We start from the raw sequence: 104,354 nt of genomic DNA on the forward strand, positions 1-104,354 counted from the left end.
TGCATCTCATAACTTCAGAGGGCTTTCAGGATTATTTGTTTACCAATGTTCACCAAACTGGGGGTGAACCCCAATGTACATTGCCTACTTGCTTAACTACTGGGATATACATATGTATGTATTTCCCAAATTATACTATTTTACTTTAAAAAGACATAATTTTTGATTTAAATACTATAGATGTATTTAAAAAAATTTAAATAGGGAAATAGACGAATATATCGTAAACTATATGAGATAATATATAGCTATTATGTTTTTGTAGAAATTTTTACTAAAATCAGACTATCCGTTTAGAAGTTACAGATTTATTTTCACTTATTTTTTTTTTTTAATTTTTTACCACTTTTGTATATCTTCGCTTACTGGGGATATATTGCATTAACGTCATTCACAGAGGGTGTCTGACAGGCTTTTGGCTTTGGAGAGAATCATTGTTGTCGTAATATTAAATAGCTGTCAGTGCTCTAACCGGTTGTGGTACGAAATAGCTGAAGCAAACATCCAACAGGTAAATGGCGAAACCGAAGCATATATTTGTAGACCAGGTTTTCAAAGGAGTAAAAATTGTCTGCATTTTCGTGTGCTCGAGGAGATTGTTGGTTAATGGGTAATGTATTCTTGATATGTCCTTATCATAGCATGATATAAGGTACTAGGAAGGCACACCACATTAATATTTTCCAGGAGACAGGGCCAGGGTAATGAACGTGGTGATTATTTGGCCAATATTGGAACTCAAAGTTCTTTTGTGGGTCCTCAACCTTGGGTATCCATAATGGATATGTCCGATAAACTACGGAATCCTGGGATGACTTCGCGTGTTTTCGGCTTTTGTCATATACTTAAGAAAAGCGATTTATTTTCCTGTGCAAGAGTAAATGCCAAAGATACTATCGGTTGATAAAGTCTACCTTAGGGTACTTTATTTTATTTACTGCATATTATGGACTTAGATTCAGTAATCTTGGAGGGGCCTTATTTTCTCTAAAAGATGTATTTAATAAAGTATTTTAAGGCTGAACCTATGATCCAAAAAAAGCAAATTTGGTCCAAAATTGAAAAGACTCTATTCATAACAAATTGGGACATCTTAAATTCTATTGTGATGGAGATTCTCATTTTTAGAATTTTAGAACAAATATCATTAATTTGAAGTTCTAACTTAAAATGGGATAAATTTGGAATGATTCTCTTCAGGCTGTCAGTTTGTTATGTAATAACAATCCTTTTAATGATACCTTATGGATAATAATAAAAATCTGGTATTTTCGACTAAAATATCTGTAATATTCAATTTTAAAGTCAGATATGAATTTTTAGTCTTGAAAGAAATATTGGTTTGTATTGGTATATAGGTTGGTTAGTCCCCTTTTTTCAATGCAGAAATTGAAAGGCAGCCATTTTTCTCATTCTCTTTTGAACTAACCTAAACCTGTGTAATACACACTCTACTTCTTCAACCCCTCGCCCACAAACTTCGTCTGTCTATCTGTCTTTCAATTTCTGCATTGTAAAAGGGGACTTATAAACAGTTATGAAAAAATCTCAAACAGAATATATTGAAATATTGTCGAAGATGAGTTGTTGGTGAATTTGTCTTTTAGATTGATTAAATCGAGGAAATTGATCTCAACCTTCAACTATGGAGGAGAACATTTTTGACCGCTAGGAACGAGCGGAACAACTCTATTGTAGAATATTTGTAGATCGTATAGAGAATTTAGAAAACCACCAAACTACTAAATTCGATGCATCTTTTTTATGATCAATAGTATAGTAGACCTTTAATTACAATCACGACTGTATCATTGACATAAAACACTCGAGAATTTATGTACAATATCCAATATATTGTATGTAGTTATTCGGAAATATTGACAGCAACATAGTAATTATCTCAGCTAAAGAATACATTAAACTTTCAACATAAATTCAACTGTTCAATGATGAGCAGCCAGAGCCAGCCATTCAGTTAAAAAGAATCGAACCAAAGGTTTCATTGAAAATAAACCGCAGTTGTTGGATCAAGGATCAGCGTTTGTAAGATCATTTGAATTCACAGCGGTTGGTGGTTGATGGTACACACGGTTAGTAGAATAAATATTTAATCATAGTTTAATACAAGTTTCCATAATATAAATACTAAATTACAATTGGAATGAATAAATAAATAAATGAATAAATGTATGAATGAACAGAACAGAAATGAATGAATGAATGCCTGAATAAATAAATACCTAAATTATGAATTGATGATAAAACAATGAATGTTATATTAAATTACTAAGTATGTTATTAGGTATGTATACATATGTAGGAATGTACGAGATAATGTATAAATACTAGTTCATTTTGTTGCAGTCTGACAGTCAGCCAACGAGCCAGTTCTGGTGTATCAGGTGAATATTCAGTAGGCTGGTTATTTGGTATAAATTATTAATTATTTGAGAGGTCTAATGGTAACGCCATCTCACCGAGCTGCAGACTAGAATCCTAATTTTTATTGGACATAAGTAGACATAAAGTAGTTAAGCCTATTAAAATAAGCAACTAATTTCAAATTTGAAATCTTAAAGAAAACATAAATGCACGAATGTTTTTAACTTTAAACTGGTTGTTATTTGAGACAAGTTTAAGTATTTGTTAAACATTTGCTTTAATGCTCGTATTATTACGATTTTTATTATTGTAAGAGTATTTTTTTTGTTTGTTTATTTAGTTTTTACCATTATTAATTTGGTACTGTTTAAAAAATGCTTGTATATAGTAAACTATTTTATTAATATGAATTTTATGTTTATTTTTTTTATTATTTGAAATCTATAAAATTGATCATGAATAATGACCATTAAGAAGATTTTTAAGACTACTAATAAAATATTTTTTAAATTTATTTGGTATACAATGTTTTCATTTCATGGAAATTTGAATTTTATAAAAAAAATCTACAGTGACTAACAATACAACAAACATTTGTATTGTTAATTTGTTCCTCTGTAGTTTCAATTTTATTTTGGAAACTTTCATGTTTCTTGACCTGCGGTATCAAAGGAGTGACTTACGTGCACTCAGATATAAAACATGGTTGTTATATGATTACAGATATTATTTTCAATATGATTACAAGTTATTTAACAATAGTATGGCCACTTTTATGATTTAAAATCTATTTTATTTTGCAATTAGTCTTTGGGCCTAAAATCATATATCTGATTATATATGTCTATAACTATCAATCGTCAATGATAAAGCACAACCTCTCTTTAAATTTAAATAAAGCAAAGTGGTTGAGAGATATCCAAAAAATTTTATTCGTTTGAAGGGCCTATCGATACCATTGTGCATGGAATATAATAACGTGGAAATGTCTGCAGTGTCTTCGCTGGGTAATGCGCATCCGAAATGTAAAATTTTCCATGATTCTGGCGCATAAATCAGGCTGAGTTTGAATGATGACATGGATTATGTTGGATTTGTGGCTTATTCTCATAGCCTTCCGACTTAAGAAAACCAGTCTAACGTGGTCAAATCGCACGATCTCGGTGACCACTTTAAATGACCATACCCTCAAATCGGTAGTGTAGAATCTCCAATGTGGCATGGGCTGTGTGGCAGGTAGCTCCATCCTGTTCATGGATTATCCAATTCAGGACAAAATATGTTAGTAATCATCGACGTATAGCGCTTGCCATTTACGGCGATGGCTTGGCCAATGTCGTTCTCAAAGAAATATGGATCGATGACCCCATACCAAACAGTGACTTTTTCGAGATGCATAGGACACTGTTGAATCTCATGTGGATTGGTAACGTCCCAAATTTGACAGTTTTGTTTGTTGTTAGGGTCAGTTTCCAACTGTTCCCCGGGCCCTTTCAGTAATCACACGTCGTTGTCAATGGTCGCTTACCTTCAGCTCCTGGTTCGTTCACCCAACTCAAATTTATCCAACACACCGCGAATAGTCCTCACGGTAGGACGATTTTTGTGACATTAAAACCCATTTTGTTACATGCTATATCCATGCATGATTATTTTGAAAACCAATTCGACGGATGTAGCTTCAACTATATGTCCGCTATCATCTATGAAAGTTCGGAAGTACCTATTGGAAGACCCTTTATGGTGCTCTTAGATTATGATAATAATGCATTAACAATAACACCGTACGACACTAAATATTAGACACGAACCGGATGATATACGTCTGAAACAATAAATTAAATGGAGGAAAACTTCGTTTTCAGTTTTTCATTTCGTGATCCTGTTTCCTTTTAAAAGGACTTCAAATTTTCAGAGGAGTACATTTTTAAAAAAATGTTTTAAAATACTTCTGATCATTCTACTATGTCAAATTTGGTGTCAAATGATCAAGAAGAGTTGTGAAATATTTCGGATTATTTTTATTTTATCCTGTAAGGATCAAAAGATGTCAAAAATGTCCTTTCAAATTTTTATCCAAATATAACGATTTTAACGGCTGATTTAAAAGTAGCAGAATGCTTTCAAATAGCAGTGCTGTAATAGCAAACTGTAACATATCTTTGGGCATTATTAACATTGAATAAAAGCTTTCAGTTGACCATTGATCGTAAGTTGGCAACGCTGTTTGCTGTGACCGTATATTCGAATATTAAGTTAAAGAACATTGTAGAAAGTACACCACAGATGGCGTATGTATTAGAAAGCTCTAGAAAATACGAACTTTGACAGTTAAAGAGCAATCTAGATTGCAGATGGCAGTGTTATAAATAGTGGCAGAGGTTGCAGTCGTTAGTGAGTTTATCAGAGACGCTTTTCGAATAAACATCAACTGAGTGTTTATTCGAAAAGGAATTTATTGGCAATCTTAAAGGATATTAAATGATAAACATTTTAAAGGACATTTTGACATCATTTGATCCTTACAGGATAAAATAAAGATAATACTAAATAATTTACAACTCTTCTAGTTCTTTTGACATACAATTTGTCATTGTTGGAATAGAAGGAGTAAATTTTAAATGTTTTTTGAAAAATTTACTTCTTTGAAACTTTGAAGTCCTTAAAAAGGATCACGAAATGAAAAACTGAAAACACAGTTTTTCCCCATTAAATTTATAGTTTCAGACGTATATCATCCGGTTCGTGTCTAACGAAGAATTTTTCTCTATTTGTCGGAAGGTGTAATTTAAGAACAACATATTATAATGTCATGGAAATGATTGCCACAATCATACATTTTATTACTACAAACATACATATGTCTGCAGCAGCCAAGTGAATTGTAACTATGGTGGATACCCAACAATATTTCATGCGGAAATTTACGACATCCTAATATACTCTGCTGAGTGTTTGCGATTAATATTAAGGAGCTTTGGGATTTTTGTTATATCAGACATCAAGGCGGCCTGGAGCCGATTGCATGATGCCCGCCGCACTTTTATTGACTTGAACCATTCTTTGGCATTTCATAGAAAGGGTTCGTTCTTAGATTGAATCGGAATTTGTCGAAGATGTTTTTCAAACCGGAGGTAAAAAACTGTGAGCCACTCTCAGTACTTAAAATGTATAACTCCAAAATTTCAAATTCAAATTCGATATTTTGATCATTCCATTAAAGCATTAATTACGAATTAATTCTAACATACTGAATTCATTTCTTTAAGAAATCATTCCATTCATTCCAGCGAAAATGTGACATAACCCTTTTTCTATTAAATAAAAACTTTCTTTAAGAACATATAACAAATTTATGTTTTTCTGCAAGGTATCTTTACGGAGAAAATTTTGGTATAAAAAACATGTCCCAATTTTCGAATCTGTCGCCCCTACGCTCTTCGGAATATGACCAATTTTATATAAAAATTTAATTTTTGGGCCACATGTTTTAAAATCCAAAAGTCGGGATCAGAAAACGGAAAGCAGATTTGGAAACCTTGATGTGTTCCCTATTTATTACCAAAGTATTTTCTCAGTCCCGAAGGAAATTTGGACCCTATGGGAAAAAATGTAAAATGTAAATCCCATTTTTGGTATTTTCGCTCCAATTTTTAGGAATTGCGGGATTCCCTTTTGACGTTTTCACAAGTTTTTTTTACACTTTGTTATTTATTTTAGATTTTATTACATATTTATTGTGTTTCTAAAACAGGGAAAGCCAACCTATACTATTGCATTTTACGATAGTATTAGTTATATACTCTCTCCGCTCTCACCCCGAATCGGTGTTGCCAGTAAACTTTTGTCTCTTTTCCACAATTAAAAATGTAAAAAATTAGAATCTAAAACTAAAATTTGTATCAAAATTTTAATAGGATTGCAAATATTAGAAACAATTCAATCCACATTTATTCCGAACTTTTTTTTTTGTTTAGATAAGTTAATTTTTAGTCTTATAAAAAAATTCAAGTTAATATCTCAATTAGATTCACAAATTTGTTCTTAAATCATAAAGCAGGCAATTCTCAATGGAATACAGTTTTAAAAGTCTTTTATCAGACTCGAGTCAAACTCCAATGGAGGGTTTTTGACTAAAAATATCGAATTTAATGAATAAAAATGGTAGATTTCCAAACTATTTTGATTTTCTTTATTTTATTAAATCTTAAAAATTATATATTCTAGAACGCCTTGACTAATACATATGAAGTCAAATAAAATTGGAAATTTATCTACTATACATTAAGACAGGTCATTGGTTTTAACATAGAGTATGTGTCTACCAAATATAATGCAATTCTTGAGTTACAGCGACAACATATACAAATTATTAAACAAATTTATTTAATTGTAGTAACTGGCTTAAATGAATAATAAAACGGTTAACTGTTATTGAAACCTCGTAACCATCAAACTAATTTAATGAGTAGTTACACACTGTTACCTTTAGTCGTCTCGCTAGCCAACTTTGGCATGATGACAACATGATCATTGGTCATTTAGTGAATGAAAGCTTGTCATATAGACGTGCACTCATTCGTATTAGTTCCATTATCAACTTGAGTGTAAATATTCCATCGGAAGAAGACGATTTATCTGACATGGTCTGTCGATTTTGTCGAGAATCAAAAAAAAAAAAAATTAATTTTTTTTTTACTTTGCTTTTGTGAAATAAATATTTATATGTGTATAGGGAAATAATTAAAAGAAACGGAAATTGCTTTGCTACTGTGACATATACTCAGATCCACATTTTTTGTATATTCATTCTATTTGTTTGAACATACTACATATTCATACAAATATTAACAAATTTAAAATGTTTGCTTGTAGGTAAGTGAGTGACTGAAAGGGTTAAGTGTTGCCATTTTTTTGACAACAGGGATGGAAATTTCCTTAGAAATTCCCAGTAGACGATTGGGTACTGGAGTAACAATCGGAGGGTTGTGGGTTTGATTCCCGCCAAAGACTTTAGGCGTATCTGCAGACAAGCCAAAAAGCTTCCCAGTATGTGCTCGTTTAAAAAATAAATAGCTCCTGTGTGTATTTGAGAGTTTTTAAAGACGATTTGTTAGTATATAAGCCCAATTATGTATAAAAATTCCGCGGGAGTTTTTTCCCTTTTCCCATATTCCCTATTCAAATTCAGTGTTAAAAATAGGAAAAGGGTAAAAACTCCTACGCATTTTTATTCGTGATTGAGCTGTACATATCTGCAAAAAAACAAGTAATTATTAGACTACTTCCAAGTAATGCAGATGGTATGTAGTAGTCATTGAAAAGTATGTTATTCAATAACACAAAGTTTGTACACAGTTATTTATCCCTAAAATTCCGGAAACGTTTTTCGCCAAAAAAAATCCCCTATTTGGAGAAAAATTTCTCCAACTGGCAATACTGCACACAGTGTAGTTTAAGTAGCTTCAACAAACAAACAAACAAACCAACCAACAAATAAGTAAACAAATAAAATGAATAGAATGGAAATTTAAAACCAAAACGTTGACGCGTCAAAAAAGAAAAACAAATGGAACACAACTATTGTTTTGCACAGATTTCAATTGTATTTATTTGTTTTTCGATGTTGTGTTTGTTGTTGTTTGTGTTTTGTAAACAAATACCTTGGGTATTGTTACTTAATAGAGTAGTAGTGCTATTCTCTATTATAATAAACAATTAACTGAACAAATAAAGTGGTCAGTGTCGAATTAACTGGGCGCTATTTAAAACAGCCACCTGTGATTCTTATTCTAATATCGGACAGGTTATGAAATACATGTCGAAGACAGAGGAAGTCACACAGGAAACTCATCCAAGATAGTTGTCATGTGCAACTCTAAAAAACCTTTAAAAACAATTTCCCCTATATATATGTATCACTCCTGTTCGCAAGTTATTTAGGGGCTATGGAAAGTTGATTTCAACAGGCAGACTGATATCGTTTAATTAACTCCGCTATCTATAAAAATCCAAAATATTTTTATATATTTTTATGGGGTCGCAAATGATAAATGTGGAAATTACAAACTGAATAAAACACTATCCAATCTTGTTTTGGTGACAAACTTTTTAAAAATATTTTTAATTACAGATTGTTTCTATGGGTTGCTAATTTAAATTTTGTGTCAAAACTCAAAATTTCACATAAAATGTTCCACTTCTAAACCTACGGTTCTCAATGAAGAACTCAGGAAACCATTAAGCTAAACACTGTATTCGACTTTATTTTCAAATTTTAATTTGTCAAAAAAACAGGGACATAACTGTTATAACCAATATTGGAAAAAATCCTGAAATAATTGTTTATCAAGAATTTTTAAGAAATGGTCTCTGAATATGCATTGATATGTTCTCAAGAGTTGTTCAACTTTACCGTAGCTACAACTTTGCTAAATATTGTTAGTGAAAAATTAGGAGACCCTGGAAGTTATTCTAAAAAAAGTAAAAAAAAAAATTTTTCTTCCTATATTTTTTCAACAAAAGTGCACGAAAAAGCTGTTTTTTGGGAAAAAAATTTAACAAAATTTATTTGGCGGACTCTTAGCTATATTATTGCCATATAAAGTTAAGCCGTATCACAAAGTCTGAATTAGCTGTTAAGCTAAAACTGATGACACCTTTTTTAGAGGCCCCATTGATTTTCAGAAACTTTGGGGGCCCATAAAAAAAAATCGGTCACCAAAATGGACAAACTGAGTATAGGGTTTTACTACCCTTTAAAAGTAGAGTCGAACCTATATAGTCATGATCTTGTGTTTTTTTCACTGTTGCACTGTGTTATGGACCAATCCTCACAAAATTTAGTAGTGCGAGTTCGACTTATATAAAACTTATTTGTTCTGAATTTGGTTTGGATAACTAAGATATTTATGAGGTATTATCTATTTTCAGATAGGACAATCGTATGGGGGCTAGGAGAAATAATAGACCGATTCTAATCAAATTCAATAGACTTCGTCCTTGGGTCACTATACGCTATATCACTATGGTGTTGTAGGGTATAAATATCTGTAATGGCTGTAGTCTATCAAAGACCAAAAAAATTAATTTTTTTTCAAAGACCAAAAAAATAAAAATCATTCATAATGGTTATTGAAGACAGCGTTGCCGCTTTGGTCCAATTGGACCAAAATTGGTAGTTTGAAGTTAACAAATTGACTTTTGGTAGTTTGGTTGGTTTGTTCCGATATTTGTCGTATTTTGGTAGGCTACGATATTTCTGAATACAGAAGTATTTTTAAGAACAAAATAATTAAAATAATAACGAAAAAACTACTTATGTTAAGCCAAAATAATAAAACTACATATTTGCAAAATATGAAGATAGCATTTTCTAAAATATTTAGTTTAGTCAGTGTATTTATTTAGTAGTGTTGAGTTCAAAAAATGCCAAAGGGCTCTCAAAACTTTTATTTTCTAATAATATGTGTTAAACTCTTCCTCTGGATAATTTTATAGCAGCAATAATATAATGTTAAGTTAACTATTAATTTTAAAACGAATTTATATAACATATCTCAAATATTTAAAATTTGGTAGGTTTTGATAGGCTTTGGTAGTTTTTAATTAGAAATTTGGTAGGAAAAATATTTTATGAGTGGCAACGCTGATTGAAGACCAAAAAAAATAAAAATCTTTCATAATAGTTATCAGAGACCGAAATAAATAAAAATCTTTCATAATGATTATTGAAGACCAAAAAAAATTAAAATTTTTCATAATGGTTATCATAGACTAAAATTTTTTGGAGTTATTTATTATTGTTATTACGGGACCTATTTTTTTTTTTGCAGTTATTTTTTCTATAACCTATTGCTTATTTAAAAAAAATAACAGTTATTTCGGGTCCCTGCAAAAAAATGTTCTTCCTAACATTAATACTTTTTGAATGCACCTGATTCTCTTCTAGATATCTGGCCAAATAATTTACTTCAAAATACTACCCCAAGAATAAATAATTGAAATGAAATGTAACTCGTGTGCTAAATTTGATTTTGAATCAATGGAGATCGAAAACTTTGGTTGATATATTAAACAGGTTTCCTCCTTGCTGGCTCTGAAGCGTTGAAAGTAATTAGGGTGACAGCCGATTTTTTTTAGATTTCAAAGTGTGCCGGGTGGAATATTGTGACTAGGTTTTTTATCCCGGGAATTCCCGGTACAAATTACACGGGAATTTTGCAAATTTTTCACTACCCGATTCCCGGGATTTTTAGTCGGGAATCCCGGGAATTAAAAACTGACGAAAATACATAGAAAACAAGTTAGAACTCTATTTTTTTCACCAAAAAACTGTGAAAAGTTTTTTTTACAGATTTTTCTTATATCTTGACAATAATAGACCGCTTATTATTATTATTTATTTGGAGTTTTTCGTATAAAAATTTAAAAAGAAAATTCATTCTAATTTCTTTAAATTTCTTCTTCAAATCCACAACAAAATAGCTTAAAAAATTCATTAAATGATTAAATTGTTCTTCAATTAAAATCTAGTACAAAAAGGTTTAAAAATTCAATATAGAGTGGAATAGATTTTGCAAAAATAAGAGTATCTGAAAAATAATTTGGTCTTTATGTTCCATTCAGAGGGTACTATATTTAAAAATAATAAAAAGTTCTTTGGAAATATTGTTGTCCAAAATATTGAGCGAAATAAGGGTATATCGTACGTGACATAAAACGGAACTCATTCTGAGGTACATGTAGAAATATGCGAAAATATTCGAATCGTTAGAGGCGTTATGTTTTCTTTTAATTTCTTACACTAAACGAAATATTTTTTCTTTACAATCCGTCATATTTAAATAAAAACAATCTAGATTATTTTATAATAAATAAAGTTTAATATCGTACGAGACATACCGTGCGTGATGGATTATTCCCTTATAATAAAACAATATATATTCTGTGAATATATGTATACAAAAACTAAAAAAATTAATAGAAAATACACATTCGGATTCAATAAACAATTTGACAATAGCAAAAAAACAATCAAATTCAAATTCATTTCATACTACAACATAATTGGGAGTCTAGTTTTAACATTAAAAAATTAAATATAATCAGTTTAAACTATTATTTTTGTCTTAAAATGTTGTAATATGATCTAAATACTTTCACATAGTAATATTTTAGTGTTTTCTCCTATTCAAATCATCTTGAAGAAAAGTTTCAAGGGTTTTTGGGTTTTCAGTCGTTGTAGTCATTCTTTTGGAATTGCCCATCTGCAAAATATTACTATTTATATGAAATAAATTTGTGAAACTCCTTAACATGCTGCATTATTTTACAGAAATATGTAGATTTGTTTATATTAATGAAAATTACAGTAAAAAAATATTTTGGAGATTAACCCTATATCTCCTTTAGGTCAAATTGACCCACAAACTGTATTATAGCTAAAATTCGGAAAAATGCACATTAAAAATTTACATTTCCAATTGAATGCAAAAGAATCGAAATGTATACGTAATTGTCGTTGTAATGAGATATAAATGACAAAAATTGGGTAAAAAATGTTAAAGTTATTAAAAATTCCCCAGACCATTAGCGTATCTCAGGCCACTTGAACAAGAAATTTAGGGAAAAAATTAACATATTTGAGAAATATTAAAATAAAAGTTAATTTTTACTTAAAATATTTCCGAATTTACTTGTTTATGAGTTTTTGTCTTCGTAGGATATCGCTATATATCGCGAGTATTCAAATCTCCAATTTTCAAATATTTAAAAATTTAGTTAAACAAATTTCTGAATTTGTTGATCATCACATTGTTATTTATTAAGATTGTAATAGGGAATAAAAATATAAACGAATTATATCAATACCTCCTTCAGTTTTTCCGTACCTTCGATTCATATTTGGTGATTTTCGGAAAAAAATATTTTTTTTGGCCATATTTTGGCGAATGACACCAATTTCCTTACTGTTATGAATTTTAAGTAAAACCTATAGAAAATCTTATGTGGTTTCAATTTGACCACTTGGGTATGAGGAAGCTTTCCGCATTTGTTCCGCAATAGGATACACAAAAGGAAAAGGGTACACACTTGCAGTTTCATGGCAAAAATCCATTAGTTAGGTTACGAAATGCTTCATCTTCCGCCCTATTCTCTGGATTTAGCACCGAGTGATTATATTTTGTTTCCAAACCTGAAGAAATGTCTTGGCGGAAAGATGAAATATCTCACAAAAAATTGCTCGATAAATCTTATTTTTTGGAAGGGACAACCAAAGTGTATAGTACTTAAAGCAGACTATGTTAAAAATTAATATAATTTTTTATCCAATTTTTTATTCATTCAAACTTGAGTCAGCTTAAATTTGCTCTCAAATTAATTTATATTCAGGGTCAGGGGGTCGAAAAGCAAAAACTTATGAGAACCACTTCCCTAAACTTTGTCCATTTTAACTAAAATTTTCAGTATTTGGTTTTCAGATCTTGGTAGTATCGAATATCCAAAATGTCCAAAATAAGGGCCAACCTAGTCACCATACATCATGTTGGAGGACAAAGGTCGGACTACATGTACTAAGTTTCTTCAAACTACTTTCAAGATTACAACCTGCAATGCCATTCCAAAATGTACATCAGTAAAAATCACGTTAACCCATTAAAGCCCGCCCTCCGATTCCTGTATTTGAGGTATTTGTATTAATATATTTTAATTTATTTTTATTCGGTTTATCCGGTTGGGGCATTGATCGTAAGTTGGCAACGCTGTTTGCTGCGACCGTATATTCGAATTCGAATATTCAGTTAAAGAACATTGTAGAAAGTACACCACAGATGGCGTATGTATTAGAAACCTGTAGACAGTTAAAGAGAAATCTAGAGTGCAGATGGCAGTGTTATAAATAGTGGCAGAGGTTGCAGTCGTTACTGAGTTTATCAGAGACGTTTTTCGAATAAACATCAACTGAGTGCTGTGTTTTTCAAGTAAATTCGTGTACATTATAAAGTGTGTCTGTATTTCTGCGAATTTATAAACGTGTATAAAAACAAGTAAGAGTGCTATATTCGGCTATGCCGAATCTTATATACCCTTCACCTTTGTTGTGGATGCATTATTATTTTTTATAATTAATATATATGTATGTACATTGCCCACTTTCAGCGTACAGCATCCTAAATTTATCAAGAACACAAAAAACAACAACAACGCCAAACGAAACAAAACACCAAAAGAAAAAACAAAATACGCAAGGCAATGAAACCAACACACATCCAAACATACGTTTAATTGTATAAAAAAACAACAACAACGCCAAAAGAAACAAAATACGCAAAGCATGCACATTCAAACATACGATTTGTTGATTTTTTGTCAAAAAAACCAACACAGAACCAAACAAAAGTTTAGTTGTATAAAAAACAACAACAACGCCAAAAGAAACAAAACACAAAAAAAACAAAATACGCCAAGCATGCACATTCAAAACATACGATTTGTTGTTTTTTTGTCAAAAAAACCAACACACAACCAAACTAAACTTTAGTTGTATAAAAAACAACAACAACGCCAAAAGAAACAAAACACAAAAAAAACAAAATACACAAAGCTTGCACATCCAAGCATACGTTTTGTTGTTTTTTTGTCAAAGCATGCAATACATTGTGTTTTTTGATGAAATTTTCAGAGGTTGTCTCGGATTTTTGCTCATATCTCCGTTATTTATGGACGGATTTCGCTGATTTTAAATAGCAAAATTCTCGAAAGTATGCCTGACAGAATTGTTGAAGATTTGGATCCCGGAGATATCTGGGGCCTTCAGAAAATTGATTTCAACAGACAGACAGACGGACAGACAGACGGACATGGCTTAATCGACTCCGCTATCTATAAGGATCCAGAATATATATACTTTATAGGGTCGGAAATGAAAAATGTAGAAATTACAAACGGAATGACAAACTTATATATACCCTTCTCACGAAGCTGAAGGGTATAAAAACATTGAATGAATATTTAATTCTGTTGTTGTACATTTTAAATAAATAAAGAGTTGTTAAATTTTTAAACTACTAAACGGCTTTTATTTGCAATCAAAAGTATCCGGTTTATTTAAAGGAAATAAACCAACTTTTTGAAAAGGTTAAAACGTTACAGTATGTTATTCCCCACCAATATTGATGAAACATATACATATGGTTTAAAGGGTTATTTTCTCTAGTTATGCACAATATAATTTTTTCCATAAAAGCGGTAAAAACCGTTTCAAAAGTGGTCGAATTTCGGCCACCGGGCGATCCTTGTACATATTTATTTTTTAATGTAACAACCTGAAAAAATGGCAATAAACTCATTTATTGTGTCATTCCCATCCACAGAAAAAAAACTAATTCATTCGGATCTGCAGAATTTTAACTTACAAGATCTTCGTAAAGTATCATCTTTGGAAATATACATAAAAGTACTTACAGTTGGATTTTCGTTTGCGTATTTTTGTAGCAATGGAAAAAATTGTCGTGGTTCTGGTGAATTTGTCACGAATGCACAAAAATTAATTATAAAATTTCGCATTTTACTGAAACAAATAACATTCATATTCATATGGTTTAGAACTCTTTAATGTCGAAGTGCATATGTAAATATACTCACCATGAAATTATATATGTAGCCATGGAAAGTGGACCTAGATGAACATACATTTTTCACATAGAGGATATCTAAAGCAATCAGGAGCTAAGAGAGTTTTCTGTATTTCCATTACTCCAATTTTTCAGAACCATTTATTCAAATTTTTTTGATTTGTAAAATAGCTGACCACGTCATGACCCTATATGACAACTAATTTTTTCTTGAGTAGTCCTATTCTTTCTTTATCTACTAGGGTATTCAATTAATCGGGTTTCTAGTTTAATCGGTTAACCGAGCAAATAATTAATCGGGGTTTAGATTTATTCGGTTAATAATCGGTTAATTTAAAATTATTCGATTAACCGAATAATGTCTATTTTAATTTTACATTGAAAATACAACCACGAATTTTGGGTACAAAAATTTTAGATCCTTTTTGTATACAAAAAACTAAATTTTTTTTTAGGATTTTAGTGAGATCTTCTGAAATAATGTTTTAAAAAAAAGAATATAATTTAATTTTTTTCCTCTTAAACGATTTTTTTCTTTAGATTTAATAAAACTTGACTTGGAAAAAACTCTCTCGATGATTGTAGATGTTGGAGAAATCGAAAGCATGATAAAGAATATCCAATATCTCAGCTTTTTTAGTTTTTTCTAAGCATATCAAATATTTCGTTATATCATCGGATTGTTTTAAATATTGAATACTTTTGATAGTTTCGTTAAGTTCTGCCCATTTGAAAGTATTGTAACATGAAATTTATTGAATATTTAAACCTTTTTATACTTAGGTTTATTGTATTACTATGTAATATAATTTTGGCCAAATTGGCTTTTTATTACTGAATAAAATAAAATAAAAAAAATAAAAAATAAACATGTAAATGCAAACAAAGTTTCAAATACATGTAAATTAAATATGTCAGTTGTTATTCTCACTAAACATTTTTCTTGGATGTTTGAAAAAATATATAATTTTAATTTGAAATTTGTATTTGAATTGAAATGGAAAAATAAATACAAAAAGATATGTTAAAGTGCAAAAAAAGGAATTTCGGTTAATCGACACAAATTAATCGGTTAATTTGTTATTTGAAAATCGGCAATTTTAAATTATTCGAACAGTTAACCGTCCAAAATTAATCGGTTAACCGATTAACGGTTAATCGATTGAATACCCTATTATCTACCCATGAAAACTGATTTTCAATACCTCTCAACTGGCCTTAGTTAGAATTTTTTCTAAAACAACTCCATTTTTGGGTATTTTTCTACCCATCCGGCGTTAATGGGTTAAGAACCAGAAAGTTATTCGAAGGCGAAAGGATTAAAGAAAAAAAGCACGTGTAACATACTAATGGCTGAAAAAATGTTTGAAAAACACATTGTAATGAACAATTAATGGACTATAACTCAAAAACCGTAGGGCTAATATATTATCATTTACTTTCACTAGTAGATATATTTACGTATATTACTAGCTGTTCATTTGTTTTACTTTTATATAAGAATATAACAATAAATATAAGAAGAACAACAAAAAAACAAAACGACAATATTTATCAGATAATTGAGATTTTATTAACAGGAATTTTGGTATATAATTACCAAACATCATTACGATTTATTCTGCGAAAAAATTAAATTAAAAACTAAATACAAAACAACAGCAAAAAAAAAAAGAATCATTCCCATATCGAAATACTCGCAGTAACAGCAACAACAAAGTTTTTACTAAAACGGATGTGATGGTGTAAAGAAGTGTGTGTGTGCATCCGTGTTTCGGTGTAAATAAGATATTTTTTATTATAAATAATTTGTAGAATCATTATTTTTTTGTTTAGAAAAATTACTTAATATTTATCTACAATATATAATATTTGTTTGTATTATTGATGATTTATGTCTTAATTATTAAACTATAACGAGTAATAAAATGTTGTATAATGAATCAACGCAAACGGACGGACAGACAGACACTCGATCATAAAAATATCTAACAGAATGTTAAATTATCCAAACACAGCAGGCGGTTGTTTTTAGTAAAACATTTATTTTGTTGGCTAAATTACATCACTGACACTTTTGTTAACGCCAATGTTCGTCATAATGTAACAGAATTCGGAATTTCCAAAAACGATGGAAAAAAATTTAAATAAAGAATTTCTTATAATATTTTCAAACTCAAAACGTTTAATAGTGAGCAAAGGTATTTAATATACATATAGGGCATTTCATGTCAAGTGAACCAACTTTTGAAATCGATGTCTTCCGATCGGTATGAAATTTGCACCAAGGTACGTACGGTGGTAAATTCCGGCCAACATTTTTTTTTGTTTTTGAATTTTTATATAATTTTGATGGTAAATTTTTCTTAACACTTCAGAATATATAGTATCATTATTATTTTTTCTATAAAGTAACTATAACGCTATTTATAGTGCTATAAAGTCAAAGATTTTATCTTGTTATTTTAATATTAGAAAAATCTAAGTAGCCTGTGTTTTTTTTAGCACATGTTTTTATAAAACAGATAGCAGTTAACCATTCCACGTGGTTATTACGGAGTTTTTGCGTGTTCTTTTTATATAAAAGTGAAGTGATTAGGAACTAGTTTTAAATCTATAGAAACTAAATTAAAAAAAAAGTTTGAAAGGCCAGAACAAATTAACAGGGGCTACTGGAGGTTAAGTGTAAATTACATCTAATGCTGTAAAGTATCAGGAGTTAGTACTATAAATTTCAGCTGCAATTATCATCCATTGCAATAAATAGAACGATTTCAGTGCTTTCATATTTTAAACATATTTTTGGTATTTTTTTGGTCAATTTCAAAAATTATGTAAGTTTGAGAGTTATTTACGTCTATGCTGATATGGCCAAACCATGTACATATTTGTATGTCGAAATATTTTCAATGAATCATTTATGTTATTTTTAATTATAAACCTAAATGAAGCCATTTACAAAACTTACATACTTTTTTCGATACTTTTATAACGTCAATGTTTATTTGGCCTACCCCTGTATGCATTTTCTAATATTTTTTGCGATGAATCAAGACTGTTGTTCTTAAATGTACACCAAATGTACATGAATACATAATTTTTCCGATAATTTCAAAACGTCCATGATTGTTTGGCCAAACCCTGTATATGTATTCCGAAATTTGTACGACCATTTTTTCAATCACTTATGCTATTCATCATTTTTTGACTAAATTTCAGGCATTTACATGAATAACCTAATTTTTTGATACTTTTCAAAAGTCCATGATTGTCCGTGTAACTTATTACCTATTGTTTTTAGCAAAATGTGTCCCAAATAGTTTAGATAGCTCTTTCTTCAATTTTTCGAAAAAAATATTTAAAAAAATAAAAAATTTTTAATATTTGAAAATCAAAACTTTTTTGACTTTTTTTTCAAAATGGGCCTTTTTATTTTTTTTGAGCAATAAAAAGTTTTAAAAAAACGGGTCCATATTGGAAAAAAAATTTCGGTTTTGCAAAAAAAATTCAAAAATTGTATTTCTTGCGTTAAAAAATATTTATTTTGATAGATGTCCCACTCGCATCCCACTAAGGGACCAAAATTATCTTAAAGGAATGGACCTAAACTTTCTTTTGAGCAAAAAAAAAATTTAATAAGCGCCCATTTTGGAAAAAAGTTAGATTTTGCAAAAAAAAAAGTCAAAAATTGGGGGGGGTTAAAGTTTCCCAACTCTGGCACATTCTTATTGTTAATCGGCATAACAAACCATGTGATCCTTACATTTTTGGTATAAAATGTGTGCAGCAAATTTATGTAAAATATTACGGAGAACATTTTTGTAGAAGATGTTAACCCTCTATATCCTCAAGGCATGGGTCTTTTTGGTCCTTCTTTTAAAAAAGAGCAAAACACACCATTAAAACAGGGATTTAAGGGGTTAAAATCTTCCGCAAAAATATTATCCGTGAAATTTTACCATAAGTCCCTGAATACACCAAAATGGAAAATTCAACCAGAAAGTCAGAAATAAGACACAGCAAAAGATTATTATTTTACCTTTGATAGCAAATTTGGATAGGAAGTATTCATTAATTATATTTTTTTTAGCTCTAGGCAATTCCACTTCATTATGATAAAATGTCCAGCATATTTCAGCTTCGCCTTCGATATGTGGTGGTTGTCATATGAATTGTCGCGAATTTGTTATCTTAGTTTTTGGGATATTTATTCTTATACCATAGATTTGCTGCTTAGGTTTCTATACATTCGATCTGCAATTGCATGTGGTCACATCTGTGTGAAAGCAAGCAAATGTCGCCTGCATAATCCAAGTATTCCAGTCGACCGTTTTAGAGCCAGGTGATGCCTTTGGGGGTAAGACTATAGGCTCCAATAACTTTAACACGTTCTTCGATTGTTAAACTTCCCATAGTTGAAATTACCACCTACTTAATCTAAAAACGGATGTGACAAACAATTTGTATTTAAAGCTAGGTTTCCATTAAGATATCGAAACACCCCTAGTGCAACATTAGGGTGGCCCTTAATAAACAAAAGTTGGATTTTGGCCCTTCTAACCCCCTAGTTTGGTGAACATTAGTAAAAAAATTATCCTGAACAAATTTTAGGTAAATCGGTTGGGTATAAGACGTGCCGCAAGCCCTCTGAAGTTTTGAAATGCATTTACAAGGAGAAAAAATTCATTTTTTTCAGTTTTTGTAAACATTTTGCCATTAAAAAATTACTTTTGCAATTAAGTTTAAAATAATTGTCATTAAAGTTATTAAAAATTCGCCAGGCCATTAACGTGTCTCAGGCAACTGGAACCAGAAAAGTAGGAACAAAATTAACATATTTTGATAAATATCAAAATAAAAGCTCATTTTTACTTAAAATATGTACATATTTACTTGTATATGAGTTTTTATCTTCGTAGGATACCGTTAACCTATTTGCAGATATGGCCAAAAAAATAAAAAAAATTTTAACGGCAGTTTCAAAACTCCATTTTCAAATTTTTAAAAATTTTCTTAAACAATTTTCAGAATTTTTTGATCATCTCATTGGAATTTATTGAGAACATAATAGGGAATAAAAATATGAAAATATCTCCTATTGTTTTTCCGTACCTGCGATTTAAATTTTGAAATTTTCGAGAAAAACCAATTATATGGCCATTTTTTGGCGAATGTGCTCTATTTCCTTTCTGTTATGAATTTTAAGTAAAACCTATTCAGAATATTATAGCCCAAATAATTATAAATAGACTTTGAAAATTTTATTAAAATTGGAAAACTTTAAACCTTAAATCGTGAAAGTCAAAGGTCAAATTTTTCAATATTTGGAATTTCTAATTTAAAGATAGCGGAATGTTATTTATTTTTGGGTCGATTTTGATGAAACTTAAGAGAAATATAACATGAAGTCCAGTATTTGTAATAATAGAACAAAAATGGCCATTAACCCATAAATGACACTTGGGGTAAAAATGAGCACAAACTTTTAAAATCATAAAAAACCTTGGCAATTTCAATAGTGGGGTTATTTTAACCACAAGTGTCATTTATGGGTTAATTTCCACTTTTGTTCTATTATTATAAATACTAGACTTCATGTTATATTTCTCTTAAGTTTCATCAAAATCGACCCAAAAATAAATAACATTCCGCTAACTTTAAATTAGAAATTCCAAATATTGAAAATTTTGACTTTTGAACTTGACGATTTAAGGGTTAACGTTTTCCAATTTTAGTAAAACTTTCAGAGTTTATTTAGAATTATCTGGACTATAATAGTCTGAATTGGTTTTACTTAAAATTCATTACAGTAAGGAAATAGATTTCATTCGCCATAAAATTGACAAATAATTGGTTTTTCTCGAAAATGTCAAAATTTAAATCGCAGGTAAGGAAAAACTATAAGAGATATATTCATAATTTTTTCACATTTTTATTCCCTATTATATTCTCAATAAATCTCCATGAGATGATCAAAAAATTCTGAAATTTGTTTAACAAAATTTTTAAAAATTTGAAAATGGAGTTTTGGAACTGCCGTTAAAAAAATTTTATTTTTTTGGCCATATCTGAGAATAGGTTGACGGTATCCTACAAAGATAAAAACTCATATATAAGTAAATATGTACATATTTTAAGTAAAAATTAGCTTTTATTTTAATATTTATCAAAATATGTTAATTTTGTTCCTACATTTATGGTTCTAGTTGTCTGAGACATGTTAATGGCCTAGCGAATTTTTAATAACTTTAACATTTTTTGAACAATTTCGGTTTTTTATATCTCATTGGAACGACAATTACGTACACATTTCTATTCTTTTAAATTAAATTGCAAAAGTAATTTTTTAATTTCAAAATTTTTACAAAAACTGAAAAAATGCATTTTTTCCCCTTGTAGATGCATATCAAAACTTCAGAGAGCTTGCGGCACGTCTTAACTCAAACCGATTTAACTAAAATTTTTAGGATGATTTTTTTTTACAAATGTTCACCAAACTAGGGGGTGAGGATGGCCAAAATCCAACTTTCATTTATTAAGGGCCACCCTAGTGCAACATACATTATTTACTAACCTAGTTCCCTAAATAAAACTTATCAGGCTACTAAATCAAGGAGTGGTTTACTTATAATTGATAGACTTTAAAAGTCATAAGAATTCATTAGAAAATTTGCTAAAAAAACAATAACTGAGTAGGAAAAAACAATAAAATATAATGAAATATGCAATTGACCATAAAATTAATAACAAATGATGGTCGATTAGGTAGTGATATTTTTATGATATGAGGTATATTTAAAAAAAAACAACAACTATTAAATTAGAATTTATTAACTAATTAAAATTAACTTGTAACTGGCAACAATACAACGACGACGACTACGATGATTGAATGTTTGATTAATGTTTGATGAACGCAATTAGTTATAATGTCACTAAGAATAAAAAATAATAAATAATTTTTAATAAGTATTATTTACAAAACTACAATGACAACGACATCTAGGCAGGGATGAAAGGTAAGGAGATTGCTTGAAATTTATAACTCTATAACAATTCAAAATCAATATGAATTTATTTATTAGTGTTCAAGAAGTAGAAGTGGCAAATTTGAATTTGAATGAGAGATAAATTAATTGCTCGAATGTCAAGATGCCAGCCATCGAACTTGTTGCGAGGGTAAAATGTTAAATTGCTAAAAATGCGTAATTTCCTACCTGTTGTTGTTAATACCGACAATAAACCGTTACTATTGGTCGAAATGTGAATGAATGTTGATGGCTCATGCATGCTGCAAGTTGTATGTTGGATTGCAGGCCGGTTTGAGTTGCCGGTTGTTAACGAACATAGTATGCAGTGTTTTTTGTGGTGTCTAAAAACCCAATGGCTCTAAACACTTTTTCACAGATCGAGTTTAGTTCTTATTTGTTATTCGTTGGCTTAAGTCGTGGCCAATTTAACGAGCCGTGTGTTTGGTTTTTTTGTTGTTTAGTTTCCCTTATAAACGTTTAATAGTTTGGACCGAAAACGAAAGCTGTTAGTCAGTCTCGTCCGGCTGATTTGGTTAGTTTAGTGTGATCGTTAACCGGTTGAGAAGAAAAATCTTCTTTGATCACAAAAACTTAAATACAAAATCATAAACGCACGTAATACGGTGGAATGTTTTGGTAAATCGTTTTCTAATTTTTTTGATAGTCTTTCGTTATTATTATATTTTGTATCTGGCTGACTTGGGTTTTTCGTTGGTGTGTTTTTTTCGATTGTTATTATTTAACACCGTTTTGTCGTGGCTTAAGAGTGTGCATGACTGATGCTGTGCTGTGTTTCCATTCAAATGTAAATTAACTTGACTAAGAAGTGTCTATTATTAGCCACGGTCGCGGTCAGCCTAAAGAGATTAATCTTTTGAACAAAAATTAAAATTAAGAAAAAAACATTTTGTTTTGTTGGAAATTATCATAATTTAAATATTATTGGGGATTAAGAGGAAAGAAATTAAAAAAAATAGATATATAAAAATGTTGCTTAGTGTGGTTTTCACCTGCTGGGCTATTTAAAATATAATAAACCAGCATCCAGCTAAAACATCTCTGGGACAGCAGAAAACTTAAAGAGACAATTTACCGCCAATCAAAGAAGCCACGGTTTTCAACTTTGATTTTGCATTAAGAGGCCCATTTAAATATTACAAAAACCTTAACACAATTGATAACAGAAACAAAAAAACTCTTGACTTGCAACTGCAACAACAAACAAAGTTTGCAACACACCAAGAATTAAAAAAAGAAGTGTTAAATATTGCATTTGCGCATGCGCAACAAACGTTATTATACGATCGTTTATGTATTTTTGAATAATGATGGCACAATCGCATTCAAGCAGTCATTCATTCTTCTTCGGTCATGGTGAATTGAATATTTGAATACATAGCAGTGGTTTAGCCAAATGGCCAGCCAGCTACACTTTGAGTGTAAATGAAAAATGAAGGTGTTGTTGATTGTTGCTGCAGTCAAAGGATGCTAAAAGATGCTTTTCAACGCCAGCAAGCTCGTTTAGCTGATGAATAATGATCATGATCGCAATGTGGCCGCATATGAAGAATGATCTTAATCATGACTAAGTTTCTTGCTGCTGTTCTCGATCATGATGATGATGATGGTGATATATGCAAATTCCCAATAGGCATTGTGTTCTTAAGAGACTCTTAAAATCAAAGTGTTGTCAAGTGTCCAAAGTTTGACTCTGAGTGCTAGTGTGTGTTCTCAGTGTGTTATAATTTCCATAACAACTTAATTCATTACCAGCATCCAAAGCCCCGAATACAAAAACCAAACCAAAAAAAAATTAAATAAAAATAAATAAAGAAAAATACAAAATCGTTTGGAACACCATGCAGAGCAGGCCTTAATGAAACGTTAAATAAATGTGTGAAAAAATAATAACACAAAAAGAAATATATAAAAAAAACGTAACAAAAATCTTTTGAATAAGCGAAAAGTGCGTGTTAAGCCAAAAAATAAATAAAAAAACCTCCGAATCAAAACAAAATTTATCAAGTGAATTAAAAAGTAAAAAAAAAAAATATTGTAAACCATAAATCAATAAATCCCGCCACTTATATAACGAACCGTTTATTTAATTCAAAATAAATAAATTGAAATTTCAATGAAATTTTATCAAGTGTCAAAATCGAAATTATTGTCGTCGTCGATCAGCATAATATGAGAAAACGACGCACGAGTACTGTCAAGACATGTGGTATAAACGTAATAAGCTCTTGATATTTTTGCTTTGGATAATGAAAATAAGGTGAATATTAATATAATAATTATACAGACTTTATTATCTTACTTACAATTGATCTATTTATAAGTAAATGTAAATTTCTTCTTATCTTTCTTTTTTCTAAACTTACATATTTATGAATTCCATTATAAATCAAGATACATAAATATTGGATTGTTACAAGAAAAATCTTTTTAGTTAAACAAAATAATAAAATACAAATACATACTATAAAATCCATTAGAAACTGACAGGTACGAGTATTTTGTATTTGATAAGATTAATATCTGACAACTATGATGAAAAGCTTAAGTGCTGAAATCTAGCTGTTCATTTTTTTATGGTTCTTTGTTATGCTAAGAAGTTAAACAATTATTAATTCATTGAAAGCTATTTTTTTTTCTAAAAAAAACATTCAATCTCCATTAAAATGTAGCACAATTATTTAAATTAATGACAAATCAATATTCAACACTTTTTATTAAGCAGGACATTTAATCATTTGTTTATAATGCAATTTGATTGGGTTTCTTTCTAATTCTTATATGACATTGATTCGATTGTATTTATGTAGTTTGTTTTAAATTACCATAATTTCAATTAGTGAAAATCGTGGAAAAATTTATGCTATTCTAATGTGTTATTTTAGACAGAAGTTTAAAGGTTTATGCAAACATTTATATTCAAATCTACTTAACACCATCTGAATTCTTATTTTAGTAAAATATTGCAAAATATTTGACATAAAATAAATTAGAGTATGCGGAAACATCAGATTCTCTATTTTGGATTCTAATATTTTTAATTTTAGCAATTTTGCTTTATCACTAATTCCTTAAGACATCTCAAACTAGTCTTCCGATTTTGATCATATTCTCTAAACACATACTCCTTGGAGTCATTTGAACATTTCCATTTTTATATATTTTGTTTAACACTTTCATGACCATAAGAATATTTGGATTAAAGTAATCATTTTGAATATTTAACGTGAATCTGTTAGCGTTAAAAAATATATTTTGAAATTAAAACAAAAAAAAATTTAACGTATTTAGCTAGGTACTCTGTTCAAAATTTCGTGCAAAATGCTGTCAAACTACATATACAATATTTGGAATGAAATATATGCGAAATAATTTCGCAAAAGCAGTACTATATTTTTATTGTGGAAAACATGTGAAATAAATCTGGTAACCTTATTTTTCCACACGAAATAACATACACAGCACTTCTTTCGCACGAAATTAATACCAACAGCTAGCTGTCAAACAGCATGTAAAATTTTTCGCATGAAAAAACCATAATTTTTCGCAAATATGAACAGAGTACTAGGCTTTTACTGAAATTTTTATTGTAAAGTGCAAAATTTTCGAACCACATACTCATGTTTATTGACTACATATCAATGCAGGCAACATTAATAAAGACTGTGTTATTTGGACCCCAAGTGCTCTTAAAGGTTAATTTCCATTTTTGTGCTGTTATTGTTAGTCTAGTATGACTTCATGTTATATTTTTCATAAGTTTCATCAAAATCGGCCCAAAAATATATAATAATTCGCTATCTTTCCATGAAAAATTACAAATATTGAAAAATTTGTCTTTTGACCCTTAAGATTTAAGGCTTAGCGTTTTCCGATTTTTATAAAACATTCAGACTATATTTAAATTGACCTGGACTATAATATTCGGAATTGGTTTTACTTAAAAATCACAACAGTAAGGAAATTATGCTCATTCGCCAAAATATGGCCAAGAAATTAGTTTTTTTCTCGAAAATTGTAAAATTTAAATCGCAGGTACGGAAAAACTATTTGAGGTATTGACATACTTTCTTCACTTTTTTATTCCCTATTATGTTGTAAATAAATCCCCATGTGATGATCAAAAAATTCTGAAATTTGATAAACAAAATTTTAAAAAAATTGAAATTGGAGTTTTGAATCTGCCGTTAAAAAAAATATTTTATTTTTTTGGTCATACCTGCGAATAGGTTAACTGTATCATATGAAGATAAAAACTCATATACAAGTAAATATGGATATATGTTAAGTAAGAATAAACTTTTGTTTTAATACTTCTCAAAATATGTCAACTTTAAAAAATAAATGCTGTAACCGAACTTGTATTGAACTAAACACATTAATAAGAGATACTTTTACGAACTAATTAAAATGGCACCCATTCTTTTTTTCGTTACTTAGTTATGCAATATTTTTGTGTTGGGACACCGGTGTCCCCGTGGTCGTCAAAGGGTTAATTTCGAAAAATTCGCGATTTTATTCACGATTTTAATTTTTGGAAAAATTGAAAAAATATCTTTAAATATTTGTATCTTATGAAGCTGTTGTCGGATTTTATTGATTTAATATGTATTTTATAGATAATTCTGTCCAGACGACATAATAAAAAAATATATTTGTTTTAAACACGTTTGGAAAGGTTCTCCATCTTAATTTTTATTTGTTTGCAAATAATCTTAAAAATTGTTCAATTACTACACCCAGAGAAAAAACAACTTAAAATCAATAAAAACAAATTGAATCAATAAGAAACATTAACGAAAGTCTAGTAATGTTGAAAATGTTTATTTCAATATGAAAAAATGTTAATTTAAAATTGAAAATTATTGATTTATCGTATTTCAATAAATTTTTTTTTATTATAATCTATTATAATGAACATTACTGAATTAAAATGACGCGTACTTATTTGTAAGTTACAGTTTTTCCCTGAGTGTACTATTTATAGCCTACACCACCATACCCAGTCAGCTGAGTATTTTTCGACTAGATTTGATGACCTAAAACTGATTACCAAGTTGCATGCTTAAAAACTGATTCCCATTAATGATTAAAAGGTGGTTCGACTCAAAAATTATTCAAAAAGGAGTGGAAATTGATCAGAAGAGGATCTCATAAAAGTCTCATTTAGACGAGTCCCGACAAAAGTATCATTTATGATTAGAAAATGAGCGCATATTTCAGCTTTATAATAGCGCTGAAGTTTCAAAAAATATTTGATTAAACTTTTCAAAAAACGCAATCTGAGCAGTGGGTAGGTTATTATGCGTTTATGCTGATGTTTGTAACGCACAAAAATAAAACACCCACTTTAAAGTATACTGATCTTATGTCTGTAATTTCAACAAATAAGTAGTTACTTATCGAGTAAAAATATTTGATATTTTTACACATTGATATTATTTTGAAATTAATATCAAGCTACCTTTTAGGTAAATATATCTATTTTTTTGAAATTACGGACATTAGAACTTTCTGAGTCGATTATACGGCGTCCGTCCTTCCGTCTGGGTGGTTGTCCGTTTAAACCTTGTGCTCATAATACAGCTCGCAATTTTGAAGTTATTATTATAAAATTTGGTATATACATACGTTTTTTCGCCACAAGCAAGAAGCCTATTGAAATTGGTTGAAACCGGTACATTATTTCATTTAGCTCCCATACAAATGTCCTCCCGAAATTGGACATTGTCAGTCATAAATGTTTAATTTATATAGGTATCTACACAAATTCAGCTACAAATACTTAAGTTTAATATACGGAAGTCATGTCATCTTATTTAATGGCGATCGGTCTATAATTACTCACAGCTCCCTCCCATATAAGGAGTGGATATAATTTACCATCGTAAGGTTTTTTAAATCAATAAAAGCTGATTTGATGTTGTACTCTATTTGTCCAAAAACATATAAAATATTTTTTTTACTAAATGAGATTTTTATGAAGAAAATAGTTGGTGCTACATTAACAAATTATTAAAAATATTAGGACTTTCCGTCACGAAAAGTGCATCTGAAAATTTCATTTGCGTCCCTCCCGCATTGTTTGAGAACTACAATTATTTTGATTATATGATTATGGCTTGAGGAGAAACTGGAAAAAAATGAATTTCGTCTGCTCATTAATCATTATTTTTAGTGGAAAAAACCATCACTCTTGATAAATGCTATGGGAACTCTGCACCATCAATTTCAATGGTATAAAAGTGATTTACTGAATTTCGTTGGGGCCGTACAAGCACGGTAGATGCCGAACGTTCTGAACGTTGAGTTCTATACATCCGAAACAATTGACAAATTCACTATATGTTGTTCGATCCGAGATATAAAATGCGAGAGATTGTGGAAGCCATAGGCTTCTAACATGGCTCAGTGCTTTCAATTTTGAAAGATCACTTGGGTAAGAGAAATCATTCCGCAAGATGGCTTCCGCGTTTGCTCACAATCACGTAAACATGTGCAGTTTCCATGGCAAAAATCGATGAATTATGCTCTTCCGTCCTATTCTCCGGATTTAGCATCGAATGACTAATTCTTGTTTTAAAACCTGAAGAAATTACTCGGAGGAAAGAGATTTGACTCCAACGATGAGATAGGCAGACATAAACAGTGTCTCGAAATTAACTCTAGATTTGAATTAAATAAAAACACAGATTTGTCTTTAACTTTTTATTATTTTATTTAATTATAAAGTTCAAAGAAAGGGGTTATGTGTGAAATGTGTTACATCTCACATTCAAGGGAGTCAATCCTTAACTTCGAAACGAGAGAGTTTACGACCAGGAAATGTCTCATGCTTTAATTGAATTGTTTCGCGGTCTGTTGAAACCACATGTCGTTCACATCAACATCATTTATTTTATGCGTCAAATGTATGTTATCAGGGTAAAAATGTGCTTCATCGATTGGAATGATTTATCTCGATCTTATTTCAATATTTTGTCTGTTGGAAACACGATAGGGCACAAACGAAAAGAACTCGATGGCTGAAATTTTCAACAAAGTCTCTCTGTTGATAAGGTTTGTTTGGTATTGAAAATGTGGAATATCGCTGCATGATTTCACATAGCCCCCATACAAATGTTCCCCGGGATTCTGATTGGGCAGTCATAAATATGTTGAGTATGCGGCAATACTGATAAAATGTAGCACAAATTAGTTCTAAGCTTTCTAAAATTGCACAGTAAAGTATGGCGAGTAAATAAGTTCTCCTCTGAAAATGGCTTTAACATTCATAATTTTCTTATAATAATTGGACATTGACATGTTTTATATGAACCTAAATCTTTCTACCAACTTTTCCGAGGATCGGTCCATAATAGGCCCTGCCCCCTATATAACTCCTCTATCTGAAAAATATTTTATTGTCAATAAATACAAAAATACCCACATATTGATGGTGGGATTCGGCACAGTCGAATATAACACTCTTACTTGTTTTTGGGTTGGTTTGGCATCTCTTTACTGTAGAAATGGTGACAAATTCAAATCTAGCGTGAATTTTGGGCCGCCTTATTTTCTTAGTTTTAATTGATATTCCAGTAGTATTCATCCAAAGTGGTACTCCACTAGTTTAAAATTTAAAAATTCTGTTTTATTTGGTAATCCACTGATCACTCTACTGATAAACTAGGGCAAAACCCGGACAATATTGATTACTGCAATGCCAAACCTTTCTTTTATAGAGATTTTTCAGTGTTGATATCGACTGGACAAAATGTAATAATACATTGCCCTCATATAAGTCCATTTGATGTCATCACTTATAGGTCAAGGTAGAGGGCGGAGACTTATATATTGCACAGGAAGGAATCTGATGCTTCGGCCAATAAGAGGGCCGGGAACTAGTTAAGGTATTATCTGATATATGGGGTTGATTTTCTGATCTATAACGATAGCCAAGCTGCCTTGAAATATAACAGAGTGTGTCTATACGGCATTGATCCTGGAATGCGGGGAATCTCTTAACGAGATGGCGAAACATTCCACAATTGGACTATACTGGGTCACCAAGGTATCTAAACCCGGTTATTCTGGTAAGGAAAATTACTTAACTCTTAATACGGAAAATTGATCGATTATGCACAAACGAGAAGATCTACATAGTCTAAGGGCATGATTCAATAACACGAAAGGAAAACAATTTAAAAATTTTTGTATGAAAAGCACTCAGTTTTTAAATAATTTTAGAATGTGTTTTATAAAGAAATTTAAAACAGTTTTCCTTTCATGTTTCTGATCAGGCCCTTAGGGCGATATGGACTGAATATAACTACGGATGATCGATTGCTCTAATGAACACTTCACGGGCACAACTGTGGGGACTTATTACGGTTGAAAAGGGCACTGATTCGGTACTACTAACCTCGACCCCTTTCTTAAAGGTGTCCAATCAATACACCATCCGACAAATAGAGAAAAAATTCGTTAGACACGTACCGGGTGATATACGTCTGAAACTATAAATTTAATGGAGAAAAACTGTGTTTTCAGTTTTTCATTTCGTGATCCTGTGTCCTTTTTTAAGGACTTCAAAGTTTCAAAGAAGTACATTTTTCAAAAAATATTTAAAAATACTCGTGCTATTCCAACAATGAGAAATTGTATGGTAAAAGAACAAGAAGAGTTGTAAAATATTTTGTATTATCTTTATTTTATCCTGTAAGGATCAGAAGATGTCAAAAATGTCCTTTAAAATGTTTATCCTTTAATTTTTTTTTTTTTTTAAAAGAGAAGTAACACTCAGGCAATTAATATGCCTATATATAATTGTGTTACTTTCTTTGGAAAGGGGATAGAGAGTAGAAGAAAAGGTGGTGAAAGGAGAAGAAAAGCTTTTTAATTGACAACTCTGCAATTTGCGCGTTATGTTTGTTATTAGTGCAGGTTGCAGTGCCTGTGGTGGTGAGATGCCTCATTAGTCAAGCCAACAACCTTTGTTTAATTATGTGATAAATATTAGTAATTAGTAAACTAATAATTATTATAAACTGATGTTGTTGATTGGCAGCGGCTGGGAATCGAACCCAGGCCACAAATACCATATCATGCTTAATGATCAAACGCGCTAACCAATTAAGCCACAGCACCCTCTTATCCTTTAAGATCGCCAATAAATTTCTTTTAAAAAAATAGTGCGTTAAAGACCCAAATATTCTATACTAAATGTCAAAATTTCATCCTTTATATATATAAAGGTCAAATTAAAATATAAAAAAGTATACCAATCTGCTCAGGATCACTTTCTGAGTCGACTAAGCGATGTCCGTCCATCTGTCCGTCCATCCATGTAAACCTTGTAATCAAACTACAGGTCGCAGGTTTATATTACCCCAAGGACAAAGGCTATTGAATTTGGTTAGAACCAGCCGATTATTTATCCTAGCCCCCATGCAATTGGCCTATTTGAAAATAGTTAAACTCTCATAAATATCTTAATTATAAACATATTGAAACCAAATTCAGCACAATTAAGTTTTATGTAAGCCAAACTCTCACGACCAAATTTCGTGACGATCGGTCAACAATATTCCATAGCTCCCATATAAGCAACATTCTCGAAAATGTCATTAATATACATAAATCTCTGAAATATGTCAGTATCCAAACAAAATTCAACACAAATATGTTTCATTTATTCGCAATTCATCCCACCAAATTTTGTGACGATTGGTCCATAATTAGTCATAGCTCCCATATAAGGCCCACTATCGAAAATGTGTGTATTCAAATAAGATTTAACACAAATAAGTTTCATATCAAAAGAAAACTCTTTATAATCATATACCCGGTGTAGGGTATCATAAGGCCGGGCTTGCCGGACTATACCATTTTACTTGTTTATTAAAAAGTCTTCTTCGTTGCTTTTCACAACGGATTTTGTTATATTTTTTTCGAATGAAATATTAAAATAAAATATAAAAAATCAAATAATTCAAATTTAAAATATTTTTTAACACTTAAGTAGTTAAGATAGAAGGATGAAATTTTGGTATTTAATATTTGGATCTTTAACTTAATATTTTTTTAAAAAAAAATATTAGAAATCTAAAAGGATATTCAAGGATAAAAATTTGAAAGGACATTTTTGACATCTTTTGATCCTTACAGGATAAAATAAAAATAATACGAAATAGTTCACAACTCTTCTTGATCATTTGACTCCAAATTTGACATAGTAGGATGATATGAAGTATTTTAAAACATTTTTTTAAAAATGTACTCCTCTGAAAATTTGAAGTCCTTTTAAAAGGAAACAGGATCACGAAATGAAAAACTGAAAACGCAGTTTTTCTCCATTTAATTTATTGCCTCAGACGTATATCATCCGGTTCGTGTCTAATATTGAGTGTCGTACGGTGATATGACTTGACTCACTAAAATAATATTCAGATTCACTATTAATCTTCATCGGGAGCAGAGGAGGTATTTGAAAAAATTAACTTAAATTCAAGTAAAACGTGACCCACAATTGCAGACTAATTTCATGGATCAAAATAACATTTATTAGCTTTATATTTTCATTCAATCCCTTTCGTATGTGACAAAAATATTGAAAAACATTTTCAAAAATTAAAAAAAAGCTTTTTTAAAACGGTCTAGCCCAATAACGGTTAACACAACACTATTTTCAATTGTATTTCTAATTAAATTTCAAAATTTTCTGGAATTTCCATTTGAGTTCCAGAAATTTCCAATTATATTTCAGAATTTTCTTATTGTTTTTCAGAATATTCCAATTATATATCAGAAGTTTCCATTTCCATTTCAGAAATTCCTAATTGTATTCAAAATGTTCCATTTTTTTTAGAAATTTCTAATTGTTTTACAGAAAATTCTATTTGTTTTTCAGAATTGTTAATTTCTTTATCAGATCCCTGCACTAAATACATATTCTGAAACTTCTATTTTAACTAAGTTGAGCCATATTAATTGTAATTCAATTATTTTAAATTTAATCAAACTCATGGCAACTGTTGTGTTTTTTTTTATTATCGCAGTCTTACATTTAAATAAATTATTTATTATTAAAATTGTTATTTAGTTGTAGTTATTATTAAATGTGTAATGTAATGTTTAAATGTACAGCATTTAAAATAAAATTCAATAAATTATTTTACGTCTTAACTAAGACACCTCGTAGTTGTAATTATAGCCACCATTAAAATTAAATGAAATATAAAGTGTTAAACAATTTGTATATTTAATTTTCAATTGAACTAGATTTCGATTTGTAAAGTAAATGTAAGAAATCTGTATAATATTAGTAAGTATACAAGTATTTAAGTTTATATTTTAAACTAAAATGTTATTTATAGTTTTTTAGATTTTGAGTGACAACCATTAAAACAGTTGTTTAAATGCAAATATAAAATTTTGTTTTAAATTTAATCAAAATAAACAAGATTTTTGTGCCACCAACTGTAAAATCAATGGTATGTTAAGTTTTTAATTGCTTATGCCACATGTTTAAAATATTTATTACAAAAAAAAAAAACAAGAAAATAAACTAATCAAATTCATTTATTATTCATAATAAACAAATGGAAGGATGTGAATTTTAAATAGGATGACAATGATAAGGCTTTGAATAAATCTTAAATGCTTTAAAAATTATTTCAATTTTATTACAATTCATTGGAATGGTTTATATGTTAAACTATACTTCGTATGGTTTATTTAATTCGTGTTAACTTATTGAAGCATATTAACTTGTTTACTTTCATAAAACATACCTGGTGTTTAAGCTTAAGATAAGTCAATATCTTTTATCACTCTATTAATTAAATAGATTAATTTTATGTTTTAGTTTTAGCAACATTTGATAAATAAACCGTAAACATCAGTTTTGACGCCTGGTCGTCGTGACATCATATCGAGGCAGTTTTTATGAATTAACTCTAACTCATAAGGTGGGTGTGTCCTTCCGTTGGAAATAAGAATGTGATTCATTAATTTATTAAGTCAGGTTGGCTACAATTGGAAAAGCGCCGTGGATAGATGGAGTAAATCTTTAGTATCACAGCGGTGCTTGAAAATTAACGTTTGGGTAGCTTTCCTTTTAATGTGTTATGCGATTAACTGGAACAAAAATATGATATTCAGGGAAGATATGCGGGTGTCGGGACTAACTTTTTCTAATTTCAACAGCATACACATCACTGTAGTATTGAGTTTTGTTGTGTTGCTAGATGAAATTTAGTAAAGACTTATCCCTTTCATTGATTGCACTGATACTCCAGATTGAATGCCTGGCATTGGCTTCACAGCCCAGGATAATGTCATCAAATGCCCCAACAGAGGACAGTAGAGCACTTATTTCGGCTGGAAGAGCTGTCTTCTCATGTGCCATATAGCTTGAAGTAATCGTAAATATCACGTTATACTGTTAGGTCCGCTGAGCTAAGCTGCGTACAAAGAAAAATGTTTATAGATTTCTTAGCAATAAGACATGATCTTGGCCTACCATTACTAGAGAATTTTATATCCTGAGGGCGGGGACCTCTGCATGTCTGAATCCGAAGCCCAAAGTTCTTGCCAATGTCCAGGTTCTCTTCGGCACATTTCGAGTGCTTGAGATTTATCTGCACTACCTTAAGTGCCATTGTCTTTATGGGGAGTTCGGAGAGCTTCATCTCCGTGATCATAGAGTTTGCTGCTTTACCGCTCCTCGTACCTGTGGGCCGGAACACCTTTATGTTAGCGTCCCTCACCCCGAAGAAAACTTAAAACCCGCCTTCTCAAGCTCCATTGAACCAGATTCGGTGATGGCGAGAATTAGGCAATTGTGACCATCGCCTTGTTCTGTGTGGATGATGGATCAGTCATCCATATGAATGTTGGGCTTTTGAAAATTTAAAAACTCCAAGATCTTATGCATCTCGGTGGTCATTTTTGGTAACCAGATTCGTGCACGTGGCCTCATAGGAATTTCTTGAGCAGGGATCAGTTTAAGACTTAAACCTTCCCATGCTACACTGATCTTTGTGATGCATTTGCTAAGAAAGTCCTTTGAGAACTCGTCCAAGCATTTGAATTTCACCAGAGCCAAAACGAGGTGCCGTACTAGTCCTAATAGCGAGAAAGTGTTCCATAATAAGCTAAATTAATTTGGATTCGATAGCACCCCATTCTATTATCACAGTATAGCAGATGAGGCCATGGTTTTGCAAAAATTTCCACGAGTCCAAAAATGTGTGACTTAAAAGTTGAATATTTCAGGAATTTTGAATTTTATGTCAAAATTTCGGATTTATCATATTTGTTCTAAAATCCCAAAGTCTACATACGTAGAAAATTTCTCTGTGATATGTTAAATAACAAACATCCTATTCTGTTTAGCTTTTTCTTGGGGTGTTCTTAAGCCGCATTCCTATGAGAATAATTCACAAACCACAGCGGTCGTTAAAGCAGAGTCATGGGAAATTGAACATTTTGGATGCTCATTTTCATGATATATTTGTGTTTGGTATTGTTAGAAAGGTAATTTAGTTCAGCGGACATCAAATTGTATTCTAATGCCCAGAACATCAAGAGATTTTGATGTCACAATATCTACACCACCTATAAAGGCAGATGAAGCAAGAAGATCTGCCGTTTGTACGTCAAAATACATGAAGTCATGAAATCGACTCCATTCCCTCGACTCCAATCACGAATCTCCAATCGGGATGTAGCGAATCATTCATGTTTTGCCTTATTACCCCAATCTTCGACAAGCTCAGTAAATAAGTGAATGGTAAATGTTGATTTCACTGCAAAATAATTGATATGGTTTGAAGGTTGGGATATCGTTAAGAAAAATAAGTAAAAGAATAGGAGAAAGAACGGAGACTTACGGTACCTAAGATGAGCTTTTATCTACAACTACATATAGAGCGAGAAAGTTCGATATAACTTGAGAGCAATTCAATAACAGTGCTGGAATACAATCCGTCCCATGAGTCTCATTTATGTTGAGATCCGCTAAAATACTTTCAAGAGCACGAGCTCGAAAGAATATGTTTGGAGTAGTTATTAAAACCCTTTCGATCTCGTATAGTTGTTGATCACTTTCCGACTAGTGATTGTGTGATAACACTTTAAAAGAGTCGGAATTGAGAAACATTATCCTTTATTCTTTTAACGTATGTCCAAAAGCTTTTACTACCCCCGGATATGTTATGCGTCTTAATACTAAGAGACACGAAGATATCTCCTTTTTGAGTAGCGAATCAGTTTAAGAGTTTTTATTATCACGCCAAATTCTGAATGGTTCTTCTCTTAATCAGATTCTCGTGCAGTTATTGATCACTTTCCGACTACTTAGAATTACTTGCGAATAATTCAGCCAAAAGTATGGTTTTATCAACTGGGTCAGTGAATGTTTGATTATAGTTTAATATAGTAGTCGGTATTGAAGATCTTCATTCTTTACTCTTTTAACAAAAGGCCAAAAGCTTTTAATACATTGAGACATAAAGATATCTCATTTTTGAGTAGCAAGTCAGTTTCAGAGTTTTTATTTTCACTCCAAACTCCGAATTCCTCTCTGAAACTGATTCCAAGCTTGCATCTGACTAAACAGAGATCTTTGTCTGGGTCTAATCGAAGATTTCTTTAATTTCTTTATCTTTTCAACCATTTTCAATATGTTATTGGCAATAGTGTCTAGGAAACATATTCTCAAATAGAAATGCCGAAAGAAATCGTTGAGGTCAGCCTTTCGTAGATAGAACTTGAACCAGGCGCGGATCCAGAGTGGGTGAAATAGGAAATTCCAAAACCGAAAAGTTTTCATATAAAAAAGGAATAAAAAGAAAAATGTAGAACAAATTTTAATTTATTCAAAATCCTTTGTGATCTAGGAGACCATACTTTGAAATTTAACACGGAGACCCTGTTTATTCAAGATATTAAATTTAGTTTTGACGTTTATGATAACATCTCTTCTCACATTTAGTACTGGGAATGTTGTGTCGCCTCAGTTTAAAAAAACTCAAAACTTTAGTTACGATACTCTTGATGCGATTTATATACAAATAAATGTTTAATTAACTTTTGCCATTTTTAACATCATCTTCTTAACATTTAGTTTATTGTAGTTTTGGAAATCCTAAAATTACTGCTTACTTTCTAATGAACCAAATAGAAATCTATAAATCAAAAACTCAACCAAATGCCCTCTTACACCTTTTATTTTCAAATTATTCATTTCCCATTTAACAATTTTATTCATACTTACTAAAGTAAAACGCAAATAAGTATTAAGCCAATGTCCAGTTAAACCAACAGACATTGAGGCTGTCTGCCAGTCTGATCATTAACTACAAACATAAGCGGTTAAAATGTAAAGATTTAAATCAGTCCAAGTACTTTAACTCATTGACAACGTTAATAACAATAATTATTATAATTTACAACACAAAAGTACGATTATTTTATAAAAGTCTATTGATGGATGTGGCTGGAATGCATTTTTGTAACAATGTTTGTTGCCTGGTCGGTTGGTTGGCTGGCTGCATGCCCCATTAAAATTTGAAAAAAAAAACGAGGGAAAAAAAGATCTGAAAAGAAAACAACTTTAAAGCTGAACTCAATCTGTTATGGCCATTACAACAAATCTATGGCTCTACAAAAAAAAATACCTTCCCATCATAAACAATTTTTTTTATTGTTTTCTGCTCCATGCACGTTTTCATTGTTGTTCAAGAAAATGTTGAATCTGTCGTTTCTTTCTTCCTATTGAGCTGCAATGTGAAGATTGATGTGCGTCTACAGTTGAGTGGAGGGCAATAATCATGGATATTTGTATGTTGTTGTTGTTGCTGCATTTGAGCCAAAGAAAAAAACTCTTTATCCTGCCATACTCGACCTCTTTAGTTTTAGGTAGGTTAGCAAAAGCCACTGACAGACAGACAGACGGACAATCTGTGAATTATCCGATCTTCAAGTTGTTTAAACGGAAGAGAAATATAGAGATACGTAGTGATTGGTCAAAGTGAGCTATGTTGTACGCTAAAAAAGTTGTCATTTTTTTACAATATTTTATAATAATAGATCATTGTTAACATTCTTAAGAACTTAAATTACAAACCTACTGAACAAATTTTTGACAACAATATCGATTTTCCAATATCTGTAGGAAGGAATTGATATTTTTATTTTTATTCTGTCAGATATTTCGTTAATAAATCACAAAGGAAAAAAATAAAATTATTAGATTCTGTTCAAAAAAACTTCAACAAATTTAACTTTTAATATTTTGAAGTCAGGTTCAGTAGTGAGCCGATTTAATCAAGGTTAAATATTTGTTTACATCAAACTTATTCATGGTGAATTGTATCTCGATAACTACATCTTAAGTTAAAGTCATTTTCTGTAGAAGGCCTTATTTATTAGCTATTTCTAATTATGGACAGTACCGTAAAATAACTCCCAAATGAAATTACTCACGTGGAAAAAGTTTAATAACTCCCATCTTTTTATTATTGTAAAACTTCCAATTATTGGAAGTAATTTAACTTTGCCTTTGGAAGTTATTTCACATTTTAAGATTGGAAATTAGTTATTTTTTGTTGGAATTTATTTCATTTGGGAGTTATTACACGGTACCATTACGGTTCGATACACATTTACATGGAACTTATTTTTAGTGAATTTTATCCCAATATCAACTTCTGCAAGGAATTTTCACGTTGTAATATTGAGGAAGGTGTTCTCAATTTTCATCTTTATATGGGAGCTATTTATAGACCAATTCTCAAAAAAATTCAGTAACAAGATTTGTGTTAATCGTAAAGAACATTCATTAGTTAGAAAACGCTTTAGATCACTTCGCTGACCTCAAGCAATCAATTACTTATAATGGACATGACTCCAATTTGATAAGGTTCCGTTATGGACCTTAATGAAATCGTGAAGTGAAACACACAATTATGTTTCCCGATACCTCATATAGGCCGATCAGCATGTTTGTGTCTTAGCTAGTGAAGAGCCAGTGATTCACGTAGAAGATGAAAAACTCTTTCGTCCTTTCCACGGCATAGGCAAGTCCTAGTCTGCATTTATACTTATGGTCCGACATGGGCATCCGGTTTTCATTCGAATGTTGTATACTGCGTTCACATCGTATACAGGCCATATTTTTCTGACAATCTTGTATTTTCCCTGTTTTTGGTTAAATAGTCCTAAGCGATCTTGCGAGATATTACTGCATCACACTCTCTTCTACTCTCTCTGGCCAACTCATCTGCCTGTTTGTTACCGTCCTAGTCTGAATAGCTATTCCCTAAACTATTCGACAAAGTATAAGATTTAAGTGCTGCCTGACTTTCTAAGTATGTGACAGAAATTTTCGAATGTTCTTTTCTTGTAATACTTTTCGTATCTCGCTGATCTTCAATATCAGATAATAGAAAGACAAAAGCTTTATATGGAAGACGTTTGAAGCCAACTTCATCACAGAATACACCAGATCCTACAACACATGTCATAGGTCTGAACAGCTATTCCCTAAACTGACAAAGTGAATAGACGTGGTATAAGATTTAAGTGCAGCCTGATTGTGGAAGTATGTGACAGATCACATAGGAATGTTATTTTCTTGTTAACCCTTAAGTGTTATTAATGGTTAATTTTAATTTTTGTGCTGTTATTTAAATACTAGACATCATGTTATACTTTTCTTGAGTTTCATCAAAATCGGACCAAAAATATATAATTTCGCTATTTTTCCTTGAGACATTCCAAATATTGAAAAATTTGAACTTTGACCTTTCGATCTAAGGGTTGGCGTTTTCCGATTTTAGTAAAACTTTCAGACTATATTAAAAATTACATGGACTATAATATTCTGAATAACTTTTACTTAAAAATCATATCAGTAAGGAATTTCGGCTCATTCGCCAAAATATGGCCAAAAAATTAGTTTTTCTCGAAAATCGCAAAATTTAAATCGCAGGTACGGATAAACTATAGGAGGTATTGACATAATTTTTTCACAGTTTTATTCCCTATTATGTTGACAATAAATCCACAAGTGATGATCAAAAAATTCTGAAATTTGTTTAACAAAATTTTTAAAAATTTGAAATTGGAGTTTTGAAACTGCCGTTAGCAAAAATATTTTTTTTGGTCATACCTGCGAATAGGTTAACGGTATCCTACGAAGACAAAAACTCATACAAGTAAATATGTATATATTTTAAGTAAAAATTAGCTCTTATTGTAATATTTCTCAAAATATGTTTATTTTGTTCCTACGTTTCTTGTTCTAGTGGCCTGAGACACGTTAATGGCCTGGCGATTTTTTAATAACTTTAACATTTTTTAACCAATTTTTGTGTTTTATGTCTTATTAAAACTACAATTACGTAAACATATCGATTATTTTAAATTAAATTGCAAAAGTAATTATTAAATGGCAAAATTTTTACAAAAACTGAAAAAATTGAATTTTTTTCCCCTTGTAAATGCACCACAAATCATGATAGAAAGACAAAATTTCATATTTAACTATAGTTTTATATATATATAAAAATTAGAGGGTATGCGTTCCGAAATTCCAAAAAAAAATTTTTTTGGGTCACTCTAATGATGGCCAATTGTTGGAGGGGTCGGATAACCTTTATTGATTGGAGGCATGAAGGTCGTTCTCGGATGAGATATACATGATCTAGATACCAATATTAATAAAACATTTAAAGTGATTTATCTACAAATTTATAAAGTATTAATAGGCTTAAAATTCCAAAAATTCTGGTGGCGATATCGAATTTAATAGATGAATGGCCGTTATGAGAGACAGATCTCAGGTGGTCTAATATCACTACTAGTATAATATCCACAAAGCTCTGGCCCTCTCAACCAAAGGATAGGACCAGGACTCTTTTATATCTTGACAGAAATTCGATCAAGTTCCTTACGGGTATAATTACTGGGCACTGTGTGATTGGACATATATAGGAACATGTTGACTGATGTTGTTCAGATGAGGAAGAGGTATAATCTGTTAAACATCTTCCACATGACTGCCCTGCTTTACAAGATCGCACACTAATACATAAAGGTCTCTTTCATGATGTCTCAGAGATTTGTCACTGACGCTTCTGATAAAATTTGTCGGCAGTACCGGTTGGTTCTCGAGCACAGCAGTCACAAAAACATTCAAATTAGGGAGGCCGATTATTATCTTGTCATGTTTGATTCTCAGCATACTTGAAAATTCCTATGGGTATCACAATGGGTCACAATGTCTCCCCTAAATTGCGACCAGTCCACATAACATATTCCAAATATCAAGTTTGAAACTTTTAAGTTGTCAGAATGATGGGGAAACTGTGAGACTTCTGCGAATGTCCGGACCTGGCTGATCTTAGCTTCGAAATGGACGTTCGAATCCCTTTGTTCTAATGATTTGAAACTGGTTTCCGCTTATATCTTGATCAATTGTGAACCGATATCTAAGCACACATGTAAATAGTGTAGGGCATCAAATAAAGAAGCTAAGGTTAATTTTGTTTTATTCGATTTTGTTTTTCTTTTTTTATGTTTCAGTTTTTGGATCGTTGTTAAGTGTATCGTTTTAGTTTCCCATACTATTATTACACTCAAATTGACTGACTTCAGTCATTTTTCCATGTTGTATTGTCAGTTTTAACAGCAACAACTTACAACAACAACAACTTGCTTAATGTTGTTGGTGGGATTTTTTCTTAATTTTTTCCGGAATATTTTCATAGTTTGATGTTGATGTTGTCTTTTTTGTTAAAACGAATTCCTTTTTCTACTTTACAAAGCTTTTTTTTCATTTGGGTTATTTTCATTTATTTTTGTAGTTGCTGTTGTTGTTATTGTTGTTTTTGGTTAACGTTTGATCTTGATCACATTTCGGTTGTCTGTCTGTCTGTCTGTATGTGCATTGACCACCATTGTAATGGGTAATTTTTTCCATGTTTATGCTGTTGTTTAGTTGAAGTTGTCTTCAACATTGGTTGCCCATTAAAGGCAACCAAACAGCCGGCCAGTCGACCAAGTTATTTTTTTCTTCAGCCAAACTACTTCTCTACAACAGCAGCAGAAATATTAACAACAACATCAAATATCAACCATCCCAAAAAGGTATTCTTCGACGAACCATTTTCACTCAAAATGTTACAAAAAAAAACGAGGTTGTAATTCGCTGGAACAAATGTATATAGTATGAACGGAGTTCACGTGTATGTAAGTTAAGAGTTCCAAGTCGTCTTCCTCGTCATCATCATCTCCAGCTTATGCTGTTGCTGCTGTAGCTTTAACGTTACATGCTCGTTTACAATCAAAATTGTTTGTGTTGGAATGAGAGAGTACGAATGCGAGTAGTAACCTCAATTTTGTGATATTTTCCAGCATTTATTATTTTATCTGAAGCTCATTGCTGTTGCATCCATTAAAATCGTGTAAGCGCGTGTAAAAGGGCTTTTTTGTTATTTACCGATTGAAATCATCATCATTATCATCATTTAGCTTGAACAGTTTGTAAAGTAATGAACTCATTCGTTTTGGAGAAACAATAGAATTATTGGCCAACTTAAGGAAAAAAAAATTACGTATTCACATTATGTATCAGAAAAAAAAACAGGTTTAATTTGGCTGTGACAAATCTTAAATTGTCTTAAGCTATAACTAGAATTTACAAGTTGCAGTAGTCTCAATATTGATGCCTATGATTTTGGAAATTAATGGACATATTATTACCATTTTTAATGGAGTACCCCTCTGTGTCAAATGAGTAACTGAAATAACTATATATTAAAAATCGGCCGCCCTAATACTGATGGCTTTGTGAATCTTATGGTCTCCGAATTGCCAAATTTGACTAGATCCGTCATTGACACACCTTTTTTTTAAACATCATATATATATGCGATAAAATTTCGAATACAATTAAAAAACTTGCTAATAGTTATCTCGTCCCTATATAAAGTTACACGCATCCAAATTTACGTTTTTTCCAAAACACATTTTGCATGGAATATATAAAAAAACGTTAACATTTTTCAAAGGTAACAAGGTTTGTGGAATTCCTGATTAATAAATATAAGCTTTTTGTATAAGTAGTTGGTATTGGTGAAAACCTTAGGAATTGAAGATTAACAGTTTAGTGAAATGAAATAACTTCATGAATTTTTCGAACGTCATTTACATTAGAAACAAACAATTAAAATATAAGGATTCTCCATGAACAAAAATATAAAATATTGTTACGAAAATGTACTTGAATTCAAATGTAACGATTTTAACGGCTGATTTAGCATAATGCTTTCAAATAACAGTGCTGTAAAACTGTAACATATCTGTGGGCATTATTAAATAAAAGCTTTCAGTTGATTTGATCGTAAGTTGGCAACGCTGTGTTCGATTTCGAATATTCAGTTAAAGAACATTGTAGAAAGTATACCACAGATGGCGTATTTATTAAAAACCTCTAGACAGTTAAAGAGAAATCTAGAGTGCAGATGGCAGTGTTATAAATAGTAGCAGAGGTTGCAGTCGTGAGTCAGTTTATCAGAGACGCTATTTGAATAAACATCAACTGTGTGCCTTAAAGTGAATTCGTGTACATTATAAAGTGTCTGTATTTCTGAGAATTTATAAACGTGTATAAAAAAACATTGAGTGACTATTTAATTCTGTTGTTGTACATTTTAAATAAATAAAGAGTTGTTACAATTTTCAAACTACTAAACGGCTTTTATTTGCAATCAAAAGTATATTTAAAGGAAATAAACCAGCGTTTTTAAAAGGTTAAAATGTAACAATATGAATTAATGTACATTTTTAACGGTTAAAGATATTATAATAAAATTTGGCAATAATGTAGATCCAAATGTTCTTAAATCAGTGGAATTATAATTTTTGAGAGTTTTTATTTTCAAATACCAAAATTCCTAAAAGGCGGAAAATGTGTCCCAAAAACTGATTTTTTTTAAAGTTGTCTACTGTGACGTTATTTACTGTGCGAGAGAAAAATAACTTTGTACATATTTAAATAAGATAAAGGGCTATACAAACATGGAGCTTTTTCGAGGATCATTGTTTTTCCTTTTTAGAATTTTTTACTCAAACCTAAATTATTTTTTTAAATTGGCGAAGTTTGGATAGGTTAACCGAGTTTTACTTTACACGCTTTCACATTAGGTTCTCTTTTTGGACACAAGAAAAAATATAGGTAGTTTTTTGGGAAAAAACGTAAAAAAATACGGCCATTTTTACATGTTCCAACTTTGGATGCGTCTAAATTTTTATAGGGATGAGATAACTGTTAGAAAATTGCATTGATTTTATTAAAAATTTTATAGCAAAAATAGTTGACATTTTTAAAAAAAACATTTTGACATTTTTAAGAGCAGAATTTGACATTTTTAAAAGAGCAGAATTAAAAATAATAAAAAAAATATCTCTTGAACTAAAAGAGATAACTTACATACGTATGCTTTTTGTAGATCTCCTTAAGGACAATTTATATTTTAAATTTCAGCTCATTTGAATCGTACTTGGATTTTTGGCAATTTTTTTTTAAAAAATGAGAGACAGAGGGTTAAGATCGTCCACAAAACTGATCCCCATAAAATTCCACAATATAACACTTACAATAAAATTCTCTCAGACATTGACCCACTGTAAAAAAAATCAGACCAGCTGAACTATAAGTTTATTCCACAAAAATGATCCACTCATCATGTCCTTTCAGAATTATAGGGTCGCTGTTCTGTTCCAATCAAAAAGTCTCAATTTGTTGGACAGTGTAATTATAAAAAAATTAAAAATTAATAGTGTAGGGTATTATATGGTCGGGCTTGACCGACCATATTTTCTTACTTGTTTTAAATTAAATCGAATTTAGGGTTTTTGACTTTTATATTTTCTAATATCTGCAGAACAATATTTGTAATAGTCTTTAAACTTTGTACGAATCAATTTCTTATCGGAACAGGTCCCTCCCACACAAAGTATATGGTTATTTCTACATGTCTTGAGAATTATAATTGCAAGATACTTCAAACTTTGTTCGAATGGCTCTCTTATCATAACAGAAGTAGAATTCGTATCAGATATTTAGGTAACTACTATAGACAGAGTTTTAATTGATTTGTTGCCAGTATCTGTTGTTTGTCTTAAAGTTGAGGGATCGGAACAAGTTGGTTATCCCGTCCCACATTCGGTTTATTGATATTAATGGATATCCGTAGATATGTAATAGTGTGATTCTCAATATTTTCATACCTCTGTACGTACATAGTTGATATGCAAATTGTTGGTATCAGAAATTCATTCATATTTTTATACCCTTCACCATTAGTGGCAAGGGAAGATAGAAGTATGTCATTCCGTTTGTAATTTCTACATTTTTCATTTGGAACCCCACAAAGTATATATATTCTGGATCGATAGCGAAGTCGATATAGCCATGTCCGTAGCCTCCAAATAACTTGCATACATGATTCATACATACATAAATACATCGGCCCACAAATGTCTGAGAAAAACCCAGGACAACCTCGATTTTTTACCTATTTCTGATCTACATATATCTGGATTACTAAGTTAATAAGGACTGAGATCGAAAAATTCTTAACACACGTTTTTCATTAAAACTTTTAACCTAAGTATTATTTGATTTTTTTTTTTGATCAAGTTACCTTTGTAAAGCATATCAGTTATTATGTTTAATGTCAATTATGTTCATTTGTAGTTAATCTGATCAAAATGAGTAACCAGAAAAAATTACTAAAATTATTAAAAGAAGCAATGGTCCACATGATGTTTCTAAAGCCAAAAATAAAAAGCATTTTCAAAAGAGCTCCCAACACATCTGGAAGGAAGCAGCCCGGTTAGGTCAGTACTCGGACTATATGGGACGAAAAGTTAAAGCCAATGTTGATTTAAAAACATACAAGGCTCAAAAGTTCCTGTTAAAAATTTAGAAGCCAATGACAGAGCACGGAAATTGAAGTCAAATCTTATACAAAAAATATATGTATCTGCTGCATAATGGATGACGAAACTTACGTATGGAAAATTTTTTGCTTCCGGGTCAATATTTGTATGTTGCTGATGCTCGAGGGAATGTTGTAGAAAAGTTTAGGACTCAAAAGCAGAAAATTTTCCCAAAAAGTCCTTGGTATGGCAAAAAATATGCAGTTGCGGCAAAAGAAGCCAAATATTTGTTACAAAGGGCTCTATAAATACCGAAATTTACATCAAAGAATGTTTACAAAAAAGGATGTTTCCACTCATACGGCATCTTAATGTATCCACTTATTTTTTGCCGGATTTGGCATCCTATCACTATTGTAAGCAAGTTCTTGAGTGGTAATAGAACAATAATGTGGTATTTGTACCAAGAGAGGCAAATCCTCCAAACTGCCTGGAGCTAAGGCCAGTGGAGAGATATTGGGCTCTTTTTAAAAGAGAATTGAAGAGCACAAAAAAATTTCTAAAAGTGTTATAGATTTTAATTGGAGAAGGACAACCCGTTCGAACAAAGTGTCAGAAAGCTCTATAAAAACCTAATGGAAGGTTTTCCGAAAAAGGTTCAAAATTTCATCACTACACCATTTCCAATTGTATTTCAGAAGTTTCTAATTGTATTTCAGAAATTTCCATTTGTATTTCAGAATTTTTATTTTATACTTAAAAAGTTTCCAATTGTATTTCAGAATTTTCCAATTGTATTTCAGAAATATCCATTTGTATTTCAGAAAATTCTAATAGCAATACCAATGGATATTTCTGAAATACAAATAGAAAATTCTGAAATACAATTGGAAAATTCTGAAATACAATTAGAAACATTTTAAATATAAATTAAAAATTCTGAAATACAAATGGGAATTTCTGAAATACAAATGGAAAATTCTGAAATACAATTAGAAAATTCTGAAATACAATTAGAAAGTTCTGAAATATAATTGGAATATTCTGAAATATAATTAGAAAATTCTGAAATATAATTAGAAATTTCTGAAATATAATTGGAAATTTCTGAAACATAAATGGAAATTTCTGAAATATAAATGGAAATTTCTGAAATTGAATTGGAATTTTCTGAAATATAATTAGAAATTTCTGAAATTCAATTGGAAATTTCTGAAATACAATTAGAAACTTCTGAAATATAATTGGAAATGGTGTAGTGATCAGAACTATTAAAATATTTTTTTTTTTTAAATTGTAGTAATAATTTCAATGAAATAAAAAAAATCAAAACTGCATGTGAAGAATTTTACGATTTCAGTCCTTATATGTATATGGATATCCAATAATAGATATTTGAAAGACCTTTGTAACGGCGTATATAAAGCCAAAGTAAGTCGGACCTACAATTGGTCAAAATCGGGACAAATATTTTTAACCCGAATTTTTTTTTCATCAAAAAAAAAATTTTTTTTGGTTTTAAAATTTTGTTCACAAAAAAATTTTTTAATTTTTTAAAAATTCCAAAAAATTCGCTAATAATTTAAAAAAAGGAAATTAAAAAAAAACTAATATTTTAAATTATAATTTGGTGAAGGGTTTATATTATTCGGCACAGCCGAATATAGCTCTGTTACTTGTTTTATTTTTACTACGATAGGGGTAACGAAGCGAACCGGGTTAAGCTAGTCTGTAATAATCTGTGAAATGCTATTTCGTTTTCAATCCGTTTCGTTTTGATTCTCCAAAAAAAAAAAACAAAAAATCAAAATTTTAGTTTTTTTTTGGAATTTTGTTCATATAGTCACATTTAGTTAGAAATACCAGATTTATTTCCAAAATATTTTGATTCTGCCCTAGTGTTGCCGGTATCGGTGGCTTAAGAGATAACATTTATTTCCCCTGCAAATGCATTTATAAACATTAAAGTCGTTGTGCACTTTTAAGCACTCGTACAACAATTCTTAGGAAGTTCCTATGCAAATGTTCAAACTCTGGTTTTATTTTTCCACTTACTGTGCGTTATTAGCGATGTTGGAGATAAAAAATTCAATTGAATAAACACATTTACAACCCTGATCTTAAGTGAGTAACATTTGTTTATTGTTGTTGTTATTGCTGGTTAATAGTTGGTAACTACAACCATTCAACATGTTTCATTATTATTGTTATTTTTTTTGTAGTTTTCTTTGCAGACAACCAACCAAGTTTGTCTTCTTAACACAATATTAGATGTTTTTACTTCATTGTTGATTTGTAATTGTTGTTGTTATTGTTTTTTGTTTTTGGCATTACTTCGGCATTACAGTTTTTTTTGTTTTATTTTATTTACGACGATCAATCTCACGAAGTTTGTGAAGAAGGTTAAAGTTGGTTGGAAAAATTGATTTTTTTTCATTATTGTAGTTGATTTTGTTGTTTTGTTGTCTTCCTAGTTTGAAGCAACAAACGATAGTGTCTGACAATGAAATAATGTCTGCCTATTAAGTAATGAGTTCAATCAACGATCGATGTACTGAGAGCTGTAAAAATAGTACTTTTGAAATTCGTTTAACTTTTTCTTTTATTTTATTAGACATATTTTCTATTTTTAATTTAATTGGACATTTTAATGAGTTTTTTTGATTTTTTTTTTTGGTTTTGTTATTTTCTTAGTTTTGTTTTGCATTTGTTCGATCTGGATTTTAGTGAATGTTGGCGAGTGATTTTGAACCAAATCAAAAAAAAACAAAAACAAATCAACTTTAGAGTTTAGGCGTTTTTCGATAACGATTTACATGATTTTTGATGTTGTTGAAAGGTTTGTTTATCGATAGAAAACAAAAACAAACGAGTGTAACGACAATGCAACAACTTTACACACCGAGATTGTAAACTAGACAACAAAAAAACTAAAAAATAAAAGTTATAGATTTCAATTTAAGATTATGACAAGTAAAATGCGTCTTTTTCATGTGGTTGTATATCAAATAATTAAATGAAAATCCAAAATGTATGAATAATATTGATGGAAATCAACAAATATCGCAATGATATTAAATAATAAGGAAATTAAAATTTAACTCTTTCTTATCGTTTTTCCAAATGACAGTAATTGTGAAAGTAATGAAGAGAGTTTGAAAAGGATGTTACATTTATGATGAAGGCAGATGTTAATGGCATCAGGTAATTAAAACAAGTAAGAAAGTATGATACATATCGTCTCTTAAAAAGCAAAAGGGAGTAACAAACTTTTCAGAAACTGCAATAAATATGCAAAAATGTATTATAGAGTGTTTTGCATTACGTTGCACAACGTTTCTGACTCCAATTTTGACATTTATGTGGGAATATTCTGCTTAAGTTAATGAATATTTTGTGGATTGTTTGCGTTAAGCAACCCCCTTCAAGAAACCCCACTTGAAGGGGGTTGGCTGCAACCATATGTCAGGAATATTGAGAATTAGCGGACGTAAAATCTGTTCCAATATTTTCCAATATACCGTTGCTGGTTCCCTAGGAGCATTTTTTTTAAAAAATATGGACTCATTACTCTATCAACTATATTTCCACACCAAATCGTGCATCTGAGACTTTGTAATTGTAGCAGGTGCACTGCTCTAGGATCTTGGGTACCCTAAATACGGCATTTCTGTTAAATATTGGGTGTATGAGACAAATTAACTGCTCATCTTTTGAAGCCAAGAACGAATCAAGCCAATTCTGCATCGATCGAAACAAATGTTATTCGAACGGTGCAATGTCTATAGTGCGGGGGAGGCGAAACTTCCCAACCACTTATTTCTAAATAGTTTTTATTAGGTAATGAAACATGTGCCCGAGTGTTGTCATGATCCTGTCTGGCCGCATATTCTGGACGTTTTTCGGCAAATGCTCACTTCAAGCGAATGTACAGGTTCTCTGTTATGGTCTGACCAGATTTCAGCAGCTAATAATAGATATGACCCTTGTACTGCCTCCAAATACAGAGCGTTACCTAAGCGCCTTTTTATTTGGCTTTAGTGCCGTTTCGGCTGGTTGGACGGACTTCACGTACGATCTCCTACGCTTCGGGTTATCGTAATAGATCCATATTTCATCACAAGTAATGATATTGTACAAAAATTATTTTCTTTTATAGCGTTCAAACATCATGCAATCTTTCAAGGTCTCTCATAAGTTACCCAATTTCCGTGCTTTTGGATGTATACTGCTTTTCGCAAACATTTCAAAATTGCTGTTTGAGTAGCTGCCAATGATTTCCCAAGCTCTTTTTGAGTTTGTCAACAATCTTCATGGAGTAATGCCTCCAATTCTTAATCTTCAAACTTTTTTGGCTGACTTGGGCTATCTCTGGCCTCCGTGTCAAAATCACCACTTCTCACCCAACCATTTGTAGCAAGTTGAAACCGATAATACGTTCAGCATTAAATGTTTATATTTTCTGATGAAAAAGAAATGTGATCCTTTTCAAAAGATAAATCATTTCCACGATATGAGAAGGCATTGGGCATAACAATCATGGACCAATGAAAATGGTCTAGACGTCAATCTATAGAATCCCAAAAAGTTACTTTGTACCAGCAAATACAAAATTTCAGTTCTCCCCGATTGAATAGTACAACTCTGGAATTCTTAAAAGACGTCGTCTATTTCAGTATAGTTTAGTGTCTATATTTCTCAAACCGTAGTCTGTCTTACGATTACTGGTGCGACGAGCTCCTTCTTACATTATCTTTATATTTTCGTCAGAAACACTTCCGTAAAGTCAGCCCTAAGATTCAAGGATTCAGGTGCTCTGAAGCATTACCATTCTACAGAGCTTATACATACCGGGAATTCCCGGTACAAATTTCCCGGGAATTTTGCCAATTTTGACTACCCGATTCCCGGGATTTTTAGTCGGGAATCCCGGGAATTAAAAACTGAAGAAAATACATAGAAAACAAGTTAGAACAGTGAAGCGTTTTTTACAGTTTTTTGCTTATATCTTCGCAATAATAGACCGCTTATTATTATTTATTTGGGGTTTTTCGTATGAAAATTTAAAAACAGAATTCATTATTTATAGAATTTATTTCTTATTGAATCATTCTAATTTCTTTAAATTTCTTCTTCAAATCCATAACAAAATAGCTTCAGGAATTTATTAAATGATTAAATTTTTCTTCAATTTAAATCTTGTACAGAAAGGTTTAAGACAATATTTTCAATTAATTTTTTAAATGATTTGATTTAACAAAAATTTAATCATTCAAAGTTTGAATAAATTCTGTTATTAATTAACTTTAAAATTAAAATTAATTTTAAAATTTTAAAATTTAAAAGGTCGGGAAATTAAAAACCCTAAATGTGACTTATAAATCGAATTTTGTCATATTTTTAGAACCAGAATATCGACCAGTGAAGATTAGACCGCAGATTCGTTCCATTGTGGTCTCAATATTTGCTGGTGTTTCAAGTACGGAAACGTACACTGGATTGGAAATTTTCTCTAATGATCTTAAACTTCATGTATGGTCGTCGGCTATTGATATCAACGAGGAGAGATTTTGCAGCCACCAAGCCTGTCAGTTAAAACTTGGTGAAGTCTACTGGATTGTAGAGATTCGCCTACTGGATTGTAGAGATTCGTAACGAGATCAGTGGAAATGAGAAGGCTGACAAATGAGTAGTAAACGGGTCATCATTAGACGAATCTGATGTTCGATTCACATCCACTTATCGATTGTTACTTGTTAATTATCTAGAATGTTCTACGCTTCTTTGGCATGGGTAAGGACCAAGACTGTTTTGGTAGGGCCTCGAATAAACTTGTAACTACTATAACTACTACTACGTTCGACACTATCACAGTACAGATTAAGGTATCATGATCTGGATTGGTTCAGGGAACTATCGCTGATGAATCTAATCAGACACTTTCCACCTTTCATAGAGATCAATAAGGCTAATTGTTATTACTTTTTATTTTCTTCTACTTCACATCCATTTCGCCTTTCAATAAATAAATAAATTCCAATAATAACCATTACTGATTTTGGTTTTTTGGAAAAAAAAACTTTTTTTCTTTTTAATTTATCTACAAAATGGCTAAGAAGGTGTATAAGGAATTTATACTTTTTGAAAAGCTAACTTCACAACAAATATTTTAAATGAAAACAAGTAAGAGAGCTATATTCGATTGTGTCGAATCTTATATAACCTTCCCCAAATTATACTTCAAAATAAAAATTTTAAATATTTTTAGGTAAACAAAATTTTATTTTTCCAAAACTGTTTTTTTTATTTTTTTGGAAAAGACTTTTTTTCTAATTTATTTAATTTTTTTTTTTAAATTTAAAAATTCTCTTTTTTTAAATTTTAAATTTTTTTTGTTTATTTTAATATTTATCGAAAACAAAAAATGTTGGTGAAAAAAAAAATTCGAATTAAAATTTTTTGTTTCCGATTTTGATTCATTGTAGGTCCAACTTACTATGGTCTTATATACGTCGTTGCAAAGGTCTTTGAAATATCTATCATTAGATATCCATATTGTCTATATTAATGACTTAGTAATTGGGTGACCGGCTCGGTTTTCAATAACCGGTTTTTTTGGTTAGGTCGGTTTCGGTTTTTTTTGAAGAGCTTACATTTCGAATATCGAAGAAACCGGGGTTTTCTCCTCGAATTAGAAGACTTTTATTATATAGACAAGTGATCCAAAAAGCCAGAAAACATACTCAATGCTTTGTTATCTATATGTCCTACAAGTACACTGAGTGAAAGATAATTTTTGATGTCTAGTTTTATAAAAACAAAAGAAAAAATCGATATACTCCAAAGCATTTAAACTGTGCTTGATTCCTAAGAGATTATTTAACTTCATAAAGTCTTCAAATTTACTGACGTTAACGATATTTGGGTCTAATTTCACCTAAATAGAAAAAAGATTACTTTTACCAATTTTTAAAAAAAAAACCTAACGAAATTTTTGACATTTGAAATTAAGGTCATAAGTTATTGAATTTTTAATTTGTGATATTTTCATAAAGCCCATATTCAGTCATTATGGACATATCTCGTTTGTACGGAAAGTAAAATTTTGTACATTTTCAAATAAATAACTACTATATTTTTTTGGAATTTATATTTATGAAGAGTAGCTTGATTGTTATATGCATGAATGTTTCATTATTATTTAGTTTTGTTGTTGTGACCCCAATGCCCTATATACAGTGAGCCTCAAAAGTACTCCAGTAAAAATACTCCAAAAAATATTTGAGTTTTTTTAAGATAATAAAAATCCTAAAATTTATTTATCGATTAAAATTTTAATGTTTCGGTTTGTTGGAGATTGAGTTCAATAATAGATTCGGTTGTGAAAAAAAGATTTAAGTCGGACTATAATGATTTTCATGATCCTAAAAAACTCAAAAAATTCGCGGTTGTTTACTTACTTTTGAGGATGTGTGTATAGGACGACTTAAAAAAACACTTTTTTCAATACATTTTAAAAAACTATAATTGCACTGTTTTTTATTTCTCATTTCCTTCCAAAGTACTTTTTAAATGATCAAGCTGAAGCAATCGGCATATTTAGCAATTATATTCTGGAAATTACAAACGGAATGACTTATATATACCCTTCTCACGAAGGTGACCAGATCCATCCAAAAACGATTATTTTTATGAAAAATTCAATTTAATGCCAAAATCAAAAATATCAAATCGCATAGTCGACATCATAAAACAGTAATCCATTTTAGATGGCCCAAAATGTTCTAAATCAATTTGTATAGTATGGATATTATAGCTAAAAAAAACTAAAAAATTCCATTTTTGGGAATTTTCAAAACTTCTTTGGCTCTGCAAAAGGGATGTCTTAAAATCTTACCATCGAAAAAGTCCAAAATCTCGCTAATAATTTATACCTTACTTTTAAGCAAATTTAACTTCTTACCCCCATTTTCTCAATATCTGGTTATTTTTTATCGTGGCGATAAACTGACAGTTCTCATACAAAAAAATGTTAATTGGAGGTTTATCGTTAGGAAAAACGATAACCAGTTATTGAGAAAATGGGGGTTAAACTGTTATATTGGCGGCATTGTAAAATTAAATTTGAGCAAATTAGAAAAATTATTTAAATATTTATGTGAATTCTTTAAATACTTTTAAAAGCATTTGTATAGAATTTTTCTTTAAACTTCATTTCTTAGACATTTTCACTACGCCTTTACACCAACTCCCCTTATTTTAAGAAGTATTACAAGCACTTTTATCCACAAGGAAATACAAATATTAGTTTTACCGCAAAATTTTCATTTACTTTCGAAAGATAACAAAAATATAAGAAAACACAAGATGTTCTTTTTGCCGACAAAAAAATTCCTTCGCATAAAAAATATTTTATCGTTGTTTTTCTTTCCACTTCTGAGGAGAAATAACCATATTAACCATAAATATTAAGATTGTCAGTAAGGTAGTAATTACATTTAAAGAAGTATTGATACTTAACTTTCGTTACATTTAACTATGGAGGTTTTTCTTTTCGTTATTTTTGTGTTTGTTTGTTTGAAAATGCTTCAAATATAAACTGTTTTAATGTATTTTCTTTGTTTTTTTTGCTGCTTGTTTTAAGACCAGCCGCATGGAGTACACTCAAGATATTTGGCAAGTAGTGAATAACATGATTTTTAAAAAAAAATTATAACTTTTTCATAAAATAAAAATCCAATTGAGAAATAAAGAATACAATTTAAAGGTGTTGGAAAGACCTTCAAAATGAATTCTTCAAAAAAGTCTGCCCTTTTTCGTTTAATTGCAAATATGATTAGCTACGAAATGTGTATAAAAGTAGTCAATATCATGCAGCTTTAACATCTCATAACTGTCAAAGATTTTTTGAGCGTATAAACGAAAATATTTCCCAATTTCAATGGACCAGTACGTTCAATGGCAATTTACACCACAGCGGTGGGTAGACGACGACAAATATACAACTTTCGTGCAACCAAACAACCATCCATTGCAAGAAAACTCACCGAATCTATTCACTCACGTCCATACATGTGTATTAACTAGAGTCGTGTGGTTTTCGCGAGTTATTGGCACACGCTTGTGATCAATGCATGTTTTATGTATGGACTTGGTTTCTTATTTTTTTTTTTGCATTTTTCTCTTTGCATTTACCTTATAGGTTATGGCATGGAATGGCATTGCAGCATGGCTAAAACTGATGATGGTGGTCACCACCACCATCACCAATGTGTACAACAAGTATGTACGCCTGCGCTTTGAAAAAATAAACGCATAAAAAATATTATTATTATTAAGTTAAGTTAAGTAAGTATTCTTTATAATTTTATGAGTTTTTAAATGATTGTTGCCTGGGCAATAAATGAGGTTGGTTTGTTTGGCCTGTCTAGATATAGATAGATAGTTGGCTGGCTGATTTGCTGGTTAGTTGTTGGCTTATTGTTTTAATAACATGAATATGTTAATCTCGTTTCGTTTTTTTTTTGTTTTATCTATTTTCGGTATGTCAGATATGATAATCAAATCTTTTCAGACTCAATTGTTGCATGCACCACGTACCACATACGAAATACATACATATTAGAGGAAGCTGTAAAAAATATGATTTAATTTTAGTGCGTTTAATTTAACGACTACATAGGATTGGTAGTATTATACAGTGAGTGAGATGAAAAAATAATAGTTGCTTTAATTTTAAAGAAGAATCAAATAAACAAAAATCTTTGAAAGAAAAATGTCTTTCTTTACTTTAACAACAACTGATTTTATCCTGCTGACATTTTATCAGATACGTGTTTAAGATAGTGAGGAGTTTAATCTTGGCAAAGACAAAAATTTCGAGTGATTTTTACGTAGAAAAAGTATAAAAAAAACAGCTAAAAGTGTTCCATATTTCGGCGTCAGCTCAAACAACTAAAAGAATCGGCGGCTCGAACCATTGCTCCTGTTTGAGTCAAAGTAGAAATATTTTCTTTCTTCTTGGACCAGCACTCAGGGCATGACCAGTATTCATGCAGAGCATTGTGTTGGATCTAGGAAAATAGGTTATGGGAGTGAGGAAAGTGGGAGTAATGTTTGTGGACATTCGATTTTGGGAGGTTATGGGAATGAGGAAAGATGGAGTACTGTTTGTGGACATTCGATTTGAAGCTTCCTACATTGAAAATGATAGGAAACACTTCAGCGGGAAGTTTGTTCCACATACGTACAGTACGGCTAAGGAACGAATTTTATCTGTAGTGTGTTGTATTGCGACGCACAGTGTGGCAAATTCAAAAATAGCGGCCAAAACTCTATAACTTTTGACACAGGTGGAATTTTTTAATGCGGTTTTTTTTTGTTTGATAGGTGATTTTTTTACCCGTATTTTGGTATATTAATTTGTATAATAGGTTGTGGCGGAATGTAGTTATGATGTCTAGAAAATTTATAGCTATTTTCTTAAGAACTATTAGCCATAATTCAAGTAAGAAATTTTATTTTGCAATTTGCATATGAAAAATGTTGAATTTTTTTCGAAAAGTTATTATTAGAAATATTTTATTTTCCAATAAAATTTAATAAATAATGATAATAGTAGTAGTTATAATAACAAGTAAGAAAGTATGGTCGATCCATCCTGACCATATAATACCCTACATTAAGAAAATGAGCAAAATAATTTTTCTTTAAAATTTCAATAATTTATTTTCGTGAATGATTTTCGGAAGCCGGCCTTATATGGAAGCTATGACTAATTATGGACCGATAGCCACGAAATTAGGTAACATGACTTCTGTATACATAGAACTTATTTGGAAAGAAATTGTGTGTAGATACCTATATTAATTAAATATTTATGACCGATAAACTCCAATTTCGGGAGGACATTTGTATGGGGGCTACGTGAAATAATGGACCAATTTCAGCCAGTTTCGAAATATCATCAAAATTGCGATCTGTACTTTGTTTACAAGAATGCATTTATACTATACAACATTTATGGTGGTATAGAGTAACAACACCAGACTTGAGTCAAAAAAATTGATCAAGCTCAAAAGTAGCAAAAAAGCGCAAAACGAAATGGGTATGTAAATAAAGAAGACAGTACGTACTTTAAAATTGTACTAGGTTTTTTAGGAAATATTAGGAATTCCCTAAGGTTATATTCCATCAAACCATTAATTTATGTAAAATTTAATACATTTTTAAAAATGATATGAAAACGATTTCAAAAGTGGTGAAAACATATATCTACATTGAAGTTAAAGCAATTAAAACATTTTAACGAAAACTGTTTATTTCATAAAAATCCCTTTTGAAAATAAAAAGCTATAAGCGATTGAAATTTCAAAATTTATTACAAAATCCTACTTTTTAGTCAAACAATAAAAAGGTGCATATTGAAACACCCTGTTTATAGAGCAAATGTTTACATAGAGACATAGATTTTTGGCTTCTGAGGTTTTCAGGTGTTAACTTTAATATGAGTTTTTAAAACTAAAAATTGGCGGCAAAATAAAAAAAAGACTTTTGGCCGCTATTTCAAAATTAGCAACACTGTGCGACGGTCACCTTCGCCCTCTCCTGTACATGGTCGAGAAACTCCAAAATAGTCGTATTCCAAGTCCTATATTGGTGGTGTAAATAGTGAGGAGATCAGATGAAGCGTTTGATTTCACAATATTTACACCACCCATAAATACAGATGAAGCGACATCATTCTCTATCATACGTTTTTGTTTCAACATGCAATACTGAGTCTTGCGAGCGTTGAAAGCGATCCTATTCGCACGACCCCATTCAGAGATTGTCAAAAGGTCCCGATTAAGGAAATCATTCATGTTTGTGCCTTATTGCCGCAAACTCCGACATGATTGATCTGCAAATGTTGCTGTCATCTGCAAAAGAATAGATAGGGTTGGAAGTTTGACGTAGAAGGTCATTAAGAAAAATAAGAAATATAGTAGGAGAAAGATCGGAGCCTTGCGTGAATTTATCTTGAACTCGTTTGATGAGATCCCATCTATAACAACTTGTATAGTGCGATCTCTGAGAAAGCTTCATATAAATCGAGCGATTTAATAGAGTCACCACTTAACTTTCGCCAAAAAAGTGATTGAAACGACACCATATTTCCGATAGGAAGGCCATACTGCGGTCGTTAAGTAAATTGCTATAAATATTTAACCAGTTTACCATACTTTCCATAACTTTGGAAAGTGCAGAACAAATTGCTATTGGACGGTAATTTTCAGGGTTATTAGCATCTCCCTTTTTATCAACCTTCCAACATACAGGAAATACGCCGGCACGTCTGGAAATGTTAGCTAATGGACGAGCTAACGTCGAAGAGTACTGCCAGGAGACTTATTTACGTTGAGATCCGATTAAACTCTTGTTACATCACGAGCTTGAATTCTATCACTAATATCCTTTCGAGTTCGGGCAGAGGTTGATCACTTTCCGGCAAGTGAGAATAACTTGTGAAGAATTCAACTTGAAGGTTGGCTTCATCAACCGGATTAGTAATGTTTGGTCATCCTTTAAAAGAGTCTAAATTGAGGAATTAGCATTATCCTTTACTCTTTTTAACGAATGACTAAAAGCATTTACTACCCCGGGGAGCAGTAACAACTCTAGTTGTAATACTTTGGCGCCATGCTTCCTCTCTGGATCTGATTGCTATTTTGCAAATCTGATTAAACCAAGATTTTTGTCTAGGTCTAATCTAATCTAATCGATTTCTTTGAAAGTCTTCATTCCCAACCTGATTACTTTCTCAACCATTTGCGTCATGACATTGACGTTATTGTCTAGGAAACAAAGTTTCCAATTAAAATGCCGAAGGAAATTGTTGAACTCAGCCCAACGAGCCTTTTCGTAGATAAAAATATAATGTTTCGTAGCTGCGAAGTTCCAATGTTTCGAAACATTGCGAAGTTCCAAGAGCGAAAAGGAGGCGGAAATGGTGCAATGATCCGAATTACCGAGATATGCAAGAACATCCAATTCATACTTTACAGGGTGTGAGGTGAGAAAAAGGTCAAGAGTGTTATGTTGGTGTTTTCAATAAGGTGATTGTATGAAGCGAATAGCTAAACATATTGGCCTTCTGTAGACGTGTGGCCAAAGTGGCGAAGCCAAGAGGAGTTGTGACCATTGAAATCACCAGAGACTACAATTTTACTGCTGGGACAACTCTCAAGAATCTTGAATACGGAATTGGAAAGGGCAACGAAGCTAGATAGTGTAATATCCCTTCCCGAATTTGAAATCCTGTGGATCATACATGGGTTTCAAATAGGGTGAAAACATCCGACCGATGGAGACAAACGTGGGCATACACTGAGAAAAAATACGCCCTCAAACACACATCTTTTTCAAAAATCGATTCTGAAGCAATCAGAGAATGAAAAAAAATAATTTTTATTAAAAAAAATCATTATTGATTATAAAAAATAGTTTATGTAGACTTATCAATCAACCCTCATATTAGTAATGGTACTCGTATATATATAAATATTTACAAACGCTATACATACATTCTCTTCAACTATCGAACATGTTAAAGCTCACAAAAGTATTCAACGAAAACTGATACGAAATCTCACAAACTTCATTTCCGTAATTAAAGTTTAAACTTCGTTAAAAAATAAACCAAAAGAAATATGTTTTAATTTTAAACGGAAGTCCCTAAAGCCAAACCCAAATAATTACTAAAAGCATTTTAAAGATCGTAAAGATTTGTGCTGTATGTTTTAATTCTGAGCAAATGACAAAAAAGTGAGTGAGTGAGTGAATGAATGAAGTTCAACAGTCATTTAACACGTGTTGAATGTCAGTCGCTGTGTCATTCATTGTCAGTCAAATGCAAAGGGGTGAGAATATTCACAGATATTCACAGCTCTGCACTTTTTTAATTCACTTTATACAATTCAATTCAATTGCCCCAACTGCTTTATAAAACGCTCATACGGGAAATCATGACCAAAACAATGGTACAAAAATATATACAGACAAATTATTTGTTAAACAATAAACCGAAATGTTTTGTAAAACAAAAGCTTTAGTTGACAGCAAATTAAATAAACAGAAAAACCATAAACAAATTTATTTGTGTGTAAATAAAACAAACTATGGTTGGTTAAACCCGAATAGTTAATGCTGTATTTTAAAATTACAATGATAGTGATTTTATGATTGTATGATCTAATTAGCGCCAGATTTGGGAAGCCTATTAAAATCTGGTTAGCGGCTGTCAATTTTGTTGTTTATTATTCATATAATCTGGTTTATATTAAAAATTAACAGTATGGAGAATACATGTGAAAGCGAATTTAATTAAATGTATTGTTATTTTAAGTGTTTATGAATACTTTAACATATTGTTAGACTTCCCTTTTGCGTTCCAAAAAACGTAAACATTTCGACAAAAATTTATATTACAGTTTATAGGGGAATTTCAACTAGTGTGGATTTAATTATTTTGACTCTAAATCTAAAAATTTTAGTAAAATCAGATAAAGTTAATCCACATCGCACGGTGGCTCATATCTCAATTTCATCGGCCAAAGTCCAACTTTTTGTTAACTCAGATTTCCAAAATTTTAATGGCATTCAATAGTAAACAAATTGAAACTAAGGTAGCCGATAAGGTAGTCAATTGTGTCAAATATTTTATGTCATTTTATAAAAAATGTGATTTTTGTAAATTTTATCAGAAGTAAATTATCATTACTCGCGAACTATCATCGATACTTGGATGATTTTTGTTTGTTATGTTGGTAGGATAATAGTCTTTAAGAACTGGTATGATTTGTCACTGTACCGTTTATACCTGATGTGTTATTACTTTTTTTCACAGTTACTATATTTTAGTCAAATTTGAATTTCAGTGGAATGCAAGTGCTTAGGGTCAAAAGGGGTTAAACAAATTTTACTACCAGGAGAAAGACTAAAGTGTCCTCTTTTAGCTCATATATACTTGTAGACCTGTTTTGACCGGTTTGTTGAGCACTTTTTTCATTTGAATGAAATTATTCCCAATTTTTTTTTCAATTTTAATTTTACATGTTCATATGACTGGCGCAAAATACAAATCGCAATTTTGAAGATATTGCGATAAAATTTGGTACATACATTTTTTCGGCCCGAGAACGAAGCCTATTGAAACTGACTGAAATCGGTCCATTATTTCACCTAGCACCCATACAACTATTCTCCCGAAATTATACTTTATCGGTCTTAAAGGGTTAATTTATATAGGAATCTACACAAATTTTGCTCCAAATAAGTTTTGTATAAACTGAATTAATGTCACCTAATTTTATGATTATCGATCCATAATTAGTCATAGCTCCCATATAAGGCCCGCTTCCGAAAATCACTTTAACGAGCATAAATCTCTTAAAAATGTTGATATAAACATAAAATTCAACAGAAATAACATTCATATAGACATAAATCACACGGCCTAATTTCATGGCGATAGCTCCATAATTAGCTCCAAATGGTCGAGCTTGACCTGCTATGGCTCAAAATCGGAATTAACACGATTTTTTTTTTTTCACCAAAAAAAATATTTGTCATGTGTGACCCTACCTTAAGAGTTATTAAAGCTATGATATCAATGTTTGTCTAACAATATAGTGTTAACCAATTCATATCTATTACTGAAAAAATTGTATATCGCCACAATTGTAGCTACAGACTAGGAGAAAAATGTTTTTGAAAAAACTAACCCGAAAAAACTGGTAAAACGTCAACAAATTTTTTTTTTTTGTTAAATCTTTTTTCACCATTTTTACATAGCTGCTAAACCATTGGTAGGCAAAAAGAGGCATTTAATTTGTGTGCTCTTTTGGGTAAAAAATAAAATATCCACAACAACATCAAGAAACTGAATGAATTGTGTGTATTTTTACGCTCTATTTCGCTCTTTTGTTCACATTCGGGTTGTTTGACGAAAATCATCATAACCTGAACAATATGAACGCCTACTATGGTGCTAAACTGTGGGAAATTCAGTAAAGTAATCTTCATAAAAAATATTCCTTATAATATAATTCATAATTCTTCTGAACATTAAAATATTGAAAAAACATTTTTCATATTTTTCCAAATAGGTTTTGGTTCGATATGTACTTCGAGAAATTCCACACGAGAAGGAGTTTGCACTCGATAACATCAAAAATGTTTCTCAGTGTTATCAAACTCAGAAGAGTAAAGGTTAAAAATTATTTTCTTTGATCGAAAATTTTCTTTTCGGCCCTATATGATGTAGATCGCATAAGTTTAAAAGCTTTTATTCGGTTTCATACCAGCAGAGCCTCCTGCTAGAGTCAGAGGGCTTCCTCGATAGAAAAACGTTGAGATGGATTCAACATTTTGAATGTTTATTGCGAATGTTTCATTGCTCCTTTCGTTTGGGTTTTATCGTGTTTTCAACAGACAGGCGGACGGACATAGCTAGATCGTCTTAGAATCTTATGATATCAATGTGGGTCAGCGACAAATAATGTGGGTCAGTTACAAACGGGATTACAAAATCAATTTACCCCTAACTTAATTGTTTTTAATATTGAGAAAAAACTGCCATCAGAAATTAATTATACCTTAGCCAATGATCTAAATACTGATTTAAAAAAAAAATTAAAGAAAATCCCACAAGAAAAAGTCAAATCGAACGTTCTAGGTGTCCAGTTCACATCACCTTCAGGTGGGATGACCATGACCTCGAATCGCTCGTGGCATGAACTGTGTGGCACGTAGCGCCGTCCTGTTGAAACCACATGTCATTGGAGTCCATATCATCCAACTCAGGCGAAAAGAAGTTGGTAATCATCAACCTGGCCAACGTACTCAATGACATATGGACCGATGACGCAAAGAGCCCAAAATCCACTACAAACAGTGATTTTTTGGGGATATATTGGATGCTCTTGGAACTCATGTGGAGTGATATCGTCCCAAATTCGCCAAATTTGTTTTCATCCAGAAAATTAGGGTCAGAACAGAACACTCATTTTGATAAAACAAAATGACCATGACCTGACCTCAAATTGCTCGTGCAGAATGTCCAATTTGGTATGAGCTGTGTGTCCAAAAGAAGTTAGTAATCATCGACCTGACCAACGTCATACTCAAAGAAATATGGACCGATTACGCCGTCAGCCCAAAATCCACACCAAACAGTAACTTTTTCGGAATGCATTGGATTGGATACCTATTCATCCAGAAATGGGCCTCATCGCTGATGAGATAATTTTTTTGATGAAAATTAGGGGTCAGAACAGAACACTCATTTTGATAAAACAATTTTTGAACGATATATCCGTCCATTATAACTAGGCAAGACAAGCTGAACCAATTCGTCAGACTGTCAAAGTTTGGAAGTCCCTTTATTTTCGATGAGATATTTACAGTAACTGCAAGTGGTATATCAATACATAATATGAAGAAAGGCCTTTAATTGGCTATTTATCAAAAGAAAATAATCAGTACATCGGAAATTACATTCATATATTGACTTCTTTTGTACTCTTCTTAAAAAATCATATATTATTGTAGACTATAAAGGAAAGAAAACATTGAGGGCATGACGGTCACGCCAAAAGCCGAAATAATGAATACTGACAACAAAATCTGACTTTGGTATTTAATTGCTGAATTTTTCTTTTAAAATCAGGAACAATGGCAAATAATTGCTCGTAATGCTGGTTGTTTTGTTGTTGTTGTTAATAGTGTTGTAAAAGATAACAACCCAAAACGTATTTATGTTTGTATGAACTCGAACTTACATGTCTACTCAGGCGCTTCAACCACCACATTTGACAACAATAAAAATAAACAATGATGCCCTATCGCCAACAACAAACAGCATTATCATCGACATCATCATTGTTAGCATTTCATATGCGCAGACTCAACAGCCAGCAACAAACACATCACATTGATGTCATTAACATCAGCAGCAGCAGTAACAACAACAACAATAATAAACACAAACAAGTATCGCATTAAATCTACCCATCAATGCTCTTTAATGATTTCTTTACAAAATCAGAAAAATACCTTATTTTTGTTGCAATTCATGTATCAGCAACAATTTAACTACTGTTGTTGTTAATCAAACTTGATGTATCGCAGTTGATGATGATAATGATGTTGCTGTTTGTTGTGTTGACAAGAACTCAATGTTGACTATTTTTAGTTGAATGTTTTTGATATTTTTTTATACCCAAAACTAAAAGGATGATGGGTATTTTTATTTGGTCATTCCGTTTGTAACACATCGAAATATTGGTTGTAGACCCAAAAGGATCCTGGTAAAAATATAAGTCGATCTAGCTATGTCCATCCTTCCGTTGAAGGGACGATAGGGCCTCAGTGGAAGGAATTAGGAGAATAACATTTATCCCCTTATAATTATTTGTTGATCAGAAATGTTTGGTATTGAAAATGGACAAAATCTGTCGAGTAGAACCAGAGTTATGGGCCAAAATGTAAGACAACTTCCAAAATATGTAGTTGATATTTTTCGAAAATATTTTGCTATTTTCTTTAAATATATTGTTACGTTTTTACTAGGGTATTCATTCGACTAATGATCGTTCGATTAATCGAATAATTTCTTACGAATAATTATTCGAACAATTTAAAAATGGCCATTTTCAAATAACGAATAATTCGAACAATTCTATGTAGAATAATCGAATAAATCAAATAAATGTTCATATACTAAATTTAAATTTATTGCTAATTTTCATAATTCCAAATTTAAATAAGTAATAATGACTCACAAAAATTGTATTGTTTCTGAAATTCGACAAATAACTACAGACAAAGGGACTTTCGATCACTGTAGATGAGTGTTCCGATAGCTCCTTCTTTAACTTAGGACTTGAACCAATGAAAATAAAAGGTACGGAATAAAATATTTGTTATTTAGCTGGCGAAATACTAGAAGAATCGCAATTAAAAATCAAACTTTTAACTAAGATTAAAGTGGAGTTGAATGTGATTTTGAAACGGTCGTAGAAAGTGATATTCAGGATGAAATAGATGAAGGCCATGATATTAAAATATATGTATATAAGTAATGTTATTAAGCGCGTACGTAAGCGTTGCAAAATATGTAATAAATCGAATGATAAACACAAATATTGCAAACTAACGTTTCGTTCCAAGAAAAGCATGGAGTTCGCCTTCTACATGATTTTGAACATCGTTGAACATCTTTGTCTAACATGTTAATAAACGTTTTTGTAAATGCGTCAACCATGCACTACCTGACTTCAAATTAGCCACGTTCACTAACAATGATATCAAACTTTGGACAGATTTTCTTTATTGTGTAATTCCCCAAGACCACTTTATTAAGCAAAGATTCGGCAGCGTTGATAGAGCTTGATGTATAATACAATTTGTTATAAATAATTAGTTATAAAGTAGTGAATAATTAATTTACTAAAGAATTAGTTACTCAATTTAAAACCCGAATTAATGAACGACATAAAAAAGTTCTTAATACGTTTATATTGTATTTGAATTCAGGATCATGTTCAACTAGCTCAAATTTTTTAAAGCATAGCTCCAAAACGGAAACTAAAGGGTTTGCTTGTCAATTGTTTTGTAGATTGTACGGGAGTTAATCTGATCAGAATATTCCTGATGATAATTTAATGATGGACTTTGTTTTCGAATGTTTTTTTTAACATTATCAATACTTAAATTGTTAACTTTAACGTTATTTTTTGTTTTTCTTTAACAATAAAATATTAAAAAACCGATATCAAAACCTCATTCTTTACTTTTTTAAAAAAAATTTAAATTATTCGAATAATTCGATTAATTTTAAACGTGTGATCGAAATATTCGAACAAGTTAAAATATTCGAATTATTCTTTTTATTCGAACAAGAGAAAAATCGAATAATTCGAATTAGATTATTTTGGATTCCCCGTGTCAAATCAAGATAAAAAGTGGGTCCCTCATTCGATTTGCACAAATTGTAGTGAACATATTCCAGGTAAACTGAACATTTAAAATGTCAGTTTGATTGACCCACAAAAAATAGTGTTGCCGCCACTCCACATTAAATTAGGTTTAATGAAAAATTTCGTAAAAGCTTTAGATAAGACAAAACCAGCATTTCAATATCTATGCAGCGTTTTCCCGAGTCTTTCTGAGGCTAAATTAAGGGATATTTGTGGGTTCTAAAATAAGAAAAATTTTGGGTGATACCAAATTTGAGCAGCATGGAATTCTTTTAAACTTGTTGTTCAGGAATTTTTGGAGAATAAGAAGAGTCAAAATTACAGAGATATTGTTGCGAATTTATTACATAATTTTGAACTGATGGGTGTAAATATGTCCCTCAAAATTCACTTTTTACATTCTCATGTGGATTTTTTTCCCGAAAAACCTCGGACAAAAAAGTGACGAACATAGAGAGCGTTTTCCATCAAGATCTGAGAGGAATTATCAAGGTTTTTGGGATCAGAATATGCTAGAAGACTACTGTTGGAGTATCGTGAGGGAGACAAATGAAAATAATTTTTAAAAGATGACTAAAACACTTCACTTTTATTTTTTTTGTCCTAATTTAATGTACATGTTTATATGTTTCGTTTTTAATAAATATCTCAAAAGTTTGACGTCCAGGATTTTTTTTAATATTTTTTCAATTCAAGAGCAAAAACCTTGTAAACTAGTGTTATTTTTCAACGTAAAAATAAATTTTCACCTGCAGTTTTATTGAGGAATTTTATTTTTCCCGTCAGAAAAAAACTCATCTGGGTTTTATTTTTTCCGTCAGAAAATAAGTCATTTGAGGATTTTTACTTTTCCCGTCAGAAAATAAAACTCTTTTCGTTTATTCGTTTAAAAAAAAAGCATTCGAGGAGTTTTATTTTTTCCGTCAGAAAATAAGTCATTTGAGGACTTTTACTTTTCCCGTCAGAAAATAAAACTCTTTTCGTTTATTGGTTTTAAAAAACGCATTTGAGGAGTTTTATTTTTTCCGTCATAAAATAAAAGTCATTTGAGGAGTTTTATTTTTTCCGTCAAAAAATAAAACTCTTTTCGTTTATTTTCTATTTTTTCAGTATCTTTATTTATTGAGTCTATCTGATATTGTGTGTAGTAATTTATTTGTTTAAAAAAACTACAACAATTTGATAACAGGAATCAAACAATAACAAATTAGAATCAAAGTTCATTTTATTTTAATGACAATTTATTCAATTGCAATGCAAGGTACTTTACAAATTGTAATGATCTGACCAGCGGAAAGCTTAGGAGTCAATTTACATAAAATGACTTTTATTTTCTGACGAGAAAAATAAAACTCCTCGAATGAATTTTTTTTCTGATGGAAAAAATAAAACTCCTCAAATTAGTTTTTTTATGACGGCTATTTTTAAAGTCACAAAATAACTGTTATAAAATAAATTTTTTAATGTCACTTATAACCGTTACGATCCCTGGACAAAACTAGAATATTCTATTTCTAGAGCTTTTAGCAGGTTTAATGTTAATGTTGCCATACTTATAAATAATGTTAAAAAGTGCGTGTTATCAAAACTGTTAGTAAGTAGAGGTTTCTACATATGTGAATATGGATCCCTAATTATATGTAGCTCCTATATAAGACCCACAACTGGAAAATATATTATCCTCTAGCAATGTGAAATTATTCCAATCGGTTAACTAGGTAAATGTTTTAATACAAAACGCGCAACAATAGTTGATCGTATTATATTGGTGGTGGGTGTATAAGATTCGGCATAGCCAAATATAAAACCCTCACTTGTTTCTTTTCGCATTTTACTTATTTTTGGTTTCTGTATAATTTTCATACATTTTTTAGCAGTTTACGTCTCTTCGAGGTAAAGTATTCAAGTGGGAATCATGAGACGAGGGCTGTAGCAGTGTTGCTCTGTTTGCCACAGAGCAGTCAGTAGTCGATCATTTAGCATTTAAACTTAAACCAATTATTACTTTACTACCAAATTGCTAAGAAATAAAAAAGAAACTCAAACTCAAAAAATTAAAACAAAAATGCGGACATGTTAAAATCATGTTTAACATGTTGGTGAAAAATTTATAAAAAAAATCCTCTCCACTTAATAATAATAATCGTAGCAACAGCACAAAAAATCACATTCTGAGGAACGTGCAAAATGAAGATGAGTTAAAGATTCTACATCACATTATCGTCAAACACAAGCAGTGTGTCTGTACTACATGATCTTCTTAAGGGGTCATTTAATGACAGAGTTGAGTATGGCCAGAAAGAAAAAAATAAATTAAGTTAGTCTGTTTTATGATGTTTTTCTTATTGTGTGCTACATAATTAAATGATGTTTAACCTCTTGTTTAAAAACAGGGTTCAATTATTAACAACATGAAAATGATTTGTTAAAGGCGATAGCTTTATTTTTACCATAAAGTCTTGGGAAGTTTATTGTATAATAAGGCAGAATAAAGATAGGATATAACTCGGCCAGTTAAATTAATGCTGGTCACAAGATTTCATGCTTATATAATTTTATTAAAAAATTATTGTAACAATTTTAATTTAAAACTACTTATGTTCACTGCAAAAATTCCTTTACATTTAATTTTCTGTGATAATAGTTATTTGTTGTAATTATATTTTTTGCATTTTGTACAAAAACATCAATTCTTCATCATGGTTCACACGGAAATATATTTAATTGTTATTGGACACAAAATATGTATAGTTGTGAGTCCTAACAAAGTCTTCTATATATTTAGATCCAAAGATTTTTACTAGTTGAACCAAGGGTATATACCAGGGACCGTAAATAACGGTAATCCAGAAAATGTTAAATCAAAAAATCTTTATGTTAGAGTTAGACCTATACTGTAATATACCAATAGATTCGTATTGACGTGCTCTTTCAGAATCTATGGTGATATTAAAAAATATCTGAACTCTACAGTTAACAGTTATTATTTGACTTAAAAATAAAAGTTCTCATGAAACTCTTAAAAAATTGTTTTAAATCCCGTCAGAAAAATAAAACTCATTAGAGTAGTAGTATTATTTTTTCCGTCATAAAAAAAAAATCTTTTGAGGAGTTTTATTTTTCCCGTCAGCAAATAAAACTAACTCTTTTCGTTTATTTTCTACTTTTTTCAGTATCTTTCTTTATTGAGTGTATCTGATATTTGTTTAAGAAAAAAAAACAACAACAATTTGATAATAACAATATAAAATCACACTTGATTTTATTTTAATGACAATTTATTGAATTGCAATGCAAGATGCTTTACAAATTTTAATGATCTGACCAGCGGTAAGCTTTAGGTGTCAATTTGCATAAAATGTCCTATTTTTCGAATATGCCTTTTCGCCCTTCGGAGTTTGACCTATTTTTTTTTTTTTTGTTATCAAAATTTCAACTTTGGGCCACATGTTCTAAAATCTTAAGGCTGGGATCAGAAAACGGAAAGCAGCTTTGGAAACCTTGATGTATTCCCTATTTATCCCCAAAGAATTTTCCCAGCCCCGAAAAATAAAACTCCTCAGAAGACTTTTATTTTATGACGAAAAAACTAAAACTCCTGAAATGATTTTTTTTACTGATTTAACTCTTTTTTTTAAATATAGACAATATAAACAATTTTTTTATAAAAAAAAATAATTTTTTATTAAAACAAAACTAAAATATCACAAAAATTCAGTTTGCTAACATAACTATCATTTTCAATATTTAAAACTTATAATTTATTTTATAAAATATTTTTATAATTTTTTTTTTTATATTTAAATGGTTTTTTTTAATTTACCTCTTGATCTAAACTGTTATTTGTTCCTTATTATATTAGTTACACAAAATACAATTTTTGAGTTGAAAAGATTTATTTATATCTAAACTCTCTATATTTAAAAATGGAATATTGTATACATATTGTTACGAAATTGTACTTGAATTCAAATATAACGATTTTAACGGCTGATTTAAAAGTAGCATAATGCTTTCAAGTAACAGTGCTGTAAAACTGTAACATATCTGTGGGCATTGTTAAATAAAAGCTTTCAGTTGATTTGATTGTAAGTTGGCAACGCTGTATTCGAGTTCGAATAATCAGTTAAAGAACATTGTAGAAAGTACACCACAGATGGCGTATGATCTAGAATATTCGAACTTTGACAGTTAAAGAGCTTTCTAGATGGTAATGCAGTGTTATAAATAGTGGCAGAGGTTGCAGTCGTGAGTTGAGTTTATCAGAGACGCTTTTCGAATAAACATCATCTAAGTGCCTTAACACTTTAAGGCACTTAGATGATGTTTATTCGAAAAGCGTTTTCAAAGTAAATTCGTGTACATTATAAATTGTGTCTGTAATTCTGAAAATTTATAAACGTGTATAAAAAACACGTAACAATATACATATATTAGAGTTCATTTGTGACCAGGTCACTTCATTTGATTTTCGGGTATCATCATTTTGCTGAAGGTTTTTGCGTCCTTTTTTTTGGAAAATTTTCACCCCTTGTGGTTTTTTAACGCATCTAAAGACGTGGATTTTGAGCACATTTTTCTGTAGAACAAAAACGTTTGAATATATTGCAAATCTGATTTCACCAATGGATTCTGCATCAAAAATTAATACAATTGATGTTTTTTGAATCCTTATAAATACATAGTTCCACAAACCCACAACAGGGGGGCGCAAATCTCATAAAAAAATAAAAAAAGAATTTTAAACATGCACGATAGAAAAGAAATATTGGTACCGTTTTGATAAGCTTAAAATGTCTTTTCATCATGCCCTCTGTTGTGAGTTAGTGGAACTATTTTTAGGAATTCAAAAAACATCAATGTATTAATTTTTAATGCAGAATACATTGTTATTAATGTTCTAGGGCACAGGGCACAAAAAAATCATTCTGCGACTTTCCAAATTTTTATCTGTGGTGGGCAGATGCGAGTCTGGTGTGGTTTTGCCCACCTCAGCACCCCCCTATCTACGCCAATGGCTCTACGCACAAAAGAATCAGAGCAACTAACTTTACGAGCTGTTTTTTTGATTGAAGTGTTCGGTGCTCTCCGAAAGAGTTCTTCGACTTCTTTTGCCTTAACAATATCAGCTATACCTTTTTATCTTCCTAAGCCAGGTTTTTTTCAATGTTCAAGACTTCCTTATACTGTTTAATGGCTTTGGAAGCAGTGTCACGATGTACCTTCAGATCTTTTGCTATTTTTTTAATAGCAAAAAAATAAGTACTTTTTTTCGATGACCATTTTTACCGAAATAACAGTTGACAATTACTGCCTTACGAAAGATAATATGTGACGTTATAAAAAAAAATAATAATTTTTGGACCAACGATAATTTTTGGCTGAAATAGTATGTCTATAGTTTTTTTTTTGACTCAGTCTTTATAAAAAAATTTCATGATATTGTTTGCAATATATATCTAAAGAAAATACCAAACCTTTGCGAAAAATAAAAACTTTTTTTGAAGTTGTTTCACATTTTGGTCCATAAATCTGGATCGATTAAAATATATAATCGGTTTACTTATATTCGATTCAAAATAAATCGGATTTATTTTTATTTGATTTAAAATTAACCAGTTTACATTTTATTCGATTCACTTTTTATCAAAATGATTTTTTTACATTTAATTCGATTTCAAATAAATCGATTAAACTTTAGCAAGAAGAGTCCTTTTTGACTGTTGATTTGTGTTCTTCGTTTGATATAAGAGTTCGTTTACTTAACCAATGTCCCGCAAATAAATATCGAAAATCACTTTTCGTAACAAGTCACAGTGGGGCAGAATCAAAATTTTTCGAGTTTAAGGTATTATCGACCCCTACAAATACTCCAGGAGCGGCGCTATGGGGTCTCAAAGTAGGGTAACTTCGAAATGTAAAATTTTTAAACACGTGCCATTTTTTTGTTTACCATTCGATTTCAAATATTTTTATATTTTTGGAAATACGGCCATTTTTACATGTTCCAACTTTGGATGCATGTAACTTTTTATACGTACGAGATAACTGTTAGAAACTTATCATGATTTTATTCAGAATTTTATAGCAAAAATAACTGATAATATTAAAGAAATTTCGACCCTTCACAGGGTCGCCATATCTAAAAAACCAAAAAAGATCGAACAGAATTAAAAAAAAAATAAATAAACCTAAATATCTCTTGAACTAAAAAAGATAACTTACATAAGTAGATCCGCTTAAGAACAATTTATATTTTAAATTTCTGTTCATTCGAATCATACTGCGATTTTTGGCGATTTTTTTAAAAAATGTGAGACCCGAGATAGCTTGTAATTTTGTTAATTAAGCTTAAAGCGCTTTATTTACAACTTTTGTATATTTGGTGAACCCCACTGAAATTTTACGGCAAAAGTTTTCGTAGAATATTTTAATCCTTAAATGTCCTTTTTGAAAGGCCTTTTTTTAATTTTCTCGAAATGCCAAAATATATTTCTGACAATAATAATTCTCTCAGAAATTAACTTACAACATCTTTTTCAGTTAGTATAATGCTACCTTCGATAAAAAAAATTAAAACTGTGACCCTGTGTATTTCAAAAAAACTGGCAGAACATTTATTTAACTTAACTGATATCGATTTATTATAAGATTTAGTTTGTAAAAAATACAAATAGGGGAAAATATAGTACATATTAGGATAATGGATGACATTTGCTTTGGAAAGTGTCCCTTGTTATTTGTAAAAATAAAACCGATTTTTAATATCTATATTTTTCATTTGCGGCCCTATCAAATATATATATATATTCTGGATCGAGATAGCGGTGTCGATGTAGCCATGTCCGTCTGTCGGTTGAAATCATTTTTAAATATCCCCCAAATAACTTACATACATGATTGATACATCAATATATCCGCTATAGATCAACTTAGGTTGTTATTTAAAATCGAGAAAATCATCCCATAAATGGTTGAGATATAGCAAAAAAGCGACTACCTTGATTTTCTCAGCTAATTATTTTTTTTAACAAAAATGTTTATTTCAATTTGGTGAAGGGTATATAAGATTCGAGACGAATATAGCAATCTTGTTTTTAGTTAAAAAAAAGTAGAACAACTCACCTTTCGAATCGCATAACCCTAGTAATCAATAGTATCCCCACAAAAGATTCCATCATACATACTTATAATTATAAACAATTCTCTTTTTTAAATATAGACTTTAAACAAAAAACTAAAAATCAAACACATGTAACATTTTGGTTCGTAAATACTCCTGCAGGTGATAAATCTCTATAAGGAGTTAAAATTCAACCTTTTGGTAGCATATAAATAAAGTACGAGTGCAACTCGTACCAGGGAGCAAATACGTAAATAAATAAATAATTATATTGTTTTAGTCGACGGATGACTGGTGATAACAACGAATTTAATGTTTAACAACATTGCTAAAATTAAAACTGAAAATCGAAGGCAGCATTACGTATAAGGCAGCTAGCTATACTGTAATAAAGTAAAACTGAATTAAAAAAATAAAAAAAAACGAAAAGAAAACAAAACAGAAAATGAAAAACATGTGAAACAACATGATTTATGAAAAATAAAAACGAAAGGTGTGTCAAAACATCCTCACGGTAGCCCACAAAAATCTCACCTACATGGCAAAGCAGCACAACGACAACAAAAACAAAAACAAATAATAAACATGCTTTGGACAAATGTGGTATGCAACGTGTATTACTTGCTGTCTCCTGGGTTTTAATGAATAAATGAATGAATGAATGAATGTAACTGCTGAAGAAGAAAAACCATATCCATATGTATGCCACAGTTTGTCTATTTATATATGTATCTGTGTTTGTTTGTTTGTTTATTTGTTGGTCTGTCTAAAATTTCAATCAATTATTTACAATTTCATTTTCATCATTAACTGCACGCAAGCGCGTCTCTATCATTTAGGCATCGTAGGAAACACGCATATTTTCTTATTTTAATTTATTTTGTATGCTGCAATGTTGCACTTACACAATACAAACGAACATTCATGCTACTCACACTAATGCATTAAAATATTTTGCAAAGTCCAAGGAAAAATATTTATTATTGCATCTTAATTCATGTACGTGTTCCCTACAGGGTACAAAAACTACATTTTATTTTCCCACAATGAAACTGAGTCTGTACAGAACGGTATTTAATAATTTTGGTCTGACTTAAATGATTAATAAAGATTAGAAAATGACAAGACACTGCAACTATAGTCTCCTAGCATAAGCTGGTCCAAAAACCCCTGATAATTTCGTTCCAATCCGGTACAGTGGGGTCGATCGGAAGAAAATTTGAAATAAAACTTTCCGATTGCAAAATGATGTATAAACCAATAGTACATGAGGGAATAAGCTTTCAGATAATTACATTTGTGACCACCCTATTAGAGTACCAGGTGAGAAACAGATTGTCAAAAATGACCACCTTCAGTCTGCAAATCTTTGTAGAGCTCGTAACTTCTACAATTACGGACAGATATTAAATGAAATTTCGTTATAGAGAAAATAGGACAATACAAAATATTCTGTTTATTTCATTAAGTTATCTCTTATCAGTTTTTGCAACATATTTTCCCTGTTTTAGGAATTTCTATATTTGAAAATAAAAATGGCCTAAAACGAGGAAAATGTGTTTTTTTTTATAAAAGTGCTCACTGTGATATTGTTTAACGTGTGATAGTACAAAAGCTTTGTATGTATTTCAGTAACATATATGGCTATATAAATATGGGCAATTCCATATCATCGTACGTGATATTTGTACGCCTATAGAGTGGAACAGATTTTTCAAAAATAAAAGTATCTGATAAATAATTTGGTCTTTATGTTCCATTCAGAGGGTACTATATTTTAAAATAATAAAGACTTCTTTCGAAATATTGTTGTTTAAAATATTCAGCGAAATAAAGGTATATCGTACGTGACATAAAACGGAACTCATTTTGAGGTACATGTAGAAATATGCGAAAATATTCGAATCGTGAGAGGCGTTATGTTTTCTTTTAATTTCTTACACTAAACGAAATATTTTTCCTTTACAGTCCTTCATATTTAAATAAAAACAATCTTGGGATGATTTTATAATAAATAAAATTTAATATCGTACGTGACATACCGTATGTGACAGATTTTTCTCTTATAATAAAACAATATAAATGTATGTATACAAAAACTAAAAAAGTGAATAGAAAATATACATTCGGTTTCAATAAACAATTTGACATTAGCAAAAAAACCATCAGAGTCAGATTCATTTCATACTACAAGCCAACATATGAAGTCCGAGCCAAAAGAACTGCACATCTTTTGAGGCCAAGGCGAATCTGACGGACCTAGCAAGGATGGACTATAAATTCATAACCACTTCTTTCTAAATAGTTTTTAACATGTATTACAACATCGAGCGTTGTCATGATGGAATATTACGGTTTCATTTCTGGCCGCATATTTTGGGCATTTTCCAAACAAATTATTTGCTTTCGGTACAGGTTCACTGTGATGGTCTGGCCAGGACCTTTTTGGACCCACCAAATACTGAGCATTACCTTATCGCCATGGATATTTGGCTTTGGTGTCGATTCATCTGGTTGGCCGTGATTCACACACGGTCTCTTAAGGTTCTGTAAAGATTCAGTGCAAAAATTATTTTCTTTTTTAGCATTCAAACATCGTTTCGGACATGCAAAATAAATTTTCAAGTTCTCTCGGCTTCAATTCGTATGGCACCCAATATCCCAACATTTGGATGAATCCTGGCGCTTTTGAAATAAATGATGTAGGAAGCTCTTGTTGAGTTTTACAACAATCTTCGTGGAGTAATGCCTTCATCAAACTTTTTTGGCTGGCCTGGGCGATCTTTGTCTTCCGTGTCAAAATTACCACTTCTGAACCGAACAAACCATCTCTCGCACGTTGAAACCGATGAAACACAATCATCTAAGCTTCGGTGAGCAATGAGCTGCAGTGGCATTTTTTTTTTTTTAATTGAAGAAGTAAAGCAAAACTTCCCGCTCTATAATGTTCAATAACTAAGTGAGAATAAATGACAGATATGTACCCTTCAAAATGACATATAAGTTGCTAAAAACATAATCCGCGTTCGAAAGATACGCCACCTATTGTAAATCTCGCATTTTTTAGTCAAATAAAAAAGGGACTTTATTAGGAAAAAAATTAGAATGTTATCGCAAATATTGCTAATATTTAAATAGAAAATTTCGACGGTGGGTCAGAATCGAAAGTTTTTGGAAATAAATCTGGCATTTCTAAATGGCTGGTCCGATCGGAATAAAATTTGACCTGGGCTTAGCCAAGGAGTATTCGAGTTTAACTTATTAAAATGGGCCCTATATATAACAAGTGTAAAAAAACTTGTCAAAAGGTCAAAGGGGATCCCGCAATAAAAATTGGAGCGAAAATCCCAAAAATGGTATTTTTACAATTTTACCCATAGGGTCCACATTTATTTCGGGAAAATACTTTGGGGATAAATATAACTATAACAACACATCAAGGTTTCCAAAATTGCTTTCCGTTTTCAGATCCCAGCTTTGGGATTTCAGAACATGTGGCCCAATGTTGAAATTTTGATAAAAAGATAGGTCAATTTCCGAAGGGCGTAAGGCCGACATGTTTTAAAAATAGAACATATTTTTAATACCAAAATGTTTTCCGTAAAGATACCTTACAGAAAAAGATACATTTGTTATATGTTCTTAAAGAAAGTTTTTTTTTAATAAAAAAAGAGTTAAGTCAATTTTTTGCCTAAAAAACAGCAAAAATCTACTTTTTTTTGAATTTTTAAATTGAAAATCATTTATTTTTGAATTGATATTTGATATTGCTCTGAAATCTTTTGTTTATTATTGGTAATTTAGTTGCCTAACTAACAAAAACACTCGACTCCATTCGGTCCAAAAGTACGCCCTATATTTTTAAGAAAGCGGACCTAGGAATGGCAAAATTTTAAAATTTAAATTTTGAAATACCTATAATTCGGAAATTATAAGAGATAAATAGCACACACAAGAATGTCGAGCTGGCCGAGTGCTTTCCAAAAACATTAATATCTTTAAAATCGGATGGGAAACAAAAAAATTGCACATCTTTAAAAATTGTACATGTCGAAGGTACCCTACTTCGAGCCCCCATAGCGCAGCCAAGAGAGCATATATAGGGCCCATTTTAATAACTTAAGCTCGAATACTCCTTGGCTACGCCTACCTTATTCCAATCGGATCAGCCATTTAGAAATACCAGATTTATTTCCAAAAAATGTCTATTCTGCCACACTGTGGGATTGTAAAAAAACTTGAACTAAAAGAGATAATCTACGATACTTATGTTTTCTATCTCAGCTCATTCGGATTATAAATTGATTTTTGGAGATGTTTTAGTGAAAATATGAGACCTGAGGTGACCAACTTTGAATGTCCGTCCACCCACTGAATTATTTCCAAAAAAGGAAACGTTGAAGCTTTCTTTAATAAGTATTTAAATCTTAACGTAAACTAAAACTAAAGTTGGTATTGCCGCTGCAATATCCAACATAAGTGCTCGATATATTGGTTATCTAGCCAGATCCAGTATTTCCATTCATCTCAGTCGTCTATGACAATCAAATGACAGCAACTCCCTGGAAAAGGGATTTGGGTGATCCATTAGTTTTGACAGGTAGGTTAAACTGAAGATTTTGATCTTCTTGCGTATCATGGGACATTGAGATCCCTATGGATATTACTACTGCGAATGTACAATAGGGCACCTGTTATTGTCCTTAACAATGCTGACTGTGATCTCTGCAATTTTTCAACGTTAGATGAGTAGGCTTTTCCCCATAGCCATATCGGTTTTATCACTGTCTGGTACAAAAGAACTTTGTACTCCATGTTTAGAGCAGACCGTATTCTAATTAGCCAGTGCAACATGGCTCTGTTCTGGAATTTTGATATTTTTTATCTGTTTGGAAGGACAGTTTTCTAGTCTTAGAGTAAACGTATACATTATAATGTGAGTATATTTTGTTGCATTGACTTTAATTTTCCATTTGTTCAGCCATTTTGTCAACTCGCCGACGTAAGACTTCAGTTGTTCGGAAGCTATTGAGTGGTTTTCATATATAGGAACGTCCAGAATACTTTCCTGGGGTACCCCAGCGGATAATTTTTGGACGTGAAGAGATCACATCTTTTGATCGGATTTGGAAAGATCTTTCTAGTATGTAATTGTTAAGCAGTTTAGTAATCTAATAATATTGTGTATCAGTCCATCGTGTCAGGCTTGCGATATGTCAATAAATAATGCAGAGCAATACTTGCTCTTGTAGGTTTTCCGGATAAGAGTAGTTATCTGATATACCTGTTCGATGTCTAATTCTACAAGATTTGTTTTACTGTATAGTAGGGTATCTCATGGTCACACATAGTCGTTCAAAATACCCTTAGTTGTTTCCCATGAAAACCATGTTTCTCAGCTTGCAACATATTTAATCACAACGTCTGAGCAATATAAACGAGTTCAATATTTACTTGTATGTATTTAGTTACGAGTAAAGTTTGTATATAAAATTATTTTTAATGTAATAATTGTGAGTTGGTATCCTGTTTCCAGCTCTCCTCGCTTTCTTATCTGGCATAAATCAGGATTTCGTTTCTTTGTTTAAACAAATATTTGTCTTAAGGCGTCGTTTGTTGGTTGCAGCATGCAACAATATGTATGTATGTATGTGTGTGTGTAAGTATTCCACAAATGAGCACACCATGATTCCACAAATGTTGCACTAGTTTCAATTGTATTCCTATTACTAAAGTGTTAAGACTGGCACAGGGAATGCAATAAATACTAGTAAATTTGCTAAATTTCGCAACTTTTCGAAGAGCACAACAAATAAACAAAAAACAAACAAACAGTGACAGATGTTCACATGACACCATTGAATGTGGAGGAAGAAATGAAATGAAATAAATATTATCACGCAATATAACGTTATGTTGCAACAGAAATTTATTGCAACATTTTGTTTTATTTAGAGTTATCTAAGATACATATAACTCGTAAACTGTTTAAAATCTGTGTTTAAATATTATCGCGCTTTCCATCTTTGCTGGAAAAATATGGGAAAATTATGAACAAACTCAAATTAAACCATAGCACTGCGAGTAAATATGTGAGACAATAACGAGGATAGATTGAAAAATCGGTTTAAAATAATAAAATATACTTTATTTAAGTTTATTGTCAAGCGAACAAATTTTTTTTTTTAATTTCAATAATTTTTTTCCGTGAGTGGTTTTCGAAAGTGGGCTTTATATGTGATCTATGGTCAATTATGAATTGATCTGCACACACATTTTTAGGTGTGTTTTATTTCTATATAAAATGTATTTGTTGAAAAATGTGTGTGGATATCTATAAAAATCAAGTATTTATGACCGATAAGTCCCATTTCGGTCCGATTTTTAACAGTTGAAATAAACTTCTTTAAACCGACTCAGAAACTGACAATTTTTAACACCGCTATGGTGGTGTTGGCTATAAAAACCACTATTCCAATTATCCAGTAAAGGCGAAATCAAAAAAAAAAATTCGGGACAACCTATTGTACAGCCACAACAAAATTCAGTTAACCACTTTTTCTTCCATTGAAATTTAAACTAAATGACACAGCTTGTACAAATTTTGACAGGTCACAACTGACAGATGCTTGTTGAAAGGAGCAGCGTTACCCTTTCAGTTAAGAGCCGAAAAATTCAAAATGTCACGGACTTATTGACCTTTCCACGTTTAATGAGAAAGGATTTTTAAGCACTATCACTATAACGTACACCGGTTATAACGAATTTTTTTTTTAAAAAAATTTCCGGACCCAAAACATTCACTTTCAAATTATACACCAATTATTACATTAATTGCAAGTATAAAATATATCAATAAAATAAATTTGTATCTAGTTTTTTTTAAGCATACGGTTCAGATTTGTAAAACCGTTTTCAAAAGTAGAGCCCTGAAGATGGCATGTAATTCGATTTTTATTACTTTTACCATAATCTGTGTAAAATTACGCAGATTTTGATACCTCTTGTGAAAGTGTAGCTCGAAAAAACATGTTTCCATGAAGTAGGCTAGAAAATGCTCCATCTTCCACGCCATTTTCCGGATTTAGCCCCGGGTGACTATTTCAAACTTGAAGAAGTGTCCGGCGGAAAGGGATTTCACTACAAAGATGAAATCATCTCACAAAAAATACATATTTTGATGACTTCGACAAATCTTATTTTTTGGAACAATTGCTAAAATCTCAATGAAGACTATGTTGAAAAGCAAAATAATTTTGTATCCAAAAACCTGTGTTTCATTCAAAAAGGCACGGACTTTTTGACCCAACCTCGTATCCACAAAAAAAATGCAACACACATAAGTCTAATATACAGAAAGAAATGACGCATATAAGGCCAACTTCAGAAAATCACTCACGAAAGAAACTTATTGAAATTTGAATAGAATAATGATTTGCTTATACTCAGTGAAGGGTAATACAATTCCATTTTGCAAATTGCAATTTTAAAAAATGTATTATACTAAAATTTTTTTAATTTTTAATAACACTGTCCAACAAGTTTTTTGGAACAGAATAGCGACCCAATAATTCCGAAAGTGCATGTTGAGTAAATTATTTTTGTAGATTTAACCTATAGTCCAGCTGATCAAAGTTTTAATTTTTTATCGAAGGGAGCATTATACTAAATGAAAAAAAATTATGGGGATCATCAAAAAAAGTCCTTTCAAAAGGGACATTTAGGGATTAGAATATTCTAAAATTTTACGGAAAATTGTTTCCGTAAAATTTTAGGACACCAAAGGTTCCAAAGTTGTAAATAAACTATTTACGCTTAATTAGCAAAATAACATTTTTTAAAAAAATCGCCAAAAATTTATAATCCGAATGAGATGAAATTTAAAATATAAATAGGCCTTGAGAAGATCTACAAAATACATTCATAAATAAGTAAGTTATCTCTGTAGTTCAAGTCAAATTGTATATAGTGCCGAAGAAATTTGTTTGAAAAAAAAAACGTAGAAAATACATCCATTTTTACATGTTCCAATTTTGGATGCTTGTAACTTTTTATAGGGACGAGATAACTGTTAGCAAGATGTTTTTATTTTATTCGCATTTTTTCACAAATAAAGCCATACCTAAAAAACAAAACAAAAATCGAGCAAAATAAAAAAAATCAATCAACCTAAATATTTCTAGAACTAAAAGAGATAACTTACATATTTATGAATGTTTTTTGTAGATCAAGGACTATTTATATATTAAATTTTTCAAATTAATCGTAAAGAACTTTATTTAAAACTTTGGTATCTTTGGCGACTCTCACTGAAATTTTCCGGCAAAAAATGTCGTAGAATTTTTTAATCCTTAAATGTCGTTTTTCAAAGATCTTTGTTTGATTTTATCGAAAAAGAGTAAAATTCACTCCTAAAGAGTGGATCTAGAGGGTTAAGATCTTCCACAAAAATTATCCCCATAAAATTTCACAATATAACTTAACTTACAACATTTTTTTCAGTTAATATAATGTTTCCTTCGATCAAAAAATGAAAACATTGACCCACTGTAAAGAAAAATTTAGACCAGCTGGACTATAAGTTTATTCTACAAAATTGATCTACTCAACCCCTTTCACCCCCAGTAACACGAAGTCTGGTTATGTTTTAACTAATAGTTATACTGACAGTTTTCATACAAAAATAATTTTAACCGACTGTACAACTATTGGTTAAGGCTTAACCAGACTTCGTGTTAATGGGGGTCAGAATTATAGGGTCACTATTCTGTTCCAATAAAAAAGTCTCAATTTGTTGGACAGTGTAATTAATTCAATATAATTTGTTTTTAATAAATAAACCAAAAAGAAAAAAACTACCATAATTTTCTATTTATTTTGAAAATAATTGAACAATCGTATTTTTAATGGACAATAGTGTTGGTGTTTGATACAAAGATATATTAGAAAGAGGAGGACGTCTCGTCACAAAAAATTTTAATTTAAATATTCATTTATTATACCCTTTACCATGAATGGCAAAGGTATATATGTATAAGTCTGTCATTCCGTTTGCAATTTCTACATTTTTTATTTGCTACCCCAAAAAGTACATATATTCAGGATCGTTATAGATAGCGAAGTCGATATAGCCATGTCCGTCTGTCCGTCTGTATGTTGAAATCAACTTTCCGTAGCTCCCAAATAACTTACATACATGATTCATACGTCAATATATCGGTAATTTTTCCGGCTCGGTTGCTATTTTAAATCGACAATCGGCCCACAAATAGCTGAGATATAAGGAAAATACAATGACAACCTCGATTTTTGTATTTTTTTTACTTAAAAAAATAGTTTTATCATAAATTCTGTTTCCAAAATTTTTTTTTTGGAAAATTAAAAAAAAAATGTAGAAAAAACTTTTTTAAAAATATTAAAAGACAAATGGAAATAAAAAATTTTGTTTAAAAAAAATTTAATTTTGTTTAAAATATAGCTCTCTTACTTGTTTTTATTCATTCCAATTATACTACTCACCTTAATTAACACTTTTTAAGATTTTCTAACAATTAAAGTGGCGAATAAAATCGCTAGTTTTCGGAAATTAAAAAATAAATAAAAATAGAAATATTCTAACGACTCTAAAGATTATGAATAATAGTAAAATCAATTGTTATAATTGATATAAAATTTCAAAAAAAAGTTTTTTCGTTAACATATCGAAAAAATTTTTGTTTCATCAGTACAATTCTTGATACCAAATATAAAGGTGGAAGCAAATATATTTTCTAAAACAAAAAACAATTTGTCATTTTAAAGAATATTGAACATAAAGTTCACATTAGTTTTATGATTTTTTAAAAAATATGCCTTGAGAAACCTTAATTAGTATATTTTAGGCCTTTTCATTTTTAAAACTATGCTTGTTGAAATACCTTCTAAGAAAGTATAAAAGCATTATAAGTTCCCTAAGAAATTTAGCAGTTTTAAAATCCGAAAATTCAAAATTTTCTCAATTTTCAAATTAAAAATCGATTATTTTGGGACTCGTAAAAGTGAACCTATTTCCATATGGTGTTTGTATTTGTTGTTTAATTAATTAACAGAAAATTAAATGAATAAAAGCGGTCATAAATTTTGAAAATTTTAATTTCAAATACTTAGCTCTCTAAATATAAAAGGCCTCATCAAGGGCTTTAAGGAAATATTAAAATCACGAAAAATTTTAATATTTTAATGGCTGAGCTGTTTGACTTTTAGACCACACATGACCGCTCCTCAGGGGTTTGTTGGGTACAACATCAAAACTATTTCAAATTAAATATATATTTGATAAGTAAATTAGAAATGGCAGATTTATTAACAAAATATTTTGATTATGCCCCATTATGCAATACTATATGTTATTTAGCTTGACCCAAATGCCAAATGTAGAAAAGAATAACCAACAAAAGAATATTTATTTCTAACCAATGCCCCAAAAACAAATTTCTTACCATGTGACTACTAAATATAGATCGTCTATGAATCACTAGCGAAAACTTAAAAACTTCATCATGAATGATCTTTAATTTACACTTACCCATACTCTTTTACACAAGATTTACATGGGTGAATAAGTTTACATGCAAAGACACAGTCAGACAGACAGACGGATGGATGGATGAATGGACGGACGGACGGAAACACATACATAAGTGATGTATAGAGATTTGAAATACAAATCCACCTGAAGTTAAATTCAGTTTGATTTATGTAATTATGGCGGAATTAAGACAATTAACTGCCAAGTCGTGCCACATACAATTAATGAGTTTGATGTAGGCAGGCAGGCAGCGGGTTGGCTGCTTGATTGGATTAAGCAAAATGCATTTTTTTCTAGTCATGTCACAAATATTTGTCTGGAGAAAAAGAAATTTCAATTTGTTTCAAACTATGTATGTATTTTACAACAAAGTTTAAAACTAAATCAAGAAGGAATTTGTCATGATAAACTTAGTCTCCTAAGTTTATCTGTTCCACAACCAACTGAGAATTCCAAGTTGTTTTACTCGTCTCGAAGTAACTTTTTCTACCGCCTTTATTTGATGAACTTTTGTATGATTTTGTGTCTCTTTTTTTCTAATTCAATGAATTGAAATGCTGTTAACGTCAATTTGAATTTGTTTGAAATCGAATTGACAAGAGTACAACAATGTTGGTTTTGTATTATTTACACGATTATGATCGTAAGATTAATGTAATTAACTGCTTAAATGAAATACAAAAAAATAAATAAAAAATAAACTATTGATTACTTATAACAACAAAATACAGTCATAGATACTTAGATGCAATACACCTAAATCAGAATAGACAATAGATTGGTAGCACATTTGACACAGCATGAAATCGTCATGTTAACGCATTAATCTTTAGGAGCTTAAAACGTTTATTAACTATTATTCACTATTATTTACTTGATGTTGTTATTGTGTTTATATTGTATCTCAAGTGACAAGATCTTAAGCATTGCCACAACAACAATAACAACAACACAATGAATTAAGCCGAGAGAAAAAAGGCGGCAAAAAAATTATTAAATAAAAAATACAAACAACTGCTATAACAAAATAACCATTTTGTAGTTGAAAATGAAACAAAATTGTATAAATACATAAATAAATAAAAATACAAATTTAATAATAGTAGTTTGAATATATGAATGTATTGTACTTGTACTTGCACAAATGTATTGTATTTTAAAATGCCGCCAGTCATTCGTTCATGCCAAAACTTACTGACTGTCAGTTTGTTTATTTGTTTGTTAGTTTCGGTTTTTAAAAGTCAAATTAACTAAAAAAAAAATTAACAAACTCAAATAAATACTCACACACCAACTACAATGTTGGAGTTTTGGGAACAAATGTTTAAACATACCCATTAGGGTGGCCTTTATTTTACACTTTTGGGATTATCGATGCTTCCAAGGTCTAAAATTGTTCTCCGTCATCGAGAAATCAAATGCTGCAAATTTGAGGAAGACGCTAACATTTATTTTAAGTTTTGAGATTTGTCTCGTACTCGTAAATTATCCAAAAAAAAAAAAAATAAATGTTGAAAACAATTGCTTTTGTATTTCATTTATTCACAGATGTTTAAATATAAAATACTATCTGAACGGCCGGGATTCGCTATTTACTAATGTTAGTTCTTCAAGTTTCTCCAAAAAATTCTCTTATTAAGTAAAATCAGAAGTGAAAAGGTGGCAATATATTAAAAACTTAAAATTTCCTGAAAATTTCGAATCGAATAAAAAAAATCAGGCAAATCGCTCAACCGTTCTTACGTGATGCCATTACATACATGGACCATTTCATTTGTATATACATACTAGTTGACCGCCCCGGCTTCGCCCGGTAGCATTTACTAATGTTAGTTCGTCAAGTTTCTGCAACCCGGCCTGTTCTTATTTATTTGCAAATAAAATATCTAAATTTGTACTGCATATCTCAAATTCCAAATTTTTTTTTTAACTAAATTTCAAACAAATAAACATTTACTGAATATCAAAAGAGCCAATTTTAACAATTGTATCTACAAGTAAAGAAAAATCGTGGTTCGGCATGGTTACGACAACTATACTATGTTCTTTCTATCAATATATTGTTGTCGTACACAAATAATTACTGTAAACATATCAATTTTCATCACAATTATAAATTTCGTATGGTTCACCGAAATATAATTATTTTTCGAAGAAGTAAGTAATGACAAACATTTCTACAATATAAATTTATTCTAAGTATTGGCCATTATTAGCTATGAATTTTTCGCATCTTTTGAGGCCAAGAATGAATCAAGCCAATATCGGATACTCTGGCCAAAGTGAAGCGTATCCCAGAGATCGTTCTGCATTGATCGAAATTCGAACGGGACAAAGTCTGGACTATAAAGCGAGTGAGGCAAAAACTTCCCAACCCCTTCATTCTTAATAGTTTTTAACATATTGTTACGTTTTAACCTTTTCAAAACGTTGGTTTAGTTCCTTTAAATAAACCGGATACTTTTGATTGCAAATAAAAGCCGTTTAGTAGTTTGAAAATTGTAACAACTCTTTGTTTATTTAAAATGTACAACAACAGAATTAAATAGTCACTCAGTGTTTTTTATACACGTTTATAAATTCGCAGAAATACAAACACACTTTATAATGTACACGAATTCACTTGAAAAATACAGCACACTTTAAGGCACTCAGTTGTTGTTTATTCGAAAAGCGTCTCTGATAAACTCACTAACGACTGCCACCTCTGCCACTATTTATAACACTACCATCTGCACTCTAGATTTCTCTTTAACTGTCAAAGCTCGTATATTCTAGAGCTTTCTAATACATACGCCATCTGTGGTGTACTTTCTACAATGTTCTTTAACTGAATATTCGAATTCGAATATACGGTCGCAGCAAACAGCGTTGCCATACTTACGATCAATGCTCAACTGAAAGCTTTTATTCAATGTTAATAATGCACACAGATATGTTAAAGTTTGAGAGGTACTACTATTTGAAAGCATTATGCAACTTTTAAATCAGCCGTTAAAATCGTTATATTTGAATTCAAGTACAATTTCGTAACAATATTCTGGGCAGATGATGGTCTGGCCAGATTTCAGAAGCTCATAATAAATTTGGTCCCACCAAATACAGAGCATTAACTTAGTGCCATGGATATTTGACTATGGTGTCGATTCGGTGGTGCGATATCTTACCTTTCGAGATTTTGTAATGTACCCATTTTTCATCGCAATGATTCGGTGTAAACATTATTTTCTTTTATAGCTTTCAAACATCTATTCGGACATGAAAAATCGTCTTTCAAGATCTCTCGACATCAATTCGTATGGTGCACAATTTCCATGATTTTGAATGAATCCTGCTGCTCGCAAACGTTTTGAAATTGCTGACAGAGTACCTCCTAATGATTTTACAAGCTCTTGATGAGTTTTACAACAATCTTCATGGAGTAATACCTCCAATTCATGGTCACCAAACTTCTTTGTCTGGTGATCTTTCTCTTCCATGTCAAAATTACAACTTCTGAACCGCACAAACCATATCTCGCATGTTGAAACCGATGGAATAAATTCACCATTTTTTTCAAATATGATTTTATTGGGTATTAATATGATTACTTTGCTTTGTATCATTATATGATTTATGCAGAACATATTATAATCAGGTATGATAGTAATAATGATCATAATATAATTGGACATAATCAGATTTATGATATTATAATAAATCAGATATGTTTACCACAACCATGTTTTTTCCTTGCGTGTATTATGGTTAAGCATGTGGAGCATGAAATGTTCGGATTTCTATGAAATTTGGATGATTTTAGATAAGGCTCACCCTAATAAACACAAATAAAAATGTTATTGTTGCTATTGTTTCACATAATTGCGAGTGAGTTTTACACTAGAAAAAAATTCTGGTATATATTAAACTTATGTGGAAATTTCTTTTATGTCATTCAGTTTCATTAAATTCTTAATTCATAATTATGAAGTTTCGGAAATACATTCCATAAATCCATTGCCAAAAAACTAATTTTCTAAATTTCTTCAGATAATTTTATTTGAATAGATTTCATTCACTGCTGAATTAATTAGTAATAATACATACATATGAATTTATTTAAGTTTTGAATTACTACAATTTTTGTTAATACAAAGGGAATAGTAATGGATTCAAAATACTAATTCATCGTGTGGATTGGTAGTCGTCCCAAGTTCGTCAATTTTGTTTGTTGATGTACCTATTCATCCAGAAATGGGATTCACCTTAAAATGGGCGAAGCGTAAGGAACGTTGCCCGAACAGAACACCAATTTTGATAAAACAATTTTATAATTTGCACGTGTTGTTGAACGCTATACCCGTCCATAGTTATTTTTCAAAACAAACAGAATATATGACAAAATGGCCGCTATCAACTGTTAAAGATCGGTAGTCTCTATTGGAAGACCCTGTATAGCAGAAATCGCCAATATTGAATTTCTTTCAATATAGAAAATTTCTTTTGAGAAAAAAGGGGCCATTTTGAAAAAAAAAAAAGTTTTTGATTTCGGAAAAAAAATGTCATACATTTTATAGTTTAATTTTTTATTTTTTTTTTGAAAAATTGTACTATATGGGACACATTTTGCTAAGAACAATAGGTAATAAGTTACATGTATGAGAAAAAACACCTGTTTGGCCAAAATGTCAAAACAGTCTTGTTGAAAAATAAGAAGACATCGATTTCAAAAGTTGGTTCACTTGACATGACCCATATAAAAAATGCCTGAAATTTTCCGGAAATGAACTGATTTTTTTAATATTTCCCGGAAATTGAAAAAGTTAGTGAAATTAGGAACCCTAATACAGATTCACGAAAACCGTTGTCGTATTACGGAGGATAGTACTGTACACTCGGATATTCCGAAGTTAGTAAAGATACTATTCGGGTTTAACTTTTTTGACTACGGACTTCATAGACCCCATAGGAAAATTTTCTGACCATTGAATTTTTTTTCATTCTTAAATCTCTCGATTAGACTTATAAAAACATACTAGTACTAACTATGTATATGAAATTAAGTAATTATAATTTATATCAGTCATTATAAGTATTAAGGGAGATTCAGCATAGAAAAGTATTACAGATGTGATACTCAAATACAGATGTTGTCAAGTCAACTCCGGTTTGATTCAATTCTTCGTTGCAAATCATCCTATTTTTGTACCCTTCATTTCGTTTGTAATTTCCACAATATAATTTTCCGACCCTATAAAGTATATATATTCTGGATCCTTATACATAGCGGAGTCGATTAAGACATGCCCGTCTGTATGTATGTTGAAATCAATTTTCTGAAGATCCCAGATATTTTCGGGATCCAAATCTTCAATAATTCTGTCAGACATGCTTTCGAGAAGTTTCCTATTTCAAATCAGCAAAATCGGTCCAGAAATGGCTGAGATATGAGAAAAAAACCAGGACAACCTCGATTTTTAACCTATATCTGGATTACTAAGTCATTAATATAGACAATATGGATATCTAATGATAGCTATTTCAAAAACTTTTGCAACGACGTATATGGACCTACAATGGGTCAAAATTGGAAAAAATATTTTTTAACCCGAATTTTTTTTTTCACCAAAAAAAATTTAAAACCCAAATTTTTTTTAAAATTTAAAAAAAAAAATTTTTAAAATTTCAAAAATAAAAATTAAAATAATTGGAAATTTTTTTTTCCAAAAAATGAAAAAAACAACTTTGGAAAAATAAATAAATTTTGTTTACCCAAAAATATTTAAAATTTGTATTTTGAAGTATAATTTGGTGATGAGTATATAAGATTCGGATCAGCTGAATATAGCTCTCTTACTTCTTAAATTTATCAAAGGTTTATAAAACAAAATTTCCATACAAAATTTGATTTATAAACCTTTGATAAATTTAAAAATGGTTTCTGATTATGGGGGTTAAATTTCTCAACTTTTCTAAGCCTGGAATCTGTATTTTCAAAATATCGAACATTTGTTTTTGTTAGTTCAACAATAAAATTACCAATTATGGTGTCCTAATTTTAGTATGTATTTCCCTTTTCCCCTTCTATTGATACCAAAGAAGTGGATCCGAATGGTACTTTTTAATTATTCTAATGGTACTTTTTGAATTTTCTATAATAATAAACATAGAGACATGAAAGAGACCTTGTGGTACCTTTTTCTTCTAAAAGTACTTTTTAATATTTTGTTATAATTAACACAGAAAATAAAAATAAAAACATATGAAAACATACAGAGTTAAAATTAGTGGTAGTTTTTCATCCTCTTAACAGTACCTTTCGACTTTCGTGTAATAATGGTACTTTTTCGTATGTTCTACATCTTTCTAACTATATGTATATGATCCTGAATGAGTGAGAATCCACCAAATGGTACTTATAGCTTCTAATAGTACTTTTTCAATGTTCTGCAATAATGGACAACAAAACATAAGTATATGGTCCTGAATGAATTAGAAACCAAATAAGGGGAATTAATATTATTTTGAATTTTTTAATGGTACTTTTCGATTTTTCTATTATAATGAGCATATGATCTTGAAAGAGTGAGAATCCACAAAGGGTGATTCAATGATACTTTTTGCATTTTATACACTAGTTAATCAATAAACTTGAAATTAGACTCATCTTGTACTGAATGTGTGAGAATCCATAATGGAGAAGCTAGTGGCCAATATGGTCTTGACCGAATTTCTTAAGTACCAAGAAAAGGGAAATTTTTGATTATTTATGTTGTTTTATTTTCAAAATTCCTCTAAAAAAAATAGCGGCTTAAATGCCAATTAATACAAAAATATATTAAAATAATTTTTCCTCAGTGTATTCCACTGAATAAGTATATTGTTATAATAAATAATCATTTGAATTGTTGTATAAATTGTATGTGGGTTTAATTATTTGACGGCATATTTATCACAAAATGAATGGTTTTGTCTGTTTTTTTTCTTTCTTTATATCTAAATATCTAGTAGATATTATTTTTTTTTTGTTGCTATGATCTAAGATATATTTATCAATATATCTCTCTCTTTGTGAAGATGTTTTTTTTGTTGTTGTTTTGTTTTTGGTCTTGTATAATATTTTATTGTTCGTTTTATTAACAAATTACTTTTATTTCGATTAATTATTGTCAGATTAGTATCCAGTTTTACATCATCACTTCTATGTGCCCGTATACCTGGCTTAACGCCCCAGCAAAGACAACTTTGCACTGAATCTCCAGATGCTTTGATTGCCTTGGGCGAGGGTCATCAATTAGGCGCACAAGAATGTCAATATCAATTCAGAGGTCATCGCTGGAATTGTACACAAGTGTGGAAGAAGGATGTATTTGGGCATGTCATGTTTGTGGGTAAGTTTTTATTATTTGTAATGGAATAATCTATGAAATTTAAATAATAAATTCATGCATATTAGGTATAATAATTTGTCCACAAAGTATTACTCTATTTTCTCACCGGTTCAAATATATCATGTCGTATTATTTTGTTTTTATTCCATTTAGGATCTCGAGAAGCTGCCTTCACCTATGCGATAGCAAGTGCGGGAGCAGCTCATGCAGTAACAGCAGCTTGTGCCAGAGGTAATATTTCGCTGTGTGGTTGTGATGTTCGCCACAAGCCCACTTCGCGCAAAGGTTCACAGGCAGGTTTCGACAGTGCACCGGGTGAGGCTCAACAGCCATGGAAATGGGGCGGATGTTCGGCTGACATTGAATTTGGCATGAAATTTGCACGTAAATTTCTGGATGCCCGCGAAATTGAGGGAGATGCTAGAAGTTTAATGAATTTACACAATAACCGAGCAGGAAGAAGGGTAATTAGTCAGACAATATACATAAAAATACAGTAATAAAATTAATAAATTTATATTTCTTTCAGCTGGTTAAAAATCTTTTGAAAACCGATTGTAAATGTCATGGTGTCTCGGGGTCTTGTGTTATGAAGACCTGCTGGAAAAGTTTACCCTCATTTCGTGTAGTGGGCGATGTTTTAATGAAGAAATACACTAAAGCCAAAATTGTTCAAGCCGCCAAAGGCAAAAATGGACTGAAATTAGTTTTAAGCAAGTGAGTAACTATTTGAATTCAAATCCTGTCTTTACAGATATATAAAATTTAAATCTAAATAATTTATTTCTTTAAGAAAAAATCGTGCCGGCAAGGTTATGAATTTTCCCAAACGCATGGATTTGGTTTATCTGCAAACGTCACCCAATTATTGCGAGCGTAATGTGCAGGAAGGTGTACAGGGTACTCAGGGTCGTGTTTGTAATCGCACCTTGCATGGACCTCAAAGCTGTGATTTACTCTGTTGTGGGCGTGGCTACAATACACACTCAATACGACGCACCACCCAGTGTCGTTGTCAATTCAAATGGTGCTGTCAAGTACAATGTGATGTCTGTGAAGAGAATTACGAAGAATTCACTTGTAAATAAAACTTTATCAATCTCACACAAAATTATATTCAAATTTATTAAATTTTGGTTGTAATTATACATACGTACTTACATTATATTATTTTATTTTATTATCTTTATTATTACGATTATATTTTATTATTAGATGTACGATTTTTTTTCTAAATGAAGCTATTGTTGTTTATAAGTTCGATGTGTAGTTTAATGAAATTTTAACTTATTTTCTTTTATAATTAGTTTTGTATTAGGTTTTGCAACAGAAAAAGTAGATAATAAAGAATAATTAATACGAATGTAAAAAATTAAAAATAAAAAAATCGATCACACAAACGATATTTAATAAAGAACAAACGAAAAATCATGAAATTGAAATATTTTGAAATTTTTTTTATTTAGAAATTAAATTTTTAGTATATCTAGGTACGCCGATTTGCGTCGATTCGGGCCATACATAATTTCGATTTGCATCGTTTTAATTTTAATTAGAGTCAAACTAAAATATGAAAAAAATATTCTTTCATTAATTTTCAATATAAATATTTTATTCTGGTAGTTTTCGTTTCTCTTTACCACTTTATATGAATAATTTAAATTGCCTGTTGGAATATATAAAATATAAAATGCAGCCGTATGGCTTTTTTTATTAAACAATATACAAACTTTTGGATAAAATATTTTTTTTCTGGAAAAAAGGTGATACGATTTGGGTCTCATCTTTTCGTTACCTATTATCGACGCAGATCGGTTTCTTAGCGTATACAATGTGGTTTCCAAAGTATGTGGAAATACATAAGTATTTCCGTTCAAGATCTTAACAACAGGTAATCTCCTAAAATTACACATTTGTAACAAAGCTTTTTCAAATTTTGAACTCGTTAAAACTAAACAAAAACAAGTAAAGAAGTATGATCGGTTAAGATCGATCGTTAAAAAATGCGTTAAATTTTATCTAGCTAGCAATACTTGTAAATGATTTAAGAGTGTTGGTGTGATTTTTGGAAGAGGAAATTATATGGGAGCTATGACAAAATATGGACCAATCGTCATGATCGTCGTGGTATCGTGGATTTGTAAATAAAATGAAACTTACATTTTCATCTTAATAATGTTACATATTATTAAGAGTCCTACATTTTTAAGACATTAAAGTTATTTTCGAAAGTGGAGCTATACATGATCAGTAGGATGGGTCGATTTAGTAATCGATATTGTGCCACCGATTTTTCGATAGCTTTTGGCAAAAAAAAAAAAAATTCCGAGGTACCCAAAAATTAATTTTTATTTTTAAGCTTTTTAATAGTAGGTAATAAAAAACCTTAAAAATAAAAGTAAATTTTTGTGACTTTTTCTGAAATTTGGGCACCTCGAAAATGATTTTTTTGATATTGCCAAGTTATTGACCAGGAACACGTCGGAAAGGATGGATGTTTGGATTGGATGTTTGGTATTTAACACATCGCAAAAAAGTTCATAATATATAATTGATATATAAAATAATCTTTAAAAGCTTATTTGAAACATAGTAAGGTATATACAATGGTATTCAGTTGGGGATTCCCAGATTTTTAAAAAAATATGAAAAATCTGAAATTTCGACATTTGAAGGATTCTTACTAAAAATTTAAAAATAATAAAAATATTTGGTCAATTCACAAAGTCTCTTATCATGTCATATTGTCATAATGTCCTAATATTTCACAATGGTTTTTATTGTTTTTCGAGCAAAAAATGTCCTAAAATAATACTATTCTGTATGCTATGTTTATTGTGTTATCGTAACCAACCAGCAGAGACCTGCGCCGAATGCCTAAGAGTCGGTTAAGCCGAGCTGCCGAGTCGTGATATATTAGGATATTATGATAATATGACTGATAAGAGACCTTGTGAATTTACCAATTGTACACTTATAAAAATAAATTTTACATGGGCTAAGATATGTAGGCTTTTGACGAAAAATTTCTGAATATTCAACATTTAAGTCACCTATTTTTTGGACACGTAAAAAATATTGAAATAAAAATTAATTTTCAAAATATAAGGGTTTATTTTAGTGGAATTTTACTGCAAATTATCTCAGATATTGTAAAAATAATTCATATTAGAAAAAAAAAAATTAAAATTGGAGAATTCATAAATATTCAATAAAAGTTTTGTTCTTAAATAAATCCCAAAAAAAAAATCCAATTTTCGAATACTTTGGAATTTTGCAATAAAATCCACATTTAAAATTCAAAAAATTGATATTTGAAATAGATCATTGTATCTACAGTTGTTGCTCGTATAAATTCAAAATATCGTTAAAAAATAGCTTAATTTCGGGAGGACCTATGGAAATACCTATTAATATATTTAAAGCGTTTTCCATTTTAAAGCTATCCCTATTGAAAAAAATATAAGTTCTTTAAGAAACTTTAAAGTAAAAAACCTTGTTTAAAAAACGTTTACAATTATTTTTTTTTCGTGGTTTTATTTAATGTTTTATGAAATCATGATTGCAAAATTATTACCTCAGTCAGTTGAAATTGAGTATAAATAAGTTATTAAATATCTAATTAGATTAATAGATTAATATTATAATAGCTCCAAAATTGCTTTAATTACACTATACAACAAAATCAAATTTTTTCCAAAATTACAAGGTCCGACCAATAAATGTTGATAGAGGAGACAAAAAAAAAATACACGTGTATCGGCGTTTTTAAAGTTTACATCTGAATTTCAGTTGAGGTGGGGTTAAAGTTTCCCAACTCTGGCACATTCTTATTGTTAATCTTCATAAGAAACCATATGATCCTTACATTTTAGGTATAAAATGTGTTCCACAAAGTTATGTAAAATGTTACGGAGAATATTTTTGTAGAATATATTAAAACTCTAAATCCTCAAGGAATGGGACTTTTTTGTCCTTCTATTAAAAAAGTGTAAAAACCACCATTAAAACAGGGATTTAAGGGATTAAAATATTCTGCAAAAAAATTATACGTGAAATTTTACTATAAGTCCATGAATACATCAAAACGGAAGATTCAACAGAAAGTCAGAAATAAGACATAACTAAAGAGAGCATAGGGTTAATTTCGCATTTATTAAGAATTTTATTTTAAAGAACATTTTAGATATAAAATGTATTCAGCAAATTAATGTAAAATGTTACGAAGAACATTTTTGTATAATATCTAAACCCTCCCCAAAGCATGGGTCTTTTTTGTCGTTCTTTTAAAAAAGATCAACAAACACCATTAAAACAGGGATTTAAGGGGTTAAAATGTTCCGCAAAAATATTAACCGTGAAATTTTACTATAAGTCCCTGAATACACCAAAACGGAAAATTCAACCAGAATGTCAGAAATAAGACACAACAAAAGAGAGCTTACGGTTAATTTCGTATTTATTAAGAATTTTGTTATTAGTTTATTCATACAAGTTTAACAAAAAACGTAAATCAAACATTTCTTTAAGGAAATATTTGAATGTCATCTGGACTACTGATACTAAAGCTTTGATCCATTGCATTTTGAGAGCAACTTTAGTGACAATAGAGACCGTATGACACCCTACACCGAGATTGTGATTCTAAACAGTTAACTTTTATATTGGAGCTATGACTAGTTGTGGACCGATCATTCCAATGTTTGGTGACATGACTTTCGTATATTTGGGTATTTCATGTCAAGTGAGCCAACTTTTTCAGCAAGGTTCGTCCTATTGGATACTAATTCAGACGCAATTTTTCAACAAGATTGGTCAAGAACTCTCTGAGTTATTTGACATTTTGACCAAACTGGTGTTGCTTCTCATCCATTTAACTTATTACCTGTTGTTCTTAGCAAAATGTGTTCCAAATAGTTTATAAAGCTATTTATTCATTCTATCCAAAAAAAAAAAAAAAATTAAAAAAAATTTTTTTTTTGATATTTTTTTTCCCGGAATCAAAAACTTTTTTTCAAAAGAAAGCTTAGATATTTTCCTTGAAGACATATTTGGTCGCTTAGTGGGATGCGAGTTGTATATCTACAAATTAAATGTTTTGTGACTTAAAACATAAAATTTTTGAAATTTTTTGCAAAATCAAAAACTTTTTTGACTTTTTTTCAAAATCTTTTTTTTTGCTCAAAAAAAAGCTTAGGTCTTTTCCTTGAAGATCTTTTTGGTCGATTAGTGGGATGCGAGTGGGATATCTATCAAAATAAATATTTTGTAACTCAAAACATAAAATGTTTGACTTTTTTGCAAAATCAAAAACCTCAATTTTTGACTTCTTTTTTCAAAATGCGCAGTTTTTTAATTTTTTTTTGCTCAAAAAAAAGCTTAGGTCCATTCCTTGGTCTGTTAGTAGGATGCCAGTGGGTTATATATCAAAATAAATGTTTTGTAACTCAAGATATACAATTTTTGATTTTTTTTGGCAAAATCAAAAACTTTTTTTTTTTTTTTCAAAATGCACCCTTTTTTTAATTTTTTTTTGCTCAGAAGAAAGCTTTGGTCTTTTCCTTGAATATCTTTTTGGTCGATTAGTGGGATGCGAGTGGGATATCTATCAAAATAAATATTTTGTAACTCAAAACATAAAATTTTTTTGCAAAATCAAACATTTTTTTGACTTTTTTTCAAAATGGGACGTTTTTTAATTTTTTTTTTCCTCAAAAGAAAGCTTAGGTCTATTCCTTAATTAGGTTTTTGGACGCTTAGTAGGATGCGAGTGTGTTATATTTCATAATAAGTGCTAAAAAGAAAGCTTACGTCTATTCCTTTAAGAGCTTTTTGGTCTCTTAGTGGGATTCGAGTGGGACATATATCAAAATAAATGTTTTAACTCAAAAATTGTATGGAAGTGGACTGTATATGAGGTCCACTATATGGTCAAAAAAGAGCCGATCCAAACCAAATTTGATGAATTTTGAATGGATAATGCTATTATATATATTCCGGGAAGATATTTGTATGGGGACTGTAAGAAATCATTAACCGATTCTTTCCATTTTCAAAAGAACAATATGTGGAAAATTTTATGGAATTATTTGCAATTTATTTAAAGAAAATAACATAAAATTTTTAAAAAAATAATCATTTTCAATATTAAACATTTCTGATTCATTCCCTTACGTTCTTCTCTCGATGTCCTATACCTACAGTGGTGGCCAGGAATTTAAGACAAAAATTGTTTGCTAAATTCCATGTAATTGTCAATTATTTTTTCAAATATTTCCACAAATATGTATGCATGAGGACTGTTTTAACACACAAGTGTGTTTTATTCGACTGTGTCAGTTCATACATATTCACCATGAACACATACAATTTTTCTACAACTTGACCAAACAATTTTTTTTTTTTAAATAAACATATTTTCTCACATTTATATCATTATATTTTTATTATTATAAAATATTCGGACCAAATTTCGTATTTTTAGTTCCATTAGTTTCGGTCATATCATGTTATTAATAGCGGATGTTCGCTGAGGTGGGTCAACGTATTTCCACATATCTTTGGCCATATATGTTTTACCAATTTTTCCAAACATTTTTCAGAAACTAGAAACATTAATAATAAATTTCATACCCTAGAGGTCCTTTTATTTTGGCTCTATCGCACTTAAAATTCAGTTGATGAAAAAAATTCAAGTATTTGTCTTAAATTGGTGTCCACCACTGTATATACTTTTTGGTTCTACTATTGGTCGTAGATATGTTTCGATATGTTAAAAAATGAATGACAAACTCAATATACCACCATCTTATTGGTTGTTATAAAAACGAATATTTTAACGGTTGTACCAATTATGGGTTTGTAAAAATGATTACTTCATATTGTTTATTTGTGTTGCTAATTTACGATTTAAAATCTCTAGGACATTGTTAATTATCCTTTTTATATCTAGGGTCAAAATTGTCCAAAACAGAAACGTTAATAAAGTAGATGAAAGTAGTTTATAACACCGTGCGACAGTTCTTATTGGACTTAAATTAAACTTGAGATATTATTTAGTAGAGCTGCATTCCCAGTTTTTCATTTCCAGACCGCTTTTTACTTTTAAAGATATACTGATTGTTAAAAATTTATTTAAATATTATTTTACCTTAATTTTTGCCATTAAACATAAGAGGACAATCTCTAGAAGTATAAATAATTTTTTGTTTTCATTTTTCAGGACGAAAAATTGTAAATAATGTCCTTTTCTATCTCTGAGAATTTTCTATACGTTTTTTTATAAAGGATAGAATTATTAAATTAACAATTTCTTTTTATTTATCAGGACGAAGAAATTGTAATTAATGTCGTTTACTTATAAATGAATACAAATCAACTCAGAAACATCTCAGATCTGACTCTGTAAAAATTCTTTAAGATATCGACAATCGTTCAGGAGCTTCCCAATTATTTCTAAAATTAAATGTTCATAACTGGATCGCTGATTAGTTTGGACTTTATTTCGTTAAGAGTTTACTTATAAGATTCAAATTAATTTGTAGTTTTTTTAAATATAACGGAAATGTTTTAACTACCCTTTTACATATAGGTACATATTACGGTAACTTTCTACTTTACCACTACAACATACTACCAATAACAACAACTGTGCAGTACCTTTGACATATGTGGCTGTCATTCAAACGGTCTTATGTCGATTCCTTAAAATGACATTTCCAACATTCCAATTGTCATTTAGACAGAATGTAACTGTTTACTTTTTGAGTGTGTTGTGCCTCCAATAGTAATGGAATTTCTTTTTTACTAGACTACTCCAAAATTTTCCACACAAATAGAGTGGAAAACAGAGTAGTAGAGTGTGTTGGTGGTTATCAAAAGCCAAACAGCGCCGGCGCTAAATAAAAGAACGGTATTTTCATTGATTATAAATGTGTATCAAACACAATGCCGAAGAGATGAAGGAGAGCACAAGCAAAAAGTTACTGACACTGACTGACTGAGCAAAGTGGTGAATTTCCAAGGCAAATGTAATAACGACTACACATTTTCGGGGTATAACAAGCGACCGACATGGGGCCAACAAATCAGTTCTTTAAGGGTAGTTAGTTGGAAAACGGCGTTTAATAAAAAACTGGCTAAAAGTGCCGCACAATTGGGTTGATAAATAAAATATTTTTTGAAAAAAAAAAAAAAACAGAAAAGAAAAACATACCACATACCAACCAACTACAATATACACACACACAATTTTCTGCTTACTAGTTTCTTTTTTTCAAAAAGTTCTTCTCGACTTTTTTTTGTTTTTGGTGTATTAAATTAGATGAGCAGCAAAAGAAGAAAAAATTTGTATTTATACGTTGTTATAGATAGAGAAGAAAATTAAATATAGTTGCAAAGAAGTTTAGACGAAGTATAGAAATCGAAGAAAAAAAGGTGTATACGTCGGAATAATTGGTGCTTCAAATATTATTACTAAAATAAAATAAAATTCTTAAAAATTATCTAAAAATTCTATAAAAAAATTAAAAGAAAAAATTCAACAAAAAATAAATAATAAAAAAAAAGATGATGTAAAAAAAAATTCTAAAGAAAAGCAGAAATATATCCAAAATTTAACCCACCAAATTAATTATAAATGTATTTAAATTACAACAACTAACTACAACTAAAAATAAAACGAAAATTGTACGAAATATTTAAAAGAAAAAAGGTATATTTATACGAAAAATACATATAGAAAAATCGGGTTAAGAATATATTGTACATACACGCTGAAATTAATTTCTTTCCTTTTTTATTTTTTTTTTTTTGCTGGTTAAAATAACGGTAGTGAAAAAGTGTTATGAATAAAAAAAAACAGAAACGGCAAAAAACACACGTATTTGCTGTTATAGATACAGAAAAATGGAGTGATTTCAGAGAAAATTTCAAATGAAAAATTGTATTAAAGAGCAGAAAAATTATTTACGATAAATAACTGCATATAATAAATAAATAAATAAAAAGAATAATTTCATTAAATAAAAATAAAAAATTTAATATTTTCTTTAAAAAAAAAAATGCTAACTATAGTTATTTTGTATATATCAGTATAACCAAAAGAATTTTTAATAAGCGGCATGTATCGATTGATGTTTTATGGAAAAAAGTCATGAAAATTAACAAAAAAAAAAAAAGAAATAAACTTTTTCTTACTGATGTTGAAAACTTTGACAAAATTTCTTACTGACTACTTACTTGCATACATACATTCCAACCTACATATTCATTTATATTAAAATACATACATACATTCTTATATACATAAATACTTACATACATACTTACTATGTATAAGTACATGAAAAATAAAGTTAATGATTACATCAGGGATGGAAATTAGACTCTGTTTTGTTGCATTTTATTGGTAATAAGTAGATACTAATTTTATTATTTTGGCAAATAATTCATTGGCTTGTGAATCATTTCATCATTTCTATGAAATTTTATGAAAATCAAAGATGAGATGTTTCAGATTTAATTCGCATCCGGCATTCCAAAGTTAAAATTAAAAAAAAATATAACAAAAAATGCATTTATTATCCGAATATTAAAAATTCTATATTTAAATAGTATTGAAAATAAATTTAATTTGAAAGATATTTGGGTTGATTTTTTTTTTAATTTCTGTCAGATATTTTTAGATTTTTTTTATGTGACGGTTTTATTCGGAATGTTTGTGATTAGATATAAAGAGGCCTGTTTATAAGATTTTTTTACGAAAAAAATTCCGTTTTAAAAAAAATTGGTAAAACAAAATATTTAATTTTCAACTTTTTTCAATTTTTTATAAGTAATGTTTGAAAATTTAGATTTTTAACTTTTTCAACTATTTTAATGAGAAAAATATATGGTTGCTTTTCGAGCTTATTAAATTTTTACTACATAAATTAAAAATAAAAAAATAGACTATTCGACATTTTTCAGTTAATCGACTTTACGACTCTTCTCTATTAACATAATAGTCAAATCCGATTTTTCGGCTTTGTTATTGATTACAAAAATTAACTAAGAATACAAACATTTTAACACCAACAAGTTATTTTACAAAATGAATTTTTTTAGTAAGATTTAGTTTTCATGTGCTAAATTTCCAATTTAATTATTTATAAATTCACTGAAATTTATTGTTGGGGGATAACTGGTTGCATAGGCCATCAGGATCATCAGGATACCTTTTCTCAAGAAGCTTTAGAAATGCTAAAGATATTATACAAACAAGTAAGAGAGCTATATTCGGCTGTTCCGGATATATTGATGTATGAATCATACATGTATGTAAGTTATTTGGGGGCTACGGAAAATTGATTTCAACATACGTACGGATATGGTATAACGATTCAGAATATATGTAGAATTTATGGGATGGCAAGTTAAAAATTAACAATCACTGTGAAGGGTAAACAAATCGACGTTTTAAATTTTTTAGCAAAAAGTCGATTGTTCAAACAATCAACTTATAGAACCTTAATTTATATCTTTTTGTAAAATAATATTTATTATAAAAAATTTACTCATTCAGGCCTTTTCAAGATTGGTCGATTTTTAAGAAACATGCTGTATGTTTAAATACATTAAAAGTTAATAAGTTATCACACGGTGTATAACGACATAATGATCATTGATAAAAATTTAGGTGGTTTTTTGTATTTTTTTTAAACTCTATTTACCTGCCATCAAGTAATATTGGAGCTAAGTGAGAACTACTTTTTATTTGACTGAAACTCTGGTTATTTTAGCTCGCGATTTGGAAAAATTCATGCATCTCGCTAACAAATGAACTTACACTCATGTGCGTGAATCGAACCGGCATGCTGATTGTTTTGTTTGTGTTTGAAAGTCTAGCACTCATTACAAAATAATAGCTTGGATTTTATAGGAATAATTTTTCAAAGTGAGCTGAAGTAATTCACAAAAATAACACCCAATTTGGAACGTATTTTCCGCATTTAACGATCTTTGATATTCAGGTAAAGTAAATGTTATCAAGTTAATACAGAGATTTTTGCAACTGCCTAATAATTAAATTTTTAATGTGAATGGTTTTAAGAAAATTGTTCGGATACAGTTTTTTGTCTCAAACTCAAAGTTCTTAACTTTTTACTAATAACAAATAATTGTTTAAAATGTTCATATCCTTCTCAGTCCCAAGGAAAAACCAAGCTTTGGAAGTCTTTAAAAATATTTTTTTATGCTTCTGGAAGAAACAATAGAATAAAAAATTTGGTGAGGACATTAAAGACGAAAGGATTCTGAGATTTTACGTGCATCCAGATGGACATTCGTAACCAAATGAAGTAAAAAACCTTAAAGAAGTGGCCTCTTAAAATCCGTACGCATTGTAGTAAGCATAACAATGCCCCCTGTTATCAAAATTGAAAAAGATTTACATACGTTTTTAACAACAAATCTACCATTATTCTACAAAGAATTACAAGTCATTATGTTTAGTTTTAAAAAGTGTAGATACAATGAATAATGAAGCTAGAGAAAAAATTGTGCACAAATATCTAGAAAATCCGACTTTGTCGGGTTAAGAGATAGCCAAAATCTGATTTTCGGCAGATATCAGGTCAAAATTTTTACGTCTCGGCAGCACGAGGTTGTGTGGCCTTTAAAAATGAATACGTAAAATTGAACAAAAATATTAATTAGGCAGGCACTCTTCAAACCGCAGCTGCGGTTTGAAGAGTGAAGCTTTTCAGACATGTTTTTAAAGAATTATATATAAAAAGAGAGTTTGGAAAAGCGATTGCTGTAATTTATAAGACATCACACATCTGGTACAAAGTTTTAGCCAAGTTTTCGTTACTAAATGACAAGTTGTCATTATTCAAATACAACTATGAAGTGGTATAATGTGAATAATATTGATGTTATACCAAAACACATCAGTTAAACAAATTGCCCAAATCTTCGTCCAATCGAGATATATTAGACAATTGTTAAACGTAAATTGTGCAGGTACAGTAAACAACCAGATTTTGATGAGAACAAAGTGGATTAAATATGCTGGAATAACGGTAGAATTGGGAAGAAAAGTTGTGCAGCTATTAATGGGAGGCATAAGAAGAAAAGCCAGAAAATTTATTCGCAATAAAAACGCAAACCTACAGTTATATTTTTTTAAAGCTTAATAAATTATCTTTAATTTCATGTATAAAATGTTAACATACGTTGTTTCATTTAAAAGTTATGCTCGCTTTAATCCGTACGGATTTTAAGTGGCCACTTCTTTATTTATTTAAACATTTATCTTTTTAAATTCATAAAAATAATTATACTACTGGATGAAAATTGATTGATTAGTAATGGAACTCCATGAATCAAACGTGCTAAAATGAAAGTCATTTTAGCCGCTTCACTTGTGCTTGATGCAAAACTTCGGGTGGTGGAGACTCTTCTATTTCCATTAATTCTTCCGCTATTTCCTCTTCAAAAGTCAAACAGTTTCATTCCACCTAATTTTCTTCATCATCATCAATATCTCCAATATCGTTTTCCATGAGCAGGTCAACAATCTGTTGCTATGCTAACTTACTTGGCATTTTTTCGTAATAGGTTCCAAATGTGTGCGGCCTGGACATGTAAAAAAATACTAAAATAAGGGCCTAACAATAAATTTAATGAATAACTTTGGGGCCCACCTACTAGTCCCCATTTCATTAAGATATTTTAAATGTTTAACGAGATATCGAATTATTTCCAAAATAAATTAATTCTAAACCAATAATTTAATTAAATTTTCAATATCAAATTAAATTCATATTTTGAACACTCCATTAAAACATTCAGGTGCACTTATTCCCTAACTTCAACAAATATATGTATATCTATGGTGTTAAATACCCAGGAGATAAATTTAACTAAAATTTAACTAGGCTAAAAAATACCAAATATTTTTAATCCAGAAGTAACTAGGCACTGATATATATATATTTGTTGAAATTACTTCAAACATTTTGAATTCTTTATAGAACTCATTATTTCTTTGAAAATTCAATATTTATAGATTCATTAAAGATTAGCCCCCATATGCATAAAGAGTTTATAAATTTATCAAAGGTTTATCAAACAAAATTTCCATACAAAATTTGTTCTATAAATCTTTGATAAATTTATAAACTGTTTATGCATATGGGTGTAGATTTCTATAATTATAATCCATTAGAAATTAGCTTAACAAAATCTATTGAATCATTAAATTTGTCATAAATTCAAATCT

General features: G+C 30.4%; 1 protein-coding gene across 1 annotated transcript; it reads left to right on the forward strand.

Moving 5' to 3' along the window:
* Nucleotides 1-22,478: 22,478 nt before the first annotated feature.
* On the forward strand, nt 22,479-92,529 carry Wnt2 (Wnt oncogene analog 2). The gene is made up of 5 exons (XM_065510620.1): nt 22,479-24,329; nt 90,870-91,087; nt 91,241-91,551; nt 91,617-91,804; nt 91,881-92,529. The coding sequence occupies exons 1-5, from the start codon at nt 24,274-24,276 to the stop codon at nt 92,173-92,175; spliced, it is 1,068 nt and encodes a 355-aa protein (XP_065366692.1). The 5' UTR covers nt 22,479-24,273; the 3' UTR covers nt 92,176-92,529.
* The last annotated feature ends 11,825 nt before the right edge of the window (nt 92,530-104,354 follow it).

The sequence above is a fragment of the Calliphora vicina genome, chromosome 5 (assembly GCF_958450345.1).
Source record: "Calliphora vicina chromosome 5, idCalVici1.1, whole genome shotgun sequence".
Classification (NCBI taxonomy): Eukaryota; Metazoa; Arthropoda; class Insecta; order Diptera; family Calliphoridae; genus Calliphora; species Calliphora vicina.

Bases quoted from the DNA above. Each gene is read 5' to 3' on its own strand.
- Wnt2 (XM_065510620.1), top strand. From the start codon at position 24,274: ATGTGGTATAAACGTAATAAGCTCTTGATATTTTTGCTTTGGATAATG. The intron at 24,330-90,869 runs GTGAATATTAAT...AATTATTGTCAG, and splicing joins CTTTGGATAATGAAAATAAG to ATTAGTATCCAGTTTTACAT. The intron at 91,088-91,240 runs GTAAGTTTTTAT...TATTCCATTTAG, and splicing joins TGGGCATGTCATGTTTGTGG to GATCTCGAGAAGCTGCCTTC.